The following is a 120,298-nucleotide window of genomic DNA, read 5'->3' as shown; positions in this document are numbered from 1 at the left end:
CGAGAACTGCCGCGCACCTGAAGTCGAAATTTGAGATGAAATATCTAGTAAGACTCGATACTGTCTCGGTCTCGAGATAGAGCATTGTTCGGATGGAATCTAAGTTCATCAATCGAACTACACCTAGAAGGTGTTGTGCCATTTTAATGAGGATAAAGCGAAGCCTTTGAGTACTCCTATGGTCGTTCGATCGCTATATGAAAAACGAGATCCCTTTCGTCTGAAGGAGGATGATGAAGAGATTTTGGAGCCTGAAGTTCCTTATCTAAGTGTGATAGGCATTGTATTGTACTTAGCATTATGCACTAGACCCTACATCTCTTTCGTTGTTAATCTTTTGGCAAGATATAATAATGCACCAACACACAGACACTGGACTAGCGTGAAAGACATCTTCGGCTACCGTAAGGGTACTACGGATTTGGGCTTGTTCTATCCCTACGAATCCTCGAGTGATGTCACACCCCTTGCTTCTCGAGTCGATTCTTTCCTTGTTGGTTATACTGACTCAAGATACTTATCTGATCCGCACAAGGCACATTCTCAAACGGGTTATGTCTTTACCGTTGGAGGCACCGCAATCTCTTGGAGGTCAACTAAACAGACCTTAGTTCCCACTTCATTTAACCATGATAAAATTCTCGTTTTACATGAAGCAACTCGGGAATGCTTTTGGTTGAGAGTAGTAGTTAGCCATATTCGAAGCTCATGCGACCTTTACCCCGTCGTAGATGTTCCGACAACGATTTATGAAGACAACGCAGCATGCATCGAACATCTCAAGAAGGGTTACATCAAAAGAAGACAGCACCAAGCACATTGCGCCGAAGTTCTTTTTCTCGCATCAACAACAAGAGCATCAAAAGATTGAAGTCATGCAAATCCGTTCACAAGACAATCTGGCCGACCTCTTCACCAAATCATTGTCAAAGACAACGTTTCAGAATCTTGTTCAAGGAATTGGTATGCGTAAACATTTTGAGTTGTAAGGATTTATTCTCTCCCTTATTACTATAAATAAAGGCACTACGTAAGGGGATAATATAGATTTCTCTCTACAATTCTACAAACACATCTCTCTCCTTGCCGCCGCCCCCCCTTCCCCTTGTCAAATAAAATAGGCTACAACATTTTCTTTTAAATCTCAAAATTTCAAAAATATGTTTGGTTGAGTTTTCAAAAATGAATTTTTTTAGTTTGAATTCAAACTACCTTAAGAAAAAATTGGAGGAGAGAGAGAATTGGGAAAGAGGAGAGAGGAAATAGTTGGCGAGGAAAGAGAAAGACAGGGAGAGGGCGACGAGGTGAGGGAGATAGCAGAAAATTGCGGTGAGAATGTGAGAAGTGAGAAGAAAGAGAGGGTGATGAGACAAAGGTTAAGGAGAGAGAGAAGATAGGGTGTGATGTTGGGAGAGAAAAAAAGAGAGTTGGAAAAGAAGAAAGAAAGGGTTAGGAGAGAGAGCAAAAAAAGATGTTGAGGAGTGAACAGAAAAACTCTAAAAACTCATTTTTAGAGTTTTTCAGAAATAACTTATGTTTTTAAGTTAGTTTTGAATCCAATTTTTAAAAAGAGTCCTACCAATCAAGAATTCAAAGCCTAAAACTCAAAAAGTGTTTTTGAGTTAAAAAAGTTGAACTCAAGTAGGATACCAAACAAACCCTAACCCTTATGATAAAATGAATTGTTTGTCAGGTTCAAAGAATTGTCATTATTTATGGTCACAGTTACTGTCTAGGACAAAAGGCTTCAAATTTGCACGACTGGATCAACCTTGTTGGCACATAAACTTTCTGAGTTAAAACCTAAATTTTGTGGGTTAGAAATTTTAGGTTTTAACCCAAGGGTTGGAGATGGTCTTTTCAATATCAAATTAGATTGCTCATTGTGTTAACACATATAATACACTACTAAGACCTTAAAAATGAGTACTCAAAGATCAAAAGTTTATTTAGTGTCAAAAGTACACAGTTTTTCCTTAAAGAGACTGTATTTGGATCGTTTTCGGTACTCATGAAAACAATCATGTGTGCATTTGACACTCTTTAGAACTTGAACTCCCCACTCCCCTTAGTGTAAAATATCATGGTACTAAAAAAAAGGAGTGTGTAAAATATCAAAAAAAAAATGTATGAAAATCACTTACGGTTAACTTATAATCGTACACGCATTGAAATTAAAAAAACATAATATGTCTTCATAAATAATGTAAGATGTAACATTATTGTATACTTACTCTTACTCATAAAAGCATGTCAATAAGTAAAGGGTAATGCTAGAAAAATTAAATCTGTAAACAAAATTTGCAAAACTAAAGGGCGTGGAAGTTGATAATTGATTTATTACTTAAATGTTGATAAACGTGTTCATTCTTATTGGTAACATATCATTTAATTTGCAAATTTTGTTTCCCTAGCATTACCCGTAAGTAAATAGCCAGATGTGCTTAAAGTAGAAGGCAAGGCAAACAAAAGGCAAAGATGTGATTCAAAAAAAAAAAAAAAACAAAAAAACAAAAGGCAAAGATGCTTAAAGCACAACCGAAGTTTTTTTTTTTTTAGGAAAATTAATGAAAATGGCTTCAAAACTTTGAATTTTAATAAAAAAATCATACACTAACTTTATTTAATGATAAGGACAAAAGATAAAAAAAACAAAAAAAACAAAAAATAATTCAATCCAATCGTATGTAAGTGCACGCTAACCTATTCAAATATCAAATCAAGCCTTTACACTGGGTAGTAAGAACTGAAAAGAAAACCCACGTGCAGTGCAAAAAAAAGTACTGGAGTAGTACAATAAAGAGAACTTTAACGAAAAGCACCTGATACTGTTCATTTTAACGAAAAACCACATTTTTACACTAAAAAGTCAATTCTGGTACTATTCACTTTACCCTTTATTTTGTCCTTATCATTAAAACTCAAAGTTTTCAAGCCCTTTTCATTAGTTTTCCTTACAATAAATGATGAGAAGGAATTGATAGATGGAATAAAATTATTTTTTTTTAATATTTCATTGGGAATGAAAAGGCTCAGAGAGAGAGTTTCATCGGGAAGGAAATCATTAGAGAGAGAGAGAGGCGGTTCAATGACTTTTTATCCTTTCATAAGGAGGGAGAGAGAGTACTGTTCAAGTAAGGAAAAGAAAAGTAGCAATTTTTCAACCAAAAAAAAAAAAAAACAAAACTAGCAAATTCCTATGGATGTCCAAATTAATCTGTAAAGTATCAACTTTTAATTTTATAGATAGACAGATGGGTAATATCTGTCATGTAAATTTTGATTGACTGGTAGTGTACACAAAGACTGTCAACGCCATTAAATATCATGCAATGAAATAGTGGTAATACGATTGTTCAGTTTAAGAAATAGTTAGTGTTTAGTTTACTAAATAGTGATAGTACTAATGTTCGATTTAAGAAATAATCAGTGTTTAATTTACGAAATAATGATAATACTACTTTACGAATTAGTGATAGTACTAGTGTTCGTTTAAGAAATAGACATATTCAAAGAAATTCTGACCGTCAGTAGGAATGGTTTGTGGATTACGAATGGCTATAAGGGCTGACCCTAATAAAATAGCAATTACGACCCAAGAAGTAATAAGTACTTGGGCATGGACTTGGTCATCGTTTAGTTTATGAAAAAGTGATAATATTAGTGTTCAGTTTAAGAAATAATTAGTTTCAGTTTACGAAATAGTTGATGTTCAATTTAAGAAATAGTTATAGTATTAGTGATCGGTTTAAGATATAGTCATTGTTTATTTTAAGAAATAATATTCAGTTTAAGAAGTAGTTAGTGTTTAGTTTAAGAAATAGTAGTAGTATCATGGTGCAATTTTAGAAATAGTTAGTGTTAAGTTATAAATATAATCAATGTTCAATTCTAGAAATATGCAGTGTTCAGTTATAAAAATAATCAATGTTCATATGACATAACACAAACTTAAAAATTTGTCCAAACCAAAGATAAAATCACCGTTTTAAAATTAAAATAAGTATTGTTTATACAACTGAGCAATGAATTTTTTTTTTCATTTTTGGTCTTGTAATATTATTACTTAGTTTGTTCTAAAAAATTATGAAACAATAGTCAAATAAACAAACAATAAAATAAAAAAGAATGTATTGTTTATGGAGTGAGAGTAGTGTGATATGAGAGAGTGAGGAGATGTGAAATGAGAGAGAAGAGAGAAGAAAAAAAGTTGATGTGGATGGGTGATGTAAGAAGAAAGAGAAATTTAATGGGAATATGTAAAAGAAGGGAGAAAGAGCGAGAGGAGATAAGAACGGTGGAGAGAGAGGGAGGATAATTGTGCTTATGTGATACCGCGGGTCAGTTTTTGCTTTTGTCTTTTTATTTTTTTATTATTATGTTAAACTTTTGTCATTGTTCATTAAAATTTACATCATTTTTATTAAAATTTAAACCTTCTTTATTAAATAAAGTTAGTAGATAATTTTTTTTGTTAATAAAATGTTAGAGAAGCCCTTTTCATTAAAACTTTTTTTTTATTAAAGCACAGCAACAGTCGGCTTTAGTTTATAGTCATGACCTTTACGTTAAGAATTTAAGAATCCTTGTTGACTAGGCATATTTATTTCTTTATTGTTGTATATTAAATTTGATAGATTTTTTTTTGGTAAACCAAATTTGATAGATTGCATTGCATTGCACGAAAAATAAAAGATTCTAATAATTTGTTAACCTTTAATAATTCTGATTTAGATCATTGAATTTTCTTTTCCTGTGAAAAAATATTTAACTTCATTTATAAGACTATTTTACAGAGATTATACTATACAGTGTTGGAGTTATATTAGAAAATATGAAAATAATACAAGAATTTTAATGATAATAATCATAATGAAGATTATAGCATAAAGATTAATATAAACAACAGAGAAAGTAAGAAATACTGATAAACTTATTGTTTGTTGGAAATTATATATGATAATATTAATTTATAATATTTAACTTTTTTGTGAATGAAAAATAAGAGGCAAGTGTTATAGTTGAATTGAAATTCATGAGTTGCATCTGTTGAATTGAAATTCATGAGTTGCATCTGTTCATTGGAACTTTAAGCAACAGTCACAATGTTTCAAAAGGGGTGGCTCGAGTCCTATATAAACTCAAGCATCCCACCTGTCTAATAAATAAATAAAAAGTAGAAAATTAGAGTAAATTCTTAGTTAGGGTTTCCCACTCTGTTTCTCACATTCTTTGTTTGCCAAATTTCGAGTCGTATCTTGAAAGTATGGAATATAAAGTTCACCAGAGTCCAAAGATTGAAGTGCTTAGACTTTGGATTATAGATTGTGGAATCATGGGAGAGAGACGCCTACTGAACTATAAGCACAATATTAGGGGCGAAATTCTGTCCTTAGGACATTGCATTTATGTAAAGCCTCAATCTCCAAGTTTGTCATTTTTTCTTACTTTCTCTGTTGTTTATATTAATCTTGTATACAATTTCTGTTGTGATTTTCATTATGATTATTATCAATGAAATTATTGTATTATATTCATATTTTCTAATATCGCTCCAACAATCTAAAGACAGAAATTTTTTATGGGACAATTAGAAAATATGGATGTGAAAAAAAATCTCATAAAGTAGAAAAAATTATATCATAAGATGAAAAAAATCTAGCCATCATATGGAAGTAAATGGCGTTTCTCTAAATTTAGGTTTTAACATAAACAATTTTCTACTCTAACCCTTATGGATTAAAATTTTAGCCCCAAATTATTAAAAAATGAATTTAGGATAATTTTTTTTAATTTAACTTAAAAAAATTACATAAACTATCCTAAATTAATTTTATGAACATTTTAACCTAAAAAATATTTAAATTCTGATAAATATTGAAAAATCACTAAAATGACACATGAAACTCATAAAACACTATGGAAGAATATGAAACACATAAATGGGTATTTATAGAATTTTTGTGTGAATTTGGAAATGGGAAGAAATGGTTTTGGAGGATGGTAGAAAGAAACATTGGTAGAATTGTAGGGGAAAAGTGAGTTTTGTGTGGATATTTGAAAAAATACATAGGTATTTACAGAGTTTTTGGGTGAATTTTGAGTTAAATAAATTTTTTAATTATTTTAGCCATTGGATTTAAATTTGGGCATTTAGATCTTTTTTTTTTTTTACAGTTAGATTTGATTATATTCGATCTCAGCCATTTGATTCAATAAATCTATAAATATAAAGCTAAAAAAATTTATTGAAATTGGACAGTTGGATCAACCAACAGCCCATTTAATTGTGGCTATAAGATTAGAAAAAGAGCCGTTAGGCTCATTATGGCGTAAGACAGGCGGCAAGCTCATGTGGGTGGGCTACAACTGCTTCTGCGGCTGGCTCGTGCTACCTCGTGCGTGCGTAGGGCTTGGTCAAATGGGTTTCACCTCCAGTTTTCCACTCTCACATGTAAGGGCACAACCATTAACCCAGCCCACTTTTCTGGCTGGTATTTGGCCCGATTTTAGCTTCTAACCTATAACTCCAAATTGGCCCAAGTGTTGGAACGAATTTTTTTTTTTTTGGGGGGGGGGGGGGATGGGGAATAGAAGGTAAATTTTAGGACTTACTCCAAGGGTTGGAGTTGGTACTTAACAACTGTAAAGGTTTTATTACATTCAGATGAGATTTCTACTATGCAGTATATACCTTTTCAGTGTGGCATGCACGGTGGTGCAGTTATAACTTTTGGTTGAAATTTGGGATCAAATCATTCATACAAAAAGGTTCCGATGCTTGGCATGAACAACTGTTTGTTTGATTGGGGTACATCTTGTAAGTCAACTAAGGGCTACTTTGGGGTTGCTATGCTGTGAATAAAAGCACTATTTTCAAAAGCAGGGGTAGAGCTACTTCTGCTTTCTGCTGTTTTGGACCCATGATTTTGACCAAAAACATTTTTTCTTTTCATTTACCAAACACAATTTTAGCCTCAATTTAAAAAAAAATAAATAAAAAAAAACTGCTTTTAAAATAATTTCAGCAATGCCAACCAGCCCTATGTTATTTATGAATTTTACTTTTGGTAGAAATACATATAGATTGTCATAGCCCGTCCCGGGATTTTTATATCTGGGACGTGAATTGACGTAATTACCCTTGGCGGGCATTAAGGTACGTGTGTGTGTGACATTATTTGAATTAATTTTGTAAGTTTTGGGATTAAACTTTTGGAATTTGAATTTTTGTGGTTAGGGATTTGGATGGATGGTGAGGATTGTGTTGGGCCACACAATCACACACACACGCACTCCCTGTCTTCTCTCCCTCTCGTAGCACTCTCTGTCTCTCTCCCTCGACCTCACACACACCCACACCCAATGTGTACGGCACACACCCAAACCCTCCAAAAACTCGACGGATCGAGGCAACCAAGGTATGCATCTTCATCCTTTCGACGTTCTGAGTTCATTGGTACTAGTTTTAGGAAGTGAAACCCTCGAAATCACGGGAAACCCGAACCTCCATTTTTGAGTTACTGTTCATGCACACGTAAAATGTCGTGTTTCAGGGAATTCTAAGCTTGTAGTGAGCTTAGTGAAGTCCTAAGGAGGCTCGGAGTACTTCGTTTGAAGGATTTGGACGTCGGGATCACGTGGTTCCATTTTGGCCGAATTTCTTGGGAATTTTCCGGTGAGATTTCTTGATTTTTAGAGCCTTAAATTAGTCTATCGTGATTCTACATGTTTGGGGCTTCAATTTGATATAAAATACGAAGAAAATGGGTGAAAAACGAAGGAGAACAAAAGGTTTTAAAATTGGCCGGAAAACGGTCGCCGGAAAATCCAGTCCGGCGACCCAAGGAAGAAGAAGGGCGCGTGGGGGGCGCGTAGGCCCGTGCCACGTGCGGCGCGTGGGGGCGCGTGGCACATCAAAAAAATAATCTAAAAATATGTCGACGTTCGTGACGTCGAGTAGATCACTGTGGTATATTCATATACCCAAATTGAGCACCGTATGAGAAAGTTATTACGATTATTGGTTAGGTGCTTTAAATAACGTTTTATAGTTTTCGCATTTAGGTGAAAATGTGAATTGACGATCCGACCGTTGGATCGTCACCAAACTCTGATACGTTGTAATACGTAATATTTGAGGATTATTGGAACTTACGGATTGGGAATCCGAGTTACGGATCTTCCGGAATTGGAGTTGTAAGTTCATAAAATAAAATGTGAACCGTCACTTAGTTTTGGAAATTGACGGAGATCCGACCGTTGGATGGTAATGAAATTTCAGGATGTTGTCCTAGAGATATATTGTGGGCCTCTGGAAGTTATGGATTTAAAATCTGAGTTGCAGATCTTTCGGATCGAACTGCGTAGTGATGTGTTTTATATAAGTTATATTCTATCGATATGATTTCTGAGGTTGGATTTGATTATTGTTCTAGGCGGCGATCGTCATGACGCCTTGATGAGTTGTGCTAGGGAGTTGTAGGGCGAACTCCAGGTGAGTGGGCAGTTTTGTTTTCGTATTACCTATATACTATTGAGTTTTCCCAGAAATTGAATTTAAATGAAAGCATGATTTAAAATGCCATGGATAGATTTATATGAAAAGTATGATTTGAAATGCCATGCATAGAAGTATATGAAAAGCATGAATTGATATATGATGCATATATATATGTGAATTGGTACTGTGGACGCACAGGTAAGTATCAGGTGAGTTTTATATTATTCATGTGCATTGTTGATGTGTATATTGTGGATAGCTCATAACCTGCAATCATGGTGTTAGTGCTTATATTATTCACCACACCGCACGCTCGCCTTGGATCCAAGTAGGTGGATGTCGTACAGACCAAGTGAGGGTTCCGACATGCTAGTCGTATAGATTACTAGATGTGATTCCGACTAGTGGGTGACCTTAGATTATGTGCACAGATGATTGATGAGAGAAGCAGTAGAGCGTATTATTACACCATCCATGTCGTACAGACTACTTCAGGTAGTTCCGACTTATCTGCAGTGTAGTGCCGTACAGGTCATCGAGGTGACTCCGGTTGGATTGGATGTTGAGCTATGGAATTAACCGTACAGGACCAACTGCAGGGTCTCCGGTTAATTCAACTTTTCACCTGTTACATTGATGCATCATTTATTTTGTTTTCTAAATTAAAACATGGCATACTTTCGAGTTTTAAAGAAAAATTGATGATTCGAGATTTATGAAAAGTATTATGTTATTATATTATTTTCTGGGAAAAGTATACAGGTTTTACAGTGAGGGGTTAGAATTATTTTTGGCGAAATGTTTTTGAAAAGCTTGGTTTTACTGACCCACTCAATTTTGTTTTTCGCCCCTCCAGGTTCTTGATAGCAGAGTTTTGGTGGCCACGAGGAATCCAACGGTATTCTGACAGAATTCACAAAAGTAGGACTCACCCTCGAGGGTTTCCATTTTAATAATTGTATTTTAAAAGCTTCCGAACTGTGTAAATGGTTACGTCACTCTCATGTGACGGCCATCATGCCCTCCTTCGGGACGGGGTGTGTTAGTTGGTATCAGAGCCTAGGTTTCAATCTTGGACATCTTTAGAATTTCCTAGTGTCTTCTGTCAGAACTGTACCGCCTCGTAACGAGCCACGTAGTTGGGATGAGTTTAGTTTCCCGGATATAGTAGCTTAGGGGGGGAAACTATTGCTAATATAATCCAGTCTATTATCTAAGAAACCCTTTGAGACTGGTTATAAGTTGAATTTGAATCACTTTATGGAAATTATGAACCTGAGGGAGCAGAGTGTTGGCTTACTCACTTGGAAAAGACGTTTTGGGTTATGCAAGTCAAAAGAATCTTCCTTCTGACAGGTAGGTCGAGACGACTACCTGGTTATGGGTTATGAATTTGTATTCTGGTGGAAACAGGAGTATTATTCGTTGTCACCGGAGGAAACAGCTGATTGAGAATTATTTAAGGAATTGTTAAAGAAAAGATTTATTCCTCCGGTATATTTTGATGGTAGTAAGCAAGAGTTTGCAAAGGTGAAACAAGGAAGATGACGACAAATGAGTATTATAGAAAGTTTTTAGACTTGCCTCGTTTCCATTTGGATATTGTTGCTAAGTTGGTTGAAGTGTTATGTTGTTTTAGGCTGGATAATAAGAAGAAGTGACGTTCTTTGGCGACCACTATCTATTGTACTATCTATCAAGAGTTTACGAGATGTTGTTGAGGGTTGAGGACTCTGAGAATATGATCAGCGTGAGTAAAGAAGAATAAGAAAAGAATGGTGATTAGAGGAAAGACGATGAGTTTAAAGAATCGTCATATCAAGGACATCGAAAGACTCAGAGCTTCAAAAGAAGTGAAGTTAGAACTAATTCTTCCAGCTTAGGTTTAATGCCACTGGTCAGAGGCGAAGTGATAGATTTACTGGTGATCCCGGATCTTAAAGACAAGGTGACTCGAGTAAGGAAAATGTACCTTTGTGCCATAGGTACAATATTAGACACTTTGGAAAGTGTGGGGATCAGTGAATTTGTTCATGTGGACGGATGGGACATAGAGTTATGAATGGTCCCTAGAATCAGTTATTACCCAGCAGTCTTCCCTGACACCACAATATCGATCCAGCAGGTTTATGGACTTAATAGTTTGGTCAGATGGGCCGTGAGTACAGGGATATTTGATGAGTTATAAGTCCAGCCGTACAGGCCACAAGAGGTGGATCCGGCGAACATATTATTTGGAAAATTGAGGAGTAAGCCGTACAGGTCATTCTAGCTGACTCCGGCTGATATATTTCTTATTATGGACGATGTTGCCAAAGAGAGTAATGTTGGAGCACGATCGAGGCGTATTTATGTATTTCTAATGAAGAACAAGATGATAATATTACACCTTCAGGGTGTCTAGTGATGGTGGAAGAAGTAGTTATGCTAGTGAATCTTATCGTATTAGACATTGTGGATTTCGATGTGATTTTAAGCACAGATTGGTTAGGTTATAATCTTGCCAATATGGATTATCAGAGGTTACTTTTATGGGTATGCAAAGTGGATTGAGTTAGGCCGTTATTTATGTTGTGAGAGCAAAGAGATTGTTATCAAAAAGCTGCCAAGGATACTTAACTCATAGGGTGCTAAATGATGTTGCTTCTAATGGTATGAGAGATGTAAGGCGGTTAGACATTTTCTTGATGTTTTCCCTGAGGAATTACCTGGATTGCCGTTAGGCGGAGATATGGAGTTCACTATTGATTTGTCTCCAGGCACAAATTTTATGTTAAAGATTGGTTCATGATGAGTTAAGGGAATTGAAAATTCAGTTACAGGAATTGGTTGACAAAGGTATCATTTAAAGTACATCACGTTGGGGGGAGCACTAGTTTTTTTTGGTGAGGAAGAAAATGGACATTAAGGCTATGTTTTAATTATAAGTAATTGAATCGGGTAATGATCAAGAACCGTTATCCATTGTTGCGTATTGATGATTTATTGATCAACTTAGAGGTCTGCGTATTTCCTAAGATTGACTTAAGGTTTGGTTGTTACCGATTGAAGAGTTAATGATAACGTTTCTACGATTGTGTTCAGGACTCGTTACGGTCATTATGAGTTTCGTGATGCTATTCGAATTGACGGATTCTCCTGCTGTTTTATAAGTTGATGGATGAAGTTTTCCAAGAATATCTTGACAGGTTCGTTATTGTTTTCATTGACGATACTCTGGGATACTCTAAGCCGAGAGCAGAGCATGTTAGATATTTAAGTTGATGTTACAAAGATTGAAGGAACGTTGATTGTATGCTAAGTTTAGCAAATGTCAATGTTGTATGAATCAACAACAATTATAAAATGCGTTATATATGCTTAAGGTATTCAAGCGAAATTTTAAAAGGTAGCAGCGATTGAGAATTTGGAACAACCGCGAACCGTGGCTGAAGTTTGGAATTTTCTTGGCTTAGCAGGGTGTTATAGATGGTTTGTTGAAGGTTTTAATGATGCTTCTTTGAGTGGTGTTGGATGTGTTAAAAGTGGAAGTGTTAAGGTAATTGTCTATGCTCCGCGACAAATGGAAACCTCATGAGATAAATTACTCTACTCGTGATTTGGAATTAACAACTATCATCTTTGCTGGGAAGATTGGGAGACATTATCTTTATGAAGAAAAGTGTAAGATTTCTACGAATCATGAGAGTCTCCAATATCTGTTTACTCAGATGAATCTAATCTTAGGCAACGAAGATGGATTGGGTTGCTTAGTGATTATGATTGCACGACCAGGGTGATCTTGAAATTTTTGCGACCAAAGCACTTGGTAGGAAAGCTCCAGTAAGAATTGATGCTTTGTATACTTGTTATGTTTTCCTTCTTGCGGATTTGAGACCTACTGGGATGAAGCTTAAGGTAAAAGTTAAGAAGAAGTTTTATTGGCTAATTTTCAAGTTAGGCTGATTTTAGTTGATTGTCTACTTGACGCCTAGAAAAGTGAGGAAGGAAATTTTGGATGAAGCGCATTGTTCAGCTTATGCGATGCACCCGGGAGGAACTAAAATGTATCATACCATTCGACCATTTTATTATTGGCCTGGTATGAAAAGAGAAATTGCTGAGTATGTGAGTAGATGTATTATTTGCCAGCAAGTGAAGGCAGAAAGAAAGAAACCTTTTGGTCGGATGCGGCCATTTCCCGTTCCTCAGTGGAAATGGGAAAATATCACTATGGATTCTGTGTATAAGCTTCCACGTACACAGAATGGATTTGATAGCGTTTGGGTGGTTGTAGATCGGCTTACCAAGCCAGCACACTCCATTTCAGTGGGAGAAAAGTATCATTTGAATAAATTGGCTAAGTTGTTCATCACAAAGATTGTGAGGTATCATGGAGTTCCAGTAAATATTATCTCTGATCGAGACCCGAGATTTACTTCTAAATTCTGGGTGGCTTTTCAGGAAGCTCTGGGTACACAATTACTGTATAGCATAGCTTATCATCCTCAAACTGATGGGCAATCAGAGAGAACCATTCAGACGTTGGAAGATATGTTGAGATCTTCAGTATTACAATTTGGTGATTCCTGGCATGATCGTCTGGACTTGATGGAGTTTGCTTATAATAACAGTTTTCACTCGAGCATTGGTATGTCACCATTTGAGGCACTTTATGGTAGGGCGTGTCGAACGCCATTATGTTGGTCTGAGGTTGGTGAAAGGGTATTAGAAGGCCCAGAGATTGTAGATGAGACAACTCAAAATGTTCAGGTAATTAAGTCAAACCTGAAAGCAGCCCAGGATCGACAGAAGAGTTTAGCGGATCGGCATACTACTGATCGAGTATATAATGTGGGTGATTGGGTGTTTTTGAAATTGTCACCTTGGAGAAGTGTGGTATGATTTGGGAAAAGAGGAACGCTAAGTCTGAGATACATTGGACCTTACGTGATCATCGAAAGAGTTGGTGAAGTTGCCTACCGGTTGGAGTTGCCTCCGGAGTTATCTAAGGTCCACAATGTGTTTCACGTCTCTATGCTTCGACATTATATTTCTGATCCTTCTCATGTGATCCCTCCTCAACCGCTAGAGATTAATCCGGACTTGACTTATGATGAGGAACCAATCACGATTTTGGATTGGAAAGATAAGGTTCCAAGGAACAAAACGGTTAGTTTGGTGAAGGTGTTGTGGAAGAACCATTCTGTTGAGGAAGCTACCTGGGAGACGGAAGATCGGATGAGAGAGATATACCCAAGGTTATTTTATGGGCATTAAGTGCGTTATTTGGTTCTGGGAATTTCGGGGACGAAATTCTATAAGGAGGGGAGATTGTCATAGCCCGTCCCGGGATTTTTATATCTGGGACGTGAATTGACGTAATTACCCTTGGCGGGCATTAAGGTACGTGTGTGTGTGACATTATTTGAATTAATTTTGTAAGTTTTGGGATTAAACTTTTGGAATTTGAATTTTTGTGGTTAGGGATTTGGATGGATGGTGAGGATTGTGTTGGGCCACACAATCACACACACACGCACTCCCTGTCTTCTCTCCCTCTCGTAGCACTCTCTGTCTCTCTCCCTCGACCTCACACACACCCACACCCAATGTGTACGGCACACACCCAAACCCTCCAAAAACTCGACGGATCGAGGCAACCAAGGTATGCATCTTCATCCTTTCGACGTTCTGAGTTCATTGGTACTAGTTTTAGGAAGTGAAACCCTCGAAATCACGGGAAACCCGAACCTCCATTTTTGAGTTACTGTTCATGCACACGTAAAATGTCGTGTTTCAGGGAATTCTAAGCTTGTAGTGAGCTTAGTGAAGTCCTAAGGAGGCTCGGAGTACTTCGTTTGAAGGATTTGGACGTCGGGATCACGTGGTTCCATTTTGGCCGAATTTCTTGGGAATTTTCCGGTGAGATTTCTTGATTTTTAGAGCCTTAAATTAGTCTATCGTGATTCTACATGTTTGGGGCTTCAATTTGATATAAAATACGAAGAAAATGGGTGAAAAACGAAGGAGAACAAAAGGTTTTAAAATTGGCCGGAAAACGGTCGCCGGAAAATCCAGTCCGGCGACCCAAGGAAGAAGAAGGGCGCGTGGGGGGCGCGTAGGCCCGTGCCACGTGCGGCGCGTGGGGGCGCGTGGCACATCAAAAAAATAATCTAAAAATATGTCGACGTTCGTGACGTCGAGTAGATCACTGTGGTATATTCATATACCCAAATTGAGCACCGTATGAGAAAGTTATTACGATTATTGGTTAGGTGCTTTAAATAACGTTTTATAGTTTTCGCATTTAGGTGAAAATGTGAATTGACGATCCGACCGTTGGATCGTCACCAAACTCTGATACGTTGTAATACGTAATATTTGAGGATTATTGGAACTTACGGATTGGGAATCCGAGTTACGGATCTTCCGGAATTGGAGTTGTAAGTTCATAAAATAAAATGTTAACCGTCACTTAGTTTTGGAAATTGACGGAGATCCGACCGTTGGATGGTAATGAAATTTCAGGATGTTGTCCTAGAGATATATTGTGGGCCTCTGGAAGTTATGGATTTAAAATCTGAGTTGCAGATCTTTCGGATCGAACTGCGTAGTGATGTGTTTTATATAAGTTATATTCTATCGATATGATTTCTGAGGTTGGATTTGATTATTGTTCTAGGCGGCGATCGTCATGACGCCTTGATGAGTTGTGCTAGGGAGTTGTAGGGCGAACTCCAGGTGAGTGGGCAGTTTTGTTTTCGTATTACCTATATACTATTGAGTTTTCCCAGAAATTGAATTTAAATGAAAGCATGATTTAAAATGCCATGGATAGATTTATATGAAAAGTATGATTTGAAATGCCATGCATAGAAGTATATGAAAAGCATGAATTGATATATGATGCATATATATATGTGAATTGGTACTGTGGACGCACAGGTAAGTATCAGGTGAGTTTTATATTATTCATGTGCATTGTTGATGTGTATATTGTGGATAGCTCATAACCTGCAATCATGGTGTTAGTGCTTATATTATTCACCACACCGCACGCTCGCCTTGGATCCAAGTAGGTGGATGTCGTACAGACCAAGTGAGGGTTCCGACATGCTAGTCGTATAGATTACTAGATGTGATTCCGACTAGTGGGTGACCTTAGATTATGTGCACAGATGATTGATGAGAGAAGCAGTAGAGCGTATTATTACACCATCCATGTCGTACAGACTACTTCAGGTAGTTCCGACTTATCTGCAGTGTAGTGCCGTACAGGTCATCGAGGTGACTCCGGTTGGATTGGATGTTGAGCTATGGAATTAACCGTACAGGACCAACTGCAGGGTCTCCGGTTAATTCAACTTTTCACCTGTTACATTGATGCATCATTTATTTTGTTTTCTAAATTAAAACATGGCATACTTTCGAGTTTTAAAGAAAAATTGATGATTCGAGATTTATGAAAAGTATTATGTTATTATATTATTTTCTGGGAAAAGTATACAGGTTTTACAGTGAGGGGTTAGAATTATTTTTGGCGAAATGTTTTTGAAAAGCTTGGTTTTACTGACCCACTCAATTTTGTTTTTCGCCCCTCCAGGTTCTTGATAGCAGAGTTTTGGTGGCCACGAGGAATCCAACGGTATTCTGACAGAATTCACAAAAGTAGGACTCACCCTCGAGGGTTTCCATTTTAATAATTGTATTTTAAAAGCTTCCGAACTGTGTAAATGGTTACGTCACTCTCATGTGACGGCCATCATGCCCTCCTTCGGGACGGGGTGTGTCATAGATACGTTCTACGCATAATGTAATTATGTGTTCTCATGCTTTTCTGCTCTGTTTTGCATTGGTTTCTTCTGGCGAAAAGAAACAAACCATAATCTTGTATGTGCAGTATAAGTTAAGTAAAAGTGATTAATTTGAATAATCATATGTAATGATGAAATGGTTTACGATTTGGTATACTAATCAGACATGGCTTCACTGTTCACTGTTATATATATATATATATATGTATGTATGTATATATATTTCCAAAAATTAATTTGAGTACATGTATTTTGTTTGTTATATATTAGAACATATATCTATGTGTTGTAAGCCTAATTAACTGAACTATTCTAGGGGAATAGAGAGGGGGGAGGCCGGCCGCAAAAAGAGAGAGATTTAATTGTGAGGTGTGTGTTGTATCACCACATTGTGCCTTTATTTATAGTAGTATTATAGGTTAAATTCTTACCCTAATAGGATTACAACTCTAATAAGATAATATCTACTAAAAGGAATAGTCCAAGATATTAGGATTTATGCAATCACATTCATATTCTAAATATGACTGCAACACTCCCCCTTGAGTGCGTAAATACTCAAACAAAACATCGCATCAAGTCATTAGCAGATAAGGTAAAAGAGTTGATGAAGTTTTCGGCACAACGGGAGAATGTGAGTCTGAAATTTTAAAGAAAGTATGCATTGGTAGTAAAACTCACAAAACCTCGTTATTGTAAAACCTATAGACTAAGGAGAAAAGTGAGAAGTATGCATAATGTCTAAAACAAATGTCATACAGGACGAAAGTAGTGAACTCAACGGAGTATGATCATCCCAGGATGGATGCCACATCAAAACCTCGTTAGGTAGCAAAAATCAGTGGGAAAAATGCTCCTAATCGTAGGAAAAAGAGTGCATAAAGATCAAGTGAGTATGCTTTAGGATACTCCCCTTAAGTTAGACATAACTTCCAAATAAGAGAATTACAAGCAATTTAACTCAAATAATTTACGCATACCGATTTCTTGGACGAGCTTCTGAAAAGTAGACTTAGGCAATGACTTGGTAAAGAGATCGGCCAGGTTGTCCTGGGAACAGATTTGCTTGACTTCAATGTTCTGATGCTCTTATTGCTTATGAGAATAAAAGAACTTCGGCGCTATGTGCTTCGTGTTGTCTCCCTTGATATATCATTTCTTTAACTGCTCGATACATGCTGCATTGTCTTCAAAGATCATCGTAGGAAGGTCAACGACGGTAGTAAGACCATTAGTGCTTCGAATATGTTCGATGACTGATTTCAACCAAAAGCACTCACGCAATGCTTCATGCAAGGCGAGAATCTCAACATGGTTCGAAGAAGTCACAACTAGCGTTTACTTGGTAGACCTCCAAGATATAATGGTGTCTCCAATTGTAAAGACATAACCCGTTTGAGAACGTGTTATATGTGGGTCAGACAGATAACCAAAATCTATGTAAACAACGAGGCAGGAATCAACCTGAAGACCGAGGGGGTGGTGGCTCATTTCGAGGATTCATGGGTGTAGAACAAGCCCAAATCCGTCGTACCCTTGAGGTAGCAGAAAATGACTTTAACACCATTCCAGTGTCTGCGTGTAGGCAACATTGCTGTATCTAGCCAAAAGATTAACAGCGAAGGAGATGTCGGGTCTAGAGCATTGAACCAAGTACAATAAAGCACCAATTGCACTTAGGTATAGAACTTCAGGCTCCAAAATCTCATCCTCATCCTCCTTGGTATGGAAAGGATCCCGTTTAGCATCTAGAGTCTGAACGACCACATGAGTACTCGAAGGCTTCACTTTATCGTCATTAAAACATCGCAACACCTTTTAGGTGTAGTTCGATTGATGTACTAAGATTCCATTTGAACAATGTTCAATCTTCAGGCTGAGACAATATCGAGTCTTCCTAAGATCCTTCATCTCAAATTTCGATTTCAAGTGAACGGCAATTTCCTCAAGCTTGATGAGGTTCATGTCGTCGATATAAACTGCAAACGATCGCAAATCCAGTATGTGACTTCTTGATGAATACGAGTGGGCATAGTTCGTTGTTCACATAACCCTGACTTGTCAAATATTCACTCAGACGGTTATACCACATCCGCTCGGATTGTTTCAATCCATCGAGTGATCTCCTCAATTTTATCGAGATAGTGTTCCATGGTCTAGAACTATTTGAACCAGTCAATGGAAGTCATTCTGGAACTTTCATGTAGATTTCCGCATCTAGATCCCTATAGAGATACATGGTTACCACATCCATAAGCTACATATTCAAATTTTCGGAACCTACCAAACTGATAAGGTAGCAGAACATTATGACGTCCATTATGGGGGAATATGTCTCCTCTTAATCAATCCCAAGGCATTGAGAGAAGCCTTGCGCTATGAGGCATGCTTTGTATTGTACAATTTCATTCTTCTCATTACACTTCCTTACGAAAACCCACTTGTAGCCCACAGGCTTCACATATGGTAAAGTATAAGCTATGGGCCTAAACACCCGTTTCGCAAACGAATCGAGTTCGACCTGGATTGTTTGTTTTAAGTTTGACCAATTTGTTCTACGTTGACATTCATCAATAGAATGTGGTTCAATGTTATCACTAAGCATGATGTCAGTAGTTACTGTGTACACAAATGCATCGTCGATGATCATCTCATTCTGATTCTAAACCTCATCCAATACTGCATAGTGGACTGAAATCTAGCGATTCTCGTGAGCCTAGTATGTCTTGTCTAAGACATCACCATAATCTAGAATAACCCCATGCGTTGGAACAGATGAGTAAGCGATGGTCGGATTCAAACTAGGTTCACTAATTTATGTTGTTTTCCTCTTTCGGGGTTGTGAACCCTTTGAACCAGGGGATCTGCCACGCTTTAAGGTAAGAGCAGATGATTGGCTAGCCCCCAATGTACCGGGTCGCGTGGAAGGTGCAGCCGCCTCACCCTCAGGGACGGTTTGGCCTTCCTAGGCAGTATTACGGCGTACTCTAGGTACGTTATTCCTTGCAGGTGTGTTTGCAGTGGGTATATGTGATCTCGTCACCTTTACTAGATCAGTAAAAACATTTAGCATGCTTTGAGCAATACTCTGAAGATCTAGTATACGACGCACTTCAGTTTTAGACTGGGCAATGCAGGGATCTAAATGAGACATAGTGGGAGCATGCCACGACAATTCGCGACGTTCGATAGGAACGTTAGCGTTCTTATCTTCCCTTAATGACAAGAAAATTATATCTTTAAAGTGACAATCCGCAAAACGTGCGGTAAAGAAATATCCTGTTAAGGGCTCTAAGTAGCGAATAATTGATGGCGAATCATAACAGACATAGATTCTCATTCTTCTCTAAGGACCCATTTTGGTACGTAGTGGCAGCGCTATTGGCACATAGACTGCGCACCTAAACACAAGTAAATGCGAGATGTCAGGCTCGTATCTAGTAACCAACTGTAATGGTGAATGAGGTTCGGTAGCAGTGGGTCTTAGGCGGATTTACATAGGTGCATGCAATGTTGCATAGCCCAAGGCAAATATAGGCAGTTTGGTTCCCATAACCAAAGTGCGAGTTATCAATTAAAGGCGCTTTATGAAAGCTTCTGCCAAGCCATTTTGGGTGTGAACATAGGGTACAAGATGTTCAACTTCAATCCCAATAGATTTGCAATAATCTTCAAAAGTCTATGATGTAAACTCTCCAGCATGATCCAGTCGAATAAACTTGATTGGATAATTAGGGTGGTGAGCCCTAAGCTTAACAATTTGTGCTAGGAGTTTGCAAATGCAACATTGCGTGTGGACAATAAGCAGACATGTGACCAAAGCATCGATGCATCAACCAACACCATAAAGTATCTAAATGGTCCATATGTTGGCTGGATAGGTCCATAAATATCCCCTTGAATCCTTTAAAGAAACTTAGGAGGGTTGTGAATAATCTTTGTAATTAAGGGTTGAGTATTCAACCTCCCCCAAAGAACAAGCTTTGCATGGCGGAATCCAACATAGGGAGGTAAATGATGCCCATATGATGATTTGAGGATACAGCTCATCATATCATGTCCGAGATGTCCATATGGTCATGCCAAAGCAACAAAGTGCTCTAGAACCCAGGCTCAAGGCCGACCACATAGTGGGTCTCTATGCCTCGAATGGTTATGATGTACAACCACTCGAGAGACGTTCCAGCTTCTCGTAAATACGCTTCTGGCCATACTTGTAAGAAGTGATACAAAGAAATTCAAAACCATTATCTTCAGTGGTTTCAACATGATACTGATTATCTCGAATATCTCTAAAACTCAACAACGTTCTTTTGGAACGTGGAGAATAAAGGTCTTCTTTAATGGTTAAGACAGTACCATTAGATATTATACGAGCCTTTATGTATCCTTCAATCAGGTTGGATGAACCTGATAGGGTTGTCAGATGTGCATTCTTAAGTACGAAGTTAGTTCAATAGTATCGCTCATGCAATATGATGTGCGTGGTAGCATTATCAACCAAACAACTATCTTCCCCACTAGTCATATCTAGAAATAAATTAATTGAATCAGTCACATGCATAAATATAATTTTATTCAATCAATTAATCAATCGAGAAATAATATCCAAAAATAATTATCCGTAATTCAAAACAAACCAAAACCAAACAAATTATTCCAAAGACTTAAAAAAATTGTCAAAAAAATTAAACCATAAACATAAAAAATATGGGGGTTTCGGCCACACCTAGTGGGTTCAGCCACTAGGGGTAAAAACACCCTAAAAAAACATTTCTAGAAGAATAAAACTTATTTTTCCATAGGAGCTGATGCCTCCTGAAAATCTGATATCTTCATGGATGTAGTAGCATCTTTGCGATGTTCCACATTGGCAAAGTTAGACTCACAAGAGAATAATACTTGGCAATGGCCTAGGGGGTAGCTCTGCATATGCGTGATCAATGATCCTTTGATCCACAGCAGTAGCACATGTTCATTTTAGTGGAAGCCGATTTAAAGGTGGCTTTTCCCATGTTCTTTAAGTTTTTAGCCTTAAGGGTAAGGGGTTGGCGCTTTTGGGTCAAATTTCCTCCCTTGGGTAGGCCTTGGCTCTGTTGACCTTGGGCCTGTGGGTGAGCTTGCCACCCATTACCACGGCCAGACGATGTTTTCATCGTTTGTGGCTGCTAGAATTAGTCACATGCGCTTCGGGCGGAGCGTTCGAGCCAGTGGATCGAGCTTGATGATTTTTCATCAAAAGCTGGTTCTACTTTTCAGCGAGAAGTAAGACAGAGATCAAATCCAAAAATTTAGTGAACTTCTATGCCAATATTGTTGTTGTGGGACAATATTGGTGGCATTGAAGGTCAAATATGTCTTTTTCAGGAGATCATTATCTGTTAAGTCCACTTTACAGAACTTAAGTAGTGATTGAATTCTACAAACTTCATAGTTGTATTCATTCACGGACTTAAAGTCTTGGAAGCATAAATGTTGTCAGTCGTGTCTTGCTTGAGGTAAGTAAATGTCTTTATGGTGATCGAAACGATCGGCCAAAGCAAACCAGAGGTTGTGTGAGTCCTCCTCAATGAGGTACTCGGTCTGCAGTGCATCATGGACGTGTCTTCGAATGAAGATCATTGCAGTATATTTCTCAGCTTCATCGACGGGGTTGTTGTTAGTAGGTTCCTCGATGGTGGCTCTAATACCCTTTACGGTAAGATGAAACTTCATGTCTTGCACCCACTTCAGGTAGTTTCTTCCAGATACTTCCAGAGCAGTAAAATCGAGCTTTTCCAAGTTCGACATGTCCCTAAAACGGAGGGTACAATAAAAACATGGTTAGTCATATGGTAAGCCATAGACATACATCATAGAACATTTGGGTTCTATAGACATGTATTGGTTTAATTTAAACATAAAAGCTACAGGTTTCAAAGGTACTAAATATGAAACTACAGTTCAATTTAGTTTTATGAACGATTAGGTCATAAAAGAGAGGTTCCTACAAGAACACAAAATGCAATATGCTGATTTAAGTGTAGTGGATTTGAGTTGCTTAATGTGAGAGCTTGGGGACTACGAAAGGATGTCAACGTTTCAAAGTAGAAAAATAAATTATTGAATCGTTATTGTCCAAAAGTGATATTCAGGTCAATAAGTTTGGATTAATTATTAAATTAATAGACTGCAGGTCACTTTTAATTAATTCAATAGATCGGGACCAAGCGGGGTCAATCGTGGAAGCAAAAATAATTACAGACGAGTCATATTAGCTTCGGTTCGCGATAAACCAAGTGATAATTAAATTAGATTTAATTAGCGTAAACCGAAGTACCACAAATAAAATATTTGGGTATGATTTACAACGCGAGGATGCCAAAAATTAGCATTGGGTCGAAAAAAATAATGCGGCCCAACCTCATTGGACTAGTTGCAGTGCGTGTCTAAGTCCAGCAGTATAACTGCAGGTTGTTGGGCCTCGGGGAAAGTTGCGAGCCTCTGGGTCATGTGGTCTGGGGTGAGCCCAACAGCAAGGGCTACTGCTTTGGGCCAAAAACAGGGCACGGGCGCAGACCTAGCATGTGCTGGCCTACGAGTTAGTGTTGGGAAGCCCAGCTAAGGCTGGCTTCCAGGTTTTGGACCGGGGCAGTTCAAGCCCAGCAGCTCTAAGGCTGCTAGCAAGTTGGGTCGAGGGTTGGCAAAGCCCAACAAGCAACACGGGCTTGCTGGAGGCGAGCCTAGGGCACAAAGAAACCTAGCAAGCAACGGGCTTGCTGCAAGTTGGGCCATGGACACACAAGACAAAGCCCAGCAACTCAAAAGTTGCTGGTATGGGCTACAGGCACACAATAATCCTTACTAAGTCGAGGCCTGGTGTCCCTGTAGGCGCAGCAAAGCCTAAAAGACTGTTGCCGTGGTCCAAATTCAAAACAACGTCGTCCTGGTGGCGTGCTCGACGCAGCTGGACTGCAGGCCAACACGGTGCTCGGCAGTGGTGCCAGCGACGACACGGTAGAGAGTAGGGGTGGGTTCGGTACGGTTACCATACCAAAACCCTCATACCAATTACCGTACCAAACTTTCGGTTTGGTAAAATCTATTACCATTACCGTACCAAACTTTCGGTATACCAAACTTCGGTATTGCCAAAAGTTCGGTTGGCATGGTATGGCAATGGTAATTGCCATTTTGTTTTGGGACAAAATATGTTTTTGTTTTTTTAACGCAATTCAAGGGAAAAACTTTTTTTTTGTACCTTTATCTCATACATTGTAGCTTAAATTCATCTATTATTCATCGTTCACAATTCACATACGCAATAATTCAAATGATGCATCAAGATGTATGATGAAAATTAAGCTTACCATCCAAATAGAAGTTACGAACCAAAACAAATAGAAGTTAACAATCCAAATAGAAATTAAAGTTTCAAAGCAATTGAAAATTGGAACTAAACTTCAAAAAGTAGAATTCATTGATCAATTATTCAAGCTTGAGATGTCGAAGCTTTTGGAGGAGACATTGAACTTGTAGAAGATTGAGTTTGTGTCAAGCCTACATTACAAACAAAGAAAACATATTAATTAGTAGCAAGAAGAATTAAAGTTGAAAACTGTTTAATAAAAAATTTACTAAAAAAATTAAAGCATATATTTCTTGTTTCCTCTTCTTCCATTTCCTTGTAAAATTGAAGCATATCTTCCATTGATTCCTTGTAGAAGTTTACTTCATCTGCCCTAAGCCAACCACTAGTACACACTAGTGCCTCTACTATTTTAGGAGTCAAGGATACCCTAAAAGGGTCCACAACCCTCCTCCCTAGGCTAAATGTATTTTCACTAGCAACGGTAGAAGTGAAGGTTACAAAGATATCTTGGCTATTTGTGAAAGAATTAGGAACTCTTTTGTGTTCGATTTCCACCATTTCAAGACATTAAAGTCACCAACAACAATGCTAATATAAGTAGGGTTTTATTTTCAAATTATTGGAATATTATAAATATATGTTATATAATTATCTATTATATAATTTATAATTTATAAATTATATATTATGTACGGTATGGTAATATCGTGGTAATGGTATCCATTACCAATACCGTACCATAAACTTTCGGTACGGTACAATACCGTACCATTACCGATTGGCACAAAAAGTTTGGCACAAGATCGGTATGGCACGGTTGGCAATTCGGTTGGCACGACAATTTGGCGAAAAAAATCCACCCCTAGTAGAGAGTCGCGACCTATGCAGCATAAAATTCCTTTTTTGCGTAATGCATGAAACGTGTATATATATATATATATATTAACAAATATATGAATCATAAACAATAAATATCAGAAGAAAAATATAAATATAGGGGATTCATGCATCATGTTGAATGTTTTCATGCTTCATGGATGTTTCAAATATTTTACTTTATTTTAAGCGTACATGATTGGTAGAAAACTAATGAAAGCCTTTGAATTTTGTACAAGAAAGCCTCCTCCTACGATCCTTCAGTTCCTTAGATTCTGGCAAGAGCGTGTTAATAACGTGTTGTAGGCCTAATTAACTAAACTATTCTAGGGGAATAGACAGGGAGGAGGCTTGCGAGCAATAAGAGAGAAAAGAGAGAGAGATTTAATTGTGAGGTGTATGTTGTATCACCTCAATATGTCTTTATTTATACTTGTAGGATAGGTTAAATCCTTACCCTAATAGGATTACAACTCTAATATGATAATATCTACTAAAGGTAATATTCCAAGATATCTCTAGATACACTAGAATTTACACAATCACATTCCTATTCTAAATATAACTGCAACACTATGTGGTTTTTTGGGATATATGTATTTTTTGGAATCCCTTGTAATTGTTTAAGATAATAGTTAATTACACTTAGATCTCATTTGGTATTTTCAATAGTCGCGGAATCTGCTACATGCATAGATGCCATATTTTTTTTCTTTCACGCCCTTTTTTAATGTAAAATTGCCATTAGTTATCAGATTAATCAAGTCTCCTACGCAGCATTTACTAGGGAAAGGTACTATGGTCGTGGGGTATCCGGTCTGGATAACAGCATAAGAGCAAGTCCACCGTTGGACCTTGCTCGGGGGACAGGCGAGAGGAAAGGGCCCAAGGGCCAGTGGGTTCGGCTCTAGCGTTGGGCAGCCCGAGTGAGGGTGGGAGCCCGAGGCCCAGGCCCGTGAGTTCCTGCCAGCCCTTCAGCCCTAGGGGTGTGACGTCAGGCTGATGCCAGGCTTGGCGTTGATCCTTTTTTTTTTTTTGTCAGGCGCGTGCCCCTCACTCGCGAGTGGGGGCGTGTCAGCCGACAGCTTTACAGGGCACGGGGCCCGCGCGCCAGTTTCAGCAGGTGGGAAGCCACGTGGCTTCCCACGGTCCGTTCGATCTCAACGACTCTTTAATACGAGTCGTCCGATTTGCAACGGTAATAAAAAAAAACTGATTAATATCAACCATTCGATCTGAGATCAACGGTTGATATTAATCTGCTTTATAAATAAATAAAAAAAGAAAAAAAAAGTTTTAAAATTAAGAAAAAATAGTCTTAAAATTAAGAAAAATAGTTTTAAAAAAAAAGAAATATTTGTTTTTTTTTTATAAAATGACACGTAGCGCAACTAGAACGATTTAAAAATTCTTATGCGAAACTACAAATAATTTTGTTTTGTATTATTTAAACAAACAAAAAAAAACTAATATTTTATTGCCTATTGCCAGGGGGAGGGCTCCAAGGGTGGAGATGCAAATGACAATTACTGTTCATTAAGGGCAGTTACTGTTCACTAGGTGGATTGAATAGTGGATTGCCTGGGGGAAAGGCTCCAAGGGTGAAGTTGCTCTAAGGATCGTTTTGAGTTCGGTCATGTCTCAAATAATCACATCAGCATGATATTTTAATGGTAAAAACATGTGTAAAATTAATTTGACACTATACTTATTTGATAATTGACATAATAGTGGCAATTTTGGCTACATTGTTACAAATTATGGACAAATGTCTAACACATCTGATATTTAAAAAATAAAATAAAATAAAACACTTGAAAAGAAAGATTGATAAGCTATAGCCTAAACCAAACTATGACTATATTTGAAAAAGTGAAGGACTAACTACATGTGTATATTTAAAACATGTAGTTGTCCTGAAGGACAACACGCAAAAGATTCAAAATCAATACCATTTCTTGCTCCAAGCTAGATACTGGTGTTGCAAGCATGAGTTGGTAGAGTCCGAGCAAGAGATTCAGCCACGGTTTCCCATTAATAGGGAGAAATTCTTCATGAAATCTTTCATCCCTCCCATATATATACGCTAGCGTATACGATGTTATCCATGTAAAGAGTGAATTTCACATTGTTAAAAACGGTGATAACTGAAACACGTGAAAGGTTTCATTAGCATAAAACTTACAAAGAGAAATAATATGCAATCACTTTAAGTTTACACTCTTACGGTTAATTTGAAACCCTCTGGCGGATCATCAAACCAAGTATTCCTCCACTTTTCAACCCACTCCTCTTGCCAATAATTTCCACTCTTCTTTTATTTTATTTTTTAATTGTTTCACTCAATCAAACCATCAAATAACATTTTCTCTCCAGGCTAAAATCTAAAATTTTGCGTAAATTACATTTTACTCCCCAATGCAATTGCAATACTTTATAATATTTTAAAAACATTTCACTCACATTCATTTACTATGATTTCATTTCATTTTAGTACAACTGTTAATCAATTGGTTAAATTGACTGTTAAATAATGATGTGAAAAATATAAGGTCCACATTTTTAATGATGTGGATGCCACCTGTTCGCCATGTGTACAAAAAAAAATTAGTTTAATAAAAATACCAATTTAAATATAAAGCTAATATAAAACAAAACTTAAAAAACACAAGGGGCCCACATCTTCTTCTAATCATCTTCTGAGTCTCTTCTCCCCATCTTCTCCAGCGACGAAAAAAATAATGCAGAATCTTTAAATCGGCCCCAAATTGCAGTACTCAATCGAGCGCTCTCTCGCTCTCACAGGTCCCTCCTTCTTCTTCCTCCCTTGAACTCTCTCCATTATCCCTATCGATGAAACGCCGTCGTTTTCAAACATTTCATGTTTGTAATGAAATTTTACCCAACAAATATTCAACTTTCTAATGAAATTTCACCCAGATGATTGAAAAAACCAACTGGGTATATGAAATTTGACAGATTAGAGGAAACCCCAGATAGAATCAAGACATTATAGCAAAGAAATTTGGTAAAATTGTGAGTTGATTAAGGGAAGAAAAAGAGAAGCAAACGAACAAACCTTGCCGGAGTTGGGGCTGCCAAACCCTACATTCTCAATTCATGCATTTGAGATTGAAAGGTGTGAAGGAGAAAGCCAGGGGCCCCATCGATACGACGCCTCCAACATCCCCACCCCTTCATCTTCCCACTACGCCCAACCCCTGATTCACACTCCATCTACGGGTCCCTCCCTCTTGATTTGAGGAGGGATGCCACCGAGACTATGGAGTAATTCTTCATGACATCACCATAACGACCCTCCCAGACGATTTGTCTCTGTCGTTCGCGAATTCCAAGAGGGTTGCGGACCAAACGTCGTTCCTCTTTGCAAGGGTTTTGTGCGGACTCCAAATTGGATTTCACAGAGGACTAGGTGTGAATTTGTTGACCAACTCAGTCCTCTCGTTCTCTTGGACCTTGGCACTGGTCGGTGAGGTCGTAGGTGGACGTCACGTTGGAGAGGACGTGGTCGGAGTCTCTTGGATCAACCCAGTCCTCTTGTTTTCCGGCAAAGGTGAGGCACTGCGGGGGAGAAGAAGGGTTAGATTAATTTTTGAAGATGATGTGGGCCCTTGTGTATTTTTTATTTTGTTTTATATTTAAATTGGCTTTTATTAAATAATTTTTTTTTGTTTACACATGGAGAACGGGTGACATTCACGTCACTAAAAATATACATTTTATATTTGTCACACTATTACTTAACGATCAATATAATAGATTGATTAACGATTGCAATACAATGAAATGAAATTATAACTACAACAACAACAACAACAAAGTCATTTCCCACTAAGTGGGGTCGGCTATATAAATCCTAGAACGCCATTGCGCTCGGTTTTGTGTCATGTCCTCCGTTAGATCCAAGTACTTAAGTCTTTTCTTAGGGTCTCTTCCAAAGTTTTCCTAGGTCTTCCTCTACCCCTTCGGCCCTGAACCTCTGTCCCGTAGTCACATTTTCGAACCGGAGCGTCAGTAGGCCTTCTTTGCACATGTCCAAACCACCGGAACCGATTTTCTCTCATATTTCCTTCAATTTTGGCTACTCCTACTTTACCTCGGATATCCTCATTCCCAATCTTATCCTTTCTCGTGTGCCCATACATCCCACGAAGCATCCTCATCTCCGCTACACCCATTTTGTGTACGTGTTGATGCTTCACCGCCCAACATTCTGTGCCATACAACATCGCTGGCCTTATTGCCGTCCTATAAAATTTTCCCTTGAGCTTCAGTGGCCTACGACGGTCACACAACACGACGGATGCACTCTTACACTTCATCCATCCAGCTTGTATTCTATGGTTGAGATCTCCATCTAATTCTCCGTTCTCTTGCAAGATAGATCCTAGGTAGCGAAAACGGTCACTTTTTGTGATCTTCGCTAGATTGCTCCGGTCATTAGTGTGGATAAGTATATAAATGGATAGAGATAGGAAAACAAACACAAGATGTACGTGGTTCACCCAGATTGGCTACGTCCACGGAATAGAGGAGTTCTCATTAATTGTGAAGGGTTTACACAAGTACATAGGTTCAAGCTCTCCTTTAGTGAGTACAAGTGAATGATTTAGTACAATGACATTAGGAAATATTGTGGGAGAATGATCTCGTAACCACGAAACTTCTAAGTACCGGAGTGTGGTATCGTCTTGACTTGCCTTATCTGTCTCATAGGTAGATGTGGCATCTTCTCTGGAAGTACTCTTCCTCCATCCAGGGGTGGTATCTGTAACTGGTGGAGATGCACAAGATAATGTATCAATTTCACTTGAAGCTTACTTGTAGTTTCAGGCTTGGTCAAGCGCGATACAAACCATGTAGTAGGAGTCCCCCAAGTCGCCGAGCTAGGGGATCTGCTGAAAGAGGTGACAGACAAGGTAAGCAATCAGAGCTCCGGCTGATTCTTCACATTCTCCCTATCTTGTAGGCAGCATGAAGGATAAAGAGAAGAAAAATGAGAAGAGATGATATGGGATACTTTTGCTTTTGAAGAAGTAACTTTCCACATGCTTATTCTTGAACTGGGCTGGAGGGTTTTCTGGTTTCCTCCAGAGTATAAGGCCGACTGAAGAATTTGAGAGTCAAAACAAGTCCATCAAATCTAGAGTACGTTCGACCCTACTGATATGGGATACTTTTGCTTTTGACAGAGTAGTGGATGTATCGGCACGTGTGCTGTTACGCTTGTCTCCATATGCTTCCTTGTATCCTTCTCACTTGCCCTATCTGTTCCTCAGGCAGATGCGGTATCTTCCCTGGAAGCATAAGATGTTGAAGATGAGTACTCGAGAGCAATGCCAGGTAAGTAATCAGGTAAGGGGCAGTCAGTTCCTGGCTGGAAGCTTGATTCCAAGTGCTGACTGATTGCTCTCTTTCTCCTTGTCTTGCAAGTAAGAACAAGGTCAAAGGAAAAGACAGGGAAAAAGCATGATATAGGATACTCTTGCTTTTAACCCTGATGATATGAGATATTCTTTCTCTAGTATAGCTTGTTTACAGAGGTATTATCGGGGGGAAAGAAAGCTGAATATTTCGAAAGGCTTCGTTGGGAGTGCCCTCTCAGATAAGAGGAAGGGTTGAGCATTTTTACAGGTCTGCCTGTCCGTTGGGGATGGAGGTCGACATATATAGGAGTCTCCCTAACATCAAGTAATAATGATATTCCTTTACCCTGTTTGGTCATAGCACGGTAGTGGGAGCTGCCAGCTTCACATGTATTAACTCTGTCAGAGCACTTTGAAAAAGTGGTCTGTGGTATCTGGAAAGCTGATGTTGCGTGTGAAGATTACAGACAAGCTTTATCTAAGGAGATCCAGCTCTTGAAGTTGGGAAAGTGGTGCCTCTTCGGTTTTCGAACAAGCAATCCTGTCGGGGATCTGGCTCTCGAGATTCGGAGAACGATGCCTCTTCGATTTTTGAGAAAGCAATCCTGCTGGGGGTCTGGCTCTCGAGATTCGGAGAGCGGTGTCTCTTCGATTTTTGAGAAAGTAATCATGTTGGGAGTCTGGCTCTCGAGATTCGGAGGGCGGTGCCTCTTCGATTTTGGAGCAAGCAATCTTGTTGGGAGTGTTTTCTCGAATGTGAGTAAAGGTTGGGCATGTTTGCTAGTTTACCTTGCCACGAAACACAGAGGTTGACACACAGGTACTTTCCAATTATCCAGCAGTGGTACTGTTCCTTTACCCTCTCTTCGATTTTTGAGAAAGTAATCATGTTGGGAGTCTGGCTCTCGAGATTCGGAGGGCGGTGCGTCTTCGATTTTGGAGCAAGCAATCTTGTTGGGAGTGTTTTCTCAAATGTGAGTAAAGGTTGGGCATGTTTGCTAGTCTACCTTGCCACGAAGCACAGAGGTTGACACACAGGGACTTTCCAATTATCCAGCAGTGGTACTGTTCCTTTACCCTCTCTTCGATTTTTTAGAAAGTAATCATGTTGGGAGTCTGGCTCTCGAGATTCGGAGGGCGGTGCCTCTTCGATTTTGGAGCAAGCAATCTTGTTGGGAGTGTTTTCTCGAATGTGAGTAAAGGTTGGGCATGTTTGCTAGTCTACCTTGCCACGAAGCACAGAGGTTGACACACAGGGACTTTCCAATTATCCAGCAGTGGTACTGTTCCTTTACCCTCTCTTCGATTTTTGAGAAAGTAATCATGTTGGGAGTCTGGCTCTCGAGATTCGGAGGGCGGTGCCTCTTCGATTTTGGAGCAAGCAATCTTGTTGGGAGTGTTTTCTCGAATGTGAGTAAAGGTTGGGCATATTTGCTAGTCTACCTTGCCACGAAGCACAGAGGTTGACACACCGGGACTTTCCAATTATCCAGCAATGGTACTGTTCCTTTACCCTTGTGGGTAATAATATGGTAGCTAGACCTTCAAAATTTATGTGTCTAAACTTTGTTAGTGTTGTTTCTTTGCTATTCTTTTACCCTTCTTGGTCAGAGCGATGTAGTGAGAGCTACAAGCTTCACGTGTCTCAACTTTGTCAGAGAACTTTGGCAAAGTTATCTGTGGTACCCATGAGCTACTGTTGCGTGTGGGAAGTGGGTGATTGAATAATACGATTCATGTGCTTTCTACTTCGCCATTAATCTTCGACAGAATGCCCATAATTTCCGTAAAGCTGAGTGTGCATGTGACAGGTGCTGACAAGGCTGGAAAAGTAGGTGCCTCTTCGATTTCTGAGATCGGCCCTCATGGTCTCTGAGCAGCCCAGCTTTTGAGAAAGCAAGCCTCTTCGATTTCTGAGATCGGCATTCGTGGTCTTTGAGCAGCCCAGCTTTTGAGAAAGAAAACGCCTCTTCGATTTCTGAGATCGACCCTCGTGGTCTCTGAGCAGCCCAGCTTTTGAGAAAGCAAACGCCTCTTCGATTTCTGAGTAGGCGCCTCTTCGATTTCTGAAGCTTCGTCGAGTGCAGATTTTTATAGGGGCTGACATTAATTTCCAAAGCACACTTGAATATCCACCAGTAGAAGCTCAATTCTTGCACTTCTAAGATCTTGATTTGTCCGACCTCTTCTCTCTTCAACACCTTTGAAAATGTCTGGCCCCTCCGACCGTCGTTTTGACTTGAACCTTGTTGAAGAGGCAGCCCCGCCTTCTCCAGACAACATATGGCGCCCATCCTTCGTCTCCCATACTGGTCCTCTTACCGTTGGGGATTCCGTGATGAAGAATGATATGACCGTCGCGGTAGTGGCCAGGAACCTTCTCACTCCCAAAGATAACAGACTACTTTCCAAACGGTCTGATGAGTTGGCTGTTAAGGATTCTCTGGCTCTCAGTGTTCAGTGTGCAGGTTCTGTGTCTAATATGGCCCAACGCCTATTTGCTCGAACCCGCCAAGTTGAATCATTGGCGGCTGAAGTGATGAGTCTCAAACAGGAGATTAGAGGGCTCAAGCATGAGAATAAACAGTTGCACCGGCTCGCACATGACTATACTACAAACATGAAGAGGAAGCTTGACCAGATGAAAGAATCTGATGGTCAGGTTTTACTTGATCATCAGAGATTTGTGGGTTTGTTCCAAAGGCATTTATTGCCTTCGTCTTCTGGGGCCATACCGCGTAATGAAGCTCCAAATGATCAACCTCTGATGCCTCATCCTTCTAGGGTTCTGTCCAGTACTGAGGCTCCGAATGATCCCCCTCCGGTGCCTTCTCTTTCTGGGGCTCTACCGACTGCTGAGACTTCTCCTAAACAACCTTTGTGAAGGCTCCCTCTTGTTTGTTTATTTTGACTCAAGTATATGTACATATTTGTAACTTATCGGGGATATCAATAAATAAGCTTTCCTTCATTTCAACGTATTGTGTTAAATACACCAAAGCCTTCTTCGCTAAGTTCTTTGAATTTTCTTTTGTTCAAGCTTGTATGTTGAAGCTTTGTGAGTGGAGCATGTAGGTTGAGGTAGTGTTCCCTTAATTTCCCGAGTGAGGAAAACTTCTCGGTTGGAGACTTGGAAAATCCAAGTCACTGAGTGGGATCGACTATATGAATCTTAGAACGCCATTGTGTTCTGTCCTGTGTCATGTCCTCCGTTAGATCCAAGTACTCTAAGTCTTTTCTTAGGGTCTTTTCCAAAGTTTTCCTAGGTCTTCATCTACCCTTTCGGCCCTGAACCTCTGTCCCATAGTCGCATCTTCTAATTGGAGCGTCAGTATGCCTTTTTTGCACATGTCCAAACCACCGTAACCGATTTTCTCTCATCTTTCCTTCAATTTCGGCTACTCCTACTTTACTCCGGATATCCTCATTCCTAATCTTATCCTTTCTCGTGTGCCCACACATCCAACGAAGCATCCTCATCTCCGCTACACCCATTTTGTGTACGTGTTGATGCTTCACCGCCCAACATTCTGTGCCATACAGCATCGCCGGCCTTATTGCCGGCCTATAAAATTTTCCCTTGAGCTTCAGTGGCATACGGCGGTCACACAACACGCCGGATGCACTCTTCCACTTCATCCATCCAGCTTGTATTCTATGGTTGAGATCTCCATCTAATTCTCCGTTCTTTTGCAAGATAGATCATAGGTAACGAAAACGGTCGCTCTTTGGTATTTCTTGATCTCCGATCCTCACCCCTAACTCTTTTTGGCCTCCATTTGCACTGAACTTGCACTCCATATATTCTGTCTTTGATCGGCTTAGGCGAAGACCTTTCGATTCCAACACTTCTCTACAAAGGTTGAGCTTTGCATTTACCCCTTCCTGAGTTTCATTTATCAACACTATATCGTCTGCGAAAAGCATACACCAAGGGATATCATCTTGAATATGTCCTGTTAACTCATCCATTACCAACGCAAAAAGGTAAGGACTTAAGGATGAGCCTTGATGTAATCCTACAGTTATGGGAAAGCTTTCGGTTTGTCCTTCATGAGTTCTTACGGCAGTCTTTGCTCCTTCATACATATCCTGTATAGTTTGGATATATACTACTCGTACTTCTTTCTTCTCTAAAATCCTCCAAAGAATGTCTCTTGGGACCCTATCATACGCTTTTTCCAAATCTATAAAGACCATGTGTAAATCCTTTTTCCCATCTCTATATCTTTCCATCAATCTTCGTAAGAGATAGATTGCCTCCATGGTTGAACGCCCTGGCATGAACCCGAATTGGTTGTCCGAAACCCGTGTCTCTTGCCTCAATCTATGCTCAATGACTCTCTCCCAGAGCTTCATTGTATGACTCATTAGTTTAATACCCCTATAGTTCATGCAATTTTGTACATCGCCCTTATTCTTGTAGATAGGCACCAAAGTGCTCGTTCGCCACTCATTTGGCATCTTCTTTGTTTTCAAAATCCTATTGAAAAGGTCAGTGAGCCATGTTATACCTGTCTCTCCCAAAACTTTCCACACTTCGATTGGTATATCGTATGGGCCTACTGCTTTTCTATGCTTCATCTTCTTCAAAGCTACAACCACTTCTTCCTTCCGGATTCTACGATAAAAAGAGTAGTTTCTACACTCTTCTGAGTTACTCAACTCCCCTAAAGAAGCACTCCTTTCATGTCCTTCATTGAAAAGATTATGAAAATAACCTTTCCATCTGTCTTTAACCGCGTTCTCTGTAGCAAGAACATTTCCATCCTCATCCTTGATGCACCTCACTTGGTTTAGGTCCCTTGTCTTCTTTTCCCTTGCTCTAGCTAGTTTATAGATATCCAACTCTCCTTCTTTGATATCTAGTCGCTTATACATATCGTCATAAGCCGCTAACTTAGCTTCTCTCACAGCTTTCTTCGCCTCTTGCTTCGCTTTTCTATACCTTTCACTATTTTCATTGGTCCTATCCTTGTATAAGGCTTTACAACATTCCTTCTTAGCCTTCACCTTTGTTTGTACCTCCTCATTCCACCACCAAGATTCCTTTTGGTGTGGGGCAAAGCCCTTGGACTCTCCTAATACCTCTTTTGCTACTTTTCGGATACAACTAGCCATGGAATCCCACATTTGGTTAGCTTCCCTCTCTCTATCCCACACACACTGGGTGATTACTTTCTCTTTGAAAATGGCTTGTTTTTCTTCTTTTAGATTCCACCATCTAGTCCTTGGGCACTTCCAAGTCTTGTTCTTTTTTCTCACTCTTTTGATATGTACATCCATCACCAACAAGCGATGTTGATTAGCCACGCTCTCTCCTGGTATAACTTTGCAATCCTTACAAGTTATACGATCCCCTTTCCTCATTAGAAGAAAATCTATTTGTGTTTTTGACGACCCACTATTGTAGGTGATCACATGTTCTTCTCTCTTCTTAAAGAAGGTGTTGGCTAAGAAGAGATCATATGCCATTGCAAAATCCAAGATAGCTTCCCCATCCTCGTTTCTCTCCCCAAAACCATGGCCACCATGAAAACCTCCATAGTTGCCTGTCTCCCTGCCCACGTGTCCATTTAAATCTCCTCCTATAAATATCTTCTCCGTCTGAGCAATTCCTTGCACCAAGTCTCCAAGGTCTTCCCAAAATTTCTCATTCGAACTCGTATCCAACCCTACTTGAGGTGCGTACGCACTAATCACATTGATAAGTTCTTGTCCTATTACAATCTTGATTGCCATGATTCTATCTCCTACCCTCTTGACATCTACAACATCTTGTATCAAGGTCTTGTCCACGATGATGCCAACACCGTTTCTCGTTCTATTTGTGCCCGAATACCATAGTTTAAACCCTGAGTTTTCTAGATCCTTTGCCTTACGACCAACCCACTTAGTTTCTTGTAGGCACATAATATTTATCCTTCTCCTCACAATAACTTCTACTACTTCCATAGATTTTCCCGTCAAGGTTCCTATATTCCACGTTCCTAAACGCATTTTGCTCTCTTGAACTCTACCCTTCTGTCCTAGCTTCTTCACCCTTCCCCGTCTAATAGGATCAAAGTACTTCTTTTGTGTGTCCCGTGTAAAGTTGATAGGAGCATATGCTCCCAAACAACTTTGAGTGGAGTCGTTCGAAAAGAAGTTTCTATAGCCCCCTTGCTCATTTAACACTGCATCCGGGTGCCGATGAAGATACAACGACCCTTGCTCACTTATCATTGTGCTCGGGCCACACAGCGCGCCACTTACGGGTGACGCCCTAACTTTAGCGCGATTTCGTTCTGGATTCATTTTCATAAGGATTCGAATAAAATGTAATTTATTTTAAATTTTTTAATTCAAAAAACTTGAGTTTTATCTCAGTAACCGTTTTTCTTCCTCATTTTTAGGAGAAATTTTTCCATGAGTCAGGTACATAGGACAACTGGTATTCCCTCCTATAAATATCTGACACCTAGGATATTATCTTCTTAAACTACTCAATCTTTAAATCTCAATGTCCAGAATATAATTAAAATTAAATTAATAAAAAGTTGATAAAGAAAACATGCAAATGACTCAAGTTACCCTTCTGAATCTGGAACCCTCTGCCCTACCCCCACCATTCCTCCCCGTCCCTCACCTCTGTTAACTTTTCTCTAATTTCTTTCTCCTCTCTCTCTCATTTTTTTTTTCTTTCTCCTCCTCTCTTACACTGGAGAAAAACACAGGAAGGCCGACCACTTCACCATCAGTTAGATCGGCGTTGGACGCGCCAGATTTGAGGTTGAGTTGCCGCCGAACATCCATCGGCTTCCATGTCAAATGAAGAGTGGAGAAATCGAGGGAAAATGAGAAAGAAAAATAGGAAGAGGGAGAAGATATGGGGTGCCCCGATAATCGCCCGTCGGCGATGGGGGTGGGTAGTTGTTGGGGTGCCCCGATAATCGCCCGTCGGCGATGGGGATGGATAGTTGCTGGTGATTTTTTTGGCATGGACGAGATGGTGAATTGTTCACTGTGATAGGGGTAATTCAGAAATTTTGTTGATAAAAAATTTTAATTTGCATTTTTTCATTTTAAAAAATAAAAGAAACAGGTGGCAGCTTTTGATTAGTTGGGAACGGCTCCTGGAAAAATTTCTCCATTTTTAGCAGAAGATGCAGAGGACCGCACGCTTGGAAGGCTGGAGACTATTGGCGGTGAGGGCAGCGGAGAAGGATGGGTTCTAATACAGTGAAGCACGATCTTCTTGTGGTCGCGTTGGGTGTTGGAGTGAGTTTTGTGAACTGCCGAAGCACGATCGTCGATGAAGGTTTATCTGGTTGCGAGACAGATGGCAAGATTGGAAAGCGAGAAGAAAGCTAGGGTGGAGAAAAGCAGAAACTGAGAATGATGTACAAGTTCCCAAATAATGGTAAAGCAAGTTCACGGGACTGAGAGCTTTTGAGGTGGACTACTCGTTCATTAGTTATCACTGGCGGCTGATATGGATTTACTTCAGTTGTCTTCCGCTTATGGATAGCTTATATTTGTATTCTGTCAGACAAACTTTGGAGGTTGATAGGTTGAGTTCATTCAGCCACACAATGTAGTTTTTTATTTTTGGAGGTTCCGATAACAATGTTTGCTTGTTCCGTGCTTTTTGCTTCTGTTACTAGCCAGCAGTGTTCTAAAAATCGACCTAGGCGGCGCCTAGGTGCTACACGGTGGCCAGCCACTCCGATTAGCCCATAATCGGGAGAAAAATTGACAAAAGGATTAGGCGGGCGTGGAGGCAGCCTAGGCGGTGCTTGGGCGGCCTAGGCGGGCGACTCGATAGCCTAGGCGGTCTGGGCGTTTTAGAGTTGTTCGGGTCGAATTTCACAACGGGTTTGGCTGTTTCGTGATACTTAATTACCGTTGCCTAGTGTTTCCGTTCATTTCCCTTTCCACTTATATATACTTGCATGATTAAACTACGTAAGTACAGTCATTTGATATTTGAATGGGGTTTTTGAACTTTAATCCTTGAAGAAAATTAAAATTCAATAAAACTCTGATGTTAGATTGAATATAGATTTTAGTCCTCCAATGTTTACTTAATTCAAATTTATATTATATTTTTGTTTTAATGTTCAATAGATATCTTATTTAATGTCATTACATTAAAATTAAAATTATTTATTATTATACACATTTTAATTCATTATATTTATTTTACTTCCTCTAATTAGTGTACTAAACGTCCGTATCATAATATATTTTACTAAGTTAGTGTACCGATATGTCCGTACCTAAATATATTATAGTGAATTAGTGGCACATAAGAGAATATGCAAAAACATAAGTGTACCAAAAAATTATGTACCTAAATATATGATATTACACTAGTGTACCGAAATGTCGGTACCTAAATATATTATAATAAACTAGTGTACCGAAATGTTCGTACCTAAACATATTATACTAACCTAGTGTACCGAAATGTTTATATCTAAATATATTGTAATGAATTAGTGGCACATAAGAAAATATGCAAAAACATGTGTACCGAAAAATCTTTACGAAAATATTTTCTTATATAAGATAGTTACCATAACGAGAATTAAATTTATAATATTTTCATAAAATTTATTTTATGAACACCATAAAATTATAAAATAAAAAAAAAAAGACATTTAATATGTTGGCATTAAATAGAGTCTAGGGACTAAAATCAAATTTTAATCTTGCATAAGACATTTTTCTAAACTTCATCTTATCTAAGGATTAAAATCTAGTTTTCTATTTGAATTTATAGAAAACTTCATTTTAATCCTTAAAAAAGATGAGTTTTAGATTATAACCTTGTGTAAGATTAAAATCCAATTTGAGTCTCTAGTACATTTAATCCTCTCATTTATTAGTTATCTTTTGATGTTTTATTTATCTTTTTATACCTATTTTAATGTATTAATTACATTTAAATTTAATTTTCATTTCATTTATCATAATATTTTAATGTCTACATTTTAGAAACTAATTTTTTTTATAATATATAGTCCGATAACAATTTTGTATGTTCTTCATTTAGGTACATTAATATATTTGAATATTTCGGTATATCTATCGATACAAACATATAAGTACATTAATTCATCGATACAAACATATACATGCATTTCAGTACATACATTTTGGTACACACATTTGAATTTTTTTTTTTTAGTACAACGATATATTTTACACTAAGGCGAGGGGGGTTCGGCTAAGCCACACAATGGACAACTTAATTTTGTATCGAATTCGCCATCCACGAGATTCAAACATAATATCTCTCATTTGAGTATTGACTTTTAGGTACATTAATTCAATATACTATATTTCGGTACATACATTTCGGTACGTACATTTTAGTACATACATTTCGGTGTTGACATTTAGATACATTAATTCAATATAATACATTTCGGTACGTATATTTCGGTATGTACATTTCAATACACACATTTCAATACATATATTTTAGTACGTACATTTTGGTACGTATATTTTGGTACGTACATTTCGGTACTATATTTCGGTACATATATTTCGGTACGTACATTTTGGGACATACATTTCGGTATTGATATTTAGGTACATTAATTCAATATAATATATTGAATTAATTAGGTTCATTATAATCTATTTCGGTACAATCATGTAGGTACAAAAAACTCAATTATATATATTTCGGCATAGTACAATCATGTATTTATATATTTTGTATCACAAATTTCTTTTAATATTTTCTCATTTATGTTCATTTATAATTAAAGAACTAAATATGTGCATATTAATAAAATTAAAATTTAATGTGGAGAGATTAAATAAAAATGCACATTAAATAACAAAAATTGAATATAAATTTTGATAAAAGTATATTTTAAGGGATTAAATTGAATATGTAATCTAGCACCAGGTTTTTTTTTTATTTTAATCTTTTACAAGGACTAATGTTAAAAAACCCCTTATTATAATCAGTACAAGGTTTAGGGTGTGGAAGCGTCGTCACAATTGTCTACCAAAAAAAATCGTAACAAGCACAAATGAGGTGCAGAAGCGTCGTCACAGTGCGGCAAAGGCACGGCACAAAATCATTTCGGCTTTTATGATCCTGCTAGCCAAGCTTCTCAAGCTTGAGATCGATGCCGAAATTACGCCTCTACCTGTAAGAGACAAAGTTACAGTACTGACTTTTATAGTTGCTGCAACGATTTACTACGCGTCATTGGCTGTCAAAAATGAAGATGGTGGTGATCCAAATTTGGCTAAGTTCATGCAGATGATCAGCCTCTTGTTCGGACCTCTTGCGTTGGTTTTAGACATGGTGATCATTTTTCTACATATATTTCGGTACATACATTTTGGCATGGTGATCATTTTTCTACATATATTTCGGTACATACATTTTGGTACGTATATTTTGGTACATACATTTTGGTATTGACATTTAGGTACATTAATTCAATATAATACATTTCGGTACGTACATTTCGGTACATATATTTCGGTACGTACATTTTGGTACGTATATTTCGGTACGTATATTTCGGTACGTACATTTCGGTACTATATTTCGGTACATACATTTCGGTACATACATTTTGGTACATATATTTCAGTTACATATATTTCGGTACATACATTTCGGTACGTACATTTTGGTACATAAATTTCGGTATTGACATTTAGGTACATTAATTCAATATAATACATTTTGGTACGTATATTTCGGTACGTACATTTCAGTACATATATTTCTGTACGTACATTTTGGTACGTATATTTTGGTACATATATTTCGGTACGTACATTTTGGTACATACATTTCAGTATTGATATTTAGGTACATTAATTCAATATAATACATTTCGGTTATATATATTTAGGTTCATTATAATATATTTCGGTACAATCATGTAGGTACAAAAAACTCAATTATATATATATATATATATATATATATATATATATATATATATATATATATATATATTTCGGCACTTACAATAATGTATTTATATATTTTGTATCACAAATTTCTTTTAATATTTTTTCATTTATGTTCATTTATAATTAAAGAACTAAATATGTGCATATTAATAAAATTAAAATTTAATGTGGAGAGATTAAATAAAAATGCACATTAAATAACCAAAATTGAATATAAATTTTGATAAAAGTACACTTTCAAGGGATTAAATTGAATCTGTAATCTAGCACCATATATTTTTTTTTTTTATAAATTTTAATCTTTTACAAGGACTAATGTTAAAAAACCCTTATTATAATCAGTACAAGGTTTAGGGTGCGGAAGCGTCGTCACAGTTGTCTACCGAAAAAAATCGTAACAAGCACAAATGAGGTGCAGAAGCGTCGTCACGGTGCGGCAAAGGCACGACACAAAATCATTTCGGCTTTTATGATCCTGCTAGCCAGGCTTCTCAAGCTTGAGCAAGATGCCGAAATTACGCCTCTGCCTGTCAGAGACAAAGTTACAGTACTGACTTTTATAGTTGTTGCAACGATTTACTACGTGTCATTGGCTGTAAAAAATGAAGATGGTGGTGATCCAGATTTGGCTAAGTTCATACAGATGATCAGCCTCCTGTCTGGACCTCTTGCGTTGGTTTTAGAGATGGTGATCATTTTTCTACACATATTTCGGTACATACATTTTGGTACGTATATTTTGGTACATAGATTTTGGTATTGACATTTAGGTACATTAATTCAATATAATACATTTCAGTACGTATATTTCGGTACATATATTTCAGTACATATATTTTGATACGTACATTTTGATACGTATATTTCGGTACTATATTTCGGTACATACATTTCGGTACATATATTTTGATTACATATATTTCGGTATATACATTTCGGTACATGCATTTTGGTACATACATTTCGGTATTGACATTTAGGTACATTAATTCAATATAATACATTTTAGTACGTATATTTCGGTACATACATTTCAGTATATATATTTCGGTACGTACATTTTGGTACGTATATTTTGGTACATACATTTCGGTACATATATTTCGGTATGTACATTTTGGTACATACATTTCGGTATTGATATTTAGGTACATTAATTCAATATAATAAATTTCGGTTACATATATTTAGGTTCATTATAATATATTTCGGTACAATCATGTAGGTACAAAAAAGGCAATTATATATATATATATAGGTACAAAAAAGTCAATTATATTTATAATGAACCTAAATATATAACTTTTTTGTACCTACATGACTTTTTTGTACCTACAGTGAAATTACAAAAAAGGGCATGGGATACGTGTTGCTCTTATATGATTGTGCGTTGTCGTTCCCTCACATGTTTGGTACGCGGGACGGGACGGAACAGAGTGGGACAAGATGTTCCGTTCCACGTTTGGTGCGCCTAAAACGAGTGGAACACGCTGTTCGACGGGACAACTTTTGGATGATTTTTCGTTTCACCTCCCCCCGTGGAACACAAAATTATAACCTTTACGTGTCCTTCTTCTTCCTCCTCGCTTCCATCCGAGGGCATGGGGAGCTAACAGAAACTGCGGCCGTGTCTTTCTTCTTCCTCCTCACTTCCGTCTCCTTCTTTTTAAACTACTTCTGCACCTACGCCTTCCTGTACCACCAGAAGGCGAACCAGAGCCGCCCCGACGACGATGACGACGACGAACCAGGCGAACCAGACGGAACAGAGTGGGACAAGATGTTCCGTTCCACGTTTGGTGCGCCTAAAACGAGTGGAACACGCTGTTCGACGGGACAACTTTTGGATGATTTTTCGTTTCACCTCCCCCCGTGGAACACAAAATTATAACCTTTACGTGTCCTTCTTCTTCCTCCTCGCTTCCATCCGAGGGCATGGGGAGCTAACAGAAACTGCGGCCGTGTCTTTCTTCTTCCTCCTCACTTCCGTCTCCTTCTTTTTAAACTACTTTTGCACCTACGCCTTCCTGTACCACCAGAAGGCGAACCAGAGCCGCCCCGACGACGATGACGACGACGAACCAGGCGAACCAAAGCCGACGACGACGACGATCGGAGCAATGGCTTGGTGGTGCTGGTGTCCCTAGCCGCGTTGGATGAGTTGACTCGGAGATAGTGAGGGAGGAAGAGTCGCCGTGACCGTTGGAGGGATGAGAAGTCGGCGATCTGGGTAAACATGGGTTTTGTTTATTGATCAAAATTTGCGATAAGATCTGTTGGTTTTTGTTGAAATGGCAGGTCTGTGTTTTGTTTATTGATCTGGGTTTTGTAGGAATGAGAAGTCGAAGTCGGCGATCTGGGTTTTATTGATCTGGGTTCGAGGATTTATGAAATGGGTTCTTGAATTTACATTTAGATTCTTGGATCAGATGCATTAATCCTAGGAAATATGAATTGGGTTCTTGAATTTACATTTAGATTCTTGAATTTATCTGGTTCGTGGACTCATTCCCGCAGCAGTCTCTGCAACTCCGGCTGTGGCTCCGCAGTCATTTGCGTTCCGTCCAACGCGTACCAAACGCAGAACGGAACAACCAACATGTTCCGTCCTGCAAGTACCAAACATACACGGAACCTTCGTCCCGTCCTGTCCCGTCCCGTCTCGTCCCGTCGCGTCTCGTCCCGTCCCGTCCCGTCTCGTCTGCGTACCAAACGCTACCTCAACTCTTTCAAACACTAACGACAAAACCACCGCTTGCTTCTCCACCAGTTCACCCAGACCTCCGCCGCCACCACCACTTCACCCAAATCCGACGACGGGCGCCACAACACACGTGTAAATCTTTTTGCACCACCGGACGCAGCCGCATCAAAAGCTCCGTATTCCAATTCCCTCTCCATACAAGGTTTTGTTCTGGTCCAATTTTGTTATGGCCAGTTTCAATTTTGAGTTTTGTTTAGGTTTGATTAGCTTCTCCGCCCCCATTTCCCTGTTCTCTCGGAAGCCCACATACTCTTAACCCTCTCCCCTCTTCTCTGCCATTAGCTTTTAAACAATCTGTTCATATGAATTTTATTTTTTAAAATTTATGATTTTGGTCGGTGTTTATTCCCTCTAATGGCATCCACCCCGCATCCCCTCTTTGTCGTTGTCCACATTCTTCTTTGTGTGTGTCAATGTAAATGTTTAATTTTCACGGGCGGCTCAAACAAATTTTATGAAAATTTTGACAGATGAAATCTATGTATGTAAAAAAGGGGAGCTTTTTGGGTCTGATATATTGAGACCTGTATTAAAATGAATTTGATTTGAGAGTTGAGACAGAGAAGAGAAGATGGAGTGTAGGAAGATGTGCTCAATAGTTTATATGGAGGTTGTTTGTTCCCTTTAACTGAAGATTTATAGTTGGAGATAGACCTGTAGAACCGAAGTATTGACTAAGTTTTGGCCCTTGTAGTTGTTTACAAGTCTTGAAGGGATTTAGTTGCACATTCCTTAGCCTGTGAACTTCTAGGTAAGGCCCTTGTAATGGTTTTCCATGGTATCATCGTGAACTCTCTCTAACAGCAAATGGATTACATCGTACTCCGACTTCTTATGAACGTGTTAACAGATGTTCAATGTTGACACTTGTCGCAAATGATAGCTGAGGATACTCAAATACTCAACAAGGGAAAATCAGGTGAGTTTCATGGTTAACAGATTTATTGTAATTTTATTAAGTCTCTGTAATTATATGTTCCCGTGTTAGAGTCATGGATGTCACTGCATGGTGTAATGGTTAATAACATAGTCATCTCTGTGTGAATATATGTTGCCCTTTTTTCTTATCATAGGAAAAAATTGAAGGTTGATAAAACATTTGTTTGTTTTCTTCCGCCATGCTTTATGGTCCTTGATAACGTGTGCTTATATTCACAAACGCGCAGGCGCGCGCACACTTTTACACATTGGCAAACAACAAAAAGCAACATTTTCAAAATAGAAATTTTATATGCTTCTCCTTTCTGGTTCCTATTTTAGAAAAGCATTAGTTGAGATGCCCAAATGAAATTGTTATCCACATTCCGTTCGATGTGATGGGAATGGTGATGATATTATACTCTCTGTACAGAGGAGGTAAACATGATATGTTAAAAATTCAAATCGTTGAAGCTTAAGCAACGAATAGAGTGTAGTCGGTATGATATGTTTATTGTGTTATGTTTATTTAAGTAATTTTTCAGCAAGCCAAGTTTGCCAACTGAGCACGTGCCTGTGATTGATATGAAGCAAAATTACTTTGTACTTGAACTCTCACATGATTCAAATCTAGAACTTAGAAACATTTTATTCCTTCTTCCCAACTTTTGGCATACCATGGACATCTGCCCAACTTCTACATTGGCTGTGGCCTAGAGACCAATGAAAGATGGCCTTCAGGTAGGAGTCTGTAGTGAAAACCAGCATCATGGATGACATTTCTCTATATGCAGACGAGGGAATAAGTTTAAGATGAAAGTTTAGCACCGTTATATCACTTCTTTCTTAAATTTCATTTCTTTCCTAGACCAAATGCATTTCTCATTACTTTTGAAATGGATCATGGATTCTTCGTTACCACATCTTCGGCCTCGACCTCGTCCACTGTTGTTGGCACCACCACGTCGGGAATGCCCCCGACCACCTTTTGGTTTTCCAATATTTAGATTTGACTCCAAAGCTTGATCCAGTGGTGTGGAACACGCATTCTTCTGAATGCGTTTGTGAACTCAAAAAGGACCCTAGCAGGTCCTTCACACATATGGCGTCAGAAATCCCTTGATTCTTCAATTGCCACCACCCCATGCTCAAAGTTGGGAGTGAGGGATGGAAGGATCTTCTCCATGACATATCTTGAACTTTCTCACCATTACAAGCAATGGAGAATTATAGTCGAAGATATTTTCTCCTACATTAATGAGCATATTTTACTGATCAGTGCATTTTAAAATTGTCTAGAGTATCTAAATTTGTTTGCTTATTGTCGCTTTGCCAATCTTGTCAAACGATGAATCTTCAAATCCTTGATAGACAAGAAACAACACTTTGTTATCCTACTTTCTTCGTCTGAGAGTGCTCTTTTGCTCTGCAATGCAGGTGGCTCCTTTTTCTGTAGCGGGCGCAAAAGAAAATTCTAGCTTCGGAACCAATTTATTTGTATCAATGAGTTTGCAAATCTGGGCGATATGTTTACAAACTTCTGAGTAACGATTTCAAAGAAACTGATCTCTTTATATAGGGTACTTACAAGAGAATAGTCATCATACAGTCTTCAATATGTGCACGGTATGTACCATGATTCGGGAATACAGGAGCTGACCGTGCGAGCTGATCTGACAATGTCTGAGAATATTTGTTGGGGTTGGTTTCTGCGTTGTTTACTGTGTTATGTTTAACTTAAGTAATCTGTCAACAAGCCAGGTTAGCCAACTGAACATGCGACTCTGATTGATATGAACAAAGTTACTTCTTACTTGAAAACAAGAAAAAGTTTGCATTGATGAGTTTGCAGATTAACATCAAATAATTTGGGTGATAAGTTTACAAGCTTATCAGTAACAATCAAACAAATTGGACCAATACGTAATACAAAACAAAAAGCATTTGAGAATGAAACACTCTTTGTAGAGTTGCAACTCTTAATGGCTAAACATTTCACTAGTGAATCGGATCGCCCCTCCAGTCGTGCGCTCGGTGAAAATTGATACCGGATAGCCCCACCGGTCGTGCGCTAGGTGCAAATTGATACCACACTCCAAACATTCACAAACCAATCCTTCGCAAATCCCAGAACACTTGGAACAAGCAAGTAAGCGCTCTCTCTTATCATTAGGAATCTCGCTTTTTCTCTTATAAACAAGGGCGACGTTGTGCTGGTGATCACTACGCTTGAAAGAGCCCCCTAACTTGACTTGCGGATACCTCCCTCGAATGCAATGAGGATGACATTCAAAGTCACAATCCGGGCAGGAGTAGAACCAATGTTTTGGATCTCGTTTTCCTTCGCATATGTCACAATAGTACTCATTGAGCTCATTTTTAACACTATCATAATTGAGTTTGAGAGGATGATCATCGTATTTGTACCTGACCGTAAGAGGTAATTTAATACAAGGAATACATAGCTCGAAGTAGCATCTCTTACGGCTACATCTGAAGCAAAAATTCTTATCAAGAGCACCACAACCGCTGCAGGACACAAACTTTGTGCTGAACTGGAGGGTGTGAACATGAGCACCACCAAGGAGAGTCCTACGCTCATAAAGAAAACTGCAATAAAGGTCTAGGTCGAAGTTGCAATGTTCACAACGGTATGAGAAACCTTGGCTCAAGGACTCGCACACGTCACACTTAAACACGTCACAAATAGGTGCCGTTGGACGGAGTGTGAGCTCGTGTTCGTGAAGTGGGATAAGCATCTTTTGGGGTAATTTAGCACAATTTATATGGAGAGAGAAATTACATGGCTTGTCTAATTCTTGTTCTGTGCATGACCTATAAGACTCACCTCTGATGATGGGTAGCGTGCAACCGTTGCAAGTAATTCCTTCATCTTGGTCGTCTTGTCTAGCCACCTCTTGGCCATCGATGAGGGTTAACATGTGTGGATGACTGAAGTGCTTGATCTGCAGGGCTTTATCATCAGTGGTGGTCTCATTGGCTGGGGGAAGTCTGGATGTGGATGGTTCATCATCATCATTACCATCGACGAGGACGTTCATGATTATCCCCTCTTTTCTTAAGCATTTACAGTGGGCAGCATAATCACGACATTCATGATCATGGCAACAATACAAGGCACGGTTTCCGCCCATGCTTTCTGAGCAGATGTGACAGAAATTTTGGTCTTTGGGGTACATGTCTTGGAACCACCAGGTAAGCTTGAGGCGGTGTTGGTGCCATGATATTTTGACTCGGAGTGGTAACCAAGAGCATTCGCGATGGACAATGAGCTGGCAGATTTTACAGACGTAGAAGGTGTAACGAACATTGTCATCCCCTTGGCCACAGACATGGCAAGTGAATTTACTGGGGCTCCTAAGGGTGGTGAAGTTGTGCTCATGACCGTCGTTTTGCAAATTGGAAGCACATTTGATGTCTATCCAGAAGTTGCATTCGGAACAATTATAAGCCAGAATGAATCCCATTTGACGTCCATCCAGAAATTCTTGGCTACACACGCCACATTTGGTGCCGGGGAGGTGGGATGGGGATTTGAGAATAAGAGGGTGATTGGGGTGGATCGGGTGGTGGATCTCACGGGGTAACTCCGCACATGGTTTATGTATATTGAACTTGGCCTTGGAGCGACCAAACAAGCTCGTAAAGTACATCTTATTATTACACGTGTCGCAAGCGTAGTGAGGCCCAAGCACTGGTTCCAGGCACCCATTACAGAACTGCGGTGGACCATCATTCTCCTTCTCTTCCTTGAAAGTCAATGAATGCTCGTGAATTCTCGGATCCATCTCCGGATCTGATGCATGCACTACCACTTAATTCAGTAGATATCACCAACTAATATGATAACAACTAAAAACTTGTAAATATGGATGCAAATTAATCCTAAATCAAATATGTTTTTAAAATATTTAAAAGTTCAATTACAAATATGCTTCGACGCCGGAGTCGTACGCCTCATCAAGCGGGCAACTGAACCGCCGAGCCGAGCTCAGTTGCATAAAACTCACCAGTTTCTGCAGATTTCGTCGGAATTCTTCGCCGCTCGCCACCGTGCGTGCTTTGACGTTCGATTGGAATACTGGGCTTTGCTCTCAAACTCGAGGGGAGTCCGATGGTGGTGGTCTCGAGCCTCGGTTGTTTGCCGTTTGGCCAGAAAGGCTCGCCGGAATTGGGTTTTGGCCGGTTTTCTGCACAATTTTCAAATCTTCTTAACTTCCTCAATACCAAGCTTCGATCTCGGCGGTCAGGAAGGAAGTTCGAGACGAGTAGGCTAGGTGTTTTGGACTCGTGAGGAGAGACGAAATTGGTGGTGCCCTTGGTTTGCGCGATGGTAGCCGGAAAAGTTGCGCACCGTCTGTGCACAGTGTGGGCGGAAGATGGACCGCGTGAGGGAGGAGAACGAGAGAGGAAGTCTTGGGTGTGGGGAGAGAAAGCAGGAGTGATTTTCGTTTGTGGGTGAGTGCCTGCCTCAACGGGAAAACCTTTATTTGAAGAAAATAAAACTCACCATTTCTCCAAAAAAAAAAGAAAAAAAAAAAGAAAAAGAAAATAAAACTCACCAAAGACAAAACCAAAGTCAGACATTTCTTTTTCTAAATAGTAACCCACCGATAGTTTTCACTTGCACGACATGTGCGAGTTTCACACAAGCTCGTGTAAAAATTTATCAGTTATCATCCACTGATAAACAAGTTTAGTTTTTTCGTTACAAATCTGATTTAGATTTAGTTTATACTTATTGGTTCGTATTGAGAAGCAATTTTAAAAAAATAAAAATAAAATAGTCAGATGTGCTTAAAGTAGAAGGCAAGGCAAACAAAAGGCAAATGTGTGATTCCAAAAAAAACAGGCAAAAGGCAAAGGTGCTTAAAGCATAACCGAAGCCTTTTTTTTTTTACATTAGAGCACAACAGTCGGGTTTAGTTTATAGTCATGACCCTTACGTTAAGAATTTAAGAATTCTTGATGACTAGGCCATGTTTATTTCTTTATCTCGTCGTGTATAATTTGATCGCTTGCATTTCACGAAAAATAAAAGATTCTAATAATTTGTTAACCTTTAATAATTATGGTTTAGATCATTGAATTTTCTTTTTCCTGTGACAAAATATTTAACTTCATTTATAAGATTATTTTACATAGATTATACTACGCAGTGTTCAAGCAATATTAAAAAAAAATATGAAAATAATACAAGAATTTTAATGATAATAATCATAATGAAAATTGCAACATAAATTTAAATTGTATACAAGATTAATATAAACAACAGAGAAAGTAAGAAATACTGACAAACTTATTGTTTGTTGTAAATTAATTTATAAAAAAATTTTATTTGAATGAAAATAAAGAGTCAAGTGTTATAATTGAATTCAAATTCATGAGTTGCATCGGTTAATTGGAACTTTAAGGAACAGTCAAATGTTTCAAAATTGATGGCTTGAATTCTATAAACTCAAGCATCCCACCTGTCTAATATATACAAAAAAAAAATAGAGTAAATTAGTACTCTTGAGAAATAGGGTTTCCCCACTCTACTTCCACCAGAGTTCAAAGATTTGAATTGTTTCGACTTTGGATTATAGATTGTTAAATTCTGTGAGGTAAACGCCTACCGAACTACAAGCACAAGAGTAGGGGCAAAATTTTGTCTTAAGGACATTGCATTTATGCAAGCCTCAATCTCCAAGTTTGTGAGTATTTCTTACTTTCTCTGTTATTTATATTAATCTTGTATACAGTTTATGTTGTGATTTTCATTATGATTATTATCATTGAAATTCTTGTATTATTTTCATATTTTCAAATATTATCATTGTGATTTTCAACAAAGTTATTTATGAATTTTACTTTTGGTAGAAATACAACCGGGTACGTTCGTATTGAGGAGCAATTTTAAAAAATAAAAAATAAAAAAAAATAAAACTCACCAAAGACAAAACCAAAGTCAAGACATTTCTTTTTCTAAATAGTAACCCACCGACCGTTTTCACTTGCACGACATGTGCGAGTTTCACACAAGCCCGTGTAAAAATTTGTTATCATCCAACTTTAAACGAGTGTAGTTTTTTCCGTTACAAATCTTGTAACACTTCATCCCCATTTTATTTAAAAATAATTTTTAATTCTTAATTGGTGTGCCAAAGGAGCCCACCTTCTGTTTTTGTGTCCCCATTCCCGTCACTCTTCCTTCTCTCTCTTTTTCTCACTCTCAGTCATCTCTCTCTCTCCCCCTCGTCTTTCATCTCTCCCGAACAACACACCCATAACCCATATCCTAAAATCATCATCAAATCACAATTTCGACACCACCATCGTCTTTATCTCGTTGCTACGAACTCAACCATAGGCTTGGCATCTTGGAAGTCGAACCATGAAGCCCCGTACACGAGCTCCGACGCAGACCGTCATTTTCGAGGCCATTTCCGGCCAAACCACGGCGAGTTGGCCGGCGTGAAAGGTATCAATCTCTTCGTCTCGCTAAGTACTATAACTTCCCTTTTTTTTTCACCCAATTTCGTTGAGTATTGAAGAAGTTATACTCATTTGAATCTTACCCAGTTTCCGGCGAGTCCGACGGCTTTCGAGGCGTTTTCCGGTTAAACCACGGCGAGTTAGATGTCGTGTGAGGTACCATTCTCTTCCTCTCTTCAAGGGCTACAACTTTCGTTTTTGTCTCGCCTGATTTCGTTGAGTTTTGTCAAAGTTATGGCCGTTTAAAGATTGTGCATTTTCCGGCCGAATTTCCGGCCTTCTTCTTCCCTTGAATCCGGTAGCCCAGAAACCCCAAGGCCTTTGGGCCTTCCCTGCCAAGCCCAACCATTTCGGTTGTGAGGTCTTTGGGCCTTTGTGTGTGTGTGTGGGTGTGGATGGTGTGGTGTGGGTGTGTACCCGTGTGTGTGTATGTATATTTAGTATGTGTGTGTGTGTGTATGAGTGCATGCGTGTGGTGTGTGTGTGTGTATATGCATGTCGTGCATGCATGTGCATGTGTGTATGTTTGTGTAGTGTGTGTGTTGTATGCATGTGTCGTGTGTGTGTGTGAGTTGTGTGGGTTTGGGCTCAAGCCCAAACCACCAATTTTAATCCTAAAACCTTAGGGGCGTGTTTGTTTGACCTTCTTAGGGGGGACTGGACTGGACTACACTAATTGGTATTGTAGTCTGATGTTTGGTAGGGGCAAGGATTAGGTTTAATGGGATTAGATCCGACTCGCACGGATTAAACCCCTCGCTAGGAGTTCTTAGCGAACTACCCCAAAAACGTCTGGATTCGTAAGACCTCCTCCCTCACGTCGTCCTCCTCATCCGATTGCGCTCTTGCGAGAAAGAACCTCGGTCATCCTAGGAGAGAGTGTCGTCGACGTCCTCCTCCCTCACGTCGTCCTCCTCATCCTCATCTCTGCGTCCTGCTCGCCGTCAGCTGCATCCTGGTCGCCCTCATCTGCATCCTACTCCTCATCTGTTCCTCTCGTCGTCCGCTCCCTCGTCTTCACGTAACAGATTTGCTCGCCCTCATCTGCCTCCAGTTGTCTGGTAAGCTTCGATTGTTCGATTTTTTTCGTCGATTTGGGTCGATTTGGGTGGATTTTTTTCGTCGATTTGGGCGGATTTGTTTTGGGTTTGAGCTTTATTTGATTCTGCAGTTGAACAAATTTTAGGGTTTTGATATTTAGGTGAAATTGAGATTAGAAATTGGGGTTTTCATAAAGCTTGGAATTTGGGGTTTGAAATTGAGATTAGAAATTTGGAATTTGGGGTTTTCATAAAGCAGTGTGTGTGTGTATGTAAGTATGCAGTAGAAATTTGGAATTTGGGGTTTGGAATTTGGGGTTTTCATAAAGCTTGGAATTTGGGGTTTGAAATTGAGATTAGAAATTTGGAATTTGGGGTTTCAAATTTGGAATTTGGGGTTTTCATAAAGCAGTGTGTGTGTGTGTGTGTATGCAGTGTGTGTGCGTGTGTATGTATGTATGCAGTGTGTGTGTGTGTGTGTGTGTGTGTGTATGCAGTGTGTGTGTGTGTGTGTATGTATACAGGGTGTGTGTGTATGTATGCAGGGTGTGTGTGAGTGTATGTCAGTGTGTGAGAGTGTGTATGTCCGTGTGAGTGCAGTGTGTGCATCTGACCAATATGTGTGTGTGTATGTATGCAGTGTGTGTGTGTGTGTATGTATGCAGTGTGTGTGTGTGTGTGTGTGTATGTATGTATGTATGCAGGGTGTGTGTGAGTGTATGTCCGTGTGTGAGAGTGTGTATGTCCGTGTGAGTATGTGTGTGAGTGTGTATGCAGTGTGTGAGTGTGTATGCAGTGTGTGTGTATGCAGTGTGTGCATCTGACCAGTGTGTGTGTGTGTGTATGTATGCCGTGTGTGTGTGTGTGTGTATGTATGCAGTGTGTTTGTGTGTGTGTATGTATGCAATGTGTGTGTATGTATGTATGCAGTGTGTGTGTGTGTGTGTGTATGTATGTATGCAGTGTGTGTGTGTGTGTGTGTGTGTGTGTGTGTGTGTGTGTGTATGTATGCAGGGTGTGTGTGAGTGTATGTCCGTGTGTGAGAGTGTGTATGTCCGTGTGAGTATGTGTGTGAGTGTGTATGCAGTGTGTGAGTGTGTATGCAGTGTGTGTGTGTGTGTATGCAGTGTGTGTGTGTGTGTGTGTATGTATGCAGTGTGTGTGTGTGTGTGTGTGTGTGTATGTATGTATACAGGGTGTGTGTGAGTGTATGTCCGTGTGTGAGAGTGTGTATGTCCGTGTGAGCATGTGTGTGAGTGTGTATGCAGTGTGTGTGTGTGTGTATGTGTATGCAGTGTGTGTGTGTGAGTGTATGTCCGTGTGTGAGTGTGAGTATGTCCGTGTGTGTGTGTTAGTGTGAGTGTGAGTGTGAGTATGTATGTGTATTTTGCACATTTGTCCATGAGTGTGTGTGTGTAACCATGATATTACAATGTGAATGTTTTGTATTGTGTGGGGTTGATGCTGAATTGCAATTTTTTGTGGTTGTTGGTTGCAGAGAAGAGGAGCATAAACGGAAGGCTAAGGCTAAGGCTACTGCATTACAGGTGTCCTTTAATTTCCCTCTTCACATGCAATGCCTAGCAATGATAGCAATCCTCATACTAGTGTTCTTAGACACATGTTTATAGATGTATAAGAGTAGAACATTTTGAATATGATGCCTCGGGTTAATGATAACTTTTTTTTTTCAACGCCACCTGTATATTTGTTGCCTCGGGTTAATGATAACTTTTTTTTTTCAACGCCACCTGTATATTTGTTGCCTCGAGTTAATGATAACTTTTTTTTTTAACGCCACCTGTATATTTGTTGCCTCGGGTTAATGATAACTTTTTTTTTTCCAACACCACCCGTATATTTGATGCCTCGGATTGTGACTTCGCTAGTTACTTTGATCTAGTTCATTTCGTATCATAATCACTTCATTTCCATCACCCTTAATAACAGTAAATATTACATATATAATGTCCTTAATTTGTTTTTTGTTTTTTTTTTTTGTTTGGATAGATATGGATTGAAGGAAGCTTTTATTGATCTTATTGTTAGAGATGTCTTATTTGGAGACAATTTGCATTTGTACGATTCTTGTGTTGATGATGCTACGTGGCAAACAGAGAAATGTTGAACGACCCACATTGACTAACCGTTCACTTATTAGACGAGAGATTAGTTTGTGTTATCTGAATGGTATAATAGGGAATACTGATACTGAATGTGTCAACGAATTGAGAATGGATAGAAGGACTTTTGGCATATTATGTGACTTACTTCGTCAAGATGGGAGGGTAAAAACTGATGGTTTGGTGTCTGTAGAGGAGCAGGTGTGTATGACTTTACAAATATTAGCACATCATACTAAGAATCGTAGTGTTGGCGGTAGATTTTATAGGTCGGGAGAGACTATAAGTAGGTATTTCAATATCGTATTGCAAGGAATTTTGCGATTACAAGGTATCCTACTAAAAGTCCCTCAGCTTGTGCCTATTGATTCTACAGATCCTAGGTGGCGATGTTTTAAGGTATGATGAGAATTTTTTTTCATTTTCCCTAAGCTTTAACTCTTCATTCCCTTTGTATAAATTAACAAAAACTTTTTTTTTTTTTTTTTTTTTTTAAGAATTGCTTGGGAGCATTGGATAGAACACACATTGATGTGCATGTAGCTGAAATTGACAAACCAAGATACCAAACAAGAAAGGGTCGAGTCGCAACTAATGTGTTAGGTGTGTGTTCAGGAGATATGCAGTTCATATATGTGTTTCCGGGGTGGGAGGGTTCCGCATCAGACTCTAGAGTGCTACATGATGCAATTACTAGGCCTAATAGTTTTAAGGTACCAGCGGGTAAGACTATTACTTAGTCTCAACTTTGTAAGTTAGGTCTAGTTCTGTTTGTCAACTACAAAACACTAATAAGGTCTGTTTTTTTTTTTTATTAGGTTATTATTACCTTGTAGATGGTGGTTATACAAATGGTGAAGGATTCCTTGCACCCTATAGAGGAATACCTTATCATTTATCTGAATGGGAGGGACGAACACCTTCTAATAAGGAAGAATATTTTAACATGAAGCATTCTAAGGTAAGGAATGTAATTGAACGCTGTTTTGGCTTGCTAAAAGGAAGGTGGTCGATACTAAGGAATCCATCTTTCTATCCGATAAGGACACAAGGTCGAATAATTACCACTTGTTGCCTACTACACAATCTTATTAGGCAAGAGATGTCTGTAGATCCAATGGAGAATTTGCCAATAATAGAAGATGGACAAAATATAGAAGAATGTGAATATGTTGGTAGTGTTTAAACATCTGACCAGTGGACTGCAAAGAGGAATGACATGGCTCAGGAAATGTATAACGAGTGGAGAGCAATTAGGAACCAGCAACCGAACTAGCTATATGTGTTAATGATAACATTTTATTTTAGTATTCCTTTTTATCATGCATTTGTTAGATATTAGCACAATGATTGGATGGTATGCAAATTAATTGGATATTATGCAAGTTGATTGGATATTATGCAAGTTGATTGGATATTATGCAAATTGATTATTTGTATGGTATTTTCCTTCATTAAAATATTTTTTGTTTAGGTATGGATAACGAAAATATTTTGAATGCTACTCAAGAGCCAAAAGGAAGAAGGCGTAAACGGGAAGCATTTGAGGAAGAAGTATTACTAGGAGTTCTTGAGGATTTTGTTGCTCGGAAGCAATGGTGTGACACCGGTGCTTTCAAACAAGGTACTTTGGTTGAAATAGCAAAAGCTGTCAATGTTTTATGTCCTCATTCAAATATAAGGGCAAATCCACATATTGAGTCCAAGTTGAAGAAATGGAAAAAAAACATATAGTATGGTCGTTGACATGATAAACACAAGTGGATTTGCATGGAATGATGTCAAAAAGTGCGTTGAAGTTGACAGTTATGACTCATGGCAAACTTATGTGCAGGTTCATATCCTATTTTATTTATACATTAGTTATATTATTGCTGCTATATTTGTTACGCATGCTAAATTTTAGTTTTGCTATGTTGATATAATCTTAGAGAAATAAAGAAGTCGATGGATGGAGAAGCAAACATTTTCCACTGTTTGATAGATTTGCATATATATTTGGAAAAGATCGGGCTACAGGTAATGTAGCCGAAACCCCTGCTCAAATGGTGGAGGAACAAAGTCATGATCATGTTGGTGAAAGTGATATTAGAGGTGAAAAATTTGTTTTTTCAATGAACCAACAAAGCCAACAAAGCACCCCATCTGAAAATAGCCAAAGAAAGAGGAAAAGAGTTGTGGGAAGTTCAAGTGATGGAACCGAGGCAATTATCAGTGGACTGAAAGATTTTTATGTTGAAAGTGGGAAGAGGATGCAAATGGTAACTGAAACTTTAATTCAAGGTACTGCAGATCATACTGACATAGCTAATGAACTTGAAGCAATGGGTCTCTCTCCTATGGATCAAATTGATGCATTGTCTCTTATTTTGGATAAACCAAAAAATGTGGGAGTGTTCAGGGCAATCAAACCGGAACTCAAGAAAGTGTTCGTCCAAAGGCTTTTAAGCGACAACGCAAGCGGATGAGGATTTTGGCTAATGTTAACATGGATGTATTTTATTAATGTTAACATGGATGTATTTTATTAATCATACAATCTTATGTTATGGCTTATAACTTAGCTTTGCACTAGTATTTTGGCTTATGTTAACTAGCCATTTTGTAAATTATGGAGATCTATTTTGGCTAATGTTAACTAGGATTTTCTAAATTATGGAGATCTTCTTATGTACTTGTATTTGTTGAAGTTGCATGTATTGGGCACTATTATTTTTCTTCTGTTGGGTGATAGAGTTTAAACCAAGCTACATTTGCAAATTAAACCCAATTCTATTAGCAGGTAATAGAAACAAAACAATTGTCAATTTTTTTTAAGATTCATAATATACATGGCAAAAATATGCTCGAATTAACCCATATCATGAGATTTGTAGCATTACTCTATTACACAATGGCAAAAATTTGTAGTCCTAGTCTAAGCAAACACAAATCTGGTGAATAGTACTGTTTTTCTTATCCTGCTTCTTAGTCCGACATTACACCAAACGCTTCACTAAGTTAGTCCAGCTTAGTCCAGTCTAAGCCAGTCCAGCTTAGTCCCGGCAGCTAGTACAGTCCGAGACAGTCCGGCGCAACAAACGCACCCTAGAATTCTAAATCTATTAGGGCCTAACCCATCCAACCCAATTCCCTTATTTTATTAGTTCAAAACCCAATAGGTCCTAACCCTATTTAATATAAACCTAAACCCTAATCCGAATTTCAAGCCTAAAACCCGTTAGACCTAATTTGACCGTTGACCCTCGGTCAACGTTGACTTTTAGGGTTGACTTTTCGGGATTTCATCCGAAACCCTTCCTAAGCTAATTTCGACGTCCTGGATCCGTTTTTGAAGTCCGTTTTCCTAAATTCAATCGTTTGAATATAGTTTGACTAAAGGTACTCCTTTATGTGAATAGGTGCAATTATTAACGGTGATTCTGTTATACCTTTTTGGTACAGCTTTGCACCATTGATGTACGGTGAGTGGACCCCTTCTAAAAATGCATGTTTTAATAGTAGAAATGCATACATGAAAAGCATGATTTGATGATTACGTTTTATGAAACGTTTTGTGAGATAACATGCTTACTGAGGCTATTTTGAATTATTACTATTTTTCCTATAACCCGTGTTCTTATAGAATATCTGATGGATGACGATATGATATTTAGAACATGTTTCAAACACCTCTTTATAGTATAGATGATGGTTGACTTTATACTATGAAGTTGTTTTTCAATATATATATGTTCAATGGTTTTGTACTTACCTAGTGGTCCTTTCCGCTACGGGACGTAGGGATAGATTCCGGTCCGTCCCGGGCGACGGTTTGGTGTTGGCATAGGGCCTGGAGTGTGTTTCCTCTGGCTATTTAGCACATGGACGGGGAGCTGGCATGGGGCCTGAAGTGTATTTTCCTCTGACTGTCTGCTCAGAGACGGGGAGCCGGCATGGGGCCTGGGGGTTATCGGACAATTCACTAGTGATTATTATATATGAGTTATGATTTGAGACATTGCACGACATGCTAGGTTTCGGAAAACCTATGTTTAACATTATATGTGTTTTCATAAAACCTGAGGATTAGTACGTTGATAACTGTTTTATTATATATATATCAACTTGGTCCACTCATGTTTGTTTTGCGCCCCCTTCAGGACTTAGAATCGAGGCATACAATCCTGGCATCAAGGCACTTCCACATCGGTATCTTCGAGTCCTCTCGGTGTAGGACCCACTTCTGTGTTCATTCAATTTTTATATTAATTCTTTTAATATTCTAGATTAGATGTGTGCTCTGAACACGTTTCTTAAATGCATATTCTTTATTCTTTTATATTTATAAACCTATCTATTCCTTATTTACAGCATTTGCACTCAACAAATGGCTTTTGTCACCCTCGGGTGTCGGCCAGCACGTGCCTATCCTGGTATTCGGGGAATATCGGGATCGGGGCGTGTCATATCTAATTTAGGTCTAGTTTATGCTTATGGGTTTGTATTGAGGAGCAATTTAAATAAAAATAAAAAATAAAAATAAAAAAAAGCCAGATGTGCTTAAAGTAGAAGGCAAGGGAAACAAAAGGCAAATGTGTGATTCCAAAAATAAATAAATAAAAGGGCAAAAGGCAAAGGCAAAGGTGCTTAAAGCATATGGAAAACTAACCAAAACACCCTCAAAACTTTACTTTTAATCATCATGATAGATTTTTTCAAAAATGCCGATCCTACCCTTCACACATATGTACAAGATTGGGTCAGTATTCTGCAAAGTTCATGTGGATACATCCAAAAGAAGAAAAAGGAGATTGACATCATTTTCAGAAAACATTTGCATGCAAAAGATTATGTGGCAAACATTGCAACAACCAAGACAATATGGATTCACATGCAAAAGAAAATGTGGCAAACATTGCAGCAACCAAGACAACATAAATTCACATGACATTCAAGCAAAGACAAAACAGGTGACCTTCCCAAGATATCTTTCCAATAAGATCGAAAGGGTCAAGCTTAGAATACTGATGTACAATTGGCTCAAAGATCATGGAACAGTTGATCCTCGGCTTTGCTTGAGCATTGTTGTTTCTTGCTCAGATAAAAGTTTTATGACTTCTTATGTACGTCATCCTAGTGGTCCTCAAGCGTTGGAGGATTTGAAGAATGAAATTTATTCCAAGAATTAAGCTATTCATTGCCTTCTCTGTTATGGTTCTTTCTGCATTGTTGATTTTTCTTAAGTTGATAGTTGATACTAATATACTTCTACCTGTTTCTTTAACTTGCGGAGATTTTCTTAGCGTTACAAAACAAGAAGGCACATACGAGTTAAATACAGCAAAAAGTTTTTACCACCGGATTAGTGCAAGTGTGGGTACTTCTGGACGTATTAATTGTTCATGTTCTGCGTAGATGCTAAATCAGTTTATTTTTATATCGAAATAATATAATAATTTTCTCTATAATGTAATGCTTTTTCTGTTTATTCCCCCTCTCTTTTGATGTGAAAAGTTTATCTTTATCTTGTTGATTATGAGTTCTTGAGTGCATCTCCACTATACACTACCAATTGCACTTCCAAGTTCATAGTAGTTTGGTTTAAAATGGCTTATCGTCGTGATCCTGAAAACTTCTCAGTTTGACTTTCTGTTATCAAACTTTAAGCTGTATCTTCTTTAACCGAGGTTTCACTGTTCTAATCAAATTTAAAATTCTTGGGTATGCGTTTCTGAAAACAGAAGAATGTAAATGATAACCTGCATATGTGGCTCATGCTTGCTGAAACTTACCAGGGCATAATGATTGGATTGGTGGTAGTCTCTGGTGAAAACATATGAAGAGTTATACATTCACCTGTTTCTTCTAATTTTGTCAAAGTTTGGAAGTATATATCGCACTCGTGGTGGTGTACATGATTTCGGAACTGATGTGCTGGTGGTTCGGTTACTGCTCAACAGATTTTGTTCATGCCTTGAAACATTTTAAAGCATTCATAAACATATCCACAGTTCCTGTTCGAGAAATCAAAGTTATCTTGTTCAAATTAAGAGCAATTAACGCCAGCGCCGCGCGGGCAGCTAACTCTGATTTAGAACACACCTTGAAGCTGTATGAAATTGTTGCAGATCAAATGTTGATTGATCCTGAATTTTGGAATTCGGAGTATATGCCTTTGAAAAGTTAAATGGTGCTTGAGTTTTTCTCTCACTTTTTGCTCATCTGGTTCTTATGAAATTGATGATTCGTGTGTTGGGTGGTGGTGTTGTTTTGGTACTAAAGCAAGAAACCCTTGGTAAAGATACTTGGACTAGGAACTAAGAAGAGCACGACAAAACCGAACTCTCACTACTTTCTGACTACTTTCTCACCATTTTCTCCTCTTCCCTTTTCTCTATTCAAGTTATTTTCCTCTGCCTTCTTCCTCCCTTTAAAAGCTCTCAAAATCTTATTGCTTTTGATTAATCTCTTCAGCCTCCATTATTTCTGCTAACCATTCTCTCTAAGCACATCCTTTTCTGATCTGGGTCTTCGTTACTTGTTTATTCACATCATAGTTTTCAATTTCATTTGGGTTCTGCTAACTTCATCACCAGTGATAGAAAAAACAAGGCTATTCTGGGTTGATGGGTTTTTGTTGGTTTCTTGATTGGTCTAATCAAAATCTGAGAAATGGGTTTTGTGAATGAGATGCAGAAAGTGGATATTTGCTTTCAGGTCAGCCCTTCCTTCTTCTCTCTTCCTCCATGTTGCATATATATATTGATTCTCTCATATGAATGCTTTTGTTTTGTTATGTGAAAATAAATGGTAGAGAACAGAAAATAATTTGCTTTTGCCATCGTGGATTTCTAATTGATTGGGACCTGAGAATTTTGAAAGTGGGCGGAGTTAGCTCATCATAATCTGAAACTCAAAGCTTAGTCTTAAAGTTCAAATCTATGGATTCTTTCTTGCATATATTTTCTCTGTAGCCAAAGTTGGGATTAGGATTTGGATTTATAAAAGTGAAGCCAGAATGGTTTGCCTTGCCATTGGTTTTTTATCCAAAAAGAATACCTCTGACCAAATCTTTGCTAGCGGATGATTTTGATTGTCAGGTTCCGATAACAATGTTTGCTTGTTCCATGCTTTTTGCTTCTGTTACTAGCCAGAGATATGCTTTCTGTTAGCAGTAAAAAGAATACCTCTGACCAAATTCATTTTTTGAAATCAGATGAAATGCCTTCATTTTTCCGCGTATATTCCTATTTTGCCTGAAAAAGGAAAATAAATATGGGCATATGTATGTGATGATTGTGAACGACTGAACGTATGCTTGGATACTACATCTCTCGCTTGTACGTTCAGTCGTTCAGTCGTAGTATCCAAGCATATGTTCAGTCGTTCACAATCATCACATAATTTAGTTGATAAGTTTACAAACTTATAGTAACACTCAAACAAGTTGAACCAATACATAATACAAAATAAAAAGTATTTGAGAATGAAACACTCTTTGTAGAGTTGCAACTCTTAATGGCTAAACATTCTTGTAGAGAATCGGATTGCCCCACCTATCGTGCCGTCGGTGCATATTAATACCACACTCCAAACATTCACAAACCAATCCTTCGCAAATCCCAGAACACTTGGAACAAGCAAGTAAGCGCTCTCTCTTATCATTAGGAATCTCGCTTTTTCTCTTATAAACAAGGGCGACCTTGTGCTGGTGATCATCATGCTTGTAAGAGCCCCCTAACTTGACTTGCGGATACCTCCCTCGAATGCAATGAGGATGACAATCAAAGTCACAATCCGGGCAGGAGTAGAACCAATGTTTTGGATCTCGTTTTCCTTCGCAAATGTCACAATAATACTCATCGAGGTCGTTTTTAACACTAGCATAAGTGAGTTTGAGGGGATGATCGTTGTATTTGTATCTGACTGTAAGAGGTAATTTAACACAAGGAATACACAGATGGAAGTTGCACTTCCTGCTACATCTGAAGCAGTAAGGCTTATCACGAGCACCACAACCGCTGCAGGACACAAGCTTTGTGCTGAACTGGAGGGTGTGAACATGAGCATCACAACGGAGAGTCCTACGCTCATAAAGAATACTGCAATAAAGGTCTAGGTAGAAACTGCAATATTGACAATGGTACGAGAAACCTTGGCTCAAGGACTCGCACACATCACAATGAAACACGCCCCCGACAGAAGGTGCCGTTGGAAGGAGTGTGAGCTCGTGTCTGTGAAGTGGGAGAAGCCTCTTTTGGGGTGATTTAGCACAATTTATGTGGAGAGAGAAATTACATGGCTTTTCTATTGCTTGTTCTGTGGATGACCTATAAGACTCACCCCTCATGATGGGTAGCATGCAACCGTTGCAAGTAATTCCTTCATCTTGGTCGTCTTGTGTAGATGTGGATGGTTCATCATCATCATTATCATCGACGAGGACGTTCACGATTATCCCCTCTTTTCTTAAGCATTTACAGTGGGCAGAAAAACTACGACATTCATGATGATGACAACAATACATGTTCCCCAAGCTTACCTGGTGGTTCCAAGACATGTTCCCCAAAGACCAATATTTCTGTCACATCTGCTCAGAAAACATGGAAGGAAACGGTGCCATGATATTTTGACTTGGAGTGGTAACCAAGAGCATTCGCGATGGACAATGAGCTGGCAGATTTTACAGACGTAGAAGGTGTAATGAACATTGTCATCCCCTTGGCCACAGACATGGCAAGTGAATTTACTGGGGCTCCTAAGGGTGGTGAAGTTGTGCTCATGACCGTCGTTTTGCAAATTGGAAGCACATTTGATATCTATCCAGAAGTTGCATTCGGAACAATTGTAAGCTAGAATGAATCCCATTTGATGTCCATCCAGAAATTCTTGGCTACACACGCCACATTTGGTGCCGGGGAGGTGGGATGGGGATTTGAGAATAAGAGGGTGATTGGGGTGGATCGGGTGGTGGATCTCACGGGGTAACTCCGCACATGGTTTATGTATATTGAACTTGGCCTTGGAGCGACCAAACAAGCTCGTAAAGTACATCTTATTATTACACGTGTCGCAAGTGTAGGGAGGCCCAAGCACTGGTTCCAGGCACCCGATACAGAACTCCGGTGGACCATCATTCTTCTTCTCTTCCTTGAAAGTCAATGAATGCTCGTGAATTCTCGGATCCATCTCCGTATCTGATGCATGCAGTACCACTTAATTCAGTAGATATCACCAACTAATATGATAACAACTAAAAACTTGTAAACATGGATGCAAATTAATCCTAAATCAAATATGTTTTTAAAATATTAAAAAAATAAGAATCATACTAATCAAGAGAATACAAGAGGAAGAAATATTATTTTAAAATTCAATTACAAAGAAAAAGTTCGTGCACACAGGAGAGGACTCGGAGCTGAATGCCTCGACGCCGGAGTCGTACGGTACGCCTCGTCAAGCCGGTCAACTGAGCCGCCGAGCCAAGCCCATTTGCAAAAAACTCACCAGTTTCTGCAGATTTCGCCGGAATTCTTCGCCGCTCGCCGCCGTGGGTGCTTTGACGTCCGATTGGAATCTGGGCTTTGCTCCCAAACTCGAGGCGAGTCCAATGGTGGTGGTCTCGAGCCTCGGTTGTTTGCCGTTTGGCCAGAAAGGCTCGCCGGAGTTCCAGAAAAATTGCCGGAATTGGGTTTTGGCCGGTTTTCTACACAATTTTCAAATCTTCTTAACTTCCTCGATACCAAGCTTCGATCTTGGCGGTCGGGAAGGAAGTTCGAGACGAGTAGGCTAGGTGTTTTGGACTCGTGAGGAGAGACGAAACTGGTGGTGCCCTTGGTTTGGGCGATGGTGGCCGGAAAAGTTGCGCACCGTGTGTGCACAGTGTGGGCGGAAGATAGACCTCGTGAGGGAGGAGAACGAGAGAGGAAGTCTTGGGTGGGGGGAAGAGAAAGCAGGAGTGATTTTCGTTTGTGGGTGAGTGAGTGCCTGCCTCAACGGGGAATACCTTTATTTAAAGAAAATAAAACTCACCAAAGACAAAACCAAAGTCAGACATTCTATCTATACTAAACGTTGGTGGAAAAACACTGTTCATTAACAGTGCCGTTCCTGTTTTGTCCCTCATCTAACGCACGGTTTTCAGCCTTTTAAAAGATGCTACAGGAATTGTCGATTTTGCCCCTCTGTGCAATGAGCCTACATACGGAAAGGTGCTCGAACCTTCTCTCATTTTCTTCCGTTGCTTTTTCCTTTCGCCTGCTCTCTGTTTTTCTGCTTTTCTCCCTGTTCGATCTTCGTGTTTCCTTGCTTCTCTGTTTGTGTTCATCGTCTGCCGTCTGAAAAGGTGGTTTTTCTGGCTGATTGCGGTGTTTCAGGTGGTTTGTCTATTTAATTCTTTTTCTCTTTTCTTTGATTAGGAAGAAAAATTGTAGATCGATTGGTGTAAAATTAAAATCTTTGCGTTTTTTTATTAGTTCTTTCCTAATTTTTTCATGTTTTTAGCATCATTGTTTAATCTGATTGCATTTTTTCTTTCAAGATATACTGCTCTATCAATTTTAGGGTTTCTCTGTGCAATCTTGGAAGCCCTTTTCGATTAAGGTCTGTGGGTTTTTTATTTGGAATGTTTTATGCATTTTTTCTGATATTTGTGTTTGGTTGTTCCATCTAATTGCATTTTTCATCTTGGGAAATTTTGGTCTGTTAGGTTAGGGTTTTCCTGTACATCGATTGTCTGTGCATCGATCCTTCCCTAAAACTTAAAAAAAAAAAGAGGGATGGTCATCCTTAATTTTTGGGTTTTGCTCTGCATGTTTCGGTTTTTTGATGTGGGTGAGGGATTTTTTTTTTTTTTTTTTTTTTTTTTTTGTGTTTTAGCTAAATGGCTAAACATTTCTCAAAAACACATGTGGATGATCAGAAAGAGAGAGAGACAGTTAAAAAACGTAGTCTATGTGAGTTCATTGTTGAATATATTAAGAATGATGTGATAAACCGGAGAGGGAATCATCAGCTTATGGATGTGTTAACACATCCAATGTGTTGTAATCTTTTTGCTACTTAAACATGTTAACACATCAATTCTAAAAAAACTTGGTCTGCTACTTTACTTACGATGCTATTGGTTTACTCCAACGATAATGGCTAGCTAGGATAGCCTTTCTTTATGTCTTAATTATTGATAGTGCTATCATCATGGCAGGCTATGTTGGAGCAAAAACTGTGCAGGCAAAGACATAAGAGTGATGGATTTTGGAATGAAATGCAGAGGATATCCTTTTGCGCCGCTTAAGTAAAAGTTTCTTCTTCTGTTATGTTTGTGTGTTGGATATTGTAGAAAATTAATATAAGTTGTATATTCATGATAACTGACTGATTAAGATTACTTACAAGAGGTATTTATGCAGAGAAGAGCTCAACATGAGGGTGCAAGAGAGCTATTGGTACAATAAAGAAAGGAAAAGTTGTACGCCACTACAACACTACGCTGGGTGCTAGCCAACATGATAACAGCACTTACAAGATAACAATAACAATATAAAAATGATTAAGGTGGGAAACATACATTACGTCCAATAGATATCTTTTTCTTGGGACTAATATATGTTTACTGTTCTATTAATTCATTTATTAATTTTATGTGCTGGTCCTTTTAGCTGTTTAGGTTTGGGTTTTAATCTAAAATGCTTTTACCCAATTATTTTGGGGTTTGATTTAAGAGTGTTATATCTTTTTCAATTTTTATTTATACAGATAGTGAAGGAATGGTGAGGATTGGAAGGCAGATGAGTGTACAAGTGAGAGGAAGATTGAAGAAGAAAGCAGTAAAATGCAGTTGGGTCCTTAATGCACTCCTAAAGAATAGATTGAGAAGTTTAAGGTGTGTGTTTTCTGCTCAACTTTGGGAAAAAATTTGCATCTTTTTTACAGTATGTTATTTTCTTTATCTGATTTATGTTTGTTGCATTGTTGATTTTCTTTATTGTTTCAGGATGTTGAGAGTTTGAGAAATGCTGGAGGTATCATCATCTCAGCTTCTGATTTTTAAAACTATCCATCATGGAACCTTGAATTTTTTTTTAAATTTTTTTTATTTATATACAATTAAGGTCCGGATAGTATAGGTATAATTTTTTATTAAATTCTTGAATCTTTGAATTTTATGTCAATTTCATTTGACGTTAATCAGTCATTGTTTGTAGATTGCCAATAATCAAAGTGATTAATCACTAATTGGAAATATTTAAAGTGTAATTTTCTATAACCTCTTTTCCTTTTGTACTTTTATTGAATACGTTATCAATTTTCTGTTTAATTATATGATTTCTTATCTTAAGAATGTTTGCATCTTAATACTTAGCTTAAATATGTTAATCTGTCCCTTTTTTATATAGAATTTAGTGCAAGTTATTCTCAATCACACAGGCATCCGTAACATCAGGTTGGCATCCGCAGCTTCACGTGGACATCCGTTCACACAGTGTTGTTACATCTTTTTTATTTGATCAAGCTTTGTGATTGTGTATATATTGGTTGTTCTGTTTTTTAAAATGGTGGTTAAAAGAAACTTTTTGTATTCTTATCAGGAGCGGCTAAGTAGTTTTATAGTTTAATGTCTAAAATATTATCCTCGGATATAAATCTTTACTGCTTTGTATTCTAGCTGATTTTGATAACATTTATAATGATATATAAATTTGCTCGATTAATATTGTAGTTTAAAAGTCTTGCTTATTCTGTATGACAAGTTATTTTAGTAACATTTACACTGTATTCTGTCATCATTAGACTTTCAGTTTTGTGCTTAAATTGAATTATGCTAATCTGTATAAAATTGAGAGTCATGTTGATAAAAGCTTCGTTTTTATTCTCCTGTTTTTGAAAGTACCCTGGAAATATTTTAAGTTTGTTTTATCTTTATTTGAAAATGAATTATTTTTGTGTTTGCAATCATTTGCAGATTAATTTCAATTTGAAAAAATCTCTGCTGCATCTCGGTTCCTACAGTAATTTCAGCTGCTGAAGTAGCTTTCAGCTGTCAAGGTTACTAGCAATTGAGTGTCTTTGTAAGTGCTTTTTTCTTTTGTAAAATTGTGTGAAAGATTATATTTCTTCCTTTTGTTTGATAATTGTCTGGTTGCTGTCAATACTATGGCTTTAAATTGTATATGGAATCATTATTTTCACATATTTCTTTGCTTTAAGTTATAATCTAGAGCAACTTTTACGTTATAGTTTTATTAATTAATACTTTATTATTTTTTTTTATTGACGTTTTACATTTAATTACAATTTTTGTCAAGCTTTCTCTTTAGGGGAATTAGCTATTACTAATATATATATACAAATTATCTTTTCACATGATCTAAATACATGGCAAATTACCTGCTTGCATATTGAAAGGTTAAATTGGATATCGAAAAGTATAAAAGTAGACATTTGTACTAGAGATATACCCTCTCCTCATATTTTAATCTAATATGTTCTTTCACAAATTTAGAAAATATGGACAAGGTTTATCTTTAGTGGTACGATGTCTATATAAATTGGTAATAGTTAATTCCTTTGAAGAGAAGACGGAAATGATGATTTTTACTCCAGATGATCAAAACTGAGTTTACCAATTTACATAAATCTGATCCATCTTTGTTGTACTAAATTGCAACAAACTTATCTTTTCTAAGACGTTATCCAAATTCTCAACCCAGGTATGTATCCAATTTCACTTACTCTTTATATCTCAATGCATTTGTTTGTATAAATTAATATAACGTTAGTCAAAACTGAACAATTTACAAATTATGCTCAATCTATTTTTAATAATTTTTAGTTGTTATTACCTACAAACTTTCTGTTGTTGTTGTTGTTGTTGTATTACCTACAAACTTTCTTATCCCGCAGCAACGCGCGGGCACCACTTCCTAGTTTCTTTTTCTAAATAGTACCCACCGACAGTTTTCACTTGCACGACATGTGCGAGTTTCACACAAGCTCATGTAAAAATTTATCAGTTATCATCCAACTTTAAACGAGTATAGTTTTTTCATTACAAATATGATTTGGATCTAGTTTATGCTTATGGGTTCGTATTGAGGAGTAATTTTAAAAAATAAATAGCCAGATGTGCTTAAAGTAGAAGGCAAGGCAAACAAAAGGTAAATGTGTGATTCCAAAAAAAAAAAAAGAAAAAAAGGCAAAAGGCAAAGGCAAAGGTGCTTAAAGCATAACCGAAGCCTTTTTTTTATTAGAGCACAACAGTCGGGTTTAGTTTATAGTCATGACCCTTACGTTAAGAATTTAAGAATCCTTGATGACTAGGCCATGTTTATTTCTTTATCTCGTCGTGTATAATTTGATAGCTTGCATTTCACGAAAAATAAAATATTCCAATAATTTGTTAACCTTTAATAATTATGGTTTAGATCATTGAATTTTCTTTTTCTTGTGACAAAATATTTAACTTCATTTATAAGATTATTTTACAGAGATTATACTACGCAATGTTGGAGCAATATTAAAAAATATGAAAATAATACAAGAATTTTAATGATAATAATCATAATAAAAATTACAACATAAATTTAAATTGTATACAAGATTAATATAAACAACAGAGAAAGTAAGAAATACTGACAAACTTATTATTCGTTGGAAATTAATTTATAATATTAATTTATTTTTTAACGAAAATAAAGAATCAAGTGTTATAATTAGGGGTGGGCGCGGTGCGGTTTGGTGCGGTTTCGAATGAAACCACAACCGAAACCGAAACATTTTGCGGTGCGGTGCAGTGCGGTTTTGAAGCCAAAACCGAAATGAAACCAAACCGTTCGGTTCGGTGCGGTGCGGTTTCAAACGGTTTCGGTTTGGTTTTTGAGAAAAAAAATGTACAATTTAAAATATACACCTATTTATGCATAAGGCGGTTTTATTTTCCTCGTATATTAAATAATGAATATGCAGTAAAATTGCAGCAAACCTGCATAAAAAACAGCAGCAAAAACTGCACAAAACTGCACCAAAACTGCAAAAAATTGCACCCAAAAATAATGCAGCAAAACTGCATAAAAAAACAGCACCAAAACAGCACCAAAAATTGCACCAAAACTGCCCCAAAACTGCACAAAACAGAACAAAAAATCTGCACCAAAAGTTCAGCTAACTTGTACCAAACTTGTACCAAAACTGCAACAAATGACAACTACTAAAATTGAGACAACATCCAATGCATCAAAGGATTTAAACTTTAAATCCTTATGCATGACATGTACTAAAATTGAACTTGATCACCAATCACAATACTTTACAACCCAATTGAAAGGTTAAGTTTGCCATAATACAAACCTATAAGTTATAACCTAGTTGAAAAGTTTAACATATAAGTTATATAACATTTATTTATTATATGGTGCGGTTTCGGTTTCGGTGCGGTTTTGAAAACCCAAAACCGAAACCAAACCGTTTTGTGTGCCGCGGTTCGGTTTTGAAACCGAAACCATTTCAAAACCGCAAAACCAAACCGTTTGGTGCGGTTTGATTCGATTCGTGTTTCGGTTTCGGTTTTCGGTTCTAAGTGCCCACCCCTAGTTATAATTGAATTCAAATTCATAAGTTGCATCGGTTAATTGGAACTTTAAGCTACAGTCAAAATCTCACTACTTTCTAGGAACTAGGAAGCGCACGACAAAACAAAACTCTCACTACTTTCTCACCATTTTCTCCTCTTCCCTTTTCTCTATTCAAGTTCTTTCCCTCTGCCTTCTTCCTCCCTTTAAAAGCTCTCAAAATCTTATTGCTTTTGATTAATCTCTTCAGCCTCCATTATTTCTGCTAACCTCTCTCTAAGCACATCTTTTTCTGATATGGGTCTTCGTTACTTGTTTATTCACATCATAGTTTTCAATTTCATTTGGGTTCTACTAACTTCATCACCAGTGATAGAAAAAACAAGGCATATTTTTTCTCTGCAGCCAAAGTTGGGATTAGGATTTGGATTTATAAAAGCGAAGCCAGAATGGTTTGCCTTGCTGTTGGTTTTTTTATCCAAAAAGGATCGGTCTTTCTTGTTGATCTGCAGTTACTAGTAAATAAGTTGTTCGGGTTGAATTTTACAACGGGTTTAGCTGTTTCGTGGTACTTAGTTACTGTTTAAGTGTTTCCGTTTATTTCCCTTTCGACTTCTCTATACTAAGATGATTAAACTGAGCCAGTACAATCGTTTGATATTTGAATATCTTGGCAGGATTAAGATGCGCTTTTGGTTTTGGATATTTGGAATTATCGAGATCAAGGGTTTGGACCTACATTTTCGTTCTTCTTAGTTGAATTCAAGAGAAACAAAAGAGTGATAGGAATTAACCTTATCATTGGCGGCTGATATGGATTTGATTCAGTCGTCTTCTGCTTGCGGATAGTTTATATTTGTATTCTGTCAAACAAACTTTGCAAGTTGATAGGTGGAGTTCATTCAGCTCAGCTACGCAGTGTAGTTTTTGGAAATCATTGGTTTGTGTTTGCGAAAATTCATTTAGTTAGGAAATTTCTTCACGGGGTTTTTTTCCTTTGGGTAGAGGTAGAGGAAAAGCAAAGAAACAAAATGTTATTGAGGATACTGGAAGTGGTGAAGAGGAAAGGATTCTACCAAGCAGGACAAGAGGAAGGCCACAAAAGACTATTGGAGAAGGAGAAGTGGCTTTGAAGACAGAAGATGGCGATGATGCAAAAGGTCATGTTTCGAGCAAAGACATGAAAGACCAATCTGCCATAGAGAATGGAAGGAAAAGGAAGAGGTCGGCTCAGGTCAAAGAAACTATAAAATCAGTCAAAGAGGATAAAATGATTGAAACAAAATCAAGTCTTGATGACCCGAAAAAGTCTGTTGGATTCTGACAATATGGGAGTAGGCGGAAAAATAAGCCTCACCGAGCTGCTGAAGCTGGTGTTGAGTGCAAATGAGTTCAGTTCTGCTGTTGTGACGGTTGCACACCTTCTTTGCTCACCTCCTTGTTGGTTCACCTATCATTCCTTATACTGCCTTGATTATGTGTTCTGCATTTCTATAATTTCTGAGTTCCTTCTTTGCTAGCGGATGATTTTGATTGTCAGGTTCCGATAGCAATGTTTGCTTGTTCCGTGCTTTTTGCTTCTGTTACTAGCCAGGGACATGCTTTCTGTTAGCAGTAAAAAGAATACCTCTGACCAAATTCATTTTTTGAAATCAGACGAAATGCCTTCATTTTTCTGCGTATATTCCTATTTTGCCTGAAAAAGGAAAATAAATATGGGAGGTGAAATTATCAAAATCCAGTTTAAAATAGTGCTTTGATGTAGGCTAGCTGCTCAAAAGAACGAAATCGGAAAACTTATAGCCGGAGATAGACCTGTAGACCCAAAGTCTTGAATAAAGATATGTCCTTTGTGATGATGTATTATAGGTTTTGAATGGATTTTGTTCCACATTCGTTGAACATGTGAACTAGAGATATGGCCTTTGTAATGGTTTTCTATGGTATCATCTGAACTCTCTCTCTCAGCAAATGAATAAAGTAGAAATTTTCAGGTCCACGGGCCGAGGGCTCACTCCAACAACACTTATACTGTCCTCACTTAACCGGTGTTAGTTAGAGTAGGGTAATTCTATATAAACTGCTATTTCTTCTTCCCTCTGTCCGATGTGGGTCAAGAGGAGTTCCAACAAATAATGTCTTACTCTGACTTCTTATGCACATGTTGGCAAAAGGTTAATGTTGACACTCAAATACTCCACAAAGGAAAATCGGGTGAGTTTAGTTTAAGCGTTAACAGATTTTATTTTAATTTTATTAAGTCTATGTAATTATATGTTCCCGTGCTGAGTCATGGATGTCGGTCCCTTTAAGCTTGATAACAGTCATCTCTGTGAATATATGGTGTTGTCCTTTTTACTTATCACAGCAAAAAAAATGAAGGTTGTGTTGTGCTATGACAACACCAAACCTTTTTTGAACCAACTCAAGCTAACCCACAGAAAATATATCAAATGAAATGCAAGAACAAAATATTAAAGACACCAAGATTTTAACGAGGTTCCTCAACAGTCAGTGTAACTGGAGTACGTCCTCGGAGCAGTAGGAGCTCACCCAATAATCCACTATCAATCAAATGGAAGTTTACAAAGTGTTGGCAAGCTCACAACCCAAAACCCCAATACAACCAATAGCTCTCACACACCAAAGAAACAAATAGAGAGAAATATAATGAATAATTTCTTCTCTATACGAAGCTCAAAGCTAATACACAAATACAACTTTGATTGAGTGAGAACTAACCAAGAAAGAAAATCACCTTTCTTTCTTATATGAGAACTAACCAAATGTGTTATTTATTTTGTAGGTGCAATTTTGTCCAAGATCAAGGAGGAAGAAATTTGCATTCACAATTTTTAAAAAAAAAAAAAAATTAGCCAGATATGCTTAAAGTAGAAGGCAAGGCAAACAAAAGGCAAAGGTGTGATTCCACAAAAAAATAAAATAAAAAATAAATAAAAAAAAGGCAAAGGCAAAGGTGCTTAAAGCATAACCGAAGCTTTTTTTTTATTAGAGCACAATAGTCGGCTTTAGTTTAGAGCAACTCCACCCATGGAGCCCTCCCCCTGGCAATCCACTATTCAATCCACCATATTGAACAGTAACTGCCTTAAATGAATAGTAACTACAATTAATGAACAGTAATTGCCATTTACATCTCCACCCTTGGAACCCTCCCCCTGGCAATAAGCAATTAAAATAATAGTTTTTTTTGTTTGTTTAAATAATAAAAAATTACAAAAGCTCTCTCTCTCTCTCTGACACAAAAAAGATAAAAAATTGCAAAGCCCTTGGGCCACAGGCCCGTCGACTCCCCACCCCCCCCTTTGCTCGGGCTCCCACCGTCGCTCGGCCTCCACACGGCTGGACCTCTCTCCACCGGCCCTCGGGCCCTTTGTCCTCGCCTGTCGCCCGAGCAACCAGCCTCTGCTGGAGTTGCTCTTATAGTCATGACCCTTACGTTAAGAATTTAAGAATCCTTGATGACTAGGCCATGTTTATTTCTTTATCTCGTCGTGTATAATTTGATAGCTTGCATTTCACAAAAAATAAAAGATTCTAAAATTTGTTAACCTTTAATAATTATGGTTTAGATCATTGAATTTTCTTTTTCGTGTGACAAAATATATAACTTCATTTATAAGATTATTTTACAAAGATTATACTACGCAGTGTCGGATCAATATTAAAAAAATTTGAAAATAATACAAGAATTTTAATGATAATCATAATGAAAATTACAACATAAATTTAAATTGTATACAAGATTAATATAAACAACAGAGAGAGAGTAAGAAATACAGACAAACTTATTGTTAGTTGGAAATTAATTTATAATAGTTAATTTTTTTAATGAAAATAAAGAGTCGAGTGTTATAATTGAATTCAAATTCATGAGTTGCATCAGTTAATTGGAACCTTAAGCAACAGTCATGATGATGACAACAATACAAATCACGGTTTCCGTCCATATGAAGAGTTACCAGGGCATAATAACTAGTCCTAGGAATATTGGTGCGCTTTTATTGAAGGGCGCCAATTTCCATTTCAGTCCACAAGGCTCCGTGCGCGTGCCCTTGTATGATTGCTAAACTGTCATCGCTTACAAATTTCCAGCGCTGGCGCAGCCTCGCAGAGCTGGTCAAGACAAAAGGTCCAGTTTATCTCACTTGCACTCTGGAAATTATCAAACCTGAGATGGCTTGACATTGCCTTCTCCCATATTTCCTTCTCATTTTAAGCCTACTTGTTTGAATTTACTAGCGCTTCTGTTAGAAACTTGTATTTCATTTTCTATTTCAAAGATTTGTACGCTTTCTCTCTATCACTAGAACAATTAAAACAAATTTATTCATCTCTGTTCTATTTCGTTCAAGCACGCATCAGGGTCACACTTGCACGCATCTCTCGCTTGTACCAAGTTGGATGCCATAGTTCGAAAACGAAGAAAAGTTGTTCGATACAGAGTTGTTTGCATTGATGAGTTTGCAGATTAACATCAAATAATTTAATTGATAAGTTTACAAACTTATAGTAACACTCCAACAAATTGAACCAATACATAATACAAAACAAAAAGTATATGAGAATGAAACACTCTTTGTAGAGTTGCAACTCTTAATGGCTAAACATTCTACTTGAGAGTGATACACTTATTGTGCACTAGGTGCATATTAATACCACACTCCAAACATTCACAAACCAATCCTTCGCAAATCCAAGAACACTTGGAACAAGGAAGTAAGCGCTCTCTTATCATTAGGAATCTCGCTCTTTCTCTTATAAATGAGGGCGACGTTGTGCTGGTGATCATCACGCTTGTAAGAGCCCCCTAACTTGACTTGTGGGTACCTCCCTCTAATGCAATGAGGATGACATTCAAAGTCACAATCCGGGCAGGAGTAGAACCAATGTTTTGGATCTCGTTTTCGTTCGCATATGTCACAATAGTACTCATCGAGCTCATTTTTAACACTAGCATAATTGAGTTTGAGAGGATGATCGTCGTATTTGGATCTCGTTTTCGTTCGCATATGTCACAATAGTACTCATCGAGCTCATTTTTAACACTAGCATAATTGAGTTTGAGAGGATGATCGTCGTATTTGTACCTGACCATAAGAGGTAATTTAACACACGGAATACACAGCTCGAAGTTGCATCTCTCACGGCCACATCTGAAGCAGAAAGGCTTACCACGAGTACCACAACTGCTGCAGGACACGAGCTTTGTGCTGAACTGGAGGGTGTGAACATGAGCATCACAACGGAGAGTCCTACGCTCATAAAGAATACTGCAATAAAGGTCCAGGTCGAAGTCCCACCGTATTTGTTTACAACTGTATGAGAAACCTTGGCTCAAGGACTCGCACATGTCACACTTAAGATGCTGTTGGAAGGAGTGTGAGCTCGTGTTCGTGAAGTGGGAGAAGCCTCTTTCGGGGTAATTTAGCACAATTTATGTGGAGAGAGAAATTAAATGGCTTTTCTATTGCTTGTTCTGTGCATGACCTATAAGACTCACCCCTCATGATGGGTAGCGTGCAACCGTTACAAGTAATTCCTTCATCTTGGCCGTCTTGTCTAGCCACCTCTTGGCCATCGATGAGGGTTAACATGTGTGGATGACTGAAGTGCTCGATCTGCAAGGGTTTATCATCAGCGGTGGTCTCATCGGTTGGGGGACGTCTAGATGTGGATGGTTCATCATCATCATCATCATTGACGAGGATGTTCTTGAAATTCCCCTCTTTTCTTATGCATTTACAGTGGGCAGTATAACCACGACATTCATGATCATGACAACAATAAATAGCACGGTTTCCGTCCATTTTTTCTGAGCAAATGTCACAGAAATCTTGGTCTTTGGGGTACATGTCTTGGAACCACCAGGTAAGCTTGAGGCGATGTTGGTGCCGTTCTATTTTGACTTGGAGTGGTAACCAAGAGCATTTGTCATGGACAAGGAGCTGGCAGATGTTGCAGAGGTAGAAGTTTTGTTTGTCATACTCACCAACTAGGCCACAGACATCGCAAGTGAATTGAATGGGCTTCCTAAGGATGGTGAAGTTGTGCTCATGACCGACGTTTTGCCAATTGGAAGCACATTTGACGTGTATAGAGAAGTCGCATTCAGAACAACAGTAAGATAGAATGTATCCACTTCGACGTGACTGGTTACACTTACAGACACCACATGTGGAGTAGAAGTTTTTCTTGAGAATAAGAGGGTGGTTGGGGTGGATCGGGTGGTGGATCTTAAGGGGTAACTCTGCACATGATTTACACGTGTCGCAAGTGTAGTGAGGCCCAAGCAATGGTTCCAGGCACCCCTTACAGAACTGCGGTGGACCATCATTCTTCTTCTCTTCCTTGAAAGTCAATGAATGCTCGTGAATTCTCCGATCCATTTCTCTATCTGATGCATGCAGTATTACTTAATTCAGTAGATATTAGCAACTAATATGATAACAACTAAAATCTACATGGATGCAAACTTGCACCAATAAATTAATCATAAATAAAATATGTTTTAAAAATATTTAAAAAATAAGAATCATATTAATCAACAATACAAGAGGAAGAAATATTGTTTAAAAGTTCAATTACAAAGAAAAAGTTCGTACACAGAGGGAGGACTCGGAGATACCAATATGCCTCGACGCCGGAGTCGTAAGCCTCGTCAAGCGGGCAACTAAACCGCCGAGCCGAGCTCAGTTGCATAAAACTCACCAGTTTCTGCAGATTTCGTCGGAATTATTCGCCGCTCGCCGCCGTGCGCGCTTTGACGTTCGATTAGAATACTAGGCTTTGCTCTCAAACTCGAGGCGAGTCCAATGGTGGTGGTCTCAAGCCTCGGTTGTTTGCCGTTTGGCCAGAAAGGCTCGCCGGAGTTCCGAAAAACTTGCCGGAATTGGGTTTTGGCCGGTTTTCTGCACAATTTTCAAATCTTGTTAACTTCCTCAATACCAAGCTTCGATCTCGGCGGTCGGGAAGGAAGTACGAGATGAGTAGGCTAGGTGTTTTGGACTCGTGAGGAGAGACGAAACTGGTGGTGCCCTTGGTTTGGGCGATGGTGGCCGGAAAAGTTGCGCACCGTGTGTGCACAGTGTGGGCAGAAGATAGACCGCGTGAGGGAGGAGAACGAGAGAGGAAGTCTTGGGTGCGGGGAGAGAAAGCAGGAGTGATTTTCGTTTGTGGGTGAGTGCTTGCCTCAACGGGAAAACCCTTATTTAAAGAAAATAAAACTCACCAAAGACAAAACCAAAGTCAGGCATTTCTTTTTCAACATGTGCGAGTTTCACACAAGCCCGTGTAAAAATTTATCAGTTATCATCCAACTTTTTTTTCGTTACAAATTTGATTTGGATCTAATTTATGCTTCTGGGTTCGTATTGACGAGCAATTAAAAATAAAATAAAAAGCCAGATGTGCTTAAAGTAGAAGGCAAGGCAAACAAAAGGCAAATGTGTGATTTTAAAAAAAAAAAGGCAAAAGGCAAAGGCAAAGGTGCTTAAAGCATAACCGAAGCCTTTTTTTTTATTAGAGCACAACAATCGGCTTTACGTTAAGAATTTAAGGCCATCTCCAATCGAAGGTTGGTCAGAAGGCTAAAGTTCTCAAAGAAATTAATATTTTAATGAACAATACATGACTATATTTACTTTCATCTCCAACTAAGGGCCAAAGGGCCATAGGGTTCGTTTTAGTCCTGTTACAAAAAACCGTCTCTAATTGAGGGCCAAACATAATTTATTATTTAAAAACTACAACTTAAATTCAAATCCAATGGTTAAGTGACATCAACTTGCCGTTGGATTTGAATTTTTTTTTTTTGCTATAAATAGGGTGGATATTGGCCTATAATTCACACAACTTTGAATTTAATCTCTTTCAATTCAAGTTTACAATGAATTTCAACTTTGGATCCTCTTCGAATTTCAACTTGGGTTCTTTATCCAATTAATTATTTATCTCAACCATTTTACAATTGTCTAACCACTCATTAATTCGTCAAAGCTTTCAACCTCATGGTCAGAATTCAAGCACATATACAATAGCTAGCTTACTTTATAACTCATATTAATCTACGAGGAAGATTGGCATGCATACCTCCAGGCTCTCTTAAATTTAGAATTACTTAAATTGATTGAAAAGCCAATGGATGGGGAGAAGGACATGCACCTGTTCGAGCATGCTTTCTTCCTTTCTGGCCTTGTCCACTGACAAAGTCAGACATGACTTAAGACAGCAAGGGGTGTATCTGATGCGGCATCAGATCTTTCTATTTTGGGGTCTTCCCAAGCAGAAGAAGAACCGGCTCGGGCTGCCATGTAGGAACACTGATAAGTCTCCCTGTAAACAAAGCTACGAACTTCTGCCTTGTTTGGTGATTTCTGGCAAAATCGAGGTGACAAACGTGATGGGCTCGACGAGGACTTGAGTTAAGATGTAAGGTTGGTCAAAATCGATGATTAAAGGAAAGAGGTATAAGATTTGTGTTTAGGGGAGACCAAAACGGAAACAAGAACAGCCCCCTCCCTTTTTTTTCCCTTCGATCATCCATCCCCCCCCCTCGGCCGCGGAAGAAGAAAATGGTCTCCTCCCTTCCAGAACAATCTCCTATTTTTTTTCTTCCCAATTTACTATATTGCCCATCAACTAAAAGATTAAAAATCCGCAACTTCTTCGTCGAAATTCCGATTAGCACCCAATTTGTGGCAACGAACATTATTCAAATATACTAAATTATATGTCAAACATGTCACGATGACGAGGTTAACAAAAGTCAACACATCTCCTTACGGGCATTTTGATCTTTTCACTTATCAAAAAATTTTACGTTGTAAATTATAATAATTTCTGAAAACAAACTTTAAAAGTTCTTAATTAAATTTTTCATAACCATAAATCATTTATTCTCGATTTACTCCACATAACCATGTATTTTAAATTTTCAGGGTATTACACTAAGAATCCTTGATGACTAGGCCATGTTTATTTCTTTATCTCGTCATGTATAATTTGATAGCTTGCATTTCACGAAAAATAAAAGTTTCTAATAATTTGTTAACCTTTAATAATTCTGGTTTAGATCATTGAATTTTCCTTTTCTTGTGACAAAATATTTAACTTCATTTATAAGGTTATTTTACAGAGATTATACTATGCAGTGTTGGAGCAATATTAAAAAAATATGAAAATAATACAAGAATTTTAATGATAATAATCATAATGAAAATTACAACATAAATTTAAATTGTATACAAGATTAATATAAACAACAGAGAAAGTACGAAATACTAACAAACTTATTGTTCGTTGGAAATTAATTTATAATATTTATTTAATTTTTTAATGAAAATAAAGAGTCAAGTGTTATAATTGAATTCAAATTCATGAGTTGCATCGGTTAACTGGAACTTTAATCAACAATCAAATGTTTCAAAATGGATGGCTCGAATTCTATAAACTCAAGCATCCCACCTGTCTAATGCATACAAAAACAAAATAGATTCTTACTCTTGAGAAACGGGGTTTCCCCTCTCTATTTCCACCAGGGTTCAAAGATTTAAAGTGCTTCAACTTTGGATTATATATTGTTAAATTCTGGGAGACAAACGCCTACCGAACTACGAGTATGGGCGAAATTCTGTCTTTAGGACATTGCATTCATGCAAGCCTCAATCTCCAAGTTTGTCAGCATTTCTTCCTTTCTCTGTTGTTTATATTAATCTTGTATACAATTTATGTTGTTATTTTTGTTTGTACCATACTTGACCAATCTCGAAACTACCGAGCACCAGTCAACGTTATACCATCAAGGACCCATAAGAGTTTCCTTCCAACTAAGAGGCCAATCACAGAGCGACACGTGTCGACATCAGAAGCCAATCATAGCGCGACATGTGTCAACATCAGAAGCCAATCACAACACAACACGTGTCAATGTCAGAACAAAACTAGAAACTCTCTTCTATAAAAGGAGATCATTCTCCCACAATATTTCCGAATGTCATTTGTACTAAATCATTCACTTGTACTCACTAAATGAGAGCTTGAACCTATGTACTTGTGTAAACCCTTCACAATTAATGAGAACTCTTCTACTTCGTGGACGTAGCCAATCTAGGTGAACCACGTACATCTTGTGTTTGCTTCCCCGTCTCTATCCATTTACATACTTATCCACACTAGTGACCGGATCAATCTAGCGAATGTCACAAACTTAACATTTTCTGTTGTACCAAAGTCCCCACTGATTTTGTGCATCAACAATTTTCATTATGATTATTATCATTGAAATTCTTGTATTATTTTCGTATTTTCAAATATTACTCCAACAATCTAAAGACAAAATTTTTATGGGACAATTAGAAAATTATGTGAAAAAATCAAAGAGAAGAAAAATTGACATCATAAGATGACAAATCTGGCCATCATTTGGAAGAAAGGGGCGTTTCTCTAATATGAGATATTGATGTCAAATGGTTTGGAACTTATTAACTGTTAAGGTTTTATCACATTGAGATGAGATTTCTACACTGCCCGGCCGTATATACCTTTTCAGTGTGGCGTGCGCGGTGGTGCAGTTATAACTTTTGGTTGAAATTTGGAATCAAATCATTCATACAAAAAGGTTTCAATGCTTGGCATGAACAACTGTTTGTTTGATTGGGGTAGATCTTGTATGTCAACTAAGTTATTTATGAATTTTACTTTTGGTAGAAATACATCTGGGTACGTTCTGCACATAAAGTAATTATGTGTTTTCATGCTTTTCTGCTCTGGTTTGCATTGGTTTCTTCTGGTGCAAAGAACCGAACCATAATCTTGTACGTGCACAAGTTAAGTAAAAGTGACTAATTTGAATAATCATATGAAATGGTCAAACGGTCTGTCTTTGCAAACCGTGAGCGTGTTTGATATACTAGTCAAGACATGGCTTCACTGTTTACTGTAATATATATTTTCAAAAAATTAATCTGAGGACATGAATTTTGTTTTATACATTAGAACATACTAGAAAATCTGTTCGCACTTCGTTACGGGCATTGAATGTATTAGTCACAATAGGCGTAAATAATTTGGTAGGAAGGTAATCACACCCTCAAATGCACCAATGCAGATAACACACATTTTACGAGAGCAAATAACACACATTAATGCCCCTTCACATAAACTGCAGGCCAAGTTGCGGAGAACACATTTGCATATTCCTTCAAGGAAAATTTGTAGGCCTTTGTTAAATTATGTATTAAAGAGAACCAAACTCTATTCCCCAAACACTAAATTTGTTCGCTTGAGTCACAATCCTCTTGCAAGGATAGTAAAACTCAAAAGCTTACTGTCCAAAACCAAAAATAATTTGTACCATTTACATGCCTGTGCAACATATGTCCTACACTAGAAAAACGTCTAAACTTGAATACAAATTTGTAATCACAGACGGATTTTGTTTTACATTTTTATAATCAAGTAGCAAGTAAAATTACAAACTTGCAGCAACGAAACACACAACATATTGTATGGAAGCTAACAATAGAGGTATGTGAAGCAAACTGTGGCATGAGCTAAAGCCTCTTGAACAAATTGGAGGTACTTTAGCCTCTATTCCTCCTCAATATAAAAAAAAATTACAAAAACATAGTAGCTTCACCAAAAAATGCATGATGAAATGGATACATAGTTTTCAAGCAAAGAGAGAGAGTACTTTAACTCTTTTTATGTAATATGAGACAACTATAAAAAGATATTTAGCATTATATCTTATGTACATGAATAATACACATTTTTGATGTGCGCCTAAGTAAATCTAGTAGGATTGCCAACTGGCCAAAATATATTAGACAGTAATCAAAAGAAAGCACTTTTAGTTGGTTAACTATTATAAACTATGGAAATTAGAATGAAACTACCAAACTAAATCCCGATCAAAACAAAGGTATGTTTGACCAACTTTAATAAACCAATATAGATGAATTTATCTATCATTATTGCTTGTCGTATATTTGTAGCTTCATATACAACATCATTCATCATTCAATGAATTCACATTTTAGATATGTGAACTAGAGATGTGGCCTATGTAATGGTTTTCCATGGTATCATCTGAACTCTCTCTCTCTCTCTCTCTCTCTCTCTCTCTCTCTCTCACAGCAAATGAATAATGTCTTACTCTGACTTCTTATGCACATGTTGGCAGAAGGTTAGTGTTGACACTTTGTCGCAATTGATAGCTGAGGATACTCAAATACTCCACAAAGGAAAATCAGGTGAGTTTAAGGGTTAACAGATTTTATTTTAATTTTATTAAGTCTATGTAATTATGTGTTCCCGTGCTGAGTCATGGATGTCGTTCCCTTTAAGCTTGATAACAGTCATCTCTGTGAATATATGCTGTTGTCCTTTTAACTTATCACAGCAAAAAAAATGTAGGTTGTTTAGACAATTGTTTGTTTTCTTCCGCCGTGGTTTATGGTCCTTGATAAAGAGTGGTCATATTCACAAACACGCGCACGAGCACACGCTTACACACATTCTGATATGCTGGCAAACAATGAAAAGCAAGATTTCAAAATAGAAATTTTATATGCTTTTGCTTTCTTATATGCCTTAGGTGCATATTAATACCACACACCAAACATTCACAAACCAATCCTTTGCAAATCATAGAACACTTGGAACAAGGAAGTAAGCGCTCTTTCTTATCATTAGGAATCTTGCTTTTTCTCTTATAAACAAGGGCGACGTCGTGCTGGTGATCATGATGCTTGTAAGAGCCCCCTAACTTGACTTGCGGATACCTCCCTCTAATGCAATGAGGATGACATTCAAAGTCACAATCCAGGTAGGAGTAGAACCAATGTTTTGGATCTCGTTTTCCTTCGCATATGTCACAATAGTACTCATCGAGCTCATTTTTAACACTAGCATAAGTGAGTTTGAGAGGATGATTGTCGTAATTGTACCTGACCGTAAGAGGTAATTTAACACACGAAATACACAGCTGGAAGTCGCATCTCTTACGGCCACATCTGAAGCAGAAATCCTTTCACGAGTACCACAACTGCTGCAGGACACGAGCTCTGTGCTGAACTGGAGTGTGTGAACATGAGCATCACAACGGAGAGGCTTACGCTCATAAAGAATATTGCAATAGAGGTCTAGTTTGAAGTCGCAATCTTCACAATGGAATGAGAAACCTTGGCTCAAGGACTTGCACATGTCACACTCAAAAACGTCACCGACAGAAGATGCTGTTGGAAGGAGTGTGAGCTCGTGTTCGTGAAGTGGGAGAAGCCTCTTTCGGGGTAATTTAGCACAATTTATGTGGAGAGAGAAATTAGATGGCTTTTCTATTGCTTGTTCTGTGCATGACCTATAAGACTCACCCCTCATGATGGGTAGCGTGCAACCGTTACAAGTAATTCCTGTAAGACTAAACTTATCAAAAATATAAGTTAAGAGATTAAGCTCAAGAACCACAAATTTATACAAGTATTAAAATCACAATTCGATAAACACAATGACAAACTAACCTGTAAAAATAGTAGTAGAAGAAGTCAAAGCCGACTTCTAAACAGTGTGCCTTCTCCTCTCTTGCAAAACCAAAAGTACTCAAACTAACAATAGGTCTTAGTTTAATATTGAGCGTATGTTTTGTGAGAGCAGTGGCTTATGTTTTTATACTAAACATAGATTGCCCTATTACAATCCTACAAGGAATACAAGACCAAATCCTTGTATAAGTATGAGTTCTATTTTCGAGCCAACGGTAGAGTTTCAATCCAAACCAAAGTTGAATTAACTCTTATAAACTCATTAAGACCTCTTTATACCAATCTGAAATAACAATGATTATTACTAAACTGTGAGAATCACACTCATACTCTAACATTCTCCCACTTGAGTATGATTCACAACAGTAAATAATCATCTCAAATTCAATATAAAGGTGATCGCATAAGTCATTCATCAACACACTAGTACATAGATACAACCAGCTTACATAAACCAAAACAATGAATTTATAATTGCCTCTGCAACACAAAATACAGATTTAACTTATAAATCACAATGTCCAGTTCATGTTCATAGCAATGTATCTAAGCTCAAAAGTAAACCAAGACGTCTACTCCCACTCATATAGCCACCAAATCTTTTGGATAACAAAAGTTTAACCTCACATACAACTTACCTATGCATTTTAAAGTATTGAACTTAAGAATCTTTTTTGTTACATCGCAGAATTAACTCAAAAGTCACAACATACTTAATTTGCACTTTGTAATTATGTGAACCAATATAACAAAACCAAACCAATTTGCTCCCACTTATCTAGGCCATACTCAACACAACCAAGTTAAGTACAAGTTAATAGCAACTATATTAACTAAAATCATTCCAGTACAACGAATGACTAATCAGAATCCATATGGAAACCAAATTCGTTTCCTTTTGAATGCTAACATAATATGATCCTTCTCATTACTTAAACAAATTAAGTAACACAAATAATTCAACCAATTGCTTCAATAAAACCATAAACTGGTTTTTAAGCATCCATATGAATTATAATGGCCGGCCTAAATACTCTTAGCCTTATGCTTACATTCGAACATATGATTCTCCCACTTAAGCATAAGCAGAATATACTACACAGTCGATAAAGAAATCGGAGATATGAACCAATTGGTTCCCGATTCCTTACCTATTGCATAATCTCAGTTTAGTCATATAAACCTAAACCATTATGCAAAACAGTCTATGTATCAAAAGATAGTCACAATCCATTCGGAAAAACTTATCTCACATAAACCCAAAATCACCAGTTTCAACAATGATCAAAATCAGAATAGCAAACACAATATTTTTGCATTCAATTTGATCTGAACTAGTTCAATATCCATCGAGCAAGATCAACCAAAATTTGATAATGTTTGGATATATATCACAACAATATATCTTGATTAAAACGAGATAATCAAGACCAGTATTTCTTCTGGAGAACTCGAAGTTTGTCTTCCTCCCTATTTGTGATTTCAACCAAAATATAATAGCGGAAGCATGCATCATGAAATCACAAATATACATATACAATAAGCATGCATCGATATATACATGATAAGATTAGTCGACAATAATCCAAATTAAAAATCTTCATGCCTTTAATTCATTGTCAACACCATCATCAATTATATACAGATTCGTACGCAAGTCCTTGGAGAAAATAATGATAGCTACATATCATTAATCTTATGAATTTCCAATAAGATGACAAAATAATTATTTGCTTTCCGATTCATAATAGAATATATATTTTGTAAATGGCTAAAAGTTTATTGTCACAAGACTCATTATGGCCAGTCAATAAAACATCTACCTTATATATTCATCTGTTCATATATTTTCTTGTATGCATGCATGCATCAATATTCAGAGAAACTTATGCAAGTTCTATTTGATATAGATAAAACCGCATGCCCATAATTACAAAGTCTATGCACGAATGCTATCTCCATATATATACAGATTTCATTCAAATATGCTATTATGTATAAATCACAAAGCAATTGACATCCACTATATATATGCATTTATTTTGTTTCTTCTCAATTAATCATTATCACGACATGGCTAGGAAAACTTATCTTCATGTTTTCCCATGAAAGCAAAAAAAAACCATTTTTGATGATTACATGAGAATCATGAAGTCAGAAAAATAATTACACGTCTTGCTACCGCAAAATGGATGCCAACACAGAATTTCAGCAACAAAACCAAACATTATTAGGAGGTCAAGTTAGAGAGCAGTGCACCTTAGCGGCCACTTCGAAAGACTTGCGATACATATAATTTCCCAGCTCCTCATTTAGTGCCTTCTGGAAGCACTGAGACGCCGTTTCGAAATAAACCCTTGCTTCATTATCTCGTCAAGTTCTTTAATCCGAACCCCCAAGCTTTGCAAATTCCCTAGCAGATTTGTATCTGAATGCATCATTGGACCCGTATTCGACAACCCGATTTCAATTCCTCGGCTCCAAATCAACGAAACAAATTATCCATCAATGCTCAAGACCCATCCATACGGATTGCCATCATTCCCAATTCCCATGGACCTCGTACCATTGCAACAATAGAATGATGAACAAGTTAACGTCAACATGAAGAACCATAATAATCATATAATCTCAATATGCAGATAACATGATCTTTGTTCAATGGTTCTTAATAACACAATTAGCATATCAAAATACAAGTTTATTCATTATGCTAATAATACAAGGAGGATTAATAAACCAAAATTATCTCAATCTACAAACATCATAACCAACTGCACGGAAGCAATGTATTCAAAATCAAAATTATGATGTTTAAATAGAGATATAATTTACTAATTTGATACATAAACCTTCAATTATGCAGGGGTGGGAAGAAAATCTCCAACCCAGATTGAGAGTCGCAAGTTCTCCCCTTGTTCAGATTGCTAATGGTCAAAAATTTGAAAAACAAAACCCTATTCTTTGTCTTTTAAGTAGCCAACGGGCATAAAATTATACTTAAAAGGGTATGCTACAAACGATGTCGTATTAGTTGTTCTTCGAAAACCAAATAGACAGACTTGATATAAAAGACTTAGTTTGCTGAAACATTGCAGATTTTTAAGGGTACATGTAGCATGATTTGTTTTGCAGGGAAGGGTACACAAGTGCAAACAAGGATTCCATGGACATGGAAACATGCTGCTTCGACAGCTGCACAAACGATGTACTGCCGCAATGTTTTGATCCCAAGGACATGTATCAGCAATACAAGATTAATCTTCACAAAAACATTATAAATGTGTCGGGTGATTTTGTGGCCAGATCAATGTCCAAAGATGGGTACCATCCGGAGATTTTTAAAAGAGACAATATTGACCGACTAAATAATTCGGCTCTTACAGCAACCCTATACCTATATCCTGGTATATAACCAATTTTAATACTGAATAACAAAAGGACCCTGTGACAATTGACTCTTGACTTATATTTTCACAAACTTCTATATGAGTTTGACTTATAATATAAAATTCCTACAAGTAAAAACATCGTCACTTTTATTCCTTTAAAACCCTAGAAATTTCTTTGCAAACCAAGGTCAATTCCGGCTAAACCATTACGCCTATTATTGCTTTGATTTTAATACTGTCAATTTGAATTCAAGAGCAAAAACCTTAGGCTCTGATACCACATGTAAGACTAAACTTATCAAAAATATAAGTTAAGAGATTAAGCTCAAGAACCACAAATTTATACAAGTATTAAAATCATAATTCGATAAACACAATGACAAACTAATCTATAAAAATAGTAGTAGAAGAAGTCAAAGCCGACTTCTAAACAATGTGCCTTCTCCTCTCTTGCAAAACCAAAAGTACTCAAACTAACAATAGGTCTTAGTTTAATATTGAGCGTATGTTTTGTGAGAGCAGTGGCTTATGTTTTTATACTAAACATATATTGCCCTATTACAATTCTACAAGGAATACAAGACCAAATCCTTGTATAAGTATGAGTTCTATTTTCGAGCCAACGATAGAGTTTCAATCCAAACCAAAGTTGAATTAACTCTTATAAACTCATTAAGACCTCTTTATACCAATCTGAAATAACAATGATTATTACTAAACTGTGAGAATCACACTCATACTCTAACAATTCCTTCATCTTGGTCGTCTTGTCTAGCCACCTCTTGGCCATCGATGAGGGTTAACATGTGTGGATGACTGAAGTGCTCGATCTGCAAGGGTTTATCATCAGCGGTGGTCTCATTAGCTGGGGGACATCTGGATGTGGATGGTTCATCATCATCATTATCATCGACAAGGACGTTCATGATTATCCCCTCTTTTCTTAAGCATTTACAGTGGGCAGCATAATCACGACATTCATGATCATGACAACAATACAAAGCACGGTTTCCATCCATGTTTGTTGAGCAGATGTCACAGAAATATTGGTCTTTAGGGTACATGTCTTGGAACCACCAGGTAAGCTTGAGGCATTGTTGGTGCCATGATATTTTGACTCGAAGTGGTAACCAAGAGCATTGCTCATGGACAAGGAACTTGCAGATGTAGCAGAGGTAGAAGTTGTCTTTGTAACTAGACCCATCACCTAGGCCACAGACATCGCAAGTGAATTCAATGGGCTTCTTAAGGATGGTGAAGTTGTGCTCATGACCGTCGTTTTGCCAAGCACATTTCAGGTCTATACAAAAGTTACATTTAGAAAAATAGTAAGATAGAATGTATCCTCTTCGATGTGATTGGTTACAGTTACAGACAGACACCACATGTGTAATGGTCGTTTTACTTGAGAATAAGAGGGTGTTTGGAGTGGGTCAGGTGGTGGATCTCACGGGGTACCTCCGCACATGATTTATGTATATTGAACTTATGGGCATAGGACGAGTAATGTTGTTACACGTGCCGCAAGTGTAGTAAGGCCCAAGCACTGGTTCCAGGCATCCCTTACAGAACTGCAGTGGACCATCATTCTTCTTTTCCTTGAAAGTCAATGGAGTCAATGGATGCCAGTGAATTCTCGTATCCATCTCTGTATCTGATGCATGCAGTACTACTTTGTTGGTCTTGTCACTGCCAAGTCACGTACTCGGGATTGAGAGTAGTAACATCCTCAAGAAACTTTGTTGGACATGTTTTTGTACCATTAACATAGCCAATAAGATCATTACTTTTAAGTAAGGGATTAAATTGGGCAAGCCACAATATGTAATTGGTTCGATCAAGTTTGATTGAAACCAAATAGGAAATATTAGGAAGGGAACTGGTAAGAAGAGAAGAAGCGGCCATGGAAGCTGAAGAAAAGTCGAGTAGATGGTAAGGCAGAAGAGAAAAAAAAAATTACAATCACAAACTCACTAGATTAAGGTAGAAGAAGAGGGAAAAATTCAGTCAGAGGTTTGTCGTTAGACACATGGCTATTGATACCATGAAGAGAATGGTATTTGAAAACTTATAATTAAGCTCTGTTTTGGAGAAATAATATGTTGATATGTTTCTATGTAGAAACGGTACAAGAAACTCCTTATATAGGAGTGCTAGAGTTTCACGACAATAAAGGCAGCAACTCCCAACTACATCCTACTACATGTAATAAAAGCTAGGCTATACAACAATGAGCGCCTATACAATGGACCCTTGACTTTGTAATCACAAAGTATGATTTTGCTCGATCTTGTTTGCTTGACTTTGTATCCACAATAAACAAACTTGCTTAATTGTTATTGGAATTCAGTTTAACAAAACCGTTTGTATATTTTCATCATGTATTGGTATTACAAGTGAGGGCTCTTATAGAGAGACCGAGCCAAGCAAAGAACCCATTGAACAATTACAAAACAGCTGCAAGGAAGAGACCAAAAGATAAAAAGGCTAGCCCTAGTTGCAAGTTACAAGAAATCTAGAGCTGAAATACTAAAAGACATAAACCCTAGAATTAAGGGATAGTTAGTAACAAAAAATGACGGTTTAGTAGCAGCTGCAACTCTACCCGAGAATGAGGGCTAGAGTTGCAATTGCAACTTGAACTTTGATGAGTTGTGATATGCCTTGAGCAACCTTCTAACATAGACCCAAGTAGACTCTAGCATGCTCATACCCGGTCAGTTTCAATACTCCCTCAAGCTGGATCAAGAGGATTAATTGATCCAAGCTTGCTCAACAATCTTTGGAAATTAGTAGAGTCAAGAGCTTTTATGACCAAGTCAGCAAGTTGATCGGAACTTCGAGTGTACACTGTGTTGATGACTTTGGATTGGACTTGGGCACGGATGTAATGACAATCAACCTCAATATGCTTTGTCCTCTTGTGAAAAACTAGGTTCGAAGCTATGTGCATGGCAGCTTGGTTGTCACAAAATAGAGACATAGGTTCCGTGTCGATGTAGCCAAGGTCAGCTAAGAGACTCTTTAACCAGATAATTCACAAGTCGTTGATGCCATGGCTCTATACTCGGCCTCAACACTTGATCGCGCAATCACTATTTATTTTTTACTCTTCCATGTAACAAGATTACCACCAACAAATGTACAGAAACCAGTGGTAGACTTGCGATCGAGGCCATTACCTGCCCAATCAGCATCAGTGTATGCCATAATTTGATTTGAGCCATGTTTCTTCATAAGCAAGCATTTGCCAACTGACCCTTTCAAGTATCTAAGTATCCTTTTGACAATCTCCCAGTGAATCAATGTGGGAGAGTGCATAAATTGGCTAACAAGGCCTATTGAATAAGCAATGTCAGGTCGTATAATTGTGAGGTAGATTAGCTTTCCTACCATACGTTGATAGACACTAGGGTTTGACAATGGTTCACTTTGGACATCTAATTGAAGTTTGCTCACAATAAGGGTACGTGCTAGCTTGCAATCCAACATGTGAGCTTCATCCAATAGATCAAGTACATATCTTCTTTGATTTAGGAACAATCCCCTGGATGATGTGGCCATTTCAATGCTAAGAAAGTACTTTAAGATTCCCAAATCCTAAGAGTAAATTGTTGATGAAAAGAGGATTTGAGAGCATTGATTTCTTCTATGTTGTCACCCGTTATAATAAGGTCATCAACGTATATAAGGACAATAACCTTACCATTTGTACCATTGCGAACAAACAATGAAGAATCAGCATGACTCCTCTGGAACCTTGCAGCTTCAAGAACTGAGCTTAACTTCGAGTACCAAGCTCGAGGGGATTGCTTGAGTCCATATATAGCCTTGTGAAGTTTGCAAACTTTGTTAGTTTCATGCTCTTGTGGATGTCCAGGAGGAAGCTTCATGTGTACCTCTTCTTCAAGTTCACCATGGAGGAATGCATTTTTCACATCCATTTGCAATAGAGACCAGTCGTGATTAACTGCGACAAACAACAGCACTTGTACCGTGCTCATTTTGTCTTCATGAGCAAATGTCTCCTTGTAGTCAATGCCATAAGTTTGTGTGAAGCCACAAGCTACTAATCGAGCCTTATGTCTTTCAATACTACCATTTGAATGGAACTTTGTCTTGTATATCCACCTACTCCCTACTGCCCTTTTCCCCTTTGGAAGATCAACCACACTCCATGTTTGGTTGTCATTCAGTGCTTTGAGCTCTTCTTCCATTGCTTCCTGCCATACTTGAATGTGAGAAGCTTCATTAAAGTTCCTTGGTTCAACATTAGTGGACAACTGATTGAGAAATGTTGCATATGGTGTTGATAGTTTTTTATAGGTTAAAGCTTTGGAGATAGGATGTCTTGCATTGTATGTAATGTACTCTTGCAGCCTTAATGGAGGATGCCTGTCTCGAGTAGGATTTCTTCATGGTGCTAAGACAGGTTGTGGTGCAGTGACTGAGTTTTCTTGATCATGAGCTATTTCTTCACCATCACGTTGCTCTGAGAGATGTTCGAAATGAACATTTTAAGGATTGCATTCATGTAGGTGTGCTGGGGTAGGCAAAGGAAATATTTCCATAAGACTCTCCCCCTAAGGTTCTTCACTGCAATCTTTGTGAAAAAATGGAGTATGCTCATCAAATCAAACATCTCTTAAGACTCCAATCTTTCCATTATGAGGATTGTAGTATTTATATCCTTTTTGAGAGCTTGAATATCCCATAAACACAATTTTGACAACTCTGGGTTCAAGCTTATCTCGATGTGCAGCTTGAACATGTACATAACAAGTGCACCTAAAGGTTCTGAGGTGTAAGATATCAATATTTCTTTCCTTCATTACTTCAACAGGTGATTTTGATTTCGAAACACGAGTAGGTAATCTGTTGATGATGTAAGCTGCAGTGAGAAGGGCCTGAGACCAAAACCTTTTGGGAACATGCATTTGAAACATAAGAGACCTTGTTTTCTCCAATAAGTCGCGGTTCATTCTCTCAGCTACACCATTTTGTTGTGGTGTACCAACACAGCTAGTTTGATGTAAAATCCCATGATTGCTCAAATAATTAGACATGTTATTGGATGTGTACTCAATGCCATTGTCCGATTGTAAGATGTTTAACTTAGATGAGAATTGGTTTGTGATCAATTTATTAAAGTCTTTGAAAGCATCAAAAAATTCACTCTTGAACTTTAAGAGATAAACCCAAGTGACCCGAGAGTAGTCATCAATAAAAGTGACATAGTATTTATATCCATCAAATGAGTCACATGAGAAGGACCCCAGATATCTGAGTGAACAACCTTAAACAATTTACTGGTTCTAGACATGGAAGAAACAAAAGGAAGTCTAGTTACTTTTGACACTTGACATATCTCTCACTCATGTGGAGGTTTACAAAAATTAGGAAAGAGTTTGGTCATCACAGGTTCTAAGGGATGGGCCAGTCAAAGATGCCAAAGTTGGTATTCTTGAAGGAGACTGAGGCTGGCAATAAGGTTTTTAACAGGCTTGAACTTCTTGGAATGATAATAGAGTCCATTTGAGAGAAACCATTCACCAATCTTCTTCCGAGTAACTCGATCCTGAAATACAACATTGTGAGGAGAGAATATGGCAAGGCAATCTAGAGTGGTTGTGATTTTTCCTATGGACAAAAGTTGGAAAGGAAATGAGGGTACATACAAAGTTGTTGACTCGATCTCATCACTTAACAGTTTAAGTTTTCCTTTTCCTAGAATAGGTTCTCCTTTCCCATTTGCTACAAACACATGTGTAGATTTAGGCATATTTTGAAACTTATCTAAGCAAGAAGACTTGTTTGTTATATGATCAGTGGCACCTGAGTCTATAATCCAACAATCATGTGTAATTTCATTGAGTGAATTGGAGAGGGCAGTGATAATACCTGAAACATTATCTTGAGTTGTGGTCTCAGTCAAGAAACCTGCGAATTTTCCTAGCATGGCAGTAGGGTTCTTAGTGGTCACTTCCTTATCTTTAGTGGTGCCTCCTCTTCTTTGAAGAAAACTAGCAAATTCATTTATCAAATCTATTGGATTTGCAATGAAGTTTGCAATTCCACCAATCAAAGAACTAGTTGAATGGAGAGCCTTTAGAGTGGTTCCTCTCCCTTCTTTAATCATTCTTCCTTCTTTATCAAACCTTGGTTTTAACTCCGGGTGCATGATCCAGCATTTTTCCCTTAAATGCCTTTTCATGTTGTAGTAAGTACATTTCCAATTTGCCTTCTTTCCAGGAAAAAATGTTCACCTGTGTGTTTATGATTGTCAATGAAAGCCCTAGCCTCAAAGTTAGACTTAGGCTCAATGTGCATGACTTTTCATCAAGTTTCCTCCCTTTGAATAGCTTAACAAACACTATTAAATGAGGGCAGATTGGGGGTCATCAACAAATGACTTCAAAGGTCTTCATATTCAGCTCCTAGACTTGCCAAGAGTTGAAACACTTTGTCTTCATAAGCTCTTTTAAGGAGCGCAGCGGAATTGGTTGTATGTGGTCGGTACATGTCGAGTTCATTCCACATGGACTTCATGCTTCCAAGATGTTGCACGAAGGATTGGTCACCTTGCCTTAGCCTAGCAAGGTCCTTCTTCAGTTGAAATATACAAATAGCATTATTTTGGCTGTCATACATCTCTTTGATAGATTCCCACAAAATACGAGAGGACTTTGAGTAGCTGAAGAGCTCAGATAACTTAGGTTCCATGGAATTAAGTATCCAAGACATAACAAGTTGATCATTTGCATGCCATGCACCATACGATGTAGAGGATGGTTGAGGTGCTTCAATACTTCTATTGACATACCCTAGCTTCGATCTTCCACCTAGGGCAAGAGAAATGGCATGTGACCACGGTAGGTAATTGAACTCGTTTAGCAACACGAAGCACAGACGCAGATTTGGATTGATCTCACCATGAATTATACTGGGAGACGAAGTGTTTGAAAAGCTTGTAGCCTCTTGGCTTAAAGCTTGATCTTCTGCCATTACGGTGAATGAAGAACAGAAGAAACAAAGTTTTTTTTTTTAATGAATCGGACTACAAAGACAGGACCCTATGGTTCCTGCTCTGATACCATATTGAAATTCAATTTAACAAAAATGTTTGTATATTTTCATCATGTATTGGTATTACAAGTGAGGGCTCTTATAGAGAGACCGAGTCAGGCAAAGAACCCATCAAACTATTACAAAACAGCTACAAGGAAGAGACCAAAAGATAAAAAGGCTAGCCCTAGTTGCAAGTTACAAGAAATCTAGAGCTGAAATACTAGAAGACATAAACCCTAGAATTAAGGGATAGTTGGTAACAAAAAATGACGGTTTAGTAGCAGCTGCAACTCTACCCGAGAATGAGGGCTAGAGTTGCAGTTGCAACTTGAACTTTGATGAGTTGTGATGCCTTGAGCAACCTTCCAATATAGACCTAAGTAGACTTTAGTATGCTCATACCCGGTCAGTGTCAATAAACGTGGAAACAAGCAAAAGTTGGAAGCAAAAGCAGCTGACAAAACGGCAGAAAATTCGAATTCGATTATTAACTAAGCTTGGGCAATATTATTTCTAAATAGAATTCCTACTCCTTTTTATGATTTTATAAACCGTTTTCCAACTGGATTTGGGAAACATTTTCCGTTTCGAACACTAACTATACCTTTTCTATATATATGCATGCTCGGGCATTACTGCCTTTCATCTAAATTTGTCTACGTGCCCTTGCTTGTTTCGTCTTTACTGTTTTAGTCATGGCTCTAAGAAACAATATTTCCGTGAGTTTCATCATCATGATGATTTTATTTGGTGCTTGTTCCGCTACAGTTTATACAGTTGGCGGTGATTTGGAATGATGGACTGACAGTGGCGCGGTTGATTACAACAAATGGGCTTCATCGAAAAAAAATTATGTGGGCGACGAGTTCATATTTAATTACAAACATGAAAACGATTTTGTGATGATAGTCACTCAAGCAGATTATGACTATTGCATTCCATCATTTCCCCTTTCATTACGGTACCTTTACCGCCTTAACGTTTGATATACCCGACACCTACTACGTTATTTGCGGTGAACCTGGTCACTGCAAAGCAGGCCAAAAGATTAAAATCAAGATCAATGCCCCTGAAATAGAAGATTAAGTCGCGAGTCCAAGCCTCTCTCCTCCATCGTCACCATCCAGTTCTCCTTCGAAGGCAATGTCACCAATATCAAAAATCACACGACCGCTCCCGGTTATTAATCTTTTGATGGTCGGTGCGGCTGCTACCGCATTTCTTAGGTTGGTGGTTTGGGTTTCGCATTTTATCTACCGCCATTTAAATGAATCCATATTCTAAGCCGAAAAGAGCTCCTAAGTAGTTTAAATGTGTTGAACCAAATATTGGGCCTCGATATTTTGGCTTCAGGACTGAGCCCATGATTTATGTAAAAGGAGGAAACCCTTATTCTATAAAAGGGATCCTCCTCACCTTCACTAAGGGGGAAACAAAGAGGAAACAGACAGAGATGCAGAGAATAATACAGAGAGCAAATACTAAGCCTTTATAGCCTCCATGCATATTGTAACCTTCATCAACACTTATCGACATCAGTGTGGACGTAGCCCAACTTGAGGTGAACCACGATATATCCTTGTGTTCTTATGCGTTTTTATGATTCACGGTTAGATTTTACGTTGTTCCAAGATTTGCCAGATTTTGTGCATTAACATTTGGCGCCGTCTGTGGGAAACGACACAAAAAGCTATATCGGTTCTCTTTCATTTTTTTCATCTCACCACCGTGAAACCCTCACAACCTCACCACACTCTACCGTGAATCTGCATAAACCTAAGAACCAAACACCTACACAGTGACCAACTCTCTCTCTCTCTCTTTCTCTCCCCAATACAAATCCATTCACCAACTCCCTCCCAAGGGTCTTTCATATATATCAATATCCTTCCAACGCTGACCTTAATTGGCTCAATCAATCCAACATGGCTCTCTCCGGTGGACTCCTACTTCCCATCCCATCAATCATCATTCTCATTTCCCTTGCCTACAAGTTCTACCAAAGGCTCAGATTCAAGCTCCCGCCCGGCCCACGTGCATCGTCGATTGTCGGCAATCTCTACGACATTAAGCCCATGAGGTTCCGCTGCTACGCCGAGTAGGCCTAGGAATACGACCCCATCGTATTGGTGTGGACGGGGTCCGTATTGAACGTGGTGGTGTCGAGCTCGGAGCTGGCCAAGGAGGTGCTCAAGGAGCATGACCAGAAGTTGGCGGATCGGCATCGGAGCAGATCGGCCGCCAAGTTTAGTAATGATGGTCAGGATCTTATCTGGGCTAACTATAGACCCCATTACATCAAGGTCAGGAAGGTCTGCACTCTGGAGCTCTTCTCTCCCAAGAGGATCAAGGCTCTCCGACCCATTAGGGAAGATGAGGTCACCGATATGGTTGAGTCCATTTTCAAACACTACGCCAATCCTGCTACGACAGCCGGTCTCTCTACCGCCAGCAGAAGCTTCTCATTTCTGCTGCCATTCACTATTCTCGCAGCACTCATACGTCTCTCTCTCTCGCTCATGAAGTCAAGCGGCGCTGCTCAAATCCTCACCTTTTACGGTCGAACAATGACAACTCGACGGAAGGCAAGGTCAGACGGCGAGGCGCATGGTCTCCACGACCAGATCTCCGACCGTCTGTTCTGACGATATCACAACCTTGCCACCACCACCAATGGAATCAGGGGACTCGAACGGTCATCACCACTCTACCCGAATGCCTCCGGCGCTGGCTACCTTGTCGGGGAAACCCTCTGAAAGTGTCAGTGCTGAAAAAACTCGTCAAGGAAGGTGTCGACCACCAACATGGAAGAAGATAAGAACTTTATCTTTTCCCAAATGATTTGTTTAATATTATTACTGTTTATTTAATATTTTATTATTATTCTGTGTTGGTCTTGTTATTGCAGCATCTGCTTTACAATATGCATATTCTTTAAAATGAGACCACATCATTTCTATCACACTTATATAGTGTGTCCCTGTTGGTTTGGTTTGCTTCACAGTGTGCATATGCCACCAGTAGTTTGCTTTTCAATGTGCATATTCTTTAAAAGGAGACCACGTCATTTCTATCACACTTATATTTTAGTGCACAGTTAGGAATATATTATTTATTTTCATGATATGTGTGTATACAGTCGGCACCTCACAATATATATATATATATATATATATATATATATATATATATATATATATAATGCGTCCCCATTGTCATTATATTAAAGCTACATGACTACTGCTGTGTGTTTATTATGCCGGGTCACATCACAAACCATAATCATTCATATCATAACTTTAGTATTATTACCCTTTGATATTGTCGGCCACCTCCTATTTCATTAAATTATATTGTCACATACACATTTCACTAGGCATACTACATTATTGTATGTTTATATGATCTATGTGTGACATTACCCGCAATATGCACACTTTAATGATTGATTACTTGTATACGATACTCATACAATTAATTGATTAACCAGGGACCCAAATTATGGTGGTCAACACTATGGATCAGCCTATGGATCACTGAGCCACATGCTTATGGTGACAAAGATTTAGTCTGAACGGTGATCTCTTGTCTAACTAGACACCCACTTGCTCGGACACTTGCTTATTTGGACACCTATGTGCCTGGACACCCGCAAGCTTGGATACCCACTCGTTTGGGCACCTACGAAATTGGACACCCTTGAGCTCGAACCTTAACTCACGGACCCAACTCGATGACCTCCTTGAGCTCGAACCTTAACTCACGGACCCAACTCGATGACCTTACAGATGGCCCCGACTCGATAACCCTACGTATGGCCCCGACTCAAAGACCCAACTTGTGGACCCAATCCGCAAACCCGACACATAGACCCAATATGCGAACCCAACAAGCAAACCCGAGTCATATCAAGAATCAACTCATAATGAGCACACGCTGACGTCGAATGCATACTCACAGAGAAGAACGCCACAAGCCGAGCCGCCTTGCAACGAGCACCGCCTCCAGCCGATTAACCGTCTCGCCACAAGCATCGCCTTTAGCCGAGCAACCTCGCAATGTGTGCTACCTCTGGTTGAGTATTGCTTCACGTTAAGCACCATCTCATGTCGAGTACTAGTTCTGAACGCCATCTAGTCACTTCGGCCCACACATGGATTGAATTTGAAGTCTCCAGCCAAAAGACTCTCTTGACTGAAGACTTGGGGGACTCTTGTTGTACCAAATATTGGGCCTCGATATTTGGGCTTCAGGAATGAGCCCATGATTTATGTAAGAGGAGGAAACCCTTATTCTATAAAAGGGATTCTCCTCACCTTCATTAAGGGGGGAAACAAAGAGGAAACAGACAGAGAGGCAAAGAATAATACAAAGAGCAAATACTAAGCCTGTATTGCCTCCATGCATACTGTAACCTTCATCAACACTTATCGACATCAGTATGGACGTAGCCCAACTTGAGGTGAACCACGATATATATTTGTGTTCTTGTGCGTTTGAATAATTCACGGTCGGATTTACTTTTGTGCATTCCGCCGGATTTTGTGCATCAACAAAATGTATTCTTTATTTAATTCGGATTGATTGTAAATGAATTTGTACTTTCATTAGTTTTAGTTGTGTTTTTAATATACACTGTGTTTCTACTTACATATATGAAAAGATTATTCAGAATACATACATATATATATATATATCGATTTGATTTTTATTATGAGATAACCTATAAGATGAGGCATATACAACAACAAAAAGAGTAGTGAAGAGGATTTTTTATTTCAACCAAACCAAATCAGTAACGAAAAAAATAAATATTAATCATAATTTGCTCGCCTCCATGCCCATGTCCCATCATAACACAGTGCAGCCTCCACTGAGGACAATAATTCCATACAGATTCTTCCTAATATCAACACCGCACTTCATGATAACAGAAAAAATATTTGAGTTTTTAACCCTTCTGATAAAATGAACGGTTTGTCGGCTTCAACTGCAAAGAATTGTCATTCTTTATGGTCACAGATACTGTCTAGGATAAATAAATAAATAAAATAAAATAAAAAGGGTTTCAAATTTGCACGACTCGATCAACCTTGTTGCCCATATATTTGCTCAGTTTACAACTGTACTTAAAATTGCAGAAACTTGTGAAAATAAAAAACGAATAAATGACAAAGAAAAACTCAGGTAAAAATATGTAAACAGGGTGTGGAGTTTTATACGTTATGTCTCCACTCAATTAGTAGAGGAACCAGTACTCAGCATAAATTGTTTTTTGTTTCGTTGGTCGAAAGCATAAATTGTATTTTATTTTGTAAGATTTCCGTCGCGAGACTTTACATTCTTCAACGAGTCATCCCCTTAAGACTATATCCACAGTTTGATAAACTGAAACAGATACATTAGGTATATCTGTTGCATACTTGAATGATTCCAAAAAGAACGGTTGAATTTGGAACCCGGATAACAGATAGCTCGAAATTCATATTCGTGAAATACCGTTGGGTTGTGCCTTGGTCCGTTCATCAGTGCGAAAACGAGATTCAGATTACAACCTCACCAAAATCACACTCAGTTGAACAGAATAAAATACAAGAAATAAAGACACCGAGAAATTTACGAGGTTCGGCAAAAATTCTGCCTACGTCCCCGGAGAGATATTGCTCTTCACTATGAGAATAACAGTACAAGTACACATGAGTTAAATCAACATAACCCAATCCCAAATCCCTTGCACACCCACTCATAGAATTTTCCCAAGAGCCTCACTCTACCCCAAGAGTTCTTTCACTAGAATACTTTTCACTCTAGCTCTCTTGATTTTCTCTCACCCGTGCCCATGCTTTCCCATGGGAGAGCCGAATGTTCTCCCCCTTTGGATGCTCTCTGATGCCTTCTCAGGAGAGAGCCGAATGCTCTCTCTCTCTCCCTAACTCGGCAAGCCTTCTCAATATAAGGCCAAGCCATCATAGCCATCATCATTGTGTCTTGCATCATCATTAAAGCAAAAAACAAACATCATCATTAAAGTAAAAGCAAGCATCATCATTATATCTTTACTCATAATGATGTCCATCAAACTTTTGCTTTTACTTTGTCTGCAACTTTCATGCAACCCACACCATGTGATATTTCCACCGAAAGCAAACACAGGTCACTTCATTATTGTTAACACATGACTCATAATTACTCACAAATGTATGAGCCAAACACAACAATCTCCACATTGGCGAATACACCATGCAAAAATCCTTGCACCCATCACCAAAGTCCATTGGCCTTACGTACCAGCATGCACACTCTGAATCCACCTCATTGGTCCTGTTCCGATTCAGTCACTGCCAATGCATGTGCAGCTGCTGCAAGCTAAAAATCACAGTTTAGCTTCAGACAGGATCTCGACACATCCTCGTCTCCTCCAGCAGGTTTTCCTCCTCTTCATTGTCTGCAACCTGGAAACTCGTCAGCGCACCCGTTTCCAGCAACAACCCATCGAGCCAGAGAAAATTCCCACACTTTCTCCTACCTCAGGACCATCTCATCACCTGTGAATCACATAGCTCCACCTGCTGCAAAACCCCTGCAACACTTGAGACTAAACATCACCTGGAGAAGTGTTGCTTCGAGTACCTAGAGGACATACTCAAAGTCTTCCGCCACAAACTTGCTACAACCCGGCCTTGCACTCGTAGCACTATGGACCCTTGCCTCTGGAACCGGATCTGAACCTGCTGTCTCTCTCAGATCCTCTTTCCAATTTTCTTCCATGATTCCAACCTTTAATAACTTAAGCAGTCTTGTGCCCACCATCATCCATGGTCTCCTTTGTGTATCATTCCACACCAAAGAAGCTTGCACCTGCTCCAAACTTACTGTATATTTCCATGTAGTAAAGTTTAACAAGGTTCTCGTACGAATTTGAAAGTGAGGTAAGAAGAAAGAGGCCTTTTTCTTCTTCCTCAACATCAACTTTCGCAGTTGATCCAAGCATCCCTGAACACGGCTTCCATTTCTTCATGCTTCCATTACTCTCTTTTACCAAGAGTAAAACCGCCTCTCCCATTAAACTGCTCAACTGAAAAATTCATGGTGAACAACAAATCTGGACCTCCAACGATGCTCTGATACCAATTGTTGTGCCTTGGTCCGTTCATCAGTGCGGAAACGAGATTCAGATTATAACCTCACCAAAATCACACTCAGTTGAACAGAATAAAATACAAGAAATAAAGACACCGAGAAATTTACGAGGTTCGGCAAAAATTCTACCTACGTCCCCGGAGAGATATTGCTCTTCACTATGAGAATAACAGTACAAGTACACATGAGTTAAATCAACATAACCCAATCCCAAATCCCTTCACACCCACTCATAGAATTTTCCCAAGAGCCTCACTTTACCCCAAGAGTTCTTTCACTAGAATACTTTTCACTCTAGCTCTCTTGATTTTCTCTCACCCGTGCCCATGCTTTCCCATGGGAGAGCCGAATGTTCTCCCCTTTTGGATGCTCTCTGATGCATTCTCAGGAGAGAGCCGAATGCTCTCTCTCTCTCCCTAACTCGGCAAGCCTTCTCAATATAAGGTCAAGCCATCATAGCCATCATCATTGTGTCTTGCATCATCATTAAAGCAAAAAACAAACATCATCATTAAAGTAAAAGCAAGCATCATCATTATATCTTTACTCATAATGATGTCCATCAAACTTTTGCTTTTACTTTGTCTGCAACTTTCATGCAACCCACACCATGTGATATTTCCACCGAAAGCAAACACAGGTCACTTCATTATTGTTAACACATGACTCATAATTACTCACAAATGTATGAGCCAAACACAACACGTTGTACTCTAAAAGCCATGCAGAACAACAAAGAGTTCATCGTCCGCAAGAGTAGGATTCTCCATCCTCCATAAGAATACAAAGAGTGAGAAGAAAAAGAAATTTTGGTTATGACCTTATGGTAGGATCAATACATAAAACCAAAAGCACACCGTATTACAAACTTTCTCATGCATTTTTAAGTGCCTGCATGTGCTCTACTAATACATATTTTGTTGTACCGGACTATCTCGGACTGGACTAGCTTTAGAGACTAAGCTGGACTAGCTTAGATTAGACTGTTGAACTAAATTAGTAAAGCGTTTGGTGCAGTGTCGGACTAAGAAACAGGATAATGAAAAAAATAAGCCGAATTTTGGTCTCAAAAACATATCCGAATAATGAATTGGATACAAAACAGAAGCAAACTGGATGATGTGAAGAAATGTCAAGCTAACAGTAATCGTAAATGAAATTGCAGAAATTAGAAACCAAAATATACCCATTTTGCTAAAAAAAATTGCAGAAATTGCTAAACACCCACAACACAATAGCAGCAATTTACACAAATCATAACACCAAATTCACCGATAAATTGGTTCAAAAAAAAAAAACCGATTTCCAAGACAACAGCACAAATTCCAATCACCAATAGCAGAAATTGCAAATCTTGTGAGGGTTAGAGCAAGTACCAAAGGGCAAAACCGAAATCAAGCGGCAAGAGAATAAAAAATTGGGGACTTTCACATCTGTGAAATACAAAATCTATGATTTCGTAAACATCAACAATTATCTGCAAGACTGTGACTTGAGTTTCAGTGGTCGGTGGGATGGTCTGGCAAGGTCGTCGAGCAGGATGAGCACGCGAGAGGAGTCGATCAGCCGACGCGGCGGGGAGTGGTGGCTGAGGCCGAAGGGGTCAAGCAAATAAGGACGCAAGAAAGGAGTCGATCAGACGACAACATGGCGGAGAGTGGTGGCTGACACCAGAGGGGTCAAGCAAAAGCGGATGTGATAGAGGAGTCGATCAGATGACGCCAAGAGAGAGGAGGCGAGCGCATAAGGACGAGAGAGAGCAGTCTTAGCAATCCCATAGGTTTCGAGGGGACTCGCTAAGGCCAGCTAGCAAGGCCTGTAGTCCGTGCGAGTGAAAGCTAATCTCATTAAACCTAATCCCTTCTGACAACAAACACAAGATTTCACTAAGTTTTAGTGTAGTCTAGTCTAATGAAACTTAATGAAGGTAAACAAACACACCCATAGTACTGCAGTACACTTCTATAACATTATGAGGCTAAAAACATCAACGCTCGTATGAACTGTACGTGATTAATTTGATTGCTATCCGGCTGCACAACCTGTATCGTCACCTTAATACGGCGGCTCAACCCTCTCCCTACTTTCGAAGCTACTCTCACCACCAACTTGACAAGACTGGACACCATCTTAACTTTGACCTGGCTTCTCTTTTGGAGGAAGTCTAGATAGAGCCATTGGCGTGGACTTGGAGTAACACAAGAAGTTAGGTAAGAACAGAAATTAAGAACCAATGTTTTGCTTCCAAGTACGAAGAAAATGGGAATGAGACAGCTTTTTAATGTTGGTGTGGGAACAGAGTATAAAATGTCATAGGACGTCGATAATAACAGGGGGTTGACTCTTACAATCGGTTAAATATCCATTGTTACAGTTGATGCCAAGCAAGTGAAAAATAAGGATTTGGAACTTCGGATTAAAAAACTGTTGACCAAAATGGAATTAAGGATACGGACTGTTAGGATGCAGGATTATCACACAACCTCCCCCAGAATGCAAGTGGTGAACTCTTGTTAACACAAGGTGCCTTAGTCAAGCCTTGAGTAGGCTCATAGGTTCTTTTGTAAAAATAGTGATTTTACCCAGTCGTGCCATTGCTGGCCAAGACCAATAAGTTGTTTGTTTTAGATTGTTAATAAGCCATTTGCTCGTGCCACAAGAAACTGGCCTTCTTTTGTATGCCTTGAAGATAAGGACTTTATTATTTTCTCATGTTAAATACCAAAGAACAAGGATCACAAACTGATCAGAGGAGACTTTGAACCAGTCAGCAATCTTTGAGTAAAGGGAAGATGCAGAAAAATAAAGCACAATACATAAACAAAGGAATATACTAGTAAATGTTCAAGAAACATTTGTAACATGAGTAATAAACAAATCATAATGACAATAACATGAAAATAAATGATAAATACAAGCCATCGGGCAAGTTTTCAACCCATTTGGGCAAGTTTCCAAGCCTGTCGGGCAAGTTCGTGTAATGCGGGTAATGTGCTATTAAAGGGGTTCTACAAAGGGAATCGATACTACAAAAGGAAAGTAGTAGAGGTATAGATACAAATGAATGTTTGAGATAAAAAAGGAATAATTGAAAAGTAAGCTGCAGAGCTTTTAGAAGTCATTTTGGCTTGAGTTGATCAATGTCCTTTTCTCTAATCCTTCTGCTGCCCTTTATAGAAGCTTTCTTCTTTTAGAATTAAGATTTCCTAACTCGGTTCATTCTCTTTCATCCAAGTTGGAGATGTGAAGTTCTTCAAAGGATGAGCCATTACTTGGATACTCGAGCTTTGATCCTCTCGAATTTACAAATCTTGAAGCACTTTTCTCTGAGAAACTTGGCTCTTAACTTTTTTTCTATGTGAACGAGGGTGAGCTTGCCACCCAAACATGCCATGTCAAAAGGTACTTTTGAATCTTGGGTCAACCATTGTTCACTTTTGTTAAACTAAATACCCAAAATAAGAAGTATGAGTTAAAAAGGGTTGGACCCTCGCCAGGCCCAACTTGTTTAATTATGGCTCAAACACAAACAGTTACATACAGTTAAAAAATAACATAAAAACTAATGAAAAAGACTTCAAAATTTTGAATTTCAACTAAAACTCATCCAATAACTATAATTAATAATAAGGACAAGAGAAGAAAACAAAACCAAAAAAAAAAAAAAAACCCTAATGAAAGCACGTATGTCTCACTCCCGTTTTCTACATGCCTATTTATATTGTGGGCAAATACTGAAGTGCTCACTGGGCGTATAGACTAGGTATTGGGAGTGGTAGTGAGTTTGAACCACATTATTGCTAGCATATTGTGAGGCTTAGCCCACTTCCACATCTCCTTAATGTAGATAATATCGTTTTTTCAAAAAAAAAAAATATTGTCTAATAAATTTGAACAAGTTATTAAGTCTTTTTCTACAATTAGTACAAACAGGTTGGATAAATTCCTCTTCTTTTTCTCAAATGCTAATGAGAAATTTGAATCTTTTTATGCACTAAATTTGCATCGTGCAACCCAAATGCCCAAGTTCGATTCTCACTTCTTCATTGTGATTTATAATATAATAAAATGTTTCATCATACATGGAAACAAGCAGAAGTTGGAAGCAAAACCAGCCGACAAAACGGGAGAAAATTGGAATTCGATTATTAATTAAGCTTAGGCAATATTATTCCTAAATAGAATTCCTACTACTCGTCTGATTTTATAGACCGTTTTCCAACTGGATTTGGGAAACATTTTCCATTTGGGACACTAACTATATCTATCTATCTATGTATATATACGCATGCTCACGCATTATTGCCTTTTATCTAAATTTCATTCATTCATTCTCTTTGCTTTCTGCTTTCCTAATTGCTTGTTTATTGTTTACTGTTTTAGTCATGGCTCTAAGAAACACTGTTGCCGTGAGTTTCATCATCATGATGATTTACTTTGGTGTTTGTTCTGCTACCATTTATACAGTTGGTGGCGATTTGTAAGGGTGGACTGACAGTGACGCGGTTGATTACAACAAGTGGGCTTCATCGAAAGAATTTTACGTGGGCGAGTTCATATTTAATTACAAACATGAATATGATTTTGTGATGATAGTCACTCAAGCAGATTATGACTATTGCATTCCATCACTTCCTCTATCTCATTACGGTACCTTTACCGCCTTAACTTTTGATATACCTGGCACCTACTATGTTATTTGCGGTGAACCTGGTCACTGCAAAGCCGGCCAAAAGATTAAAATCAAGATCAATGCCCACGAAATAGAAGATCCAGTAGTTAGTCCAAGCCCCTCTTCTTCTCCATCCTCACCATCAGGTTCTCCTTCTAATGCTCAAGCAATGTCACCAAGCTCAAAAATCACACGACCGCTCCCGGTTCTTAATCTTGTGATGGTCGGTGCAGCTGCTACCGCGGTTCTTATGTTGGTGGTTTGGGTTTCGCATTTTATCTACCGCCGTTTAAATGAATCCACGTTCCAAGCCAAAAAGAGTTGCCAAGTTGTTTAAATGTATTCTTTATTTTATTCGGATTGAATGTAGAATTTGTACTTTCATTAGTTTTAGTTGTTTTCAAATTACACTGTGGTTCAACTTACATATATGAAAAGATTATATATATATATATATCGATTTGTTTTTTATTACGAGATAAGCTATAAGATGAGGCATATTCAACCAAACCAAATCAGTAACAAAGAACTAGTAACGAAAAAATTGAATCTTAATCATAATTTGCTCGCCTCCATGCTAATGTCCCGTCATAATACAGAGAAGTACAAGAAGCCTTTCTGTAATACAAAATCTGTTGGTGCTACTTGGAACCAAGGCTGTAATCTCTTTGCTCATCCTATCAGCAATTCCAGGGAACATAGTGGAGCCTCCACTGAAGACAATATTTCCATACAGATGCTCCCTAATATCAACACCACACTTCATGATAACAAAAAAAATATTTGAGTTTTTAACCCTTCTGATAAAATGAACGGTTTATCGGCTTCAACTGCAAAGAATTGTCGTTCTTTATGGTCATAGATACTGTCTAGGATAAAACTTTATGGTCATAGATACTGTCTAGGATAAAAAAGGGCTTCAAATTTGCACGACTGGATCAACCTTGTTACCCATATATTTGCTCAGTTTACAACTGTATTTAAAATTGCAGAAACTTCTTGTGAAAATATAAAACGAATAAATGACAAAGAAAAACTCAGGTAAAATTAAGTAAACAGGGTGTAGAGTTTATACGAAATGTCTCCACTTCATTAGTAGCGGAACCAGTCAGCATAAATTGTATTTTATTTTGTAAGATTTCCGACGTGAGACTTTACATTCTTCAACGAGTCATCCCGTTAAGGTTGCATCCACATTTTGATAAACTGAAACAGATACATTAGATATATCTGTTGCATACTTAGATCATTCCAAAAAGCACGGTTGAATTTGGAACCCAGATAACAGATAGCTCGAAATTCATGTTCGTGAAACACCGTTGTACTCTAAAAGCCAAGCCGAACAACAAAGAGTACGTCGTCTACAAGAATAGTACTCTCCATCCTCCATAAGAATATAAAGAGTAAGAACAAAAAAAAAAAGTTTTTATTATGAACTTATGGTAGGATCAATACATAAAACCAAAAGCACACCGTATTACAACCTTTCTCATGCATTTTTTAGAGCATGCATGTGCTCTACTAATACAAATAGTACTGCATACGCTACTATAACATATGCAGCGTAGCTAAAGACATCAATGCTCGTATGAACTACATGCGATTAATTTGATCGCTATCTGGCTGCACAACCTGTGTCGCCACCTTACTACGGCAGCTCAACCCTCTCCCGACTTTCGAAGCTACTCTCACTGCCAATTTGACAAGGCTGGACACTATCTTAACTTTGACCTGGCCTCTCTTTGGAGGAAGCCTAGATAAAGCCATTGGTGTGGACTGGAGTAACACAAGAAGTTAGGTAAGAACAGAAATTAAGAACCAATGTTTTGTTTCCAAGTACAAAGAAAATGGGAATGAGACAGCTTTTTAATGTTGGTGTGGGAGTATAAAATGTCATAGGACGTCGACGATAACAGGGGGTTGACTCTTACAATCGGTCAAATATCCGTTGTTACAGTTGATGCCAAGCAAGTGAAAAATAAGGGTTTGGAACTTTGGATTAAAAAACAGTTGACCAAATGTAAGGATACAGACGGTTTGGATGGAGTGGTGAACTCTTGTTAGCACAATGTGTCTTAGTCAATCTTGAGTAGGCTAATAGTCTCTCTTGTAAAAATGGTGATTTTTTCCAGGCATGCCACTGCTGGCCAAGACCAATAGCTGTTTGTTTTTAAGTTGTTAATAAGCCATTTGCTTGCGCCACAAGAAACTGACCTTCTCTCAAAGTATTGTTATTCTGGAGGGGTTAAATCTATACTTTGGTTCTTTTCTATACCTTAAAGACAAGGACTTTATAATTTTATTGTGTTAAATACCAAAGAACAAGGATCACAAACTGATCAAAGGAGACTTTGAACCAATCAGCAATCTTTGAGTAAAGAAAGGTGCAGAAAAATAAAACACAGTACATAAACAAGGGAATATACTAGCAAATGTTTAAGAAACATTAATAACATGAGTAATAAACAAAGCATAATGACAATAACAAGAAACTAATTGACAAATACAAGCCATCAAGCAAGTTTTCAACCTATTCGGGCAAGTTTCCAAGCATGTTGGGCAAGTTCGTGCAGTTGCGAACCATGTATTATTGAAGGGGTTCTACAAAGGGAATCGATACTACAAAAGGGAAGTAGCAAAGCTATAGATACAAAGTAACGTTTGAGATACAAAAGGAATAATTGAAATGTTGGCTACAGAGCTTTTAGAAGTCTTTGTGGCTTGAGTTGATCACTGTCCCTTTCTCTAATCCTTCTATTGTCTTTTATAGAAGTTTTCTTCTTCCATAATTAAGCTTTCCTAACTCAGTTCATTCTCTTTCATCCAAGTTGGTGATGTGACGTTTGTCAGAGGATGAGCTCCCACTTGGATACTCGAGCTTTGATCCTCCCGAATTTACAAATCATACCACGGTATAGCACATTTCTTTGAGAAACTCGGCTGAGTAAGCTTTCTTTATGAATGTTGGTGAGCTTGCCGCCCAAACATGCCATGTCTAAAGTACTCTTGAATCATGGGCCAACCACTATTCATATATGCTAAAATAAATACCCAAAATCACAAGTATGAGGTTAATTATGATATAAACACATACAACATACAGTTAAAAATGAAATGAATTAATCCTTATGTTTTGGAGTTTTTTTTTTTTTAATTTTTTTACAAATGATATTTTCTACACTAAGGGGGAGGGGGTGAGCTTAAACTCATAATGGCTAGCAATAATATGATTCAAACTTGCCTTTGGTGAGAATCGAACCTAAGACCTCTCACTTACAAGTGAAAAGAAATACCACTAGACCATAGTACTAAGTGACTATTTTAGAGTTAGATATGAAGATTAAAGTTTTAATTTTTTTTTATATAATCCAATCTAAGTCTGGTTGATAATTTAGAAAATGAAGCAACTCCAAAACTCCAACTATATAAAATGCCAACCAACCACATAAATTCCACTAGTTCCATTCTCCTCTTTCAAGATTTCTCCTTTTGTCTTCCCACCTTTGCAAAATTATACCAATCTTTTTATAGTTGACAAAATTGAATTATGGGGAATTGTTGGACATCTCCTGATCCTCATCCCAACATTATGAGGCTAAACACATCAATGCTGGTATGAACTATACGTGATTAATTTGATCGCTATCCGGCTGCACCCTGCACAACCTGTGTCGCCACCTTTCTACGGCGGCTCAACCCTCTCCCGACTTTCGAAGCTACTCTCACCACCAACTTGACAAGACTGGACAATATCTTAACTTTGACCTGGCCTCTCTTTTGGAGGAAGCCTAGATAGAGCCATTGGTGTGGACTTGGAGTAATTACAAGAAGTTAGGAAAGAACAGAAATTAAGAACCAATGTTTTGTTTCCAAGTACGAAGAAAATGGGAATCAGACAGCTTTTTAATGTTGGTGTGGATAAAATGTCATGGGACGTCGATAATAACAGGGGGGTTGACTATTACAATCGGTTAAATATTACAATCGGTTAAATATCCGTTTTTATAGTTGATGCCAAGCAAGTGAAAAATAAGGGCTAGGAACTTTGGATTAAATAAACTGTTGACCAAATGGAATTAAGGATACAGACTGTAAGGATGAAGGATTCTCACACAAGCTCCCTCTGAAAGTGAGTGGTAAACTCTTGTTAGTACGAGGTGCTTTAGCCAATAGTCAAGCCTTGAGTAGGTTCATAGGCTCTTTTGTAAAAATAGTGATTTTGTCCAGCGTGCCAGTTGGCCCAGACCAATATGTTATTTGTTTTAAATTGTTAATAAGCCATTTACTTGCACCGCAAGAAACCGGCCTTCTTTTCTATGCCTTGAAGACAAGGACTTTATAATTTTCTCATGTTAAATACCAAAGAACAAGGATCACAAACTGCTCAAAGGAGACTTTGAACCAATCAGCAATCTTTGGGTAAAGGGAAGATGCAAAAAAATAAAGCACAATACATAAACAAAGGAATATACTAGCAAATGTTCAAGAAACATTTATAACATGTGTAATGAACAAAGCATAATGACAATAACATGAAAATAAATGACAAATACAAGCCATCGGGCAAGTTCGTGCTATGCGGGCAATGTGCTATTGAAGGGGTTCTACAAAGGGAATCGATCTTACAAAAGGGAAGTAGTAGAGGTATAGATACAAATGAATGTTTGAGATAAAAAAGGAATAATTGAAAAGTAAGTTGTAGAGCTTTTAGAAGTCTTTTTGGCTTGAGTTGATCGGTGTCCCTTTCTCTAATCCTTCTGTTGCCTCTTATAGAAGTTTTCTTCTTCTAGAATTAAGATTTCCTAACTCAGTTCATTCTTTTTCATCCAAGTTGGAGATGTGACGTTCGTCAAAGGATGAGCCCTGTCTTGGATACTTGAGCTTTGATCCTCTCGAATTTACAGATCTTGAAGCATTTTTCTTTGAGAAACTTGGCTGAGTAAACTTTTGTTTTGTTTATGCGAACGATGGTGAGCTCACTACCCAAACCTGCCACATCAAAAGTACTTTTGAATTTTGGGTCAACCACAGTTTATTTTTACTAAAAGAAATACCCAAAATAGCAAGTATGAGTTAAAAAGAACGTTAAGCCTTTGCCAGGCCCAACTTCTCTACTCCCTTAATGTGGTAGTGAATTTGAACCACATTATTATTAGTCATTGTGAGGCTTAGCCCACTTCTCTACTCCCTTAATGTAGATAATATTGTTTATTCAACAAAAATTATTGTCTAATAAATTTGAACAAGTTATTAAGTCTTTTGCTACAATTAGTACAAACATATTGGATAAATTCCTCTTCTTTTTCTCATATGGTAATGAGAAATTGAAATCTTTTTATACACCACATTTGCATCATGCAATCCAGAGGCCCGAGTTTGATTCTCACTTCTTCACTGTGATTTATAATAGAGAAAAGGGTAAATTACAAAAAATTACCTCAACTATTGGTCTCACGACACTATCATACCTATTTTTTTTTTAAATTGACAATGGCATACCTCATCTTTAGAATTTGGTCCAATGTTATACCTTCCATTACTTGGCCGTGAATTTTTCAATTAAATGCTGACGTGTCTTGATTTGGGGCCCATTTTCTATTAAAAAATTATTAAAAACTAAAATAAATATTTAATATTTTTAAAATATTAAAAAAATAAAGAAAAGTTATATAAAAAAAAACAACCTCAGTTCGTCCCTCCCCCTCCCCCTCCCCCCCCCCCCCCCCAAAATCTTCATCTTCTTCCCCCAACCTGCAACCCAGAAAGAAAAAAAAAAAGCCATCTGACCCTATTTCCTGCAACCCACCCCTTTCTTCCCCACTCCTGTCTTCCCTAAACCATTTGCACCCACCACCTGCAACCCAGAAAAAAAAAATTAAAAAGAAACCCTGATCCTGTCTACATCGCCATCGCCGTGTTCATGATGGGAAGATGGGTGCATGGAGAAGGTATGGATGGGAGTGGTGGATTTGGGGTTGGCAGGGGGTTGGGTTTGTGTGTGTGTGTTGGGGGGGGTCGAACTGGGTTTGGTTTGGGTTTTTTTTTTTGTTCCTCCTTATTTCTGGGTTGCAAGGGGTTGGGTTTGTTTTGTTTTGGGGGGGGGGGGGGGGGGGGGGGGGGGACGAACTAGGTTTCTTTGTAGGGGGTTGGGTTGTTTTTGTGGTATTGGGGGGGGGGGGGGGGGGGGGTGTGGGTTGGTTTGGGTTTTTTTGTTTTTCTTTCTTCTTCTTCCTCCTTCTTATTCTTTATGGCTTGCAGGAGGGGGTTGGGGTTTTTTTTTTTTCTCTTCTTCTTCTTCCTCTTCCTCCTCCTCCTTCTTTCTGGGTTGCAGGGGGGTTGGGTTTTTTTTTGGGGGGGGGGGGGGACGAACTGGGTTTGATTTGGGTTTTTTTTTTTTTTTCTTCTTCTTCTTCCTCATTCTTCTTCTTTTTGGGTCTTCTTCTTCCTCCTTCTTCTTTATGGGTTGCAGGGGGTTGGGTTTTTTTTTTTCCTTCTTCTTCTTCTTCGCGCGGGGGGGGGGGGGGGGGGGGGGGGGCGTTGTTACGGGTTGATGGGTTTTCAATTTTTTTTTTTGTTGAGAGAGAGAGAGGGGTTTTTTATTTTTTATATAACTTTTCTTTATTATTTTAATATTTTAAAATATATTAAATAATTTTTTTTAGTTTTTAATAATATTTTATTAATTTTTAATAGAAAATGAGCCCCGAATCAAGCCCAACATTTAACTGAAAAATTTACGGCCAAGTAACGGAAGGTATAACATTGGACCAAATTCTAAAGATGAGGTATGACATTGTCAATTTTAAAAATTGAGGTATGATAGTGTCGTGAGACCAATAGTTGAGGTCGTTTTTTGTCATTTACCCTAGAGAAAATTAGAATCCCCTACAGTTTTTCTATATCATTTAGATTAAATATCTGTGCCTTTTTAAAATTTGATTAAAGTGCTTTGACCAATAGCTACCTCAAGCTAAATTACATGTCATTATTATATTTTTAAAATTAAAATAAATTTTGAATTTATCATTTTATCTGTATGATGCACTTTTCCTTATTTAATGGAGATATTAGCAATTAAACTATATTTTCTCTTCTTCCAGATATGTTTTTTCGATCACAAATTTTATTTTTATTTTTTTGTTATGCAAACATTTAATATTACTTCTTTTTCCAAATGGTTTTTTTATTTTCAAATAGTTGGTTATCAACATAAAAGCTCCGTGTAATTTTTTCAATTTTTTTGTGAAATTATATTTTTTTTGCTGTTTTTTTTAAGTATAGTTGTTAACAAATTATTATTAGGTATAATACATTACGTATATATTATCTATGGGTAAGTTTGAATTTACACAAGTCATTAATTGGTACGTTTATTTGCAATTTTGGTACATTTGATTTGATACATATTGTTAATATTGGTACATTATTTTTATTGTGTACACATTGTGTATTGGTACGTATATATTATTCCCAATCCTATTTTCTCTTAACGTACTAAAAAAGACTTATTTCAGTATATTTGATTTTGTGGGATTTAAAAATATTTTAAACTATTTTGGAAAGAAAATATCTTAAATCGTAGATAATTATTGCTAAATTGTAGCATTATTGTGAAAATAAATTGAATCTAACCAGCCTTCTTTTTTTTTTTTTTTTACGATTATCTCTAACGAAGGAGAGTGTAATCAAAAGGCTAGATTATAGGAAATTTGTTACGATATAATGTGCATATAGTACCAAAATTATGATAAAAAAAGTTTAATCAAATCACTAAAAGGTATGGATGTTTGATCCAGAAAATTCAAAACTGAGGCGCCTATATAAAAAAATCCCTTTATAATAAAATAAAATGTTTCATCATACATGGAAGCAAGCAGAAGTTGGAAGCAAAAGCAGCCGACAAAACGCCAGAAAATTGGAATTCGATTATTAATTAAGCTTGGGCAATATTATTCCTAAATGGAATTCCTACTACTTGTCTGATTTTATAAACCGTTTTCCAACTGGATTTGGGAAACATTTTCCGTTTGGGACACTAACTATATCTATCTATCTATCTATATATATGCATGCTCACGCATTATTGCCTTTCATCGAAATTTCATTCATTCATTCTCTTTCCTTTCTGCTTCCCTAATTGCTTGTTTTTTGTTTACTGTTTTAGTCATGGATCTAAGAAACACTGTTGCCGTGAGTTTCATCATTGTGATGATTTTCTTTGGTGCTTGCTCCGCTACCGTTTATACAGTTGGCGGAGATTTGGAAGGGTGGACTGACAGTGGCGCGGTTGATTACAACAAGTGGGCTTCATCGAAAAAATTCTATGTGGGCGACGAGTTCATATTTAATTACAAACATGAATATGATTTTGTGATGATAGTCACTCAAGCAGATTATGACTATTGTATTCCATCACTTCCCCTATCTCATTACGGTACCTTTACCGCCTTAACTTTTGATATACCCGGCACCTACTATGTTATTTGCGGTGAACCTGGTCACTGCAAAGCCGGCCAAAAGATTAAAATCAAGATCAATGCCCTCGAAATAGAAGCTCCAGTAGTCAGTCCAAGCCCCTCTCCTTCTCCATCCTCGCCGTCAGGTTCTCCTTCTAATGCTAAAGCAATGTCACCAAGCTCAAAAATCACACGACCGCTCCTGGTTCTTAATCTTGTGATGGTCGGTGGGGCTGCTACCGCGCTTCTTATGTTGGTGGCTTGGGTTTCGCATTTTATCTACCGCCGTTTAAATGAATCCATGTTCGAAGCCGAGAAGAGCTCCCAAGTAGTTTAAATGTATTCTTTATTTTATTCGGATTGATTGTATACGAATTCGTACTTTCATTAGTTTTAGTTGTTTTCAACATACACTGGTTCAACTTACATATATGAAAAGATTATTCAGATTACATATATATTTATTTGATTTTTATCAGGAGAAAAGCTATAAGATGAGAGATATAGAACAACGAAAAGAGTTGTGAAGGGGATTTTTGACTTCAACCAAACCAAATCAGTAACAATACATAATTTCTCTACAACAAAGCACTAGTAATGAAAAAATTGAATCTTAATCATAATTTGCTCGCCTCCATGCTCATGTCCCGTCATAACAAACACAGAGAAATCGACATGAATGAAATTCGAAAATGAATACAAAAAGAAATTCCGCAACCGCTTGAATAGAAGAAGCCTTTCTGTAATACAAAATCTGTTGTGTAGATTCTTTGTTCCCCGCTTGCTTTGTTTGCGCGATTAGAAGCATTTCCTGTGAACAATTGAGGGGCCAGACTCATCGTACTCTGCCTTTGCAATCCACATCTGCACTCAGAAATAGAAATAGCTTTGAGCATGAATACGTTAAGTTACCTCCCAAATGAATTGTCACATCAGCATTTTGACAAACAAGAAAATGAACAAAGAAGAGGTGTTTTAGCTGTTTTCAATTGAAAAGACGCGCACGCACACACACGCGTGCAACAAATTACCTGTTGGAAGGTGCTGAGGGATGCTAAAATGGAGCCTCCAATCCAGACACTGTATTTCCTCTCCGGTGGTGCTACGACCTTAATCTTCATGCTACTTGGAGCCAAGGCTGTAATCTCTTTGCTCATCCTGTCAGCAATTCCAGGGAACATAGTGGAGCCTCCACTGAGGACAATATTTCCATACAGATCCTTCCTAATATCAACATCACACTTCATGATAGAGTTGTATGTGGTTTCATGGATACCGGCAGCTTCCATTCCAATCATGGATGGCTGGAAGAGGACTTCAGGGCACCGGAATCTCTCAGCTCCGATAGTGATTACCTGTCCATCAGGTAGCTCGTAACTCTTCTCCACGGATGAGCTGGTCTTTGATGTCTCTAGCTCTTGTTCATAGTCAAGAGCAATATAGGCTAACTTCTCCTTCATGTCCCTCACAATTTCCCGCTCAGCAGTAGTGGTGAAAGAGTAACCACGTTCAGTCAAGATTTTCATGAGAGCATCTGTAAGATCACGACCTGCCAGGTCCAAACGAAGGATGGCATGTGGGAGGGCATACCCTTCATAAATTGGAACTGTGTGGCTCACACCATCCCCTGAGTCGAGAACAATACCTAAACACCAAAACATACATGACCAAAAAGCATTAGAATGCAAGTTTTGTCACTACCACAGAGACTCGAAAAATAAACATTTTATTTCTTTCAAGCATTCTAGAGCAGTACTTCGACAAATATCATCCGTTACTCCACTTAAACAATGAACCCAATAGGTGGTACAAAAAGATGTTCTTCCCTAAGCTAAACCATGAATGCAGTCGTGCAATAGGCCGAATAAAGATGATCTCACGTGTATTCTTATCCTATGAGATCCATTGGAACTAGTTTTGGTTCCGAAACTTTTCTGATAACAATAATAATACATGATGCATCATACAGAGAAAACAAACCAATTACTCAATTGAATTGCTTACCAGTTGTACGTCCACTAGCATATAGGGAAAGGACAGCCTGGATTGCAACGTACATAGCCGGGGTGTTGAATGTCTCAAACATAATTTGAGTCATTTTTTCACGATTGGCCTTGGGGTTAAGGGGTGCTTCTGTCAGGAGAACTGGATGCTCTTCCGGCGCCACACGGAGCTCATTGTAGAATGTGTGATGCCAGATCTTCTCCATGTCATCCCAATTGCTTACAATACCGTGCTCAATTGGATATTTCAAGGTCAAAATACCTCTCTTCGATTGAGCCTCATCCCCTACGTAGGCATCCTTCTGACCCATACCAACCATCACACCAGTGTGACGAGGACGACCTACAATGCTGGGAAATACAGCCCTTGGAGCATCATCTCCAGCAAATCCAGCCTGCATTATCAGCTCAAATATTCAGTACTTAAAACAAAACAAAAAACCCAATAAATTCGGAAAAATAAAGACATTGTAGGATCGCAAAAGAATGGTCACGGGACACGTACCTTGACCATTCCAGTACCATTGTCACAAACAAGGGGCTGGATATCTTCAGATTCTGCCATTTTCTATTGCTTTCTGCAGAAAGAAACCAAACAACTCAATCAAATTATCGCAAACAATCACATTCATTTGCATCTAGACATGCTGACAATTTATAAATGATGAGAAATCAACATACGGAAATCATCTGAAAAGGATGACACATCAAAATGAAAAGCAATCAATCCAATGCCTAACCAAGTTTATGAACACAAACCCACCATAGAGACCAAACTACAAACACATGCATTCCCAAATCACAAATGTAGGTAATATTTCAGATGATCAAGAAAAACCCATCAATGTTTTCAAGAATCATACACAACTTGCAAGCTGGGCATAGCCAAATTCACCCTCTCCACCGAAATTCAAATTCCACTTCCCCGTAATTTAGACTAGATTAGAATATCGCTGGAATAAATCGATAATCAAGCAAAACCCAGATAAAAATACATCGAACAAAACGAAATCAATGCAAAAAACAAAGGGAAAATGGAAAAAGTTTGTACCTTTGAATGGAATGGAAGAAACTATTTGGGGTTGTGTGTTTCGTTTCTCCCTTTGTTAAGAGAATGGCTGAGGTACCCGCCCTCTCGTTTTAAAAACAGGAAGCTCTCCCAAATGAAATTCACCTTAAATGAACCCCAAATTCGCCATCTTCAGATCCTGACCGTCGGTTGGGAATATCTGATCAACGGACCCCATGACGAGTCACGTTGATGGTGGAAACAGCTGGATTCGCTTTCGGTCTTTGTGCTTGTCAGGACGGATTTGCCCCTGACATGACTGCTAATGGCCTACCTGTCCTTCTGATTGTGACCGAGGGTATATTGGGAAACATGGTCGTTTCATCTTGCATCTAGCATGGAAATGTAACCCCATTTTCCTAAATTAATTTTCTTTTCAAAGTTTGAATCACCAACGGGTAGATCATATTCTGATTTCATTTGCGGAATTAATATGACTTAAATTGAAATAAGTTTGGAACAAACAAGTTTTGGTATAAATTTTTTATTTTAGTACAACGATATTTTTACGCTAATGAGAGAGAGTTTGGTAAAATCACACGATGGATAGTTTAATTTGGTATCGATTTCACCATCCACGAGATTCGAATCTAAGACCTCTCACTTTCAAGTGAAGAGGAATATCACCCGACCGTAGTACTGAGTGGCTTGGTATAAAAAAATTATGAATTAACTTTTGTAATAATAGTCTTGCATGACATATTCATCTTTTTAAATTTTAGATGATACATCTAATTGCGGTGGCTCGTGTTGCGTAACTTATTGGTGCATAACTAAGTTGATATGAGCTATATAAACTTTCACAAGAGTTTCATTAGTAACTATTCATTTTGAGGTGCAGAGCCTAAGTGGCGAGCACTTACTTTAGCCAGACATAGATTGAATATAATTTATGTTTATATTGTACTTATGCATAAGGTGAGCACATTCGCTTTTGCTTATGTGGCTATTCTTCCATATGTCATTATCATCTTATTGTAGGAATCAAGAATTTGCAATCTTATTTATAAAGTATGCACTCACAAAAAGATTAAACTTATAGTCAACAAGAGTTGATTGAGTTGGTAAGGATAGTTCTCTTCGTTAAACTAACACTTAGATTTGAGTCACACTGCTAGCAATCCCTTTTGGTAGACGATTTGTAAAAACAAAATAAAAAAGGCTAAAACCCCTTTATAAGCCCTCAAAAAGACTTGTGATGTATCTTAACCCTAAACTGGTATAGGCTCCCCTTTCGCTAACTTTTTGTTACAAAAAAAAAAAGGATTAATCTCACATGATTAGTTTCTTGCTATTTATCTTAATATGAACAAGTAGAGGTTAGGTATAGTAACAATTTGTAGAGTACAAGCAACGCATAGTTAGTTGATCATACATCACTTCTAAATTCATCTAAACAAACTACATGGCAAATAAGCACTTCAATACCACATTTGACTTCCAAAAATACCCTTGTACTTGCGGAATTGTCAAATAAGGAAGAGGAGAGGGGCAAATTGGTCATGCCAAGGAGTACATTTTATTTAGCTAAATAGGATGCCCCCTGAATCGCTTTATTTAAGTGGGTGGAAGGTATGTGGGGTTGGGTGGCAGTAATCATACATGGGACGGTGCGTTTTTGCCAAAAGAGCAAATTGCCAACTCAGCAATTCGGTTTCCAACTGATTGGAGATCATGTCGGCGTGGTGTGTTCACGTGCGGCCGCTTCCACGGACACTCGCTCGTTTCGCCTATCTTGTCGCTCCTCCTCCTCGCCGTTGACCAGTAAGTTCGTCAACAGCTAAACCAACGGTGGATCGAACACGTGTAAAATTTGTCAACAGCGGTGGAGTCGTACACGTGTAAAATTCGTCGACAGCTAAACCAACGGAAACGTGAAATGCATAACTACCGGCAGGCTCACAACGTGGTCACTCGTCTTTGAGCCAGTCTTCCATGAAAGTTCTCTTTTTCTCCCCCTTTTAAAACTTCTAAAACATTCTTTAGTTTTCTTTTTTAATTTTATAATCCAATATGAATCCTTATGTAATCCAATGAATCTTTAATGGATTGTAAAGGGAGTTAGCACGACAGATGGATGCAGGTAATTTTGTAGACGATGAAATATTGATAATAACTGATCACGTGATCAGCACGCGAACATATAAGTGTGACTTTAATGTTATATACAGTAATTATTTATAGGATTTTCTTATCAAATGAACAAGGACTGAGCCATCAAAGAGCAAGAAAGGTCTAATATTGACCACAACCTTAATCCGAAGTGTTTTCTCATTTTTTGTTATCGATCATAGTTTTCTTAAGAATAGTCTTTAAAAAGAGAGGAGGGGAGGGGAGGGGAGGGGAGGGGAGGGGAGGGGAGGGGGCAAAAGGACAACCGGCACGGTTATCCACTCCTTTCAGGCTCGGAAAGGTTATGGGAAATTTCACCTTGTTTGTGATCACAATCAAGTAGACTCATCAACGCGGAGCATTGAACCCGGAACCTCTTATATTTTTGTTTATTAGGAAGCCCTACTTTGCATCCTTGCCGCTGGGCCACTTTTTGTGGTTTAATTTTCTTAAGAGTTGGGAGGCGCGACAATGTGTTTGGTTTTAACAAAATAAGAAGCAATGCAACACTATGAGGGTGAATTTTTTTTTTTTTTTTTGAACAAACGATATTATCTATAGGAGATGAAGTGACTAAGCCTCACAATGGTTGCAATAATGTGGTTCAAATTCGCCTTTGGCGAAAATTGAACCTAAGACCTCTCACTTACAAGTGAAGAGGAATATCACTAAACTGTAGTACTAAATGGATTGAAATTTATTTAGAACTTTATTTACTTCACTCTCGTAATTTGATCTAACAATCAAGCACACATCAAATTTGTAGTATTGTTAATTTGTTAACACTAGAGTTTAAATTTTGAGAACTTTATTTACGTCGCTCTTGTAATTTGATCTAAAAATTCAGTTTAGATACACCGATGTCGAGAAAATTTGTCTAGTGTTGTCCATGTATCCTATCAAGGTACACCGATTATTACATTAAGCACTTAGTAGGTACAAAGAGACTCATACAAAACATTCAAAGAGTCCTCAAAAGACCTTTACATATATATTTTTTGAACTCCAACCTAGGTCTCGATGTGAATCCACCTCTGGTCGTATGATTAGTTAAATTTAATTAGTTGTAGTGAGAA

General features: G+C 38.1%; 4 protein-coding genes, 3 long non-coding RNA genes and 2 pseudogenes across 17 annotated transcripts; 4 read left to right on the top strand and 5 right to left on the bottom strand.

Moving 5' to 3' along the window:
• Positions 1 to 7,124: 7,124 nt before the first annotated feature.
• LOC126599675 (uncharacterized) lies at positions 7,125 to 16,287 on the top strand. Of its 5 annotated transcripts, XR_007615223.1 has the most exons (5): positions 7,125 to 7,159; positions 7,241 to 7,421; positions 7,557 to 7,678; positions 8,439 to 8,497; positions 15,168 to 16,287. It is a non-coding gene; the product is annotated as an uncharacterized LOC126599675 (long non-coding RNA). The 5 variants fall into 5 exon arrangements; XR_007615222.1 differs by lacking the exons at positions 7,557 to 7,678; positions 8,439 to 8,497 and adding an exon at positions 14,286 to 14,407; XR_007615221.1 differs by lacking the exon at positions 8,439 to 8,497 and having other exon boundaries at positions 7,129 to 7,159.
• Positions 16,288 to 26,932: 10,645 nt separating this feature from the next.
• On the bottom strand, positions 26,933 to 28,057 carry LOC126599676 (uncharacterized). Its single transcript, XR_007615226.1, has 2 exons — positions 27,606 to 28,057; positions 26,933 to 27,373 (listed from the first exon to the last, which is right to left on the bottom strand). It is a non-coding gene; the product is annotated as an uncharacterized LOC126599676 (long non-coding RNA).
• An 18,289-nt stretch (positions 28,058 to 46,346) lies between these two features.
• On the bottom strand, positions 46,347 to 88,291 carry LOC126599670 (uncharacterized). 3 transcript variants are annotated; one of them, XM_050266088.1, is made up of 3 exons: positions 76,556 to 76,691; positions 48,571 to 48,645; positions 46,347 to 48,356 (listed from the first exon to the last, which is right to left on the bottom strand). In XM_050266088.1, the coding sequence occupies exon 3, from the start codon at positions 48,346 to 48,348 to the stop codon at positions 46,519 to 46,521; it is 1,830 nt and encodes a 609-aa protein (XP_050122045.1). In that variant the 5' UTR covers positions 48,349 to 48,356; positions 48,571 to 48,645; positions 76,556 to 76,691; the 3' UTR covers positions 46,347 to 46,518. The 3 variants fall into 3 exon arrangements, with proteins under 3 accessions (XP_050122045.1, XP_050122044.1, XP_050122043.1); XM_050266087.1 differs by lacking the exons at positions 48,571 to 48,645; positions 76,556 to 76,691 and adding an exon at positions 88,161 to 88,291 and having other exon boundaries at positions 46,347 to 48,147; XM_050266086.1 differs by lacking the exons at positions 48,571 to 48,645; positions 76,556 to 76,691 and adding an exon at positions 76,398 to 76,485.
• On the top strand, positions 50,729 to 56,918 carry LOC126599672 (uncharacterized). Its single transcript, XM_050266089.1, has 7 exons — positions 50,729 to 52,098; positions 53,576 to 53,624; positions 54,088 to 54,599; positions 54,698 to 54,923; positions 55,019 to 55,161; positions 55,675 to 56,034; positions 56,132 to 56,918. The coding sequence occupies exons 3-6, from the start codon at positions 54,129 to 54,131 to the stop codon at positions 55,696 to 55,698; spliced, it is 864 nt and encodes a 287-aa protein (XP_050122046.1). The 5' UTR covers positions 50,729 to 52,098; positions 53,576 to 53,624; positions 54,088 to 54,128; the 3' UTR covers positions 55,699 to 56,034; positions 56,132 to 56,918.
• On the bottom strand, positions 61,592 to 76,503 carry LOC126599671 (uncharacterized; annotated as a pseudogene).
• On the top strand, positions 64,235 to 67,239 carry LOC126599673 (uncharacterized). Of its 5 annotated transcripts, none has more exons than XR_007615217.1 (7): positions 64,235 to 64,558; positions 64,723 to 64,784; positions 65,386 to 65,475; positions 65,591 to 65,735; positions 65,937 to 66,063; positions 66,175 to 66,202; positions 67,144 to 67,239. It is a non-coding gene; the product is annotated as an uncharacterized LOC126599673 (long non-coding RNA). The 5 variants fall into 5 exon arrangements; XR_007615218.1 differs by lacking the exon at positions 67,144 to 67,239 and adding an exon at positions 66,386 to 66,899; XR_007615219.1 differs by lacking the exon at positions 67,144 to 67,239 and having other exon boundaries at positions 65,941 to 66,063; positions 66,175 to 66,293.
• Positions 82,323 to 90,919, bottom strand: LOC126598970 (uncharacterized; annotated as a pseudogene).
• A 22,809-nt stretch (positions 90,920 to 113,728) lies between these two features.
• Positions 113,729 to 114,490, top strand: LOC126600007 (blue copper protein-like). The gene has a single exon (XM_050266502.1). The coding sequence runs from the start codon at positions 113,749 to 113,751 to the stop codon at positions 114,373 to 114,375; it is 627 nt and encodes a 208-aa protein (XP_050122459.1). The 5' UTR covers positions 113,729 to 113,748; the 3' UTR covers positions 114,376 to 114,490.
• Positions 114,491 to 114,556: 66 nt separating this feature from the next.
• Positions 114,557 to 117,221, bottom strand: LOC126600006 (actin-like). The gene is made up of 5 exons (XM_050266501.1): positions 117,093 to 117,221; positions 116,547 to 116,619; positions 116,043 to 116,436; positions 115,070 to 115,683; positions 114,557 to 114,902 (listed from the first exon to the last, which is right to left on the bottom strand). The coding sequence occupies exons 2-5, from the start codon at positions 116,604 to 116,606 to the stop codon at positions 114,837 to 114,839; spliced, it is 1,134 nt and encodes a 377-aa protein (XP_050122458.1). The 5' UTR covers positions 116,607 to 116,619; positions 117,093 to 117,221; the 3' UTR covers positions 114,557 to 114,836.
• Positions 117,222 to 120,298: the final 3,077 nt, after the last annotated feature.

This window comes from Malus sylvestris, chromosome 14, assembly GCF_916048215.2.
Source record: "Malus sylvestris chromosome 14, drMalSylv7.2, whole genome shotgun sequence".
Classification (NCBI taxonomy): domain Eukaryota; kingdom Viridiplantae; phylum Streptophyta; class Magnoliopsida; order Rosales; family Rosaceae; genus Malus; species Malus sylvestris.
This window is presented reverse-complemented; position numbering and strand designations above follow the sequence as displayed.

Bases quoted from the DNA above. Each gene is read 5' to 3' on its own strand.
- LOC126599670 (XM_050266088.1), bottom strand. From the start codon at position 48,348: ATGGATCCGAGAATTCACGAGCATTCATTGACTTTCAAGGAAGAGAAG.
- LOC126599672 (XM_050266089.1), top strand. From the start codon at position 54,129: ATGTCTTATTTGGAGACAATTTGCATTTGTACGATTCTTGTGTTGATG. The intron at 54,600-54,697 runs GTATGATGAGAA...TTTTTTTTTAAG, and splicing joins CTAGGTGGCGATGTTTTAAG to AATTGCTTGGGAGCATTGGA. The intron at 54,924-55,018 runs GTAAGACTATTA...TTTTTTTATTAG, and splicing joins TAGTTTTAAGGTACCAGCGG to GTTATTATTACCTTGTAGAT.
- LOC126600007 (XM_050266502.1), top strand. From the start codon at position 113,749: ATGGATCTAAGAAACACTGTTGCCGTGAGTTTCATCATTGTGATGATT.
- LOC126600006 (XM_050266501.1), bottom strand. From the start codon at position 116,606: ATGGCAGAATCTGAAGATATCCAGCCCCTTGTTTGTGACAATGGTACT. The intron at 116,437-116,546 runs GTACGTGTCCCG...CTGATAATGCAG, and splicing joins ATGGTACTGGAATGGTCAAG to GCTGGATTTGCTGGAGATGA. The intron at 114,903-115,069 runs GTAATTTGTTGC...TTCTGAGTGCAG, and splicing joins CCCTCAGCACCTTCCAACAG to ATGTGGATTGCAAAGGCAGA.